The 144,179-nt window shown below is 37.8% G+C and overlaps 8 protein-coding genes and 1 pseudogene across 11 annotated transcripts; 4 read left to right on the top strand and 5 right to left on the bottom strand.

The window, feature by feature from the left end:
* Nucleotides 1-8,535: 8,535 nt before the first annotated feature.
* On the bottom strand, nt 8,536-9,486 carry OR10AL40 (olfactory receptor family 10 subfamily AL member 40). Its single transcript, NM_001390583.1, has one exon. It carries the CDS (start codon nt 9,484-9,486, stop codon nt 8,536-8,538), a length of 951 nt encoding a protein of 316 aa, NP_001377512.1.
* A 23,021-nt stretch (nt 9,487-32,507) lies between these two features.
* Nucleotides 32,508-113,158, bottom strand: OR10AL42 (olfactory receptor family 10 subfamily AL member 42). 4 transcript variants are annotated; one of them, XM_059880195.1, is made up of 2 exons: nt 112,079-113,158; nt 32,508-33,132 (listed from the first exon to the last, which is right to left on the bottom strand). In XM_059880195.1, exon 1 carries the CDS (start codon nt 113,059-113,061, stop codon nt 112,105-112,107), a length of 957 nt encoding a protein of 318 aa, XP_059736178.1. In that variant the 5' UTR covers nt 113,062-113,158; the 3' UTR covers nt 32,508-33,132; nt 112,079-112,104. The 4 variants fall into 4 exon arrangements, with proteins under 4 accessions (XP_059736178.1, XP_059736179.1, XP_059736180.1 ...); XM_059880196.1 differs by lacking the exon at nt 32,508-33,132 and adding an exon at nt 98,047-98,508; XM_059880197.1 differs by lacking the exon at nt 32,508-33,132 and adding an exon at nt 98,047-98,505.
* Nucleotides 37,372-38,298, top strand: OR2J3B (olfactory receptor family 2 subfamily J member 3B). The gene has a single exon (NM_001390621.1). It carries the CDS (start codon nt 37,372-37,374, stop codon nt 38,296-38,298), a length of 927 nt encoding a protein of 308 aa, NP_001377550.1.
* Nucleotides 49,187-50,164, bottom strand: OR10AL43 (olfactory receptor family 10 subfamily AL member 43). Its single transcript, NM_001390622.1, has one exon. The coding sequence runs from the start codon at nt 50,162-50,164 to the stop codon at nt 49,187-49,189; it is 978 nt and encodes a 325-aa protein (NP_001377551.1).
* OR2N1O (olfactory receptor family 2 subfamily N member 1O) lies at nt 58,524-59,462 on the bottom strand. The gene has a single exon (NM_001390223.1). It carries the CDS (start codon nt 59,460-59,462, stop codon nt 58,524-58,526), a length of 939 nt encoding a protein of 312 aa, NP_001377152.1.
* OR10AL41 (olfactory receptor family 10 subfamily AL member 41) lies at nt 77,729-78,691 on the bottom strand. Its single transcript, NM_001390805.1, has one exon. The coding sequence runs from the start codon at nt 78,689-78,691 to the stop codon at nt 77,729-77,731; it is 963 nt and encodes a 320-aa protein (NP_001377734.1).
* On the top strand, nt 89,971-90,897 carry OR2J3D (olfactory receptor family 2 subfamily J member 3D). The gene has a single exon (NM_001389874.1). The coding sequence runs from the start codon at nt 89,971-89,973 to the stop codon at nt 90,895-90,897; it is 927 nt and encodes a 308-aa protein (NP_001376803.1).
* Nucleotides 101,427-103,247, top strand: LOC785760 (non-POU domain-containing octamer-binding protein-like; annotated as a pseudogene).
* Nucleotides 113,159-127,127: 13,969 nt separating the features above from the next.
* OR2J3 (olfactory receptor family 2 subfamily J member 3) lies at nt 127,128-128,057 on the top strand. The gene has a single exon (NM_001390401.1). It carries the CDS (start codon nt 127,128-127,130, stop codon nt 128,055-128,057), a length of 930 nt encoding a protein of 309 aa, NP_001377330.1.
* Nucleotides 128,058-144,179: the final 16,122 nt, after the last annotated feature.

The following is a 144,179-nucleotide window of genomic DNA, read 5'->3' as shown; positions in this document are numbered from 1 at the left end:
TTTGTCTGGGCATGTAAATTTTCTTGCATAATTACTTCATTCAAACTGGGCATTTGACTTTTTATTTTCAATTTTAATTATCTGTCTTATAAGAATTTTTCTTTATCAAGTGAGCTTATCATGTTTTTATGAGACTTTGGACAGTTATCAGTGATTTACTTAATTGTATTTAGCTACAAATGCAACCTTTAGGTCCAGGAAACTGGATCAGGAGAAAATTCTCTATTATAATTTAGCATCAGAGACTTATTCATAACTATAAATTATTTTACATCCTGAGGCTACATTCTTTAAACTTTTTTTTTTAAGGTAAGAGGCATAGTGTAACAACAAAAATCAGCTAGCTGAGTAAAGCAATACTTTGAGAAAGTTAATAATGTAATGAGATTTTTAAATACTTTTCCTTTAGTTTCATGAAGTGTGTTTCATGAAGTCTGTAATCTGTCAAGTGAGAGATATTCAGATGGGAAGTTAGAGTCATGTATCCTGGTGACAAAATTCTGAGTTACCCTGACAGTTAATTATTGGTTTAGGGACAACAGACTACATTTATAGGGTTGCAAAGCAGTTTTCACATTCTCTATTTCATTAAATCCTCAAAGCCTTCCTGTGAGGTGTCACATGAAGCTACTCAGGGTTAAGATGTCATTATGACTCTTTTATTCCACACTATCCCTAGGTCAGATGTGTATAATACAAAAATAAAATAATAGTTTCAAGTAATACTTAATGAGCCCTGTGTGCCAGACTCTACAGGAAGCATTTTATACCTATTAAATCATCCAGTAACTATTCCCAAGTCCTCTGACAAAGGAAACTTTAGTACCCATATTTCAAGATATTATTAATCATTCATCACTAATGTCTACTAATGACTAGGGAGGTTCTAAAGATCAAAAAGTTGAGAATTCCTTCAATGAGGTAGACAGATTATAGACTATAGATTCAGGATTTCAAGTTTCCAAGATGTACAATTAAGCTCTGGGATTGTATCAGTTCAGTTCAGTTCAGTCACTCAGTCATGTCCTACTCTTTGTGACCCCATGAACTGCAGCACGCCAGGCCTCCCTGTCCATCATCAACTCCCGGAGTTCACTCAAACTCACGTCCACTGAGTCGGTGATGCCATCCAGCCATCTCATCCTCTGTCGTCCCCTTCTCCTCCTGCCCCCAATCCCTCCCAGCATCAGAGTCTTTTCCAATGCATCAACTCTTGGCATGAGGTGGCCAAAGTACTGGAGTTTCAGCTTCAGCATCATTCCTTCCAAAGAACACTCAGGACCGACCTCCTTTAGAATGGACTGGTTGAATCTCCTTGCAGTCCAAGGGACTCTCAAGAGTCTTCTCCAACACTACAGTTCAAAAGCATCAATTCTTCGGCACTCAGCTTTCTTCACAGTCCAACTCTCACATCCATACATGACCACGGGAAAAACCATAGCCTTGACTAGATGGACCTTTGTTGGCAAAGTCATGTCTCTGCTTTTGAATATGCTATCTAGGTTGTATACTAGATCTCTAATCTTTTCCATGCCATTCTCATATTTCATTACTGTTAACTCTTGGATTCCATGACTTTTTAATCCTACTTTTTGATCTACTTCCAGTGAATTTTCATCACTATTTAACTATATAGGGATCTATTTATCCATGAATGTTTAAAGTCACTTTAATAAAGCATCAGACTATTTCTTTTGATTTTTCCTTTGTATCTCCACTAACATTTTCATCCTAGTATGTCTTTTTGTACATAATTTTCACACAGAATATTTTATTATATTTACAGTGATTATTAAGTTATGTGTAGGAAAATACTAGAGAAGAAAGAAAAGTTCTTAATCTGACTTTAAAACATCTGGATGAAACTTGTGGACATTGAATTCATCAAATTTTGACTATGTATTAAAAATATTCACTTGCTTGAATAAAAACTTCACATTTCACTCAGGTATTTAGTATCTGTCAGCTATACAGATACTAAATGTTTAATGTTTATTAAAATTTACATGCATTTAAGTTTGGTTTTGGAGAAGGCAATGGCAACCCACTCCAGCACTCCTGCCTGGAAAATCCCATGGATGCAGGGGCCTGGTGGGCTGCAGTCCATGGGGTTGCTAGGAGTCGGACACGACTGAGCGACTTCACTTTATTTTTTCACTTTCATGCATTGGAGAAGGAAATGGCAAACCACTCCAGTGTTCTTGCCTGGAGAATCCCAGGGACAGGGGAGCCTGGTGGGCTGCCATCTATGGGGTCGCACAGAGTTGGACACGACTGAAGCGACTTAGCAGCAGCAGCAGCAGCAGCAGCAAGTTTGGTTTAAGTGAGAGAATGATAAAGACTGATTACTAAGAGAAATCTAGTTGTTCTCTATAGGCACCAAACTAGTTATTTGCAAAATTTAGAGACGTCTCCCAGAAATGAAATGCTGTTTTCCCTATATATGTTAGGTACTGTGATGTACACAGATTACAATGCTCCTTAAGAATGCATAGTTAAAAAAAAAAAATGTGTCTTTTTACTTACCTTATTTAGATAAGTATCACAATAAAAAAGGATTTAGGAAGGAACACACTTGAATTTTTCAAATTTTCAAAGAGAGAAAATATAGTATGCAGTTGGCTATTTAAGAATTAGCTTTAGAAGTCTGAGTTTACAATTTGATACAATGCTGCCAGAAAGAAAAAAGCCAAGATTAGGAAGACAATATGGATAATATCAAGAATGCTTTGTGAGTGTGTAATTTTATTATATTTCTAAGACTCTTGAGCATTGTTTTTAAACAGTCCATTTATGCTTATCCCAGATGAGTTAGCAGAGAAATTTCCTTGGGACGGGGTTCTCTATGGAAATGCTTATTGTGTATAATTAGTTACCTACTGAATTGAGGTTGGTAGCAAATCTCTTCTATTGTTAGGCTTGTTCTATTTTATTTTTTGTCATAGGTTTTATTTTTAAATGAATTTTAATTGGAGTATAGTTGATTTACAATGTTGTGTTAGTTTCTGCTGTACAGCAAGGTGAATCAGTTATAATATACATATATCTGTTCTTTTTTAGATTCTTTTCCAATATTGCAGAGCAGCATTCTGTATGTTATCCAGTAGGTCCTTCAGATCAGATCAGTCGCTCAGTCGTGTCCGACTCTTTGTGACCCCATGAATTGCAGCATGCCAGGCCTCCCTGTCCATCACCAACTCCCGGAGTTCACTCAGACTCACGTCCATCGAGTCAGTGATGCCATCCAGCCATCTCATCCTCTGTCGTCCCCTTCTCCTCTTGCCTCCAATCCCTCCCAGCATCAGAGTCTTTTCCAATGAGTCAACTCTTCGAATGAGGTGGCCAAAGTACTGGAGTTTCAGCTTTAGCATCATTCCTTCCAAAGAAATCCCAAGGCTGATCTCCTTTAGAATGGACTGGTTGGATCTCCTTGCAGTCCAAGGGAGTCTCAAGAGTCCAACACCACAGTTCAAAAGCATCAATTAGTTATCTATATAGTAGTGTGTGTGTGTTCATCCCAAGCTCTTAATTTATCCTTCCGTCCCTCCTCTCCCCTTTGGTAACCATAAGTTTGTTTTCTACATCTGTGAGTCTGTCTGTACTTTGTAAATAAGTTCATTTATATCTTTAAAAAAAAAAATTCCCCCATGTAAGTGGTATCATATAATACTTGTCTTTCTCTGTCTGAATTATGTCATTTTTTAATGAGCTATACACTTGCCTTTTTATTCTCCTGATTGTTCAGCAGGTAACTATTGACACAGACACATAGGAACAACTTTCTAAAGGGTACATTAATTTTCTAAGACAGTGCAACTTAAATTTATAAGAAGGATAAAACACTTTACTGACATCCTCTATAGTTTACAGAACTCTTCTTTCACAATGGAATTATTATTTCATATTTTAATGTGAAACATTTCATGTTACTTTCCTTAATCCTGACTTATGTCATTTAAGATGGTAATTTCCAGGTCCATCTATGTTACTGAAAATGACATTTCTTTCTTTTTAATGGCTGAGTAATATTCTACTGTATATATGTACCATATCTTCTTTAGCCATTTATGTGTCAATTGACATTTAGATTGCTTCCATGTCTTGGCTATTGTCAACAGCATTGCAATGAATATTGGAGTGCATGTGTCCCTTCAAACCATGGTTTTCTCTGGATACATGTCGAGTAGTGCAATTGCTGGATTTTTAGTTTTTTAAGGAATCTGCATTCTGTTCTTAGTGTCTGTACCAATTTACATTCCCAGCAACAGTGTAAGATAGTTTCCTTTTCTCCACACTCTCTCCAGCATTTAATGTGTATAGGCTTTTTGATGATAGCCATTCTGACTCATGTGAGGTAATAATAGCTCATTATAGTTTTGATTTGCATTCCTCTAAAACAGCGATGCTGAGCATCTGTTCTTGTGCCTTTTGGCCATTTGTATGTCTTCTTTGGAGAAATGTCTGTTTAGGCCTTCTGCCCAGTTTTTTGATTGGGTTGTTTGTTGTTTTGATATTGAGCCATATATATGAGCTGTTTGCAAATTTTGGAGATTAATCCCTTGTTGGTCACACGTTTCCATGTCATGATTTTTTAAAGTTGAAGCATGATAGACATACAACATTACATTATTTTCAGGTATACAACATAATGACTCGACCCCTGTATCAGGAAGAACAAAGGAGGAGGACATGGCAACCCACTCCAGTATTCTTGCCTGAAGAATCGCATGGAGAGAGAAGCCTGGTGGGCTACAGTTCATAGGGTTGCAAAGAGTCAGACATTACTGAAGTGACTTAACATGCATATAGTGGGAAAGGATCACAGTAAATTTGGTTACCATTGTTCATTATATACAGTCACAAATTTTTTTCTTCTGATGGAAGCTTTTTTTTTTTTTAAGATTTATTTATTTATTTATTTTATTTTCTGGTTGTGGTGGGTCTTTGTTGCTATGCATAGGCTTTCTCTAGTTACAGTGAGCAGGTGCTATTCTAGTTGTGATGTGCAGGCTTCTCATTGTGGTGGCTTCTTCTATATCAGAGCACAGGCTCTAGGTGCACTGGCTCAATAGTTGTGGTGCACAGGCTTAGTTGCTCCATGGCATGTGGACTCTTCCTAGACCAGGGATTGGAACTGTGTCCCTTGTATTGCAAGGTGGATTCTTAACCACTGGACCACCAGGGAAGCCCGGAAGCTTTTAGGTTTTATTCACTTAGCAACTTCCAGTTTCTCCATGCAATGTTATTGATTATAGTCCATATGCCACACATTTTATTCCTGTGGCATAATTTATTTTATATCTGGAAATTTGTTACTTCTTGATCTCCTTTATGCATTTTACCCACTGCTAATGCTCCTCCCCTCTGGCAATCACGAATATGTTCTCTGTATTTATGAGCTTTGCTTTGTTCATTTGTTTTATTTTGATTCCTCACATAAGTGAAATCATATGGTATTTGTCTTTCTCTGTGTGACTTATTTCCTTAGCATAATACTATCAAGGTCCATCCATTTGCTGCAAATGGCAAGATGTCATAATTCTTTTATGGCTGGGTAGAATTGCATTGTATATAAATACCATATCTTTATCTATTTATCTATCAAAGGACACAAGTTGTTTCTGTATCTTGGCTATTGTAAATAATGCTGCAATGAACATATGGGTGCATATATCTTTTTGAATTAGTGTTTTCATTTTCTCCAGATAAATACTAGTATTTTGAATTGCTGGATCATATGATAGTTCTGCTGTTAATTTTTTGAGATACTTCTATACAATTTTCTATAGTATCTGTATTGGTTTTCATTCCCATAGATAGTGTTTCCTTTACTCTACTTTCTTGCTAAAACTTGTTATTTCTTGTTCTTTTGAAAATAGCCTCTCTGACAGATGTGAAGTGATACTGTTGTTTTGATTTGCAGTTCTCTAATTATTAGTGGAGGGCTTCCCAGGTGGCTTAGTGGTAAGAAGTCCACCTACCAAGCAGGGGATGAGGGTTCGATCCCTGGGTCAGGAAGATTCCCCTGGGGAAGGACATGACAACCCCTCCAGTATTCTTGCTTGGGAAAGCCTATGGACAGGTGAGCCTGGCAGGCTACAGCCATGGGATCACAGAGTCGGACATGACCTAATGACCAAACAGCAGCAGCAGAAACAGTAATTAATGATTAAACCAATTGAATGTCTTCTCATGTGTCTGTTGGCCATTTGAATGTCTTCTTCAGAAGAATGTCTATTTAGAACTACCTATTTTTCAGTTGGATTGTTTGATTTTTTGTTATTGAGTTGCTTGTGTTCTTTGTATATTTTGGATATTATTTGGATAAACCTTTGGGTATATGATTTACAAATATCTTTTCCCATTCTGTAGTTGCCTTTTTATTTTGTTTGTGATTTCCTTCACTGTGCAGAAACTTTTAAATCTGATGTAATCTCATTGGTTTATTTTTGCTTTTGTTGCTATTGCCTTTGGAGTCGATCCAAAAATTATTGTCAAGAGTGATGTCAAAGACCTTACTGCCTGTGTTCTCTTCTAGGAGTTTTATGGTTTCTGGTCTTACATTTAGGACTTTAATCCACTATAAGTTTAATTCTGCATGTAGTGTGATTAGATGTTAATAGTCTGATTCTTTTACATTGTAAGTTGTCAAGTTTTTAATCTTTTCAAACTTATAAAACTTAACAAAATGTTAATGCCTTATAGATTCCTATTAACTTGATTTAATGCTTAATAACTCATTAATTTTTCTAGATTAATAAACATACTTTTAAATTTATACAGATTGCTATTAACTTGCTTTAATGCTTAATAACTCATTTTTTCTATATTAATAAGCACACTTTTAAGTAATAATCTCTAATGCCTACATATAATTCCTGACTATTTCTGTAGCACAATTGTTAAGTGGCTATTTTTGCATGTTCAGATTATTTCCATTCTTAATTACTGTACACACATGTAAATAATAACCACAAAGTATTATGTTTCGGTCAACAATGAATTGGATAGTTTTTGGTAAAATGCGTGTATCTGGTAAAACATATCTTTGTCATTAGTGAGCATCACTACTATACCCTGACTGTAGAATTTTCACAGTCTTTCTTCCCCTCAGCTTTTAACAGATAAAACTGACCAATAAAATTGTATATAAAGTATATAATATGATTTGATATATGTGTCCTTTGTGAAATGATTACTACAATCAAGTTAAGAAACATATTCCATCACCTCAAATAGTTATCATTTGTGTATGTGTATGGTAAGAATACTTAAGAACTACAGTACTCTCAGCAAATATCAAGTATACAATACAGTATTATTAACTATAGTCACCATACCATACATCAGTCCCCCAGAACCTATTCTTCTGATACTGTAAGTTAAGTCATAGTAGCAGCACAGTTCTCCACTTTTTGTCATATTATAGCTACTGTTTGAGTAGTTATTTATCATAGATAAATATTATAAATATTATATAATATATATATTATATAATATATATATATATTATATATATAAATATATTTATATATATAATATATATATATTTATATAATATATAAATATTATAGATCATAGCACCTCCCTGAGGACAAGATGTTCAAATCCAAGGAAACGCATCTAATACATGCCTTGAGCTACTAGATCGTGTCGTAATCATGTTCATTTCTCTTAAGAGCAAGTTTTTGGATGATTTCCAAGTATATTCAACTATGAATCATTTGTACATATGTAAATTTTATAAATTGAATAAAAATCTATAATTTTTATATTAAATATTGTATTAAATACAGTTATTTATATTAATTATTTTTAGTACACCTTTCATCTTCCATCCTTGGATTTAAATGTGATTTCTCTTTATTTCTAAAAACATTTTGACCATGAGGGCTCTCCATAAAAATTTCTCATATTTTTCTTTTAATGTTCTGCAACAAATACCTCTGACTTTAAGAGTTTACTTCTGATGTCTATATATTTTTATAGCACACACAACTCAAAAATTTAACTCTATAGAATGTACCAACAATTAAGGCAAAAGAATTATAAAACATTTTTATGGAAGTAAGTAATACATGTCACAGAGTTACTAGGGAATTCAGAGTTTTATGGGACAGACCCTAGTGACAAGAGCAGAAGTCAGATGGGCCCTCAGGGGCTATACAATGCCTAAGAGTATAGAGTGAGAATTTGCCAAGCTTCTGAGATATAATCTGGCAATCTATACTCTAAACCTATACTTTTAACCTGAAATATTTTGGAAAACCTGTGTAGTGTTGGACTCGCCTATTAAATTCTTTAATAGCCAACTTCTTTCCAGAATTTGGCAGTCAGAACTTTAGCTATGGGAAAAGAGCTGTCTCTGGAATTACAAGAATTGTTACAATCACTGTTATTAAAGAATGTTCTTACAAAATAGTTTGACAAGTACAAAATTTTTTCCTCCCTCCTTCTTTTCGTCTTTCCTCTTAGGTTGAGTATGCATCTTTTGCAAAGAGGAATTTGTATGTTCCTCTGCTATCTACCCAGGAATCAAAACTTTTTCTTGCCCAGAGTTCTCCGAAGAGCTGTCTTGACTTCCTTGTTCCGTAAGCTGTAGATGATAGGGTTGAGCATGGATGTCACCACAGTATAGAAGAGGGCCAGGAGTTTATCCACCCCTGGTGAATGGCTAGCCTTGGGCCTCAAGTAGGTGACAGATCCTGAGCCATAGAAGAGCGTTACTACCAGCAGGTGGGAAGAACAGGTGGAAAGAGCTTTTTGGCGGCCTTCAGGGGAGGGCATGATCAGCACGGCAGCTAGAATTCTGCCATAAGAAGCAATGATTAGTAAAAATGGGCTGGAAATGCAAAGAGTGGCCACAACAAAGACTGCAGCCTCATTATGGGATGTATCCCCACAGGCTAGTGCCAGAATAGGGGGGAGGTCACAGAAGGAGTGGTCTATTTCACAGGGGCCACAGAAGTCCAAAGAAAAAATATAGTTGGTTTGGCCCAAGCTTACTATGCAACCCACTCCCCAAGAAATCATTGCTAAATGGACGCACACTCCACGACTCATTCGTGTTGCATAGTGAAGTGGGGAGCATATGGCCGTATAGCGATCAAAAGCCATGGCTGCCAAAAGACAGCACTCACTTATAGCAAATAATGTAAAGAAAAACATCTGTGTAGCACAGCCCTCCCGAGAGATTCCTCGGGCCTCACTCACAAGGCTCTGCAGCATCTTGGGTATGACAGAGCAAGTGTATCCAATCTCCAAGAGAGACAAGTTGGCCAGGAAGAAGTACATGGGGGTATGGAGGGCTGGATTGGTCCAGATGGCAAGAGCTATGAGAACATTGCCTGTCAGTGATGCTAAGAACATAAGTAGGATGAGGGTAAATAAAAGGAAGCACTGTTCAGTGACCTCAGAGAATTTGGCAAATGCAAAGTGTTTCACAGACATGCTGTTGTCTTGCCACAAGGAACAATTGAGGTTCATGACCTGAAGAAAAGAAAAGCAAAGTCATCAGGAAGATTCTTTCAGATAGAAATATAAATCTTTATATTACTCTTAATAAGCTCCAGTGAGCCAAAGAGATAAATTTCTTACCTATAATTTAAAGTTTTAAAGTTTGGAAGTTATACTCATCCTGAAACCAGTACTATTCTATGTAACCATCCCAATTGATTTGTCCACAGTGTATCTAGTCAGCAGGCATAAAATGGGGAAAAAAAGTCAGCACAAATCTCTTTCATTCCTTCTTTTTATCAAATGAAGTTCCTCAAATAACTATTTCTTTCCTCTTCTTTGGCCACTGACTTACTTTCTTCACTCATTTACTCAACAAGTATTTATTGAGCAGAATACTTTCAAAGTATTTTGCAGTTACTGTAGGTCCTGGTTTAAAACAATGAAAAAATACCACTTCTTTCCAAAGGGAACTTATTTAGTTAAGGAAAGCAATAATTAAATGACTACTCAATAAATAATTGTTACAATGCATAGAATTAAAACACAGGTGAGTTCTGTTACTGATCAACTAAATTGGCTGTTCAAAAAGGGTTCTTGATGAAGAGAAGCCTAAGCTGAGATGTGAATGAAGAAGAGGCAACCATGTGAAGACTGTCACAGCCATTCGCATCATGTCTATATTGTACTGCTGAGATAATCCCATCATTGCAACAGTTAAAAAAAATATATCTCATCTGCCAAGCTTTCTCCATCAGATTGTTCTTTGCTAAATGAAAATTACCCTTGCTCCAAGTTAAAAATCAAATTTATTAATATAATTGATGAAAATCTATAGATCAAGGTACTGACTATTGATAGAGACTTCTGTCTCACCTTTTATCCAATGGACCGTGTGTTATAGTCACAGCAAACTACTTGCATCTTTTCGTATGTGCCTTGTATGCATGTATTTCCTTTCCTTTGTGTTTATTTTCCCCTGGTGGAAGGGGCTGGAAATTTTCCTCCCTATTTGTCCATCTAGCAAATAATCTATTATTGAGTTTCAGCATAGCTTCATCTCCTCTCTGGAACTTTCTTCCCCAACTCCCCCTCTCCCTTGCCCTTGTACTAGTAAGTTACATGGCCCTTCCACTCCATCTTCCCACCACTGTCTAATTGATATTTGAGCATTTCAGTTCAGTTCAGTCACTCAGTCCTGTCCGACTCTGTGACACCATGAATCACAGCATGCCAGGCCTCCCTGTCCATCACCAACTCCCAGAGTCCACTCAAACTCACATCCATCGAGTCGGTGATGCCATCCAGCCATCTCATCCTCTGTCGTCCCCTTTTCCTGCCCCCAATCCCTCCCAGCATCAGGGTCTTTTCCAATGAGTCAACTCTTTGCATGAGGTGGCCAAAGTATTGGAGTTTCAGCTTTAGCATCATTCCTTCCAAAGAACACCCAAGGCTGATTTCCTTTAGAATGGACTGGTTGGGTCTCCTTGCAGTCCAAGGGACTCTCAAGAGTCTTCTCCAACACCACAGTTCAAAAGCATCAATTCTTCAGCGCTCAGCTTTCTTCACAGTCCAACTCTCACATCCACGCATGACCACAGGAAAAACCATAGCCTTGACTAGATGGACCTTTGTTGGCAAAGTAATGTCTCAGCTTTTGAATATGCTATCTAGGTTGGTCATAACTTTTCTTCCAAGGAGTAAGCATCTTTTAATTTCATGGCTGCAGTCACCATCTGCAGTGATTTTGGAGCCCCCCAAAATAAAGTCTGACACTGTTTCCACTGTTTCCCATCGATTTCCCATGAAGTGATGGGACCAGATGCCATGATCTTCGTTTTCTGAATGTTGAGCTTTAAGCCAACTTTTTCACTCTCCTCTTTCACTTTCATCAAGAGGCTTTTTAGTTCCTCTTCACTTTCTGCCATAAGGGTGGTGTCATCTGCGTATCTGAGGTTATTGATATTTCTCCCAGCAATCTTGATTCCAGCTTGTGCCTCTTCCAGCCCAGCGTTTCTCTGCATATAAGCTAAATAAGCAGGGTGACAATATAAAGCCTTGACATACTCCTTTTCCTATTTGGAACCAGTCTGTTGTTCCACGTCCAGTTCTAATTATTGCTTCCTGACCTGCATATAGATTTCTCAAGAGGCAGTTGAGGTGGTCTGGTAGTCCCATCTCTTTCAGAATTTTCCAGTTTATTGTGATCCACACAGTCAAAGGCTTTGGCATAGTCAATAAAGCAGAAATAGATGTTTTTCTGGAACTCTCTTGCTTTTTCCATTATCTAGTGGATGTTGGCAATTTGAACTCTGGTTCCTCTGCCTTGTCTTTAAAACCAGCTTGAACATCTGAAAGTTCATGGTTCACGTATTGCTGAAGCCTGGCTTGGAGAATTTTGAGCATTACTTTACTAGCATGTGAGATGAGTGCAATTGTGCGGTAGTTTGAGCATTCTTTGGCATTGCCTTTCTTTGGGATTTGAATAAAAACTGACCTTTTCCAGTCCTGTGGCCACTGCTGAGTTTTCCAAATTTGCTGGCATATTGTGTGCAGCACTTTCACAGCATCATCTTTCAGGATTTGAAATAGCTCACCTGGAATTCCATCACTTCCACTAGCTTTGTTCGTAGTGATGCTTTCTAAGGCCCACCTGAGTTCACAGGATGTCTGGCTTTAGGTGAGTGATCACACCATCATGATTATATTGGTCATGAAGCTCTTGTTTGTACAGTTCTTCTGAGTATTCTTGCCACCTCTTCTTAATATCTTCTGCTTCTGTTAGGTCCATACCATTTCTGTCCTTTCTCGAGCCCATCTTTGCATGAAATGTTCCCTTGGTATCTCTAATTTTCTTGAAGAGATGTCTAGTCTTTCCCATTCTCTTGTTTCCGTCTATTTCTTTGCATTGATCGCTGAGGAAGGCTCTCTTATCTCTTCTTGCTATTCTTTGGAACTCTGCATTCAGATGTTTATATCTTTCATTTTCTCCTTTGCTTTTCACTTCTCTTCTTTTCACGGCTATTTGTAAGGCCTCCCCAGACAGTCATTTTGCTTTTTTGCATTTCTTTTCCATGGGGATGGTCTTGATCCCTGTCTCCTGTACAATGTCATGAACCTCATTCTATAGTTCATCAGGCACTGTATCTATCAGATCTAGTCCCTTAAATCTATTTCTCACTTCCACTAGCATTTAAATTTAGTGTAAATTTGAGCATTATGCTACTCCAAGGACGATTGATTGTTCATTTCTTCCTGAAAATAGCCTCAAGAAGTTTGGGAGTGAAGAACTTTATTTATACCATTATTTCCACCAACCATAACAGTGAATAAGTTCTCATGTAATTAAAAAATTAGAATATTAAGCTTTACTCTGGCTGCATATATATTCTGTCTAGTAGCACTTACTCTATTTTCTGAAGATAATTATGATAAATTTCATCTTCTTTAAGTATCTCAAATGTGACAGCTATTTGTCTCTCAATCCAGTAGTTACTACCAATTCTTGACAAAAACATTTCTTGTTCTAAATATGGATGTACTGCAGGTTAAATTTTTTTGGAAATGTCTTCAAGCAAAATCCTAAATAATGTTTGCTATGAAAGGACAAAAGAATGAGGAGGTTTTTTCCTATTCCTCTGAACTCTTATGTTTTCATTAGTATAAACTGAAATCTTGTTTATTCTACATTTGTTTAAAACACATCACTGTTTATTCCACATTAATGTTTGGTGCCAGTATATATAAAACAAAAGTATGCATTTTGAGGTTCCAAATTATTATGAGCAGACAAAATTTAATAAGTGTGTTCACAAAAGCATATGTACAAAGATGTACATTTTTACATATATACACATATCTTATACTGACAGAAACACACATTCAAATCCATGCTAAATAGCACAGTAATCAAGAGTGCTGACAGTCTATGTGGGTTAAATTCCTAGTGCAGCCATCTAACACTGTCATGGCTAACATTTCCTTAAATATCTGTTCCTCAATTTTCCCATTTTTAAAGGAAGTGATAGAAGTACCTCCCTAATGCAGTTGTTATAAGGATTAAGTGAGTTAATTCTCATAGAAGCATGTAGAAAATTGGTTACGTACTTAAATTTTAGTCATAACAGAGCCTGTATACTTGCATACTCTTACAATAAATTTACCTTCATATATACTCCTTTTGCTGAATTTTATGTCACAGTCCCTAGAGTCCCTAATCATTCCCCCTGTTCATTCTCTTCATTTCCATTTCATATTTTTCTAGTCACCTGCTGTGATAGAAAGAGAAAAAGTAAAAAATATATACACAAACAGATTCTATATATAATTACATAGATTCTATATATAATTATATCTATAATCTATACATATATAGATTCAAATATAAAAATGCCACATGGATGTTGTGTCCTGGGAAAAATAGTTGTATATTCTGAATCATTTTAATCTACTAATTTGTATATCCAGTGAGGTATGCAGCAGTTCCACAAAGTTAAGGACAGAACCAAGTGGACTGATTGAAAAATTCTGTTAAATGTGAAATAAAAACTCTGCACAATTCAGGGACCCTCAGTGTATATGACTGTTGAAAAATTTGCTTACACATTGTAGTCTATTACAATGCATTTACACTTATGTTAAAGCATTTGTAAACATTTACCTTGCATTGTGGGCTTCCCTGGTGGCTCAGATGGTAAAGAATCCGCTTGTAATGCAGGAGGCCTGGGTTCGATCCCTGGGTTGGGAAGATTCCCTGGAGAAGGGAACAGCCACCCACTCCAGTATTCTGGCCTGGAGAATTCCCTGGATGGAGGAGGCTGGCAGGCTAAAGTCCTTGGGGTCACAAAGAGTCCCAAAGACTTTCACATCACTCACCTTGGATTGTATCTAATTAAATTAACTAATATAATTTAATATCTATATTTCTCATGTAGCAACACAATTCAGTTCAGGTTGTGGCAAAGAAAACAAAGACAATAGTTGACTTTCATTTTTTTTAAGTGTAAAAAATTTCTGAAATATCCTAACTTCTCAATAATAGACTATGCAGTTATATAGAATATTGTGGATGTAGACAAGTTGTCATTCATTTTGTCAGTTAAATAGGCAAATATGTTTCTTACACATTCTACCTTCCTGTGTCTGGGAGAAACTGAAGTTTCCTCAGTGACACCAGTGGAGGAGCCAAGGAAGAAATCCCAACCAGAAAAGAAGAATGCCTCACTCTTTAAGTAGTGACATCATAAATATTTCATTTCATAAATATTATCATCCATTTAGACTGTAGACAGCAAATATAAATACTGGTATTGGGGATGAGAGTTGGGGGATGTGGGGAATGGGAGAAACCTACTGGTAGATGGCACACAGGAGGGCTGATTGCACAAAGGCTAATACATGCTGATAGTCGTTCAATATTCTTAGACCCACAGGATGAATAAAAAGTCATCCTGTGATAAGTACTTTTTAAAACCTCATAAAGTTCAGAGACAGCTGGAAAAAATTAAAATATCCAAGATCGTGAAGGTCTGTGAGTGCTTCTAAATATTTAAACTGATAAAGAATGGTAATGTGTCTAGAAATAAATATTAAATATATATAAATAAATGTATGAGTCCACTGGAGGTGAGAATATAAAGAAACATAGTCAAATTCCCTTCTCCCTCCCTGTCACTGAGACTAACATGACACCAAGTAAAATCTGATTTTTTTCATTACTCTTTCTATTGTTTTCAGAATTTACTCTCTGTTGATCTTTGTGCAGGGACCCTGAGATCCATGTAGTAGAAGTCAGCTTTATGCACACACCAAGAAAGTTTAATTTTAATCACTGCCTACAGAAAGAGAGTGAGATGCTCAAGGCAGGTGTTTGGAGTCTGCAGATAAGGAGCATCATAGGAAGTACAACAATTTGGCACATTCTTCTGTCTCTCACCTGACACATTTTCTTGATTTAGAGTTTCTGATCCATCATTTCTGTGTAAGGGAAGGATGATGAAGCCCTTCCCATCTTTTTTGCTGAGTTGTTTTGAGCTAAAATGGAAATATTATAGAGATAAACCATGAATGAAAAATAAGGAATTAAAATGCACTTTATCAGTGTCAAAACCTCTTGCCCTTTAAAAACCTCATGTTAAGAAACATAGGATGTTGCCTGTGATATTCCCTAGTATTACCAGACTATTAAAATAACCTATATTGAGAGTCAGTCATTAAGCAAATATGCATTGTGATATTAGTCTAAAAATATAGGAGTTTCAGGCTCAATGATAAATTGTATTTGTCTATTCCAACTCAGTATAATAAAAGATTAAGTGACCATTGAACATTGACAAGATTCTGAGTTTGAGTCCTGAGATGGAGTTTCAGTGATAGTTGGATACATGAAAGCATAGAGGAAGGAGACAAGTTAATTAAAAAAAATTAATTTATTTATTATAATTGGAGGCTAATTACTTTCCAATATTGTGGTGGTTTTTGCCGTACATTGACATGAATCAGCCATGGGTGTACATGTGTCCCCCCTGTCCTGAACTCCCCTCTCGCCACCCTCCCCATTCCATCCCTCTGGGTTGTCCCAGTGCATAGGGTTTGAGTGCCCTGTTTCATGTATCGAACTTGGGCTGTTCATCTGTTTCACATATGGCAATATACATGTTTCAATGCTATTCTCTCAAATCATCCAACCCTTGCCTTCTCCCACAGAGTTAAAAAGTCTGTTCTTTATATCTGTGTCTCTTGTGCTGTCTCTAATGTAGGGTCGTCATTACCATCTTCCTAAATTCCATATATACGTGTTAATATACTGTATTGGTGTTTTTGTTTCTAACTTACTTCACTCTATATAATAGGTGCCAGTTTCATCCACCTCATTAGAACTGACTCAATTGTGTTTTTTTTAATAGCAGTAATATTCCATTGTGTATATGCACCACAACTTTCTTATCTATTCATTTACCGGTGGACATCTAGGTTGCTTCTGTGTCCTAGCTATTGTAAACAGTGCTGTGATGAACATTGGGGTACATAGAGACAAGATAATTTTAATAGCTCAATGGCTTGGCTTCATGTGCCAACTCACCCAGTCCCAAGATCCAATGCAAGTACTTTCTATATGGTTCTACTTTGGAAATCATCCAGCATAACTAATTCAGTTTGGGTCAATGCCACATAAATGATCCTTAACTGACTCAGTCCCTTATTAACCTCTGTTCTCATAATGAAATGTTTCATTGTTTCCTCTCAGCCAAAGGAAAACATAAGAGACATTGTTAGATATTTTTACCTGAAATAGAACAGTGCCTCTCAAACAAGAAAAACTCAATAAATATTAACTTTCATTATTCTGAAGTCCTTTCTAAAATGCTTGGATAGTAGATACAATTTATGTAAATTATTTATTAAAGATTGTTGAAATAATTTCCTGTTGCTTTCTACAATTCACCTATAATCAATTCATTGAGGACTTAATATTTAGCTGGGTGATGCCTCAACATAACTCATCATGAACTACGTTATCCTTTGGTTGAAGTAACATGCACAGGATGATCTAGGCATCTCTATTACCAAACAATAAGAGATTTATCTATTTCCTGTGAAATGATTAGTTTAGAACATAATGGCAATTTTATGACAGAGATACTGGCAAACTGAGTAAATTTTATACTCTTCAGAGAAAGGGAAAATAACTGATTAAAATAATGTCTAGAATTGAATAATGCTTTGTGTGTTTTCTATCCATTTTCACATTTTAATTCACTGTCTTCCACAATCCTCTTTTAAAAATACATCTGTTATATCACGTACCTTTAATCCTAATATTTGAGGGACAAAAGTAAGTGGTTATCGATTCTGATGAGCCACTCCTTAATTTTTTCTGCACACTCTCCTTAAAACTTTCCCAAATTCAGAGAATGTAAATCTCCTCAATCCTCACTCCCAAGACCATGCACTGAGAAGCTTTTGTTGTAATTAAGGCCATGTCTGTTCCCAGAAAGACTGCGTGTCTCTTCAGAGAGCATTATGTCCCTCCTAGCAGTGTCCTCAACTGCGTGCATGCACGTGCGTGCGCACACACACACATACACACAGAAGAATGCAAAGCTGTGCTAGTTACATGATGATATATTTGAGCTTTCCTCTGTCCTGAAAAAAAGGAGTATGAATACATATGCTTCATTTCTTCTCCTGGTTCTGAATACTTATCCTGCCTCCCCGTTCCCAGGAGACATTTTCTTCTCATTAGAGTGTTAAAAAGTAGTTTGATTCTGTCTCTCAGGGATTGCCATGGACAAACCTCTCTGTATTTGTTGGTATAGTAAATGCCAATATTTAGGAAGAAGATAAGTAAGATGTAAAGTAGCCTGTAAAAACAAAAATAAATCAATGGTAAAATATAATGAATAATCTGTTTTATATGTAACTGCTATCATAGACTATGTACATAAAATGATATGAATTCAAGTGACATACTACTGGAACTAAATATTTGACCACTCTGAACTATTAATGTGAAATACTAAGACCTTAATTTTTTGTCTGAATTAAGATAGTCTTCAAAAATAATTATGAAAATGACATATGTAACTTTTTTAAAATTTCTTTTTTTTAATTTTTAAAATTTACAATATTGTATTGGTTTTTGCCAAATATCGAAATGAATCCGCCACAGGTATACACGTGTTCCCCATCCTGAACCCTCCTCCCTCCTCCCTCCCCATACCATTCCTCTGGGTCGTCCCAGTGCACCAGCCCCAAGCATCGAACCTGGATTGGTGACTCGTTTCATATATGATATTATACGTATTTCAATGCCATTCTCCCAAATCATCCCACCCTCTCCCTCTCCCACAGAGTCCAAAAGACTGTTCTATACACCAGTGTCTCTTTTGCTGTCTTGTATACAGGGTTATTGTTACCATATTTCTAAATTCATATATATGTGTTAGTATACTGTATTGGTGTTTTTCTTTCTGGCTTACTTCACTCTGTATAATAGACTCCAGTTTCATCCACCTCATTAGAACTGATTCAAATGTATTCTTTTTAATGGCTGAGTAATACTCCATTGTGTATATGTACCACTGCTTTCTTATCCATTCATCTGCTGATGGGCATCTAGGTTGCTTCCATGTCCTGGCTATTATAAACAGTGCTGCGATGAACATTGGAGTACACGTGCCTCTTTCCCTTCTGGTTTCCTCAGTGTGTATGCCCAGCAGTGGGATTGCTGGATCATAAGGCAGTTCTATTTCCATGTTTTAAGGAATCTCCACACCGTTCTCCACAGTGGCTGTACTAGTTTGCATTCCCACCAACAGTGTAAGAGGTTTCCCTTTTCTCCACACCCTCTCCAGCATTTACTGCTTGTAGACTTTTGGATCGCAGCCATTCTGACTGGCATGAAATGGTACCTCACTGTGGTTTTGATTTGCATTTCTCTGATAATGAGTGATGTTGAGCATCTTTTCATGTGTTTGTTAGCCATCTGTATGTCTTTTTTAGAGAAATGTCTGTTTAGTTCTCTGGCCCATTTTTTGATTGGGTCGTTTATTTTTCTGGAATTGAGCTGTAGGAGTTGCTTGTATATTTTTCAGATTAGTTGTTTGTCAGTTGCTTCATTTGCTATTATTTTCTCCCATTCTGAAGGCTGTCTTTTCACCTTGCTTAGAGTTTCCTTTGTTGTGCAGAAGCTTTTAAGTTTAATTAGGTCCCATTTGTTTATTTTTGCTTTTATTTCCAATATTCTGGGAGGTGGGTCATAGAGGATCCTGCTGTGATGTATGTCAGAGAGTGTTTTGCCTATGTTCTCGTCTAGGAGTTTTATAGTTTCTGGTCTTACGTTTAGATCTTTAATCCATTTTGAGTTTATTTTTGTGTATGGTGTTAGAAAGTGGTGTAGTTTCATTCTTTTACAAGTGGTTGACCAGATTTCCCAGCACCACTTGTTAAAGAGATTGTCTTTAATCCATTGTATATTCTTGCCTCCATTGTCAAAGATAAGGTGTCCATATGTGTGTGGATTTATCTCTGGGCTTTCTATTTTGTTCCATTGATCTATATTTCTGTCTTTGTGCCAGTACCATACTGTCTTGATGACTGTATCTTTGTAGTAGAGCCTGAAGTCAGGCAGGTTGATTCCTCCAGTTCCATCCTTCTTTCTCAAGATAGCTTTGGCTATTCGAGGTTTTTTGTATTTCCATACAAATTGTGAAATTATTTGTTCTAGCTCTGTGAAGAATACTGTTGGTAGCTTGATAGGGATTGCATTGAATCTATAAATTGCTTAGGGTAGTATACTCATTTTCACTATATTGATTCTTCCGATCCATGAACATGGTATATTTCTCCATCTATTAGTGTCTTCTTTGATTTCTTTCACCAGTGTTTTATAGTTTTCTATATATAGGTCTTTAGTTTCTTTAGGTAGATATATTCCTAAGTATTTTATTCTTTCCATTGCAATGGTGAATGGAATTGTTTCCTTAATTTCTCTTTCTGTTTTCTCATTATTAATGTATAGGACTGCAAGGGATTTCTGTGTGTTGATTTTATATCCTGCAACTTTACTATAATCCTTGATTAGTTCTAGTAATTTTCTGGTGGAGTCTTTAGGGTTTTCTATGTAGAGGATCATGTCATCTGCAAACAGTGAGAGTTTTACTTCTTCTTTTCCAATTTGGATTCCTTTTATTTCTTTTTCTGCTCTGATTGCTGTGGCCAGAACTTCCAAAACTATGTTGAATAGTAATGGTGAAAGTGGGCACCCTTGTCTTGTTCCTGACTTTAGAGGAAATGCTTTCAATTTTTCACCATTGAGGATAATGTTTGCTGTGGGTTTGTCATATATAGCTTTTATTATGTTGAGGTATGTTCCTTCTATTCCTGCTTTCTGGAGAGTTTTTAATCATAAATGAATGTTGAATTTTGTCAAAGGCTTTCTCTGCATCTGTTTAGATAATCATATGGTTTTTATTTTTCAATTTGTTAATGTGGTGTATAACATTGATTGATTTGTGGATATTGAAGAATGCTTGCATCCCTGGGATAAAGCCCACTTGGTCATGGTGTATGATCTTTTTAATGTGTTGTTGGATTCTGATTGCTAGAATTTTGTTAAGGATTTTTGCATCTGTGTTCATCAGTGATATTGGCCTGTAGTATTCTTTTTTTGTGGGATCTTTGTCAGGTTTTGGTATTAGGGTGATGGTGGCCTCATAGAATGAGTTTGGAAGTTTACCTTCCTCTGCAATTTTCTGGAAGAGGTTGAGTAGGATAGGTGTTGGCTCTTCTCTAAATTTTTGGTAGAATTCAGCTGTGAAGCTGTCTGGACCTGGGCTTTTGTTTGCTGGAAGATTTTTGATTACAGTTTCAATTTCCGTGCTTGTGATGGGTCTGTTAAGATTTTCTATTTCTTCCTGGTCCAGTTTTGGAAAGTTGTACTTTTCTAAGAATTTGTCCATTTCTTCCACGTTGTCCATTTTATTGCCATATAATTGCTGATAGTAGTCTCTTATGATCCTTTGTATTTCTGTGTTGTCTGTTGTGATCTCTCCATTTTCATTTCTAATTTTATTGATTTGATTTTTCTCCCTTTGTTTCTTGATGAGTCTGGCTAATGGTTTGTCAATGTTATTTATCCTTTCAAAGAACCAGCTTTTGGCTTTGTTGATTTTTGCTATGGTCTCTTTTGTTTCTTTTGCATTTATTTCTGCCCTAATTTTTAAGATTTCTTTTCTTCTACTAACCCTGGGGTTCTTTATTTCTTCCTTTTCTAGTTGCTTTAGGTGTAGACTTAGGTTATTTGACTTTTTTCTTGTTTCTTGAGGTATGCCTGTATTGCTATGAACTTTCCCCTGAGGACTGCTTTTACCGTGTCCCACAGGTTTTGGGTTGTTGTGTTTTCATTTTCATTCGTTTCTATGCCAATTTTGATATCTTTTTTGATTTCTTCTGTGACTTGTTGGTTATTCAGCAGCGTGATGTTCAGCCTCCATGTGTTGGAATGTTTAATAGTTTTTCTCCTGTAATTGAGATCTAATCTTACTGCATTGTCGTCAGAAAAGAGGCTTGGAATGATTTCTATTTTTTTGAATTTACCAAGGCTAGATTTATGGCCCAGGATGTGATCTATCCTGGAGAAGGTTCCGTGTGCGCTTCAGAAAAAGGTAAAATTCATTGTTTTGGGATGAAATGTCCTATAGATATCAATTAGGTCTAACTGGTCTATTGTATCGTTTAAAGTTTGTGTTTCCTTGTTAATTTTCTGTTTAGTTGATCTATCCATAGGTGTGAGTGGGGTATTAAAGTCTCCCACTATTATTGTGTTATTGTTAATTTCTCCTTTCATACTTGTTAGCATTTGCCTTACATATTGCGGTGCTCCTATGTTGGGTGCATATATATTTATAATTGTTATATCTTCTTCTTGGATTGATCCTTTGATCATTATGTAGTGACCGTCTTTGTCTCTTTTCACAGCCTTTGTTTTAAAGTCTATTTTATCTGATATGAGTATTGCTACTCCTGCTTTCTTTTGGTCCCTATTTGCATGGAAAATCTTTTTCCAGCCCTTCACTTTCAGTCCGTATGTGTCCCCTGTTTTGAGGTGGGTCTCTTGTAGACAGCATATGTAGGGGTGTTGTTTTTGTATCCATTCAGCCAGTCTTTGTCTTTTGGTTGGGGCATTCAACCCATTTATGTTTAAGGTAATTATTGATAAGTATGATCTGTTGCCATTTACTTTATTGTTTGGGGTTTGAACTTATACACCGTTTTTGTGTCTCCTGTCTAGAGAATATCCTTTAGCATTTGTTGGAGAGCTGGTTTGGTGGTGCTGAATTCTCTCAGCTTTTGCTTGTCTGAGAAGCTTTTGATTTCTCCTTCATATTTGAATGAGATCCTTGCTGGGTAGAATAATCTTGGCTGTAGGTTATTTTCTTTCATCACTTTAAGTATGTCTTGCCATTCCCTCCTGGCTTGAAGAGTTTCTATTGAAAGATCAGCTGTTATCCTTATGGGAATTCCCTTGTGTGTTATTTGTTGTTCTTCCCTTGCTGCTTTTAATATTTGTTCTTTGTGTTTGATCTTTGTTAATTTGATTAATATGTGTCTTGGGGTGTTTCGCCTTGGGTTTATCCTGTTTGGGACTCTCTGGGTTTCCTGAACTTGAGTGATTATGTCATTCCCCATTTTAGGGAAGTTTTCAACTATTATCTCCTCAAGTCTTTTCTCATGGTCTTTCTTTTTGCCTTCTTCTTCTGGGACCCCTATGATTCGAATGTTGTAGTGTTTAATATTGTCCTGGAGGTCTCTGAGATTGTCCTCATTTCTTTTAATTCGTTTTTCTTTTTTCCTCTCTGATTCATTTATTTCTACCATTCTATCTTCTAATTCACTAATCCTATCTTCTGCCTCTGTTATTCTACTATTTGTCGCCTCCAGAGTGTTTTTGATTTCATTTATTGCATTATTCATTATATATTGACTCTTTTTTATTTCTTCTAGGTCCTTGTTAAACCTTTCTTGCATCTTCTCAATCCTTGTCTCCAGGCTATTTATCTGTGATTCCAAGATTTTGGATCAATTTCACTATCATTATTTGGAATTCTTTATCAGGTAGATTCCCTATCTCTTCCTCTTTGGTTTGGTTTGGTGGGCATTTATTCCATTCCTTTATCTGCTGGGTATTCGTCTGTCTCTTCATCTTGTTTAAGTTGCTGAGTTTGGGGTGTCCTTTTTGTATTCTGGCAGTTTGTGGAGTTCTCTTTATTGTGGCGTTTCCTCGGTGTGTGTGGGTTTGTACAGGTGGCTTGTCAAGTTTTCTTGGTTAGGGAAGCTTGTGTCGGTGTTCTGGTGGGTGGAGCTGGATTTCTTCTCTCTGGAGTGCAATGAAGTGTCCAATAATGAGTTATGAGATGTCTATGGTTTTGGGGTGACTTTGGGCAGCCTGTATCTTGGCGCTCAGGGCTGTGTTCCTGTGTTGCTGGAGAATTTACTTGGTATGTCTTGCCCTGGAACTTGTTTGCTCTTGTGTGGTGCTTGGTTTCAGTGTATGTATGGAGGCGTTTGATGAACTTCTGTCGATTAATGATCCCTGGATTCAGGAGTTCCCTGGAGTTGGGTTTGGGCTTAAGCCTCCTGCTTCCAGTTATTGGTCTTATTTTTACAGTAGTGTCAAAACTTCTCCTTCTATACAGCACCATTGATAAAGCATCTACATTAAAGATGAAAAGTTTCTCCACCGTTAGTGTCACCCAGAGAGGTTCACAGCGCTACATGGAGAAGAGAAGAGGGAGGAGGGAGTTAGAGGTGACCCGAATGAGATGAGGTGGAATCAATAGAGGACAGAGTGGGCTAGCCAGTAATCACTTCCTTATGTGCACTCCACAACTGGACTGCTCAGAGATGTTCACGGAGTTATACAGAGAAGAGAAGAAGGAGGAAGGAGACAGAGGTGGCCAGGAGGATAAAAGGGGGAAATGAAAAGGAGGGAGACAGATCCAGCCAGTAATCAGTTCCCTAAGTGTTCTCCACCGTCTGGAACACACAGAAATTCACAGAGTTGGGTAGAGTAGAGAGGGGTTAGGGAGGAGACACAAGCGACCCGGTGGAGAAAAAGGAGAGTCCAAAGGGAGAGACAAGTAATCAAGCCAGTAATCTCGCTCCCTAGTGAAAAATGGGTACTGAAGATTGGGTTCTTAAAGGTACCAAATTAGTAACAAATACCTAAAAGCAAAAATTAAAAATCTAGAGTAGAGTTTGGAATTTCAAAAATACAATGTTAAAGAAAAGAAGAAGGAAAAGAAAGAGAGGGAAAAAAAAAGAAACAAAAACAAACAAAGTCGCAAAAATTATAAAGAAAATATAGGTACAAAATTCATAACAAATACCAAAAAGCATAAATTAAAAATCTAGAGTAGAGTTTGGAATTTCAGATATACAATGTTATATAAAAAGAAGAGAAAGAAAGAGAGAGAAAAAAAAAGTCACAAAAATTATAAAAAATATATATAGGTACAAAATTGATAACAAATACCAAAAAGCTAAAATTAAAAATCTGGAGTAGAGATTGGAATTTCGCAAATACAATGTTAAAGAAAAGAAGAAAAGAAAAAAAAAAAAAAAACCAAGGTCACGAAAATTATAAAAAATATATATATGAAGTTTGCTTTAAAAAATAGGGTCTTTTTTTTGTGCAAAGTAATAGTAGGTTATAAAAGTGAAAATTAAAGGAATAATAGAGGACTTAAAATTTTTTTAAAAATTAAAAAAAGAAAGAATGATTGTAAAAATAGTAAAAATATATCTAGGACTTTCTCTGGTTTTGTTGTGAGTATTGTGGGGTCAGTTCATTTTTGGCTAGTTCCTTGGTCCGACTTATATTTCTCAAGATCTATAGGCCCCTTCCTATGTAGTCGGTACTAACCACAGGGTTTAATCTATTGCCTGTAGCTTCCAAGGCGGTTCCCTCTCTTGTAGCTTCTTCTGTTTGCTGGTCTCTTCAGTGTCTGGTTTCCGCCCTGACACAAAGGGGATGGTGGTGGACACTTTTTTTTTTTTTTTTTAGGCTCACTTGTTCAGTCGGGCTGTGGGGAGGGAGGGACGCTCCTTTTGAAGACTTAGGTTGCTTTTCTGGGTGCCTGATGTCCTCTGCCGGCATACAGAAGTTGTTTTGTGGAATTTACTCGGCGTTTAAATGTTCTTTGATGAATTTGTGGGGGAGAAAGTGTTCTCCCCGTCCTACTCCTCTGCCATCTTAGCTCCTCCTCCCATAAGTAACTTTCATGTCATTATATTGATGAGTTTGTATTTTTTCTGATTGTTATAAGTAAATCATAAAATAATAATAAGTAAATCTTAAAAATCTCCTAGTTACACATGAATTTGGCCAGGTACCAACTGATTTCTCTCAAAAGTAATGAAGAAAATCAAGAGTCTAATCTGGCTGGTTCCTATAAAGGGAACAAGTTCTGTCAGGAACCAGATAAAGTGATGGAGGGCAGGAGAGTTAGGTGCTATTCTGAATATCATTTTCTGCTCCATTTACTTCCATCTTTTTTAACATTAGAATCCCTTTGTGCTTTTCAAAACAATATCATCATAATCACTATACTCTTAATACACATTGAAAGAGGCAAGAGCTACTACAAATTTAGTAATGTTTATGAACAAGTTTTTGCATCTCTTTTCCATGGGGATGGTCTTGATCCCTGTCTCCTGTACAATGTCACGAACCTCATTCCATAGTTCATCAGGCACTGTATCTATCAGATCTAGGCCCTTAAATCTATTTCTCACTTCCACTGTATAATCATAAGGGATTTGATTTAGGTCATACCTGAATGGTCTAGTGGTTTTCCCCACTTTCTTCAATTTAAGTCTGAATTTGGTAATCAGGAGTTCATGATCTGAGCCACAGTCAGCTCCTGGTCTTGTTTTTGTTGACTGTATAGAGCTTCTCCATCTTTGGCTGCAAAGAATATAATCAATCTGATTTCGATGTTGACCATCTGGTGATGTCCATGTGTAGAGTCTTCTCTTGTGTTGTTGGAAGAGGGTGTTTGCTATGACCAGTGCGTTTTCTTGGCAAAACTCTATTAGTCTTTGCCCTGCTTCATTCCATATTCCAAGGCCAAATTTGCCTGTTACTCCAGATGTTTCTTGACTTTCTACTTTTGCATTCCAGTCCCCTATAATGAAAAGGACATCTTTTTTTGGGTGTTAGTTCTAAAAGGTCTTGTAGGTCTTCATAGAACCATTCAACTTCAGCTTCTTCAGTGTTATTGGTTGGAGCATAGACTTGGATTACTGTGATATCATGGAAAAGAAATGCAAAAAAGCAAAATGACTGTCTGGGGAGGCCTTACAAATAGCTGTGAAAAGAAGAGAAGTGAAAAGCAAAGGAGAAAAGGAAAGATATAAGCATCTGAATGCAGAGTTCCAAAGAATAGCAAGAAGAGATAAGAAAGCCTTCCTCAGTGATCAATGCAAAGAAATAGAGGAAAACAACAGAATGGGAAAGACTAGAGATCTCTTCAAGAAAATTAGAGATACCAAGGGAACATTTCATGCAAAGATGGGCTCGAGAAAGGACAGAAATGGTATGGACCTAACAGAAGCAGAAGATATTAAGAAGAGGTGGCAAGAATACACAGAAAACTGTACAAAAAAGATCTTCACGACCCAGATAATCATGATGGTGTGATCACTGACCTAGAGCCAGACATCCTGGAATGTGAAGTCAAGTGGGCCTTAGAAAGCCTTACTGTGAACAAAGCTAGCGGAGGTGATGGAATTCCAGTTGAGCTATTTCAAATCCTGAAAGATGATGCTGTGGAAGTGCTGCACTCAATATGCCAGCAAATTTGGAAAACTCAGCAGTGGCCACAGGACTGGAAAAGGTCCGTTTTCATTCTAATCCCAAAGAAAGGCAATGCCAAAGAATGCTCAAGTTTAGTTCAGTTCAGTTGCTCAGTCGTGTCCAACTCTTTGCAACCCCATGAATCATAGCACGCCAGGCCTCCCTGTCCATCACCAACTCCCCGGAGTTCACTCAGACTCACGTCCATCGAGTCAATGATGCCATCCAGCCATCTAATCCTCTGTCGTCCCCTTCTCCTCCTGCCCACAATCCCTCTAAGCATCAGAGTCTTTTCCAATGAGTCAACTCTTTGCATGAGGTGGCCAAAGTACTGGAGTTTCAGCTTTAGACTACTGCACAATTGCACTCATCTCACATGCTAGTAAAGTAATGCTCTATATTCTCCAAGCCAGGCTTCAGCAATACGTGAACCGTGAACTTCCAGATGTTCAAGCTGGTTTTAGAAAAGGCAGAGGAACCAGAGATCAAATTGCCAACATCTGCTGGATCATCGAAAAAGCAAGAGAGTTCCAGAAAAACATCTATTTCTGCGTTATTGACTATGCCAAAGCCTTTGACTTTGTGGATCTCAATAAACTGTGGGAAATTCTGAAAGAGATGGGAATACCAGACCACCTGACTTGCCTCTGGAGAAACCTATATGCAGGTCAGGAAGCAACAGTTAGAACTGGACATGGAACAACAGACTGGTTCCAAATAGGAAAAGGAGTTCGTCAAGGCTGTATATTGTCACTCTGCTTATTTAACTTAAATGCAGAATACATTATGAGAAATGCTGGACTGGAAGAAACTCAAGCTGGAATCAAGATTGCTGGGAGAAATATCAATAACCGCAGATATGCAGATGACACCACTCTTATGGCAGAAAGTGAAGAGGAACTCAAAAGCCTCTTGATGAAAGTGAAAGAGGAGAGTGGAAAAGTTGGCTTAAAGCTCAACATTCAGAAAACGAAGATCATGGCATCCGGTCCCGTTACTTCATAGGAAATAGATGGGGAAACAGTGTCCGACTTTATTTTGGGGGGCTCCAAATTCACTCCAGATGGTGACTGCAGCCATGAAATTAAAAGACGCTTACTCCTTGGAAGGAAAGATATGACCAACCTAGATAGCATATTGAAAAGTAGAGACATTACTTTGCCAACAAAGGTCCGTCTAGTCAAGGCTATGGTTTTTCCCGTGGTCATGTATGGATGTGAGAGTTGGACTGTCAAGAAGGCTGAGCGCCGAAGAATTGATGCTTTTGAACTGCAGTGTTGGAGAAGACTCTTGAGAGTCCCTTGGACAGCAAGGAGATCCAACCAGTCCATTCTGAAGGAGATCAGCCCTGGGATTTCTTTGGAGGGAATTATGCTGAAGGTGAAACTCCAGTACTTTGGCCACCTCATGCAAAGAGTTGACTCATTGGAAAAGACTCTGATGCTGGGAGGGATTAGGGGCAGGAGAAGAAGGGGACGACAGAAGATGAGATGGCTGGATGGCATCATTGACTCGATGGACGTGAGTCTGAGTGAACTCCAGGATTTGGTGATGGACAGGGAGGCCTGGTGTGCTGTGATTCATGGGGTCGCCAAGAGTCGGACACGACTGAGCGATTGAACTGAACTGATAAACAAGTTTATATCTTATTCCTTACAATAACATCCATGAACATTAAAAAAAGAAAAAAATAAGAGTCAGAAGTACCTATTAAGATGATGAAAAAAACTATAAGGTACTGAATTATGTCAATGATATAAAATTATGTAAATGATATAAGAAGTGGGTAAGGTACTGAATATTCATAATTGACATGTTCTTTGGAGTGAATGATGCTGAAGCTGAAACTCCAGTACTTTGGCCACCTCATGTGAAGAGTTGACTCATTGGAAAAGACTCTGATGCTGGGAGGGATTGGGGGCAGGAGGAGAAGGGGACAACAGAGGATGAGATGCCTGGATGGCATCACTGACTCGATGGACGTGAGTCTGAGTGAACTCTGGAAGTTGGTGATGGACAGGGAGGCCTGGTGCGCTGTGATTCATGGGGTCGCGAAGAGTCGGACACGACTGAGTGACTGAACTGAACTGAACTGAATGGCAAAGGAGAAAGACTAGGGAAGGAAGTTGTCATTTGGATAGAAAATTTCCATTATCGTTTCCATGTTAAATAAATTATGCCCAGAAGGAGGTCAAGGTGGAGGAGTAGGAGGTCGAGGAACTCACTTCCCCCAGTGATCTCATCAGCAGTACATCTACAGTAAGTCCCTGACATTTGAAAGGATTTCCATTCTGAGAGTATGTTCATAAGTTCAATTTGTTCATAAGTCCAACTAAATTAGCCTAGATACCCAATTAACACAATCGGCTATATAGTACTGTACTGTAATATGTTTATAATACTTTTCACATAAATAATACATAAAAAACAAACAAAAAGTAAAGAAAACATTTTAAATCTTATAGCACAGTACCTTGAAAAGTACAATAGTACAGTACAACCGCTGGCATACAGAGGCTGGCATTGAGTGAAGAGGCAAGAAGGGCTACTGACTGGAGGAGGGAGAGAAGGTAGGAAATGGTAGAGCTGAAGGATCATCAGTGATAGGAGATGGAGGGCAAGCTTCAATTTCACTCACACTTGATGCTGATAGAATGCCCGTTCATGTCATTGAAAGTTCACAACTTGAAGTTTGTATGTAGAGCACTTGCTGTACATGTGCAACAGTTCTCACTGCAAACTAATTGGAGACTTGGAGAGAGACTCCCGCAACCAAGGCTGTAAGAAATATCCATATGGAATTGGGTCGGAAGAGAAGCCATCCTGTTGGGACCTGTGTTCTGGGTGGAGACTCAGAGGAAAAGAGAGATTACATGGGCAGAGATCCTCCCCAGAGGATGAGTGGTTCCAGACAGATGTTGGCTCCCTCCCACCCTGGGATCCTGCACAGGGAAGGTGAGCCTCCTTGACTGGTTGGAGAGCCAGTGGGACTAACAGAAAGGCTGTGGAAAGCTTGGACTCCACTCTTTAGGAACACATGCACACTTGCTCCTGAATCAGTGAGAAGAAGGAGGACTGAAAGCTGCATAAGTGGCTGGCCAGTTTCCCAAGACTGCCCCCCTCCCGCCCCAGGCTCATGCTCCAGCCTGAGCCTGGGGAACACTCCAGCTCTGCTTGCTTCAAAATGCAGCTGCACATTTACATTTTCCACACTTTTTTCTCTCGTTTTTCTCCTTTTGGGATCCCTATAATGTGAATGCTAGTACCTTGATATTGACCTACAGAGCCTTTAAATTGTTTTCAGTTTAAAAAATTTAGTTTTCTTTTTGCTATTCTCATTTAGTGATTTTCATTAATCTATCTTTTAGTTGATTTATACATTCTTCTGTGTTACTTAGTCTGGCTATTCTTTTCTTCTTGTGTTTTCATTTTAGTTATTGTATTCTTCAGTCGTGACTGATCTTTCTTATGATTTTAGATCCTTGTTAAAATTCTTACTGTGTTCAGCTATTCTTTTCCCCAAGTCAGTTACTATTATTATTACTAATGCTTTCAATTCTTTGTCTAGTAAATTTGATTTCCATCTCAGTAGCTGTTTCTTTTTCAGAAATTTTCTCTTGCCGTTTCAATTGAGACAAATTACTCTGTCTTCTTATTTTGCTTAACTTCCTTTGTCTCTATGAAATTAGATGGAAATGTTATCCATGGTGGCCTTGAAGAGGTGTTCTTATATGGGAGTGTCCCTGTACAATCTCCGTGGGACCAGTGGCTTTGATGGCAGAACTGGGTTTGACCTGAACACAAGTCATGTCTTTCCTCAGGGTGCACTGACAGCTATCACCTTGTTAGGGGATGGGGTCAGAACTGAAGGGGCTGGGGCCAGAGCCAGGTGTGAGCCAGTGCTTCTTTCTCTTTGCTCAGTGGCCATCACAGTCCTTTTGAGGGTATAGTGGGTCTCAAGTTCCTGAAGCCCCAGAGGAGAGCAGTGCTGGAGCAAGAGCATTGGTGTGTTTATTTGGCAAAAGTCAGTCTATTGTGTATGGTGGTCTGGCCACTCTCAGACATGTGGTCTCCTTGTAATACGCTGCCTGTGCAAATTCCAGTAATGGTTGCCCTCTTCCTGCTCATGCTTGGAGCTACCTTTAGCATCTCACAGCGAGCTTTCCCCTTTGTCATGGCAGCTGTTGCTCCAGAGTGGAGCTGCAACGAGAAACTCTAGCTGTGCTGGAGTGTTTACTCAGCTCAGGGTAGAACATCCACTGGGGCATTTGTGTGTGAAGCCTTTTGTTCTGCCCTTTCCACCCTGCTTTGGGAAGATAGAAGCATTTTTGCACTATTCCCAAACTGAGTTGAGGTTTCCCATAGCCCATTTCTTAGTCCCTCTGAGCCTCCCAACAGCCAAGGGAGCTCCTCTTCCCTTAGTCAGACCCCAGGACTGGGGTGTCCAAGATGTAACTTGAGCTGCTCACCCCTCATGGAGAGTCTTCTTTGTAATCTTCCTTTTCCTCTGAGTCCCCTCCTAGGGGCATAGGACCTGACCTAATTGCCTGTCTTTGTTTCTGACTTGATTCTGTCTTTACCTTTCTCATAGCCTTGCTTGTACAGGAGTCTCTCTGGTTGTCTCCAGTTAGTTTTCAGTGAAAATTTTTCCACATAAATATGTGAGGGGAGATGAGTTCCATATCCTTGTACTCTGCCATCTTGATTCGAATCCAGTCTATTTCTCAAAGTTGTTTATTTCCTCTTGATCTTACAATGCACTAGACTGGTTGTAGATAGCCTCTAAAAAATGATTGTAATAGATACAACAAAAGTAATAGTTGATGATTCTAGCTGTAGGAATGTAGGTGTTCTATTGTAATATTTTAAATATCTAAAATAAAGAATAACAAAGAAATAGAGGTGTTTGTTAAAATATCTATTCAAATATGTATTGAATAATTATGTACTAAGTGCTGGGGAAAACATTTATATATTTCTCTTATTAATTTTCACAACAATTAAGACCACTGAAACATAAAGTCTATTTTCTGATATTTCTGTTAAATAGAGAAACACCCAATTGCTCTCCTAAAGATTACAGTTTTTAAAATGTAATTTTATTACAATATATGATTTCTAAACCAAAATTTTCTTTCTACAGATGAACTATGTTAGCTAGAAACAATATAACAATTTAAAAATGTTCATTAATTTATAAACTCGTGGTGTACTTTAATACTAGCAAGTAAATTATTGGATGTAGATTAGTAATCTAAGGTAATTTCACTTGTTTATATATTATTGCAAAACTCTTGACAAGACATCAAGGAAAATTACTGAGAAAAAAGTTTGGAAATATTAAATAATTTTGTTATGTTTCTGAGTTTTGATAGTTACCGTCTTTGTTACGGTTTAAATGGTCTTCAAAGATTTCTGTCAATACTTTTGCAGTACTAAACTTGGCCTTGAAGCTTAAAAATGTTGGCAGGCAGAATTAAATTAATAAGGCAAAGTTTAGTCTTTACGTATTCCATTAAAAATAATTTTATTTATTTATTTTTTTAATTTAAATTTATTTATTTTAATTGGAGGCTAATTACTTTACAATATTGTATTGGTTTTGCCATACATCAACATGAATTCGCCACAGGTGTACCCGTGTTCCCCATCCTGAACCCCCCTCCCACCTCCCTCCCCGTACCCTCCCTCTGGGTCGTCCCAGTGCACCAGCCCCAAGCATCCTGTATCCTGCATCGAACCTGGACTGGCGATTAGTTTCTTATATGATATTATACGTGTTTCAAGGCCATTCTCTCAAATCATCCCACCCTCTCCCTCTCCCACAGAGTCCAAAAGACTGTTCTACACATCTGTGCCTCTTTTGCTGTCTCGCATACAGGGTTGTCGTTACCATCTTTCTAAATTCCATATATATATGTGTTAGTATACTGTATTGGTGTTTTTCTTTCTGGCTTACTTCACTCTGTTTAATAGGCTCCAATTTCATCCACCTCATTAGAACTGATTCAAATGTATTCTTTTTATTTATTTATTTTTGACTGTGCAGCGTCTTCATTGCTGCCTGGGCTTTTCTTTAGTTGCAGTGAGCTGGGGCTACTCTCCAGTTGCAGTGGGCAGTCTTGTCATTGCAGTGGCCTCTCTTGTGGTGGAGCACTGGCTCTAGGGTGCGCAGGCTTCAATAGCTACAGCACGTGAGCTCAGTAGTTGTGACTCCTGGGCTCTAGAGAACAGGCTCAACAGTTGTGACTCTCAGGCTTAGTTTCTTCGAGGTATGTGGGATCTTCTTGAATCAGGGATTGAACCAGCGTTTCCTGCAATGGCAGAAGGGTACTTTACCATTGAGCCACCAGGGAAGCCTATGGATTCTGTTTTTAGAAGTGTTTCATGCTTCCCTTTCCACCTCCCCATTAGACTACCTCTGACAAATATTCCTTTAAATTTGGCCCTTAGAATGATGAAGAAATCAGGAAGAAACTTCAGGACAACTCATCCCCTTCCCTATACAGCAGGCTTCAAACATGTTTATTAGTGATATTGTTATCTTAGTACAACTTTATGGTATCATGTTGAAGGTATTCCTTAGAAACTGTTCTAACTAGGACAACTCTTTGAAGGGCATTAATTGCTGCTTTGGGACTTACCCTCCCACTGAACCCAGTTAAGGAAAGCAAGTGTTTATTCTTTTGTTTCCATAAAGGCACCATTTGCTCTAGGAAAAGGGGAGGTCCATCCCCTGACACAGTGAATGCTCTAATGACTTCCTCTTTCCAGCTAAAACCAGATCTTTTTGGTAGACTCAGGACTCTGTCTTATGTAGCAATGATAATCACAGTAATTTTCAGACTCTGCTTTTCTATATTGATGTAGTAGATTAGAATATATGGTACACACAGCCATTTATGCTGGTGATTTCCAAGAGATGAAAACTAGAGATCAGATCAGTCCACACATAGGACTGATAGAGGGCATAGATTCTGTAGACAAATATAGGGAATGAGGACAGACACAGGAAGGACAGAAGTGGAAAGAACTGTTTGAGTTTTACTTAAGCACTAGGTGAGAGTATTAAAGGACTAATATAAGAAAAAACAACCTCGCCAAGGATATGGGAATGGGAAAAAGACACTTGTGTCCACCACTGTTTCTTCCATCTATCTTAGTTAAAAAAAAGAGAAGAGATATTTCATTTCACAACCCATGAAATCTACCTTTGATGAAGTCTTTATTTTTGTCTCCTCTGGTAAGAAGTAAAGTAAACCATAAAGTTCTTACATTTTCTCTACTTACATCTGTTTTTTTTTTTTTTGTCTCTTATCTCATATTCCTCTCTAACATTTATTAGTATGTTGAAGGATAGATCATACAACAGATTAAGATATGGCTGTAACTTTGTTTTAATCAATATACTAAGATTTTTAGGCAATTGAACAAGGAAGAAGAAAGTTATATCCACAATAGAAGAAGCAATGACTGAATTTGGGTTTATATTTCTCATGATGTACTATTTCCCTTCTAGGGCAATTGAAAAATAATTTCTAGATTTTTCTATCATCTCTCAAGAGGCAGTGATCTCTACGTGATGTAATCTTCGTAATTCACTATTTGACCATTGCCACTTTTTGATTCAGCCATGGTGAACTTCATCATCCAGTGGGCTCAACAACACCTTCTCTGGTGAGGTCTGACCTGTAGCCTTAAGCAGGAAGTGCCTCTTTCCAAACTTGTCCTTTCTTATATATTGTCTCTTGGTCCAAGATTCATTTAGAGTTCTAGTTGCATCTTTATAGTTATTCTCCTTCCATAACTTAAAGTTCTTTATGTTAATCTTCTGTTTAATTACAAAATTTTCTTTTTAAGTAATGTAATATCTGACTCTCCTGCATGGTTTCTGAGCTACAGAAAGTAGTCTAGTGTAACTAGTGAATGATTAAGAGTTTAAAGGCCTGAATCAGTCTTACTGTTGTGGGGTTAAACTATTTCTAACTTTCATGCTGAAACTCAACAAATTAGCTACTGCTCACAGCTTTTTGAGGAATTGCACTTATAAAACATGAGTAATTAAAAGACCCCAGTAGAGATAATTGGGGGATTCCCAAGTGGTGTGATAGTAAAGAATCTGCCTGCCAGTGCAGGAGGTGCAAGAGACGTGGGCTTGATCCCTGAGTTGGGAGGATCCCCTGGAGTAGGAAATGGCAACCCACTCCAGTATTCTTGCCTGGAGAATCCCATGAAAAGAGGAACATAGTGGAATATAGTCCATGGGGTCACAAAAAGTCAGATACGACTGAGCACACACACAGGCAATAGAGGCAACCATGGATGGCTCTGCTGTGAATTTTACTTATTTGGCCAATAGCTTATTAGAAAGTGGGAGAGAAAAAATTGGCTGTGGAAGAAGGGAAGCAGATATGATGTGTCAATGTCGAGTAAGGCAAAGCATTCACAGAGAGAAGGCGGGATATTTAAATAGTGGTTATTATGCCTTGTCATAGTAACTATATAACAAAAGACGGTATTTATCTTTCCTATGAAAGACTGAAAACCCACAAGAGAAAAAAAATCACTTAGGAGTCATAAATATTTATGAAATGCACTTTATTATTATTATTTTTAATAAAAAGAAACCTAAGGTTCTCTAGGTTCAATATATAAAATGACAGAGTCATTTAATGGTTTCAATAAACGTTCAGAATTCTTCTCTAAGTTGGAGAATAAAAATATATGTAGACATTATAAATTATGAGCAGAATTTGAATATGGTCTCAGTTACTGTCCTAGAGGAAAGAAACAATGTGAAAACGTCCTTGAGGCTCTGTGTTCAGGTGTCTCAACCCTGTGATACACAGGAGCAAACTTAACTTTCAGCACCAGTAGTTGGATTCCTCTCCATCTTCCCCCAACCTCACATTCTTCCTTGCTTCTTTGTTCTCTGGATGGCTTTTATCTTCCTTTTTCTAAAAATACCTCTTTTCAAATCAGTGATGTTTTATGTCCTTTAAAAGGCATTTTATTACTGTTTCCCCCATCTATTTCACAGACTAGTCATGTGAACTAAGATTTTCAGCTTTGTTTGTATCATGAGTAATCATAAGTTGATGTCCATATGTTTCTATTTAGCTTTCAGTTTAGAAATAAATTGTAAGTGCAAGTAAAAAATAGGGAGATAAAGTTAGTCTATAAAAATATTTACTTGAAGCTCAATATTTTCACCCTATATAAACATTTTGAAATCACAAATAAATTTGATGTTACTTGTATCTTTTCATCTATATGTAAGATTCATATTTAGCTTTCAGTTTAGAAATAAATTGTGAGTGCAAATAAAAAATAGGGAGATAAAGTTATTCTATAAAAATATTTACTTGAAGCTCAATATTTTCACTCTATATAAGCATTTTGGAATCACAAATAAATTTGATGTTACTCATATCTTTTCATCTATATGTAAGATTATTGGGATTGCAATTATTCTGTTTTCTATAATCACATAAATAGAAATTGCCTGAAAATGATGAAGAGAAAACTAAAGCTATTTGTTTTAAAAAAAAGATTGTTTTATGGAAATTTTCTTCTGTTGGTATATTAGGATTTTTTCAAGTTACTTTTAACATAGATGTCTTGCTTAGATGAGTAAGAATAACTCAACAGTTAAGAAGTTACTTTTCTATAACAACACAAATATCTGGATGAAACATGAAAGTTAAAAATACTTTGTAACTTTTTGTTACTTTTTATTTTAGATCGAATTTACAGAAAATGTGCTAAAGTGGTATAAAGAACTATTAACCTTTTAAGTAGATTCAGCAATAGTTTGCATTCTACCTGAAAGACTTATTCTATAATCTCTTTTTTTCTCTCTCATCTATCTATATCTATCTATCACATATGAATCTATGTATCTATCATCTATGTATATATCTATTATCTATGTATAAATATATTAATTTCTATCTATTTACCTATCACTATCTATTATCTATCTATGGTATCTTTTTTTCTGGACAATAATAGTCTAATTTGGAGATACCATGTTCTTTTCTGCTAAATTCTATTGTTTATTTCCTAAGAATAGGAATGCTATTTTACATAATCATTGTATAGTTAACAAAATAAGAAAATTGAACATAGATACTATATTATTATCTAACCTATAATATATAATTATATTATAGGTTAGATAATAGTGGGGTGCCATCGCCTTGGTATTCAATTCTTTGATCTGGCTTCTGTTTCTTTTCTAAGTGTTTCTATGGTTCTTGGAGAATTTCCACACTTTTTTTGAATCTGTGTAGTTCTTTCCTTGGACTTCCCAGGTGGTGCTAGAGGTAAAGAACACGTGACAACAGATGAAAGTGACACAGGTTTGATCCCTGAATTGGTAAGATCCCCTGGAGCAGGAAATGGCAACCCACTCCAGTATTCTTGTCTGGAGAATCCCATGGACAGAGGAGCCTGGTGGGCTTCTGTTCATAGGGTCACAAAGAGTCAGACACAGCTGAAGCGACTTAGCACAGCGCAACACAATTCTTTCCTTAGGTAACAAGCAAAGCATGATGATGGAAAGAATCAATGCAAGTTCTGAAGACAACTTTGTTCTACTGGGTTTTTCTAATTGGCCTCAGCTTGAGTTAGTTCTCTTTGTGGTTATCTTGATGTTCTACTTGATGACATTGATAGGCAACCTGTTCATCATTATCTTGTCACACCTGGACTCCCATCTCCACACTCCCATGTACTTCTTCCTCTCAAATCTCTCTTTTCTGGATCTCTGCTACACCACAAGCTCCATTCCTCAGTTGCTGATCAACCTCTGGGGCCCAGTAAAAACCATCTCTTACAATGGCTGTATGATTCAACTTTATTTTTTCCTTGCATTGGGATCCACAGAATGTGTGCTACTGATGGTGATGTCCTATGACCGTTATGCAGCTGTGTGTAGACCCTTGCATTATACTGTCCTCATGCACCCTCGTTTCTGTCAACTGTTGGCTGTGGCTTGTTGGGTAAGTGGCTTTTCCAACTCAGCACTTCACTTCTTGTTTGCCTTCTGGGTACCCCTGTGTGGACATCGCCAAGTGGACCATTTCTTCTGTGAAGTTCCAGCACTGCTTCGACTGTCATGTGTTGATACTCATGCTAATGAGCTGACCCTCATGGTCACGAGCTCCATTTTTGTTCTCATACCTCTCATCCTCATTCTCAGCTCCTATGGTGCCATTGCCTGGGCAGTGCTGAGGATGCAGTCAACAACTGGACTCCAGAAAGTCTTTGGGACGTGTGGAGCCCATCTTATGGTTGTATCCCTCTTTTTCATTCCAGTCATGTGTATATACCTCCAGCCACCATCAGGAAATTCTCAAGATCAAGGCAAGTTCATTGCCCTGTTTTATACTGTTGTCACACCTAGCCTCAACCCTCTAATCTACACCCTCAGAAACAAAGATGTAAGAGGGGCCGTAAAGAGACTAGTGGGGTGAGAATGGTCTACTATACTTGTGACAATAATGGTATAATGGAGCATCTGTTTCACCAATAGTTCATCTACCCATCCACACGCCAACCCTTCTTTCATTCACTCACTCTATTAGCACTTATTTTGTACTCTCACAAGGTCACAGAGTTCAGGTAGCAGATAGGAATTAAACACAGTCTGCCTAAATAGTAATCACTCTTCAGTGGATATAACAGCCATGTAAAACATGAATCAAGCATCAATATTAATTTTTTCAGTGCAGAAATCCAATAAAAATATCCTTCACTTAACTGAAGATGAAGCATAGAATTTGTTGTAAAAATTGATAAAATTCAGATGTAAAATTCCTATGGAGAGATGATATTCTTAATTTAAAATGACCTAGAATATGTCTTTCAGTTTCTCCCTTTATAGGCAAAATTTGTCATAAAATTTTTCTTCTGTCTTTGGTTTAATAATGAAAGATAAGTCTTTACTCCAACACTGTTATTCTCTTTTGAATACTAGTTAATATTGAAAAAAAATTTAGTGTATTCTTTGATATTCCATTATCATTAGTAAGAAAATAATTTTGATGAATTGTACCAAAAAGGGCTTTCAAATAATGCCCCTCATATTTTCCTTTTTTTTTTTTTCAAGTCAGTGAGACTTGTAAAGGAGGTGAAAATAAGTTGCAAAGCTGTGCTATATAGCACATAAAGTAGTGGTCATCCTAGGCTAGGTTTTGTTAGTGAAGTTAGAGCATGGTGCACCTGCTTAACTTAAGAAGTGATAAAGAATGTCTGAGTTGACTGAGTACTAGACTCTTGAAAAATGAGTTGATGAATCTGATGGGTATTTGAAAGAATTATGTGAAAATATATTAGAAAATATTTGTGATAAAAGCTGTATGAAAATGCTAGTTGTTTTTTCCTTTTCAAACTCAATCTGATTTGAATATTTGTGGTTAGAAAGTTCATTATAAAAATCAACTGACACATTTTCCAAACAAATGTATTTTTATCAAAGTATAATTTCATTACCTATGTTACTGCCACCATCTCCATCTGAAATGTATACTATGTATATAACACTTTAAACTGAACCCACATTGAGCTGAAGAATAATTAAATTTAAAGTAAAATCTTGGCAAAACCTGAATTTTGAATGGTAACTCAAATGTCAGTTGTAGTTTTTGAAGCCTTTAAAGTTTAGGTATGATTGGTTCAAACCCTATTTCCTAAAGTATTAAAATGAAAAACACATCCAAAATCTTCCCCTCAATTTTCTGTATGGCTTGCAGTTATATTGATTCTGATGTCTTTGTTTTTTCCTTTGTTTATCTGTGATTCAGTCTTTATCTCCAACTAGGTGTATATGGGGTATATTCAATTATGCTTAAGCTACTTTACAGAAAATTAAGAGCCAAGAATCATGTCTATAAAAGAACTTTTAGTAAATAATTGGGGCCACATAGAGTGAACCATCACAGAGGAAAACAAAAACTTTAAAAAACTTAAAAGACATAACTGAGTTCTTTGAACCATCTTGCATTTATGGAAATACCACTATTTGGGATACTGCATGCAGTACCCAGGTCTCTCACTGCCTAAATTTTCAGATACAAATCCACCATATTCCAATTACAATTCACAAACAAAATTACTCAAAAGAAAAATTTCATAGACTTATCAGATCTATCTTGCAAGAATATTCTATGTACACTTGAAGAGAATGTTTATCCTTGTGCTGATAGATGGGATATATATGAAAGTCTGTTAAGTCCAATTGGTATAAAGTATGGTTCAAGTCCAATTTTTAAAATAGATTTTCTTTCTGGGTAATGTACCCATTGCTGAAAATGAAGTCCCCTACTATTACTGTGTTGTAGTGTTGTCTGTTTCTCCCTTCAGACCTGTTAGTATTTGCTTAATTCATTTAGCTGCATCAGATCAGATCAGATCAACTGCTCAGTCGTGTCCAACTCTTTGTGACCCCATGAATCGCAGCACTCCAGGCCTCCCTGTCCATCACCAACTCCTGGAGTTCACTCAGACTCAATTGTGAGTTTTGAGGTGTCTGTGGGTTTGGTGTGACTTTGGGCAGCCTGTATTTTGATACTAAGGGCTATGTTCCTGCATTGCTAGAGAATTAGCGTGGTGTGTCTTGCTCTGGAACTTGTTGACTCTTGAGTGGAGCTTGGTTTCAGTGTAGGTATGGAGGCTTTTGGATGAGCTCTTGTTGATTACTATTCCCTGGAGTAAGGAGTTTTCTGATGTTCTCAAGTTTTGGATTTAAGTCTCCTGCCTGTGGCTTTCAATTTTATTCTTACAGTAGCCTCAAGACTTCTCCATCCATACTGCACAGATGATAAAACATCTAGGTTAGTGGTGAAAAGATTCTCCACAGCGAGGGACAACCTGAGAGGTTCACAGAGTTACATAAAAAAGAGAAGAGGGAGGTGGGAGTTAGAGGTGACCAGGAGGAGAAGATGGGGAGTCAAAAGGGGAGAGACCAATCTAGCCAGTAATAAGTTCCCTAAGTGTTCTCCGCAGCCTGGAACACCCAGAGAGATTCACAGAATTAAGTAGAGATGAGAAAGGGGAGGGAGGAGATAGAGGTGACCTGGGGAAGAAGAGGGAGAGTCAAAAGGGGACAGCAATCAAGCCAGTAATCACACCCCTAAGTAAAAATTGGTACTGAAGATTAGAGTCTTCGGTTCAGTTCAGTTCAGTCACTCAGTCATGTCCAACTCTTTGCGACCCCATGAATTGCAGCACACCAGGCCTCCCTGTCCATCACCAACTCCTGGACTTCACCCAAACACATGTCCGTCGAGTCGGTGATGCCATCCAGCCATCTCATCCTCTGTTGTCATCCCCTTCTCCTGCCCCTAATCCCTCCCAGCATCAGAGTCTTTTCCAATGAGTCAACTCTTCGCATGAGGTGGCCAAAGTACTGGAGATTCAGCTTTAGCATCATCAGTCCTTCCAATGAGCACCCAGGACTGATGTCCTTTAGAATGGACTGGTTGGATCTCCTTGCAGTCCAAGGGACCCTCAAGAGTCTTCTTCAACACCACAGTTCAAAAGCATCAATTCTTTGGAGCTCAGCTTTCTTCACAGTCCAACTTTCACATCCATACATGACCACGGGAAAAACCATAGCCTTGACTAGATGGACCTTTGTTGGCAAAGTAATGTCTCTGCTTTTCAATATGCTATCTAGGTTGGTCATATCTTTCCTTCCAAGGAGTAAGCGTCTTTTAATTTCATGGCTGCAGTCACCATCTGCAGTGATTTTGGAGCCCCCCAAAATAAAGTCGGACACTGTTTCCACTGTTTCCCCATCTATTTGCCATGAAGTGATGGGACCAGATGCCATGATCTTCGTTTTCTGAATGTTGATCTTTAAGCCAACTTTTTCACTCTCCACTTTCAGTTTCATCAAGAGGCTTTTGAGTTCCTCTTCACTTTCTGTCATATGGGTGCTGTCATCTGCATATCTGTGGTTATTGATATTTCTCCCGGCAATCTTGATTCCAGCTTGTGCTTCTTCCAGCCCAGTGTTTCTTATGATGTACTCTGCATATAAGTTAAATAAGCAGGATGATAATATACAGCCTTGACATACTCCTTTTCCTATTTGGAACCAGTCTGTTGTTCCATGTCCAGTTCTAACTGTTGCTTCCTGACCTGCATATAGGTTTCTCAAGAGGAAAGTCAGGTAGTCTGGTATTCCCATCTCTTTCAGAATTTCCCACAGTTTATTGTGATCCACACAGTCAAAGGCTTTGGCATAGTCAATAAAGCAGAAATAGATGTTTTTCTGGAACTCTCTTGCTTTTTCGATGATCCAGCAGATGTTGGCAATTTGATCTCTGGTTCCTCTGCCTTTTCTAAAACCAGCTTGAACATCTGGAAGTTCACGGTTCACGTATTGCTGAAGCCTGGCTTGGAGAAGTTTGAGCATTACTTGACTAGCATGTGAGATGTGTGCAGTTGTGCGGTAGTTTGAACATTCTTTGGCACTGCCTTTCTTTGGGATTTCCTGGGGCTTCCCTGGTGGCTCAGAGGGTACAGTGTCTGCCTGCAATGCAGGAGACCTGGGTTTGATCCTTGGGTCAGGAAGATCCCCTGTAGAAGGCGAATGGCTAACCCACTCCAGTACTCTTGCCTGGAAAATCCCATGGACAGAGAAGCCTGGTAGACTACAGTCCATGGGATCGCAAAGAGTCAGACATGACTGAACAACTTCACACTCACTTTCTTTGGGATTGGAATGAAAACTGACCTTTTCCAGTCCTGTGGCCACTGCTGAGTTTTCCAAATTTGCTGGCATATTGAGTGCAGCACTTTCACAGTATCATCTTTCAGGATTTGAAATAGCTCAACTGGAATTTTGTCACCTCCACTAGCTTTGTTCATAGTGATGCTTTCTAAGGCCCACTTGACTTCACATTCTAGGATGTCTGGCTTTAGGTGAGTGATCACACCAGCATGATTATCTGGGTCCTGAAGATCTCTTTTGTACAGTTCTTCTGTGTATTCTTGCCACCTCTTCTTAATATCTTCTGCTTCTGTTAGGTCCATATCATTTCTGTCCTTTCTCGAGCCCATCTTTGCATGAAATGTTCCCTTTGTATCTCTAATTTTTTTGAAGAGATCTCTAGTCTTTCCCATTCAAAAATACAATATTATAAATATTAAAAAATTCAATCACAAAAATTATAAAATATGTATATGAAATTTGCTTTAAAAATAGGGCCTTCTATATGTGAGACAGCAAAAGAGACACAGATGTAAAGAACAGACTTTTGAACTCTGTGGGGGAAGGCGAGAGTGGGATGATTTGAGAGAATAGCATTGAAACATGTATATTACCATATGTGAAATAGATAGCCAGTCCAGGTTTGATGCATGAGACAGGGTGCTCAGGGCCGGTGTACTGGGATGACCCAGAGGGATGGGATGGGGATGGAGGTTGGAGCAGGGTTCAGGATGGGGAACGCATGTACACCCATAGCTGATTTTTGTCAATGTATGGCAAAAACTACTACAATATGTAAAGTAATTAGCCTCCAATTAAAATAAATTATTTAATTAAAAAATAAAATAGGGTCTTTTTTTTTTTTCAAAGTAATAGTAGGTTATAAAAATGAGAATTATCTAGGAATTTCTCTGGAGCTATTGAGGGCAATGTAGGGTCAGTTCAGTTTCAGATAGTTCCTTGTTCTAGCTTATACTTCTTCTCAAGGTCTATAGGCACCTTCCAATGCTTAGTCAATGCTAACTACATGGTTTAAATCTGTTGCACCTATCACTTCCAGAGTTGTTCCCTCTTCTTTGTTTATTTTGGCTTCCTCTGTTTTCAAGTCTCTCCAGTGTCTAATTTCTGCCCTGACACAAGGGGGCAAAGGTGGTCACTTAGTTAGGCTCACTTGTTCAGTTGTGCTGTGGGGAGGACAGAACACTGCAAACAAATGTCACTGGCGTGTGTGGGGAGTGCTCCCAGTGTATAAACCACAATGGGTTTGCCCCAGCTCATGTTGTGTGTGCTTTTCTGGTCTACACTGCTCAGGCTCCAGGTTGCTCTGCAGGGGAATTGTCCAAAGCGGGCCCTGGGTTTCGTGCACTTCCTAGGTCTAAGACACTCAGATTCAGGTTCTCGGGTACTCCGCAAAGGCACAAATTTGGTTGGGCCTGCGTTTTGTGCCCTTCCCAGGTCCTAGCAGCTCAGGCGACCAGGTGCTTGGCAAGGACACTGTCCCAGGTGAATCGTGCATCTTAATCACCTCCTCAGTCCTGGCCACTTGGTTTCTTGGGTGCGCTGCAGGAGTGCCGTCTCAGGTGTGCCGTGTGTCTCCTTTGGGGAGCTGATCTCTGGCTGTGACCATCCTGGCAGATGTCAACTGTCTAGGATCTTAGGAACACTTGATTAGCAACTAGGAGCCTGCTCACAGTTTGGTGGGGGATGCCATCTCTGGGGCCGAGATTGCCCTTTGCCTTCCGGTTCTGGCTGTCGCCAGCCTTCCTCTCTGCCTCCCATGGGTGGATGGGCTGGTCTGCAGTTGGCTAGCTCTCCTCTGGTATTCGCTCAGTCCTTTGTTATGTGAGCAAGCCAGGCTGTGCCTTAGGTTAGAGCTTTTCGAGGGGAAAGTTCTCTTTCTCTATCTTTTTTTTTCCTCTTTCTGGCTATCCCACAGTTTGTGATGCTATCTCATGTTAGCTCCCTCAGATTGTCCTCAGCGCATTCAGACCTGGTCCTTACCCTAAGCCTGCAACCTGCGCCTCCCTGTTCAGCCCCCGCTCGCTGGTGGCAGATGCAAAGAGTGTCTGGGCTACTTCTCCACTGGGAGTTGTGGTTAGGCGCCTATTCTGTGGGTTTTTTTTTTTTTTTCCTCCCAATCATGTTGCACTCTGAGATTCCAAAACTCCCCACAGGCCCGCTGGTAAGAGGGTTTCCTGGTGTTTGGAAACTTTTCCTTCTTCACGACTCCCTCCCTGGTATGGGTCTCCATCCCTAACTCTTTTGTCTCTCTTTTTGTCTTTTGTATTTTGTCCTACCTGCTTTTAAAGAGAATGGGCTGCCTTTCTGGGTGCATGGTGTCTTCTGCCAGTGTTCGGAAGTTGTTTTGTGGAAGTTGCTCAACATTCAAATGATCTTTGGATGAATTTGTGGGGGAGAATGTGGTTTCCCCATCCTATTCCTTCACCATCTTCCCCATTTCCAATTGTTTACTTTTTCTAGATTCCATGTAGAAGTGATAACATGGAGTGTTTATATTGATATTTAATATATATATGTTATATATATATTATAATCTCCCCTTTATCTCCTTTATCCATTCAAATGTTGGTGAACACTAAGGTTGCTTCCATATCTTGGCTATTGTAAATAATGCTGCAATGAACGTTGGATTGTACATATCTGTTCAAATTAGTGTTTTTGTTTTCTTCAGATATATATACTCAGGAATGGAATTGCTGGATTGTAGAGTAGTTGTACTTTTAGTGTTTGAAAACCTCTAGTAAGTTTTCTGCAGTGGCTGTATCAGTTTACATTCCCATCAAGGGTCTAAAAGAGTTTCTTTTTTCCACATTCTTGCCAACATTTGTTGTTTGTAAAGTTTTGGATGATAACCATTCTGATAGGTATGAGGTAATGTCTCATTCTGGTTTTGATTTGCATTTCTCTAATAATTAATGATGTGGAACATCCTTTTTTTTGGGGGGGAAACTACAACTGGTAAATTTATTTCCTTTATTTTAGGTCAAATAATACTTAAACATTTAAGCTGTAATTTTAATGTTTTCATTTTATTTTTTTAATTTAAATTTATTTATTTTAATTGGATGCTAATTACTTTACAGTATTGTATTTGTTCTGCCACACATCAACATGAATGTGCCTGTTAGCCATCTATATGTCTTCTTTGGAAAAATGTCTATTCATGCTTTCTGCCTATTTTTTGATTGAGTTTTTTGGTCTTATTGATACTGAGTTATATGAGCTGTTTATATATTTTGGATATTAACCACTTACCAGTCATACCATTTACAAATATTTTCTCCCATTCAGTCGGTCATCTTTTTGTGGATTATCATTTTGTTTTATATATATATATATATATACACACACACATATATATATACATACACATGTATATATTTCCTGTGCAAAAGCTTTTTAACATTAAGTAGGTCTAGTTTGTTTTTGCTTTTGTTTCTTTTGCCTTAGCATACAGATTCAAAAAAATGTTGCTATGATTTATCTCAAAGAGTGTTCTGCCTATTTTCTCTCTTAGGAGTTTTATGGATTCTGGTCTTAAATTTAGGTCTTTAATCGATTTTGAGTTTATTTTTTTTATATGATGAGTGGAAATGTTGCAGACATTCTTTTACATATAAATGTTCAGTTTTTGATCATTTCAGACTTACAAAACTTTTCAAAACTAGTAAAGTAAACAGATATGATGATGCTATACAAATTGTTTTTAACTTTCCTTCCATGCCACGCTCAGTTGCTTCAATCATGTTCAACTCTGTGCGACCCAATGGACTGTAGCTTGCTAGGCTCCTCTGTCCATGGGATTCTCCAAGGCAAGAATACTGGAGTCAGTTTCCATTCCCTCCTCCAGGGGATCTTCCCAGCCCAGGGATGGAGCCTGTGGCAGGATGGAGTTCTTGCATCTTCTGCATTGCAGGCAGATTCTTGACCACTGAACTCCCAGAAAGCCTGTTACTTGCCTTAATTTTTAATAAATAATCATTTTTAAGATTAATAAGCACATGTAAAAGTAATAATCTTTAATGCCTACAGATAACTCCTGCCTACTTCTATAGTGTAATTGTCAAGTAGTTATTTTCACGTGTTCAGATTATTTCTATTCTTCATTAGGTGCACACAGATACAAATAAACACCACAGTGTATTATGTTTTGGTCTTTGGTGAACTAAATAGCTTTTGGTAAAATGAGCATATCTGGCAAAACACATCTTTGTCATTAGTGAACATCACTACCATTCTGTGATTGTAGCATCATCACATCTTTTTCTCAGCCTTATTGAGATAAAATAATAAAAATTGTCAAGAGTTAGACTTAAGGTGGGTAATGTGATGATTTTATATTGTCATTGTGAAATGATTACCACAATCAAGTTAAGTAACATATTCACTGTCTCACATAGCTATCCTTTGTGTATGTGGGTGATAGGAACAGTTAAGGTCTACTTTGTTAGCAAATTTCAAACACAGTACAGTATTATTAACTACAGTCAGCATGCTCTATGTTAGATTGCTAGAACTTATTCATTCTATCTGTAAATTGTCATGGCAGCAGTCAGAGGTCTTCTTTCCTTGTCACATTATCACTACTATGAGTAGTTATTAATCACTTATAGATCACAGCACCTCCCTGAGAACTTGATGTTCAAATTTAAGGTAATGCTTCTATAGATGACTAGAGGTACTTGATTATGTTGTAACTATGTTCATTTCTCTTAAGAGAAAGTTTTTGAATGAGTTCCAAATATATTCTTTCAGAATTCATCTGCACGTATGTACATTTGGTAAACTACATAAAAATTAAAATTGCTTTTATTAATTATGTTTAGTTCAGCTTTATTCTTCCTTTCTTGAATTTAAATCTGATTTCTCTTTCTTTTAAAAAATTTTTTTACTATGGAGACTCTCGGTAAAAATTTCTCATATTATTCTGCAACAAATTCCTCTGAATTTTATGACTTTTCTCTTTTGGATGGTTACCTATTTTCATAGTACCCACAACTCAAAAAAAAATTTATTTAACTCTATGCTGCTACTGCTGCTTCTAAGTCGCTCAGTCATGTCAGACTCTGTGCGACCCCATAGACGGCAGCCCACCAGGCTCCCCCATCCCTGGGATTCTCCAGGGAAGAACACTGGAATGGGTTGCCATTTCCTTCTCCAATGCATGAAAGTAAAAAGTGGAAGTGAAGTCGCTCAGTCATGTCCGACTCTTAGGGACCCCATGGACTGCAGCCTACAGGCTCCTCCATCCATGGATTTTCCAGGCAAGAGTATTGGAGTGGGGTGCCATTGCCTTCTCCGAATTAGTAAGGATAAAAAATTTTAAAATATTTTTATGGAAGGAAATATTTCACATCATAGAGTTGTTTGGGAACTAAGAGTCGCAAGAGACAGATATTTGTGGAAGCGCTACTCAGCGACCAGAATGTGAAAGTGAAAGTCGCTAAGTCCTGTCTGACTCTGCAACCCCATGGACTGACCATGGAATTTTCCAGGCTAGAATATTGGAGTGGGTAGCCTTTCCCTTCTCCAGGGGATCTTCCCCACCCAGGAAAGGAACCAGGGTCTTTTGCATTGCAGGCGGATTCTTTACCAACTGAGCTATGAGGGAAGCCCTCCCAGTGACCAGAGCAGAAGTCATATGAACCTCTCATGGACTGGTGGTGGTGGTGGCTTAGTAGCTAAGTCATGTCTGACTCTTGTGACCCCGTGGACTGTAGCCCACCAGGTTCCTCTGTCCATGGGATTCTCCAGGCAAGAATACTGGAGTGGGTTGCCATTTCCTTCTCCAGGGATCTTCCCTACCCAGGAATCGAACCCGAGTCTCCTGTGTTGCAGGCAGATTCTTTACCAACTGAGCTACAAGGGAAGCCCTTATAGTGCTTTATCCTCTCATGGACTAGAAAATGCCTAAAGGTATAGGTAAGAATGTCCTAGACTTCTGAGATATAAGCTGGTAATTTGTACTTTAAGCCTGTGCATGCACGTGGATTAAGTTGCTTTGTCGTGTCTGACTCTTTCCGACCCTATGGACCATAACCCACCAGGATCCTCTCTCCATGGGATTCTCCAGGCAAGAATACTGGAGTGAGTTACTGTGCTTCCTTCAGGGGATCTTCCCAGCCCAGGGATTGAACTCACATCTCTTACGTCTCCTACATTGGCAGATGGGTTCTTTGCCACTAGTGCCACCTGGGAAGCCCCATTTTAAGTCTGTACATTAACCTAAACTGAAATATTTTGGAAAACCTGTCTAGTACTGGACTTACGTATCAAAATTCTTTGGTAGCCAATTTCATTCCAGAACTTGACAATCAGAACTGTAGCAATAAGAAGACTGCTGTCTCCAAAATTACAATTGCTGTTATTAAAGAAGGTTATTACAAAACAGTTTGACAAGTGCATTTTTTCTCCCTTCCTTCCTTTTCTTTCTTTCCTTTTAGATTGAGTATGCATCTTTTTCAAAGAGAAATTTTTATGGTCCTCTAGTATGTTGTTGCTGTTTAGTCACAAGTTGTGTCCAGCTCTTCTGCAACACCATGGATTGTGCCCTGCAAGACTCTTCTGTCTGTGAGATATCCCAGGAAAGAATGTTTAAGTGGGTTGCTATTTGTACCCATGAGTCAAAGCTTTTTCTTGCCCAGAGTTCTCCAAAGAGCTGTCTTGACTTCCTTGTTCCGTAAACTGTAGATGATAGGGTTGAGCATGGATGTCACCACTGTGTAGAAGAGGGCCAGGAGTTTATCTACCCCAGGTGAATGGCTAGACTTGGGCCTCAAATAGCTGACAGATGCTGAGCCATAGAATAGCGTTACTACCAGTAGGTGGGAAGAACAGGTAGAAAGAGCTTTTCGGCGACCTTCAGGGGATGACATGATGAGCACGGCAGCTAAAATTCTGACATAAGAAGCAATGATTAATAAAAATGGGCTGGAAATGCAAAGAGTGGCCACAACAAAGACTGCAGCCTCATTATGGGATGTATCCCCACAGGCTAGTGCCAGAATAGGGGGGAGGTCACAGAAGAAGTGGTCTATTTCACAGGGGCCGCAGAAGTCCAAAGAAAAAATATAGTTGGTTTGGCCCAAGCTTACTATGCAACCCACACCCCAAGAAACCATTGCTAAATGGACGCACACTCCACGACTCATTCGTGTTGCATAGTGAAGTGGGGAGCATATGGCCGTATAGCGATCAAAAGCCATGGCTGCCAAAAGATAGCATTCACTGATCCCAAATAAGGCAAAGAAAAACATCTGTGTAGCACAGCCCTCCCGAGAGATTCCTCGGGCCTCACTCACAAGGCTCTGCAGCATCTTGGGTATGACAGAGCAAGTGTATCCAATCTCCAAGAGAGACAAGTTGGCCAGGAAGAAGTACATGGGGGTATGGAGGACTGAATTGGTCCAGATGGCAAGGGCTATGAGAGCATTGCCTGTCAGTGATGCTAAGAACATGAGTAAGATGAAGGAAAATAAAAGCCAACACTGTTCGGTTAACTCAGAGAATTTGGTAAATGCAAAGTGTTTCACAGACATGCTATTGTCTCTCCACAAGGAACAATTGATGCTCATGACCTGAAAAAAAGAAAGGCAGGTCATTAAAAGATTCTTTTAGCTGGAAATATAAATCTTTATATTGCTCTTAACAAGCTCAAGTCAGAGATAAATTTCTTACCTCTAGTTTTAAAAGTTTGGAAGTTACACTGATCCTGTTGCCAAATCTAGTCAGCAGACATAAAATGGAAAAAAATTTCCCTTTTATATCTAGTCAGCAGGCATAAAATGGAAAAAAAATTTCAGCACAATTAGCTTTTATCCCATTATTTTATCAAATAAAGTTATCATATCTAAATATTTATTTCCTATTGTCTTGCCACTGACTTGCTTTCTTCACTCATTCATTCTACAAGTATTTGTTGAATTCAGAGTATTTTCAGAGTATTTTTCAGTTACTGTTCATGGGTCCTGAGATTAAACAATGGACAAAAAAGGATGGAAACAAGTGGACTCATTCAAAATTCTGTTAAATATGAAATAACAACTCTGAATGATTACAAAACCCTTGGTGGATATGATTTTGAAAAATTTATTCACACATCAAGTATTCTATTATGATGCATTTACACTTAAAGCATTTATAAACATTTACTGTGTACTGTATCTAGTTAAATTAATTAATATAGTTTAATGTATATATTCCCCATGTAGCAACACAATTCAGTTAAGGTTGTAGTAAAGAAACAGAGCTAATAGTCTATTATCTTTTTTTTGAACCCAAAACATTTTCTTAAATATCTTCAGTTCTCAATAATAGCCTATGCAGTTGCATAAAAACTCTGATTGTGGAGAAGTTGTCATCTCTTTTATCAGTTAAATACACAAATATGTTATTAATATAATACTTACTAATTCTATCTTCCTGTACCTAGGAAGAACTGCTATTTCCTCAGTGACACTGATGGAGGAAACAAGGAAGAAATCCAAACCAGAAATGGAGAATGCCTCACTCTTTCTTAAGTAGGGACATCACAAAGATTTCATTTCATAAGTATACTGTCCCATTTAGACTGCAGACAGTAAATGCAAATGCTTGTGTTGGGAGTGAGAGTCAGGGTCGTGCGGCATGGGAGAAAGCAGCTGGTGGATGATACACTGGATGGCTGACTGTGCAAAGGCCAATGTATGCTGCCAGTCATTTGATAGTCTTAGCCCCACAGGATGAATAAAAAGTTATCCTGTGATAAGTACTTCCTACAGCTTCACAAAGTTCAGAGATAATTGAAAAAATAAGATGTCTAGAAAGGTCTGTGAGTGCCTCTAAATAATTAAACTTACAAAGAATTATATTCTGTCTATAAATAATTATTACATCATAGAGAGATAAATGTATGGGTCTGCTTGGGGTGAGAATACAAACAAATGTAGTCAAATTCCCTTCTCCCTCCCTGTCACTGGGAATAGTACTACACGAGGCAAAATCTGATTTTTTTCATGACATTTTCTGTTTTTTTCAGGGTTTACTCTCTGTTGACCTTTGTCCAGGGACCCTGAGATCCATGTAGTAGAGGTCAGTTTTATGTACATATCAAGAATATTTAACTTTAATCATTGTCTACTGAAAGAGAGGGAGGTCCTCAAGGGCAGCTGTCAGGGGTCTGTAGATAGGAGCGTCACGGCAGTACAACAGACGGCTTGGCACAGACATTCTTCAGGCTTTTACCTCATACATTTTCTGGACTTAAAGCTTCTAATTAATCATTTTTGTGAAGAAAAGGTGATGAAGCCCTTCCTGTCTTTCTTGCTGAGTTGTTTTGAGTTAAAATGCAAACATGACAGAGGCAAGCCATGAATGAAAAATAAGGAGTTAAAGTGCACTTCATCAGCATAAAAAACTCTTGCCTTTTACTAGTCTCATGTTAAGAAACTCAGAGGATGATGTGTGCCATACCCTCTATTATAACCAGTCTGTAAAAATAATCTATTTAATGTACATATGTGTAAAAATGAGTTTGCTGTACAGCAGAGATTGACACAGCATCTTAAATCAACTATACTTCAATAAAAAGCCTATGTTAAGATTTGGTTATCAAGAAAATATGCACTGATATTAATCTGAAGATATAGGAGTTTCATGCCCAATAATAAATTGTATTTGTCTATCTCTACTCAATGTAATAAGAGATTGAGTGATCAATGAACATCAACAAGATTCTGATGGTTTGAATTTTGGAATGGAGTTTCAGTGATAATTAGATGTATGAAGAGATAGAGGAAGGAGACAAGATAATTTTAATAGCTCAATGGGTTGGCTTCATGTGCCACCTTACTCAACCCCAAGATCCAAGACAAGTACATTCTGTATAGTTCTGCTTTGGAAATAATCTAGCACAAGTGATTCATTTTGGGTCCGTGCCACATAATCAGAAATGCTCCTTAACTAATTCAGTCCCTTATTAATCTCTGTTCTCTTAATGAAATGTTTCTTTGTTTCCCATCAGTCAAAGGAAAACATGAAACATTATTAGATATTTTACCTGAAACACTTAGTACAGTGCCTGGCATACAAGAAAAACTCAATAAATATTCAACTCTTTGCAACCCAATGGGCTGTACAGTCCATTGAATTCTCCAGGCTACAGTACTGGAGTGGGTACTATTTCCCTTCTTCAGGGGATCTTACCAACCCAGGGATCAAACCCAGGTTTCCCACATTGCAGGTGGGTTCTTAACCAACTGAGCTATCAGGGAAGCCCCAGTAAATATTAATCTTTGTTATGCTGAAATTGTCATTTCTAAATGATCAAGTAGTAGATACTGTTTATGTAAATTGGTCATTAGTTTGTAGAGAAGATTTCCCATTGCTTTCCACAATTCACCCATAGTCATTTCATTGAGGACTTAATATTTAGCTGGGTGATGCCTTAACATAACCCAGACGAACTATGTTATCGTTTCATTGGAATAACATGCACAAGATAATCTAGGCATTTATATTACCCAACAATAAGAGACATATCTATTTCCTGAGAAGTAATTATTTTGAAACAATTTGCAGCAATATTATGACAGAGCTACTGGCAAACTGAGTAGATATTTATACACTTCAGAGAAGAAGAAAAGACCTGATTAAAATAATCTCCAGAACTGAATAATGCTTTGGGTATTATCTATCCATTTTAGCATTTTAATAGACTGTCTTCCACAACCTTCTTTTTTCAAGACATCAGTTTTATCACATACCTTTAATTCTAAACTTTGAGTGAAAAAAATAAATGGTTTTTACTTCTGATGAGCCAGTAGCTAATTTTGTCTGCAGGCTCTCCATTTAACCTCCCAAAGTTCAGAGGATATAAATCTCCACATCCTCACTCCTAAGACCATGCACTGAGAAGATTTTGCTGTGGTCAGGACCATGTCTGATTTCATGAAGGCTGTGTGTCTCTTAACAGAGCATCATGTCCTTCCTAGCAATGCTCTCATGGCTAACACACAAAGACACACAGGCACACACACACACAAGCATGCAAGACTGTGCTGATTACATAATGATGATGTTTGGACTTTCCTCATCCTGAAACATTAAGAATTATGAATATTTATACTTCGTTTCTTCTTCTTGCTCTGAATCCATATCCTGCCTTCCTTTCTCAGGAGACATATTCTTCTCACTAGAGTATGTCAGGAAGCAGTTTGATTCTCTCAGGAATTGCCATGGACAGGTCTGTCTCTATCTGTTGGGGAGTATGAGTATTCAGAAAGCAAAATAAATAAATATAAAAGATAATGTAAAAAGAAAAGTAAAAGTAAATCAACAGCAATATATAATGAATAACCTATAGTATAGATAGCTGCTATCATAGACTGTGTACACAATGTGATATTAATTCAAGGGAAATCTACTACTGGAACCAAATATGTATGTGACCACTCTATACTATTAATATAGAATATTCACATTTAAATTTTTGTTTGAATTAAACTAAGTAGTTATCAAAAGTAATTATGAAAATGATGTAACTTTCATGTCATATTAATAGTATATTGATGCATTTAGTATTTATTTTGATTATTATAAAAAACTCAATAAATCATAATAATCTTCTAATCTTCTAGTAACATGAGTTTGACAAAGTACCTTTTTGTTTGTATCAAAAGTAAAAAAACCTGAGTCAAAGATATATATTATGATGATGAAAAAACTGTATGATACTTAATATTTTTTGTTTAAATGATATAAAAAAGTGGATAAGATAATAAATACCTATTATTGACATGATATGAAGGCAAAGGAAAAAGCCTACAGAAGAGTAAGTTGTCATTTGTTTTTTTAATTGGAGTAAATTTTTTTACAATGTTAGTTTCTGCTGTACAAGGACATGAATTACTTATGTGTATATACATATCCCTTCCATTGTGAATCTCCCTTCCATACCCACAATTCCACCCTTACCAGTCATTCACAGAACACCAAACAGAGCTTCCCACCAGCTAATTTTGCTACCTGATTCTAGAAAAAAAGTTTAAATTCTTCCTCTTTTGGGGGAATATAGCTTTATTCCTCTGCTCAGATTCATATTCCTTTATTTATTTATTTTACTTTATAATATTGTATTGATTTTGCCACACATTGACATGATCTGCCATGGGTGTACATGTGTTCCCCATCCTGAACCCCTCTCCCACCTCCCTCACCATCCCATCCCTCTGGGTCATCCCAGTGCACCAGCCCCGAGCACCCTATATCATCATATTCCTTTAAAAATTGTTGTGTGTCCTTTAAAAATTGTTGGGCTTCCCTGGTGGCTGAGTTGATAAAGAATCTGCCTGCAATATGGGAGACCTGAGTTCGATCTGGGTTGGGAAGATCCCCTGGAGAAGTGAATAGCTACCCACTTCAGTATTATGGCCTGGAGAATTGTATGGACTGTATAGTCCATGGTGTTGCAAAGAGTTGGACATTACTGAGCAACTTTCACACATGCATGCTTAATATACAAAAAGTTGAATATATTTAATGTATGCATTTTGATGAATTTGGAAATGGGCCTATACATATGATACTGCCATCAAAAACAATATAAACCATCACCTCCAAAGACTCCTTGTGCTCCACGCATTTTTTTGTTTGTTTGTTTGTTTGTGAGATGAGCACTGGTCATGAGTTTGTGCACTTTAAAACTTAAGAGGGCAGAAATCCATTCTTTGAAGATGTATTTTGTCACTATTGATTTCTGAGTGGAAGACAATTACAATTCTGAAATGAGTTGTCTTTACAGGTCTAAAAGATAAAGAAGTGATCTAAACAGCTCTAAACAGTCTCTATAGCTAAGTTTTCAACTTAAATCTTGAATTTTGTACTCTAAACAGAAGTTACCATTTTGTCTAAATAAGATTAAGTTAAACAAAGGTTATCTTAACTAATAAAAATGATCAGAGATATTATGTAACCTCACAGAATTTTTATTTTTCTTGCTTTGTGTGCATGTTTATGTCAAATTTAAAAACCTTTTATGGCACATCAGCTGCCTATCAGCCAACTTTTAAAGTTGTTTAGAATTATTTGTGAAGTAAATATACCAAAGTCCATTTGTCTCAAGAACTGGACCAAGCACCAAGACGGTCTGTTCTGTTTCAAAAAAATGAATCTGTATTGCAGTTAATTCTTGTTCAGGAAAACATATGATTTATCATCCAATAATTTGCTTAGACCTTGATTTGCTAGACCAGAAGACATGCCAGAAATATCTAAATCACTCTTGTTGTTCTTACCCATTAATTTTTCACTATACAGCATTATGCTGATTTCTGTATTGGCAGGCAGATTCTTTACCACTGCACCACCAGGGAAGCACTGTAATGTTGATTTCTAACCGTATTTTAAACACCAAATAAATGTAATATCCTTTAATTTGCTTTAAAAAATGTGATGTTTTATGACAGAGTTTGAAGTTCGATGTGAGTCCTAGAACTAATTTTGACACTTTCAACTTTTAACGATACAGATTCTAAACCTCAAAAATATGCTTACATTGTTGAAGTAATCAATTTTCTGTCTATTCTAGAAATACAAATATTTTCTTTTTCATCCTGATTCTTGCACAGTTTCAAAAAGCATTCCTGGCTGTCCCCACTATGCATGAAATGGTTCCATGTTGTGGTTTATTATTAACATCACTATCTTGTTCTCTCACTGATTCAGAAGGCTCATGCTTATGATATATACAAGGAACATTAAGAAATCCGTATGTTTTGTCCAGATATTTTATTCATTTTATATTTAATGATACATTCCTTAGTTAAAATTATAAAACATTGCACACTTGCTTGTTAGAGTAACAATGTGTTGTTAAAAGATTAGTAGCAATTAGATAAATTGAGGTGGATAAACTTTTGGCCATAGGAAACATCACTACAAACAAAGCTAGTGGAGGTAATGGATTTCCAGTTGAGCTATTTCAAATCCTAAAAGATGATGCTGTGAAAGTGCTACACTCAATATGCCAGCAAATTTGGAAATCTCAGCAGTGGCCACAAGACTGGAAAAGGTCAGTTTTCATTCCAATTGCAAAGAAAGGCAATGCCGAAGAATGCACAAACTACCACAAAATTGCACTCATCTCACACGCTAGTAAAGTAATACTCAAAATTCTCCAAGCCAAGCTTCCGCACTACGTGAACTATGAAATTCCAGATGTTCAAGCTGGTTTTAGAAAAGGCAGAGGAACCAGAGATCAAATTGCCAACATCTGCTGGATCATCAAAAAAGCAAAAGAGTTCCAGCAAAACATCTATTTCTGCTTTGCTGACTATGCCAAAGCCTTTGACTGTGTGGATCACAATAAACTGTGGAAAATCTGAAAGAGATGGGAATACCAGACCACCTGACCTGCCTCTTGAGAAACCTGTATGTAGGTCAGGAAGCAACAGTTAGAATTGGACATGGAACAACAGACTGGTTCCAATTTGGGAAAAAAGTACGTCAAAGATGTACTCTGTGGGAGAGGGAGAGGGTGGGAAGATTTGGGAGAATGGCAATGAAACATGTAAAATATCATGTAGGAAACGAGTTGCCAGTCCAGGTTTGATGCACGATGCTGGATGCTTGGGGCTGGTGCACTGGGAGGGCCCAGAGGGATGGTATGGGGAGGGAGGAGGGAGGAGGGCTCGGGATGGGGAACACATGTATACCTGTGGCGGATTCATTTTGATATTTGGCAAAACTAATACAATTATGTAAAGTTTAAAAATAAAATAAAATTAGAAAAAAAAAAGATGTATATTGTCACCCTGCTTATTTAACTTATATGCAGAGTACATCATGAGAAACTCTGGACTAGATGAAGCACATGTTGGAATCAGAATTGCTGGGAGAAATATCAATAACCTCAGAAATGCAGATGATGCCACCCTTATGGCAGAACGTGAAGAACTAAAGAGCCTCTTGATGAAAGTGAAGAAGGAGAGTGAAAAAGTTGGATTAAAGCTCAACATTCAGAAAACTAAGATCATGGCATCCGGTCCCATCACTTCATGGGAAATAGATGGGGAAACAGTGGAAACAGTGTCACTTTATTTTTTGGGACTCCAAAATCACTGCAGATGGTGATTGCAGCCATGAAATTTAAAGACTCTTACTCCTTGGAAGGAAAATTATGACCAACCTAGACAGCATATTCAAAAGCAGAGACATTACTTTGCCAACAAAGGTCCATCTAGTCAAGGCTATGGTTTTTCCAGTGGTCATGCATGGATGTGAGAGTTGGACTGTGAAGAAAGCTGAGCCCCAAAGAATTGATGCTTTTGAACTGTGGTGTTGGAGAAGACTCTTGAGAGTCCCTTGGACTGCAAGGAGATCCAACCAGTCCATTCTAAAGGAGGGATCAGTCCTGGGTGTTCATTGGGAGGAATGATGCTAAAGCTGAAACTCCAGTACTTTGGGCACCTCATGCAAAGAGTTGACTCACTGGAAAAGACTCTGATGCTGGGAGGGATTGGGGGCAGGAGGAGAAGGGGACGATAGAGGATGAGATGGCTGGATGGCATCAGTGACTCGATGGACATGAGTTTGAGTGAACTCCGGGATTTAGTGATGGACAGGGAGGCCTGCTGTGCTGCAATTCATGGGTCACAAAGAGTTGGACACGACTGAGGGACTGAACTGAACTGATTAGTTTATATTATAGTTTACAGTACTTCAAAAAAAATTGTTTAACAGCCATTATTTCAGTATATATCAAACAGAATAATTTTTTAAATATATTTCCACGGAATGCCCTTACTGGTGTGTATTAGCCAAGTATCACCCTTGCCTAAGAATATGAGAAACATGGCATGTTTTGCAAGAAGAACATCTATTAATAACATGATATGGGAAAGTATGAGAAAGGATTGAGTTATTAAAGAAACCTCTATATACTTACTAAATTGGTAAATACTTTCATCTAATGTCTACCAACTATCACTTGGAAGTGAAAATGCTCCTCATCAGATTGCCCAGTGCCCCCTTTACATCTTTATTCCTCAGAGTGTAGATGAAAGGGTTGAGTGCAGGAGTCACCACTCCATAGAAGAGAGCCATGAACTTGGGCTGGTCTCTTGAGATGGAGGAGGGGGGCTGAAGGTACATGCTGATACCTGGGCCATAAAATAAGAAAACTACAATGAGATGGGAAGAACATGTCCCAAAGGCTTTTTTCCTTCCCTCTGAAGATTTAATCTTAAATACAGCATGTCCAATATAAGCATAGGATATTAGAATTAAGCATAGTGGCACAGCTAAGAAAAAAATGCATACCACTGAGAGTGTGAGCTCATTAGCACCCTTTTCACCACAGGCAGTCTTTATCAGAACAGGAATCTCACACAGCAAGTGATCCAGGGTATTGCGACCACACAGTGGTAACTGTAAGGTGACAGTGGCCTCTGAGACAGCATAGGTCATTCCACTCAGCCACACGGTGGCCACTAATAAGATACAGACGCGCTGATTCATGATGAGGGTGTAGTGTAGAGGCTTGCAGATGGCCACGTAGCGATCAAAGGACATAACAGCCAAAAGCAGACATTCTGTGCCCCCCATTATGTGGAAGAAATAAAGCTGAAATGCACACCTCATATAGCTGATTGTCTTCTTAGACGTTCCCAGGTTAAAGAGCATCTGAGGGACAATGCTTGTGGTGTAGCACATGTCCAAAAAGGAGAGGTTGGTGAGGAAGAAATACATGGGACTGTGCAGACGGGGGTCTAACTTGGACACCAGAATGATGGCTATGTTTCCCATCATGGCCATGGGGTATGTTATAAGCAGAATAATGAATAGAGGAAGCTCTAGCCAAGGACGGTCAGTAAAGCCTAGTAGAATAAACTCTTCAGGATGGCTTTTGTTATTTGGTTCCATTATCTTCAATTTGTTTCACCTATAGCAGGGAGGTAGCAAGAAAGGTAGAAAAAATTTGAGAAATGATAAAACAGAATTATGTAGCTCGCACCATTAAGCATCCAGTCATAGGAGGTTGAGTATAGTAACTAACTGGAAAAAAGTCAAAGTGAAGTCGCTTAGTCGTGTCCAACTCTTTGCAACCCCATGAACGGTAGCCTACCAGGATCCTCTGTCCATGGGATTTTCCAGGCAAGAGTACTGGAGTGGGGTGCCATTTCCTTCTCCAGGGGATCTTCCTGACCCAGGGATCAAACCTGGGTCTCCCACATTGTAGGCAGATGCTTTACCATCTGAACTGGAGGAGAGGACTAATGAAACAAATGTGACACTAGGTGACTTAATTTCTTTTCAAGAGTCTACAGAATAAAGGTAACTAGCTTAAGTAACCTAACCTTTTTGAAATTGAATTTTCTTTTGTGTATAGTAAAGATGCTGTGCCTATGTCCTTGTGCTATGGTGAGGATTAAATGTCAAGTAGAAATGACTGTGTTTTATATTCTCCAAAGGAATGCTTTCAAACTATGTTTGCATACTTATCAGCTGAAGATGCAGCTAAAATGAAGTTTATTGGTTCCTATATTCACATGTCTAGTAGAGTAGATGTGGCATGGGACCTAGGAATCAGGTAGTTTCTTTTCAGAATCACTGCTGCAAGGTATTACTGAAATATTTAGACTAAAATCGTTAGCTATAGCTACAGCTGTAGCACAAGAAGAAGGTGGGGAAAACCCTGCACTTAAGCATCATCAAGGTAGCCTTGTTCAGATACAAGTATATTATTATAGTTGAAGAGTTACATCATCCGCATAGGAACTGACAAGGCAGGTTTTATTCAAATCCATCTTAGTAATTTATAATTGAAAAAGAAATTTAAACATTTTTGTGCCAGTGTCCTGAAATATAAATGGAGAGGATTTAGCTATGACATGTTTTCCTATACTCAGAATTTTGTTTTGGAATGTAAATTTTCTTGCCCAACTACATCATTTAAACTGGGCAATTGGTTTTTCATGTTAAATTTTAATCATCTATCTTGCAGGAATTTTTCTTTATTGAGTGGGCTTATCCTGTTTGTACATAAGAATTTGGATAGTTATCAATGACTTAGTTAATTGTCAGTTCAGTTGCTCAGTTGTGTCTGACTATTTGTGACCCTGTGGACTGCAGCATGCCAGGCTTCCCTGTCCATCACCAACTCCCGGAGTTTACTCGAACTCATGTCCATTGAGTCAGTGATGCCATCCAACCATCTCATCCTCTGTTGTCCCCTTTTTCTCCCGCCTTCAATCTTTCCTGGCATCAGGTCTTTTCAAATTCAAATGAGTCAGTTCTTCGCATCAGATGGCCAAAGTATTGGAGTTTCAGCCTCAGCATCAGTCCTTCCAATGACTATTCAGGACTGATTTCCTTTAGAATTGACCAGTTGGATTTCCTTGCATTCCAAGAACTCCAAGAGTCTTCTCCAGCACCACAGTTCAAAAGCATCAATTCTTCAGTGCTCAGCTTTTTTAAATAGTCCAACTCTCACATCCATACATGACTACTGGAAAAACCATAGCTTTGACTAGACAGACCTTTGTTGGCAAAGTAGCTACAAATCTAATCTTTATGTCTAGGGAACTGGATCAGGAGGCAAATCTTTATTCCTGTTCAGGATAGGAGACTTATCAGTTTAGGGGCAACAGATTACATTTGTAGGGTTGCAGAGCAAAGTTCTCACATTCACTAGTTCATCACATCCTCAAAGCCATCCTGGGAAGTGTCACATAAGATTACTCAGGGCCAAGATGTCACCATGGCTCTTTGATTTCACACTACCCCAGGTCAGGTGTGTGAAATACAATAATAAAATAATAATTCCAAGTAATCCTTGATGAGTGCTGTGTGTCAGACACTATAGGAAGCATTTTACATCCATTGACTCATTTAGTATCTATCCCTAAACCTCATGACAAAGGAAATATTAGTATCCATATTTTAAGATATAATTAATCATTTATCCCTATTAATAGCCTAACAACTATGAATGTTCTAAAGATCAAAAAGCAATCAATTTCTTCAACCAGGTAGGAGATAATGAGAGTAAAAATTCAAATTTAAAGATTCCAAAACTGTATATTTAATCTATAATCCTATCCTAGATCTCTTTCTAGTCTTTTCCATGTGATTCTCATGATATTTCTTTACTTTTAAATCTCAAATATCATGACATTTTAATCCAACTTTTGAAGTACTTCCAGTGATTTTTCCATCACTGTTTAACCACATAGGGATCTCTTTATCTGTGAAGGTTTAATGTCCACTACATTTTATTGTAGTATATCTTTTACTATATAATTTTCATTACACAGTATTTTATTTATATTTACAGTGACTTTAAAGTTATATGTGGAAAAAGATTATTGAAGAAAGAAAATATTTTATCTGATTTCACAACATCTGGATCAATCATGTAGACAAGTTGATCCACCAGATTTTTACTACATATTAAAAATGTTCACATAGTTGACTACAAGCTGCACATTTAATTCAGGTATTTAATATTTGTCAGATTTAGTGTTTATTGGGCTTCCCTGGTGGCTCAGATGGTAAAGAGTCTGCTTGTAGTGCAGGAGACCCAGGATTCATCCCTGGATCAGGAAGATCCCCTGGAGAAGGAAGCAGCAACCCACTCCAGTATTCTTGCCTGGAAAATCCCAGGGATGGAGGAGCCTGGAAGGCTACAGTCTATATGGTTGCAAAGAGTCAGACACGACTGTGCGACTTCACTTTCACACTTTTATAGTGTTTATTAAAATGTACATGCTTTTAATGTAGGTTCAAATGAGAGAATGAGTTTGATTACAGAGAAAAATCTAGTTTCTTTCTACAACACCACACTAGTTATTTCCAACGTTTAAAGAAGGCTCTCAGAATTGAAATGCTTTCTGATTTTCCTTCAAATATTTGGCACTATGATGTACACACATTCCAACCTTTCCTAAGAATAGATAGATTTTAAAAGAAGAGTCTTTTTGCTTACCCTTATTTTGATAAATATCATTTAAGAAAAAGAAGTGTGAGACATCAAGGAATGCACTTGATTTTTCAAATTTTCAGAGAAGGATTAGAAACTGGAGTGTGCAGATGAGTACTTAAGAAATAGCTTCAGAAGTGTGAGTTTTCCATTTGATAAAATGCTGCCACAAAGGAAAAAGCCCAGCTTAGGAAGACCTTAGTAGATAATGTCAAGAGTGTCCTTTGGGTGTGCAATTTTATTATATTCCTGAGACCCTTGGGCATTATTTTCAAACAGCGTATTTATCGTTATCTCAGATGAGTTAGCAGACAAGGTTCCTTGGGACAGAGTTCTCCATGGGAATGCTCCTTATGTACGTTTGTTTACCTTCTGAATTGAGGTTTGTATTAAACCTCCTCTATTGCTAGATTTGTTTTATTTTTATTTTTTTTTAAATTCCAAGAGTTTATTTTATTTTATTTTATTTTTAAACTTTACAATATTGTATTAGTTTTGCCAAATATTGAAATGAATCCGCCACAGGTATACATGTAAATAGACTCATTTGATTTCCCAACACACTGGAAACTAATTTTATTTTATTCACTTATTTTCCTTTTAACTGTATGTTTTATTTTCATGATTTTTAAAATTGAAGTATAAATGACATATATTACATTATTTTCAGGTGTACAATATGATGATTTGACATTTATATACATTTCGATCACAGTAAGTCTAATTACCATTGATCATTATACAAAGTTACAATTTTTTCTTTGTGATGAGATCTTTTAAGATTTATTTTCTTAGTAATTGTCAAATTTGCAATGTAATGATATTGACCATATTCACAACGTTGTACATTACATCCCCATGACTAATTTATTTTATAGCTGGAAATTAACCTGTTGATTCCCTTCACCCTCTTTTCCACCTTTCAACCCTCATCCTCTCTGGCAAACACCAGTCTTTTTTCTATAAGACCCGTTTTGTTTGCTCATTTGCTTTTTAAAAAATATCCCACATACAGTATGTGTCTTTGTTTGTGTGACTTATTTTCTTAGCATAACTTCCTTAAGGTCCATCTGTGTTATTACAAATGGCAAGATTTCATTCTTTGCTTATGGCTAGGTAGAATTGCGTTGTGTATGTGATACTACATCTTCTTTATCCATTTTTCCATTGATGGACACTTAAGCTGTTTCCATATCTTAGTCATTGTAAATAAGGCTGCAATGAACATATAGGTGCATATATCTTTTTGAGTTAGTGTTTTTGTCATCTCCAGATACACACCAAGAATTGGAATTGCTGGATTATATAATAATTCTATTTTCAATTTTTGAAGGAATGTCCATATGATTTTCATAGTGTCTCCACAAATTTTCTTTCCCATGAGTTGTGCATATGTTCCTCTTTCTCTACATTCTTCCCAGCACTTATTATTTCTTGTTCTTTTGATAAAAGCCATGTGAGAAATGTGAGGTCATACTTTTGGTTTTGATTAGCATTTCTCTAATAATTAGTCATGTTGAACATCTTTTCATGTGTTTGTTGGCCATCTGTATGTCTTCTTCAAAAAACTGTCTATTTGGAACTTTTACTTGTTTTCAGTTAGATTGTTTGTTGTTTTGTTATTAAGTTATATGGGTTCTTTATTTTGGATATTGTTTTCATAAATTTTTCTGTATAATGATTTGTAAATATCTTTTCCCATTCTCTAGGTTGCATTTTTTATTCTGTTCATGGTTTCCTTCATTGTGAAGAAGCTTTTATGTTTGATGCAGACTCATTGGATTATTTTTGCTTTTCTTGCCATTGCTTTTGGGGTTAGATCCAAAAAAACTACTGCCTTGAGTGATGTCAAGGAGCTTACTGTCTACACTGTCTTCTGGGAATTTTATATGTTTTCATCTCATATTGGAGTCTTTAATCCATTTTGAGTTAATTTTGTGTATAGTGTCAGGTAGCAGCCCAGTTTCATACAAAAAAGATCTTAATGACCCTTGTAACCACAATGGTGTGATCACTCACTTAGAGCCAGATATCCTGGAGTATGAAGTCAAGTGGGCCTTAGGAAGCATCACTATGAACAAAGCTAGTGGAGGGGATGGAATTCCAGGTGAGCTATTTCAAATCCTAAAAGACGATGCTGTTAAAAAACGCTGCACTCAATATACCAGCAAATTTGGAAAACTTATCAGTGGCCACAAGACTGGCAAAGGTCAGTTTTTACTCCAGTCCCAAAGAAAGACAAGGCCAAAGAATGCTCAAACTACTGCACAATTGTACTCACCTCACATGCAGGCAAAGTAATGCTCAAAATTCTCCAAGCTAGACTTCAACAGTACATGAACTGAGAACTTTCAGATGTTCAAGCTGGATTTAAAAGAGGCAGAGGAACCAGAGATCAAATTCCAACATTTGTTGGATCATCAAAAAAGCAAGAGAATTCCAGAAAAACATTTACTTCTGCTTCATTGACTATGCTAAAACCTTTGACGGTGTGGATCACAACAAACTGGGAAATTCTTCAAGAGATGAGAATACCAGACCACTTTACCTGCCTCCTGAGAAACCTATATGCAGGTCAAGAAGCAACAGTTAAACCGGCCATGGAATAATGGACTGGTTCCAAATTGGGAAAGGAGTATGTCAAGGTGGTATATTGTCACCCTGCTTATTTAACTTATATGTAGAGTATATCATGCAAAATGCTGAGCTGGGTGGAGCACAAGTTGGAATCAAGATTGCTGGGAGAAATATACATAACCTCAGATATGCAGATGACACCATCCTTATGACAGAAAGTGCAGAGGAACTAAAGAGCCTCTGATGAAAGTGAAAGAGGAGAGTGAAAAGCTGGCCTAAAACTCTACATTCAAAAAACGAAGATCATGGCATCTGGTCCCATCACTTCATGGCAAGTAGATGGGGAAACAATGGAAACAGTGACAAGTTTTATTCTCTTGGGCTCCAAAATCACTGTAGATGGTGATTGGAGGCATGAAATTAAAAGACACTTGCTCCTTGGAAGAAAAGCTATGACAAACCTAGACAGCATATTAAAAAGCAGAGATGTTACTGCTGACAAAGGTCTGTCTAGTCAAAGCTATGGTTTTTCCAGTCATCATGTATGGAGGTGAGAGTTGGGACTCTAAAGAAAGCTGAGCGCCAAAGAATTGATGCTTTTTAACTGTGGTGTTGGAGAAGACTCTTGAGAGGCCCTTGGACTGCAAGGAGATCCAACCAGTCAATCCTAAAGGAAATCTGTCCTGAAGATTCCTTGGAAGAACTGATGCTGAAGCTGAAGCTGCAATACTTTGGCTACCTGATGTGAAGAAATGACTCATTTGAAAAGACCCTGATGCTGAAAAAGTTTGAAGGCAGTAGGAGAAGGGGATGACAGAGGATGAGATGGTTGGATGGCATCACCGACTCGATGGACATGAGTTTGAAGAAGCTCTGGGAATGATTGACAGGGAAGCCTGGCATGCTGCAGTCCATGGGGTACTGAAGAGTCAGACGTGAATGAGTGACTGAACTGAACTTCCAATTTTTACAACACCATTTGTTGAAGAGACTGTCCTTTACCACATCATTATTGCTTTTTTTTTTTTTTGCCATAAATTAATCAACCATATGTGGGTGGGTTTGTTTATGGGCTCTCTATTTTGTTACATTGATTACTATGTCTTTTTTGATGCCAGTACCATACTGTTTTGTTTTTTGTTGATTCTTAATATAGTTTGAGATCAGGAAGATAGATGCCTCTGGATTTAGTCTTCTTTCTTAAGATTTCTTTGACTATTCAGGAACTTTTATAGTTCCATAGAAAAATTTACAATTGTATGTTCTAATGCTGTGTAAAATGCCATTTGAATTTGATAGGGAATTCATTGAATCTGTATATTGTTCTGGGTAGTATGGATATTTAAATTAATTCCATCAATCTGTGGAATATATTGCCATTTATCTGTATGTCCTTCAGTTCCTTTTTCAGTGTCTTGTAGTTTTCAGTGTACTGATCTTTCACTTCTTTGGTTAAATTCATTTTTAGGTATTTTATTATTTTTAATGCAATTGTATATGGGATTGCTTTCTTAATTTTTCTTTCAAATAGTTGTTAAACAACAATTTAATATATCATCAGAGTAAAGCTATTTTGAGTAAATGATTCTGGAGGATTTAAATGTGAGTTCCTTCAATACCTTATTTTGTTTATTTGTAGAATATCTCACATAAGGCTTAATATTTCTGACCATACAATGAAGGGGCATAAAAATGAGCTGGCAAGAAAAGAAAAAAAACCCCATAATTGGTCTTTCCAGTGAGGAAGAATAAAGTGACATTAAAAAATTCTTCAGAACATTTAAAAACTTTTCTAATATAAGGACTTAAGACAGTCTCTCTTTCAACCCTTCACTCTCTTTCTCTTAATCTCTCACTTACACATAATAGTAGTCAGATTTGTATATATGCCTTAAGATTACAAAGTTACACTCATAGATTCCTTGGAAAACCAGGAATAAAACCACCATATAACCCAGCAATCCAACTCCTAGGCATATACCCTGAGGAAACCAAGATTGAAAAAGACACATGTACCCCAGTGTTCACTACAGCACTCTTTACAATAGCTAGAACATGGAAGCAACTTACACGGCCATCGACAGATGAATGGATAAAGAAGTTGTGGTACTTTTACACAATAGAATATTACTCAGCCATAAAAGGAATGTATTTGAGTCAGTTCTAGTGAGGTGAATGAATCTAGAACCTATTATACAGAGTGAAGTAATTCAGAAAGAGAAAGATAAATATTGTATACTAACACATATATATGGAATCTAGAAAGATGGTACCAAAGAATTTATTTGAAGGGCAGAGATGGAGAAACAGACACAGAAAACAGACTTTTGGACATGAGCAGAGGAGAAGAGAGGGTGAGAAGTATGGAGAGAATAATATGGAAACTTATATTACCATATGTAAAATAGATAGCCCATGGGAATTTGCTTTATGTCTCAAGAACTCAAACAGTGGCTCTGTATCAGCCTAGAGGGATGGGCTAGGGAGGGAGATCTGAGGGAGGTTCAAGAGGGAGGAGACATATGTATACCTATGGCTGATTCATGTAGAGGTTTGTTAGAAAACAATGAAATTATGTAAAGCAATTATCTTTCAATTAAAAATAAATTAATTAAAAACTTAAATTCTTACGTACAAAAAAATTTCACTCATATCCATGAGTATATTATATATTTTGAAAAAAGCAAATTTAGATGTACTGAATAACAGTTATAAACAGATATCTCTCCTTGAACATTCTCTTTCATGGCTTATAATCCCACTATCCTTTCCCTAAATGTAGCCACTAGTATAAAGTGAATCATATGTTTGTTCTACTTTACAAGTGTGATGGGTGGATATATTTCATTCCTCTTCTGTCCAGATCCCCTCTTTATTGCATTAGGTATGTAGAAGGACGGGCACTCATCTTCTCTTGTGAGAACTCCAAAATTACAACTTGTTGCTGAACAACCGTCGACAGGAGAATGTTGGATCCCACCAAAAAAAAAAAAATAGCCCACATCCAGGGGCAAAGAAGAAGCCCCAACATGATAGTAGGAGGGGCAAAATTGTGTTTAGAATCAAACCCCATACCTGCCAGAGATGCTCAGAGGGCTCAAACACAATCTTGTGCACACCAGAAGAACTCACAGAGAATGAGCCAGACCTGCCTGTGAGTGTTTGAGTGTCTTCTGTGGAGGTACGAGTGAGCAGTGGCCTGCTGCAGGGGCAGGGGTTCTGGGTGCAGCAGACCTGGGTATGGCATAAGCCCTCTTGGAGGAGGTCACCATTAACCCCACAATAGAGCCCCCAGAACTTACACAGGACTGGGGAAACAGACTCTTGGAGGACACAAACAAAACTTGTGTGCATCAGGACCCAAGAGAACGGAGCCGTGACCCCAGAAGAGGACTGACCCAGACTTTCCATGAATGTCCAGGTGTCTCCAGATAAAGTGTTGGTTGGCAGTGGCTTGCTGCAGGGTTGGGGGCACTGAGTGAGGCAGGAAGTGGCAAGCCACTTCAGTATTCTTGCCTTGAGACCCCATGAAGAGTATGAAAAGGCAAAAAGATAGGATACTGAAAGATGAACTCCCCAGGTCAGTAGGTGCCAATATGCTACTGGAGAACAGTGGAGAAGTAACTCCAGAAAGAATGAAGAGATGGAGCCAAAGCAAAAACAACACCCAGTTGTGGATGTGACTGGTGACTGAAGTAAAGTCCGATGTTGTAAAGAACAATATTGCATAGGAACCTGGAATGTTAGGTCCATGAATCAAGGTAAATTGGAAGTGGTCAAACAGGAGATGGCAAGAAGGAACATCAATGTTTTAGGAATCAGTGAACTAAAATGGACTGGAATGGGTGAATTTACCTCAGATGACCATTATATCTACTACTGTGGGCAAGAATACCTTAGAAGAAATGGAGTAGCCCTCATAGTCCACAAAAAAGTCTGAATGTACTTGGATGCAATCTCAAAAATGACAGAATGATCTCTGTTTATTTCCAAGGCAAACCATTCACTATTACAGTAATCCAAGTCTATGTCCTAATCAGTAATGCTGAAGAAGCTGAACTTGAATCGTTCTATGAAGACCTATAAGACCTTATAGCACTAACATCCAAAAAAGATGTCCTTTTCATTATAGGGGACTGGAATGCAAAAGTAGGAAGTCAAGAGCTACCTGGAGTAACAAGCAAATTTGACCTTGGAGTACAGAATGAAGCAGGGCAAAGGCTAATAGAATTTTGCCAAGAGAACGCACTGGTCCATAGCAAACACCCTCTTCCAACAACACAAGACAAGACTCAACACATGGACATCACCAGATGGTCAATACCAAAATAAGACTGATTTTATTCTTTACAGTCAAAGATGGAGAAGCTTTATATAGTCAGCAAAAACAAGACCAGGAGCTGAGATCATGAGACCAAGGCTCGGAGATCATGAACTGCTTATTGCCAAATTCAGACTTAAATTGAAGAAAGTAGGGAAAACCACTAGACCATTCAGGCATGCCCTAAAACAAATCCCTTATGATTATTCTTTGGAAGTGACAAACAGATTCAAGGGATTAGATCTGATGGAAAAGAGTGTCTGAAGAAATACAGATGAAGGTTCATAACATTGTACAGGAGGCTGTGATCAAGACCATCTCCAAGAAAAAGAAATGAAAACCAGCAAAATGGTTGTCTGAGGAGGCCTTACAAATAGCTGAGAAAAGAAGAGAAGGAAAAAGCAAACGTGAAAAGGAAAGATATACCCATCTGAATGAGAGGTCCAAAGAATAGCAAGGAGAGAAAAGAAAGCCTTCCTCAGTGATCAATGTAAAGAAATAGGGGAAAACAATAGAATGGGAAAGACTAGAGATTTCTTCAAGAAAATTAGAGATACCAAAGGAACATTTCATGCAAAGATGGGCACAATAAAGGACAGAAATGGTGTGGGCCTAACAGAAGCAGAAGATATTAAAAGGAGGTGGCAAGAATACACATAAGAACTATACAAAAAAGATCTTCAAGACCCAGATAACCATAATGGTGTGATCACTCACCCAGAGCCAGAAATCCTGGAATGCAAAGTCAAGTGGGCCTTAGGAAGCATCACTATTAACAAAGCTAGAGGAGGTGATGGAATTGCAGTTGAGTTATTTCAAATCTAAAAGATGATGCTGTGAAAGTGCTACACTCAATATGCCAGCAAATTTGGAAAACTCAACAGTCTCCACAGGACTGGAAAAGGTCAGTTTTCATTCCAATCCCAAAGAAAGGTAATGTCAAAGAAATCTCAAACTACCACACAATTGCACTCATCTCACATGCTAGTAAAGTAATGCTCTATATTCTCCAAGTGAACCGTGAACTTCCAGATGTTCAAGCTGGTTTTAGAAAAGGTAGAGGAACCAGAGATCAAATTGCCAACATCTGCTGGATCATCAAAAAAGCAAGAGAGTTCCACAAAAACACCTATTTCTGCTTTATTGACTATGCCAAAGCCTTTGACTTTGTGGATCACAATAAACTGTGGAAAATTCTGAAAGAGATGGGAATACCAGACCACCTGACTTGCCTCTGGAGAAACCTATATGCAGGTCAGGAAGCAACAGTTAGAACTGGACATGGAACAACAGACTGGTTCCAAATAGGAAAAGGAGTACGTCAAGACTGTATATTGTTACCCTGCCTATTTAACTTCTATGCAGAGTACATCATGAGAAACACTGGGCTGAAAGAAGCACAAGCTGGAATCAAAATTGCCGGGAGAAATATCAATAACCTCAGACATGCAGATGACACCACCCTTATGGCAGAAAAAAAGCCTCTTGATGAAAGTGAAAGAGGAGAGTGAAAAAGTTGGCTTAAAGCTCAACATTCAGAAAACAAAGATCATGGCATCTGGTCCCATCACTTCATGGCAAATAGATGGGGAAACAGTGGAAATAGTGTCAGACTTTATTTTTCTGGGCCCCAAATCACTGCAGATGGTGATTGCAGCCATGAAATTAAAAGATGCTTACTCCTTGGTAGGAAAATTATGACCAACCTAGATAGCATATTGAAAAGCAGAGGCATTACTTTGCCAACAGTGGTCCATCTAGTCAAGGCTATGGTTTTCCCAGTGGTCATGTATGGATGTGAGAGTTGGACTGTGAAGAAGGCTGAGCGCCGAAGAATTGATGCTTTTGAACTGTGGTGTTGGAGAAGACTCTTGAGAATCCCTTGGACTGCCAGGAGATCCAACCAGTTCATCTTAAAGGAAATCTGTCTGAATATTCATCGGTAAAACTGATGCTGAAGCTGAAACTCCAATGGCCACCTGATGAGAAGAACTGACTCGTTGGAAAAGACCTTGATTCTGGGAAAGATTGAAGCTGGGAGGAGAAGGGGATGACAGAGTTTGAAATGGTTGGATGGCATCACTGACTCGATGAACATGAGTTTGATAAGCTTCAGGGGTTGGTGATGGACAGGGAGACCTGGCGTGCTGCACTCTATGCAGTCATGAAGAGTTGGACATGACTAAGTGATTGAACTGAACTGATGTCTTATTCTGTGCTGTACCTCAAGTGAAATTAGAAAAAGAGACTCTGTAATACATAGGAGCTATGACTCCTGTGTGATACCTCCAGGAGCTATGACTTTTGGTTGAGCAACACAGGCAACCTCATGTTTCCCAGCTGCTGCTGCTGCTGCTAAGTTACTTCAGTCGTGTCCGACTCTGTGTGACCCCATAGACAGCAGCCCACCAGGCTCTCCCGTCCCTGGGATTCTCCAGGCAAAAACACTGGAGTGGATTGCCATTTCCTTCTCCAATGCACGAAAGTGAAAAGTGAAAGTGAAGTCGCTCAGTCTGACTCTCACCGACCCCATGGATTCCAGCCCACCAGGCTCCTCTGTCCATGGGATTTTCCAGGCAAGAGTACTGGAGTGGGGTGGCATTGCCTTCTCCGGTTTCCCAGCTAAGAGGGAGCAAATGGAAAATAACACAAATTTGTTTTTCTCTCATTCTCTAATCGTCAACTGTCTGCTCTCATTGGCTGAACCCAACCAGAAGCCATAAATTAAGGAATTCTTTAATTCTTTTGTTTTGAATACTTGAAGTATACGTGAGGTATCCGAATCAAAAGAACTTAAGAATTCTTTGATACCTCAAGCCTTAGGTTTGAGAGAGACTCCTAAATGTGACAAGTTCCAGGGTAGTGCATGTGTAGTACACATATAGAAATCTTTTGTTGATGTTTAAATTCTTCTCACACCTTTGTCAGTTCTTCCTTTGTTCAACTTTTCTCATTTTCCCAGTTGGAATGTGCATCTATTTTATGCTGGGATCATAGCTGATATAACTCTCCATTTAAAAACAGGCCAAGATAATTTCTGGCTTCCATACTGTTTGTTTTTGTTTTGTTTTTTTCCCCCAAACTTTGAACTTTTTATTTTTTATTGGGGTATAGCCAATTTTCAGTGTTGTGGTTGTTTCAGGTGAACAGTGAAGGGACTCAGCCATACATATACATGTATCCATTCTCCCCCAGACCTCTCTTATTCAGGCTGGCACATAACATTGAGCAGAATTCCCTGTGCTATACAATAGGTCCTTATTGGCTATCCAATTTGAATATGGCAGTGTGTACATGACCTTTCCAAACTCCCAACTGTCCTGTCCCCCTGGCAACCATAAGTTTGTCTTCTAAGTCTTTGAGTCTCCGTTCTGTAAGTTCATTTGTATCATTTCTTTTTAGTTTCCACATTTAAGGGATGTCATACTATATTTCTCCTTCTCTGTTGGCTTCCAGAACTTTCGAATTACCTTTTCTCCCACTTAAAATGCTGTTTCCCTGATTTCATCATGGCTGGCTTCTTCCTGTCTTTCAGTTTGAGTTTAAAGATCACCTTCTAGGAAGGAATACCCAATATGAATTTACTACCCAGTATCTCAATATCATATTCTTCTAAAATTTCAATCAAAAGACAATGTATTTTCTAAATTATTTTGCTTTCCAAGTATATCTAAAATTATTTTGCTCTGAAAGATGTAAATTTCATGACACTAGTAACTCAAAACATAGAGTCATCTTCTACATATTATGTCAGTTGATTTTTATACACACATAGAAACCTTTTCATGGCAGATAAATTGATAAATCAACAATTAAAATATATTTATTTTTTATACAAAACATATCTGAAATACTTCTGCTACATTCCATATATTTTGGTATGCTGTGTTTTCATTCTTCTCAAATTCTTTGCTAAGACATTTATTTCTTCTGAGATATTTATTATTTATGAGTGCATTATCTAATTTCTATATACTTGTATATTTCATAATATTTTAAAAATTTATACTAATATCATTTCATTGTGCATAGAGAACATACTTTCAGTCACTTAAAATTTATTGTGATTTTTTCATGGCCTAACAAATGATCTACTCTGTAGAATGTTCCATATGCAATGAGAAACATATGTATTCTGTTTTTGTTGTGTGAAGTGTTATGTAGATCTATTAGTTTTAGTTTGCTTATATTTTTCAAATCTTCTCTTTCTTTGCTGATTTTATGTCTAATTGTTCTTTCCATTATTTTAAGTGGGGTATTGAAGTTCAACTATTATTGTGGAATTAACTATTTCTTCAATCAGTTCTGTTAGTTTTTACTTTACATATTTTGCAATCTGTTACTAGATACATATGTGTTTGTAACCATTATATCTTCTTGATGAATAGCATAAATTTATCACTATGAAAAGGTTTTTTTACTGTGGTAACAATTCTTTTCTTTATGTCTTTATTCTGTTATTAGTATAACTAAATAGTGCTATCTTTTCCCTTTATCTTATTAGCATTTTATTGAAGTATAGCTATTTTAGAATATTATAGAAGTTTGAAGTATATAATATAGTGACTCAGTATTTTTATAGATTATCAGTTCAGTTCAGTCTCTCAGTCGTGTCCGACTCTTTGTGACCCCATGGACTGCAGTACTCCATGTCTCCCTGTCCATCACCAACTCTCAGAGTTTACGCTTACTCATGTCCATTGAGTCAGTGATGCCATCCAACCATCTCATCCTCTGTCATCCCCTTCTCCTCCCACCCTCAATCTTTCCCAGCATCAGGGTCTTTTTCAATGAGTCATTTTTTTGCATCAGGTGGCCAAAGTATTGGAGTTTCAGCTTCAGCATCTGTCTTTCCAATGATTATAGTCTATTAAAAATTATTACAAGAAAATGGCTATAGATGACTGTGTTATACAATATATTCTTGTTGCTTGTCTATTTTATACATAGTTTGTATCTACTACTGCTAAGTCAGTTCAGTCGTGTCCGACTCTGTGCGACCCCATAGACGGCAGCCCGCCAGGCTCCCCCGTCCCTGGGATTCTCCAGGCAATAACACTAGAGTGGGTTGCCATTTCCTTCTCCAATGCATGAAAGTGAGAAGTGAAAGGGAAGTTGCTCAGTCGTGTCTGACTCTTAGCGACCCCATGGACTGCAGCCTACCAGGCTCCTCCATCCATGGGATTTTCCAGGCAAGAGTACCGGAGTGGGGTGCCATTGCCTTCTCCATAGTTTGTATCTATTAATCCCATACTAATCCCATACTTACTCCTATCTTGCCCCTCCTTTCCCTCTTTCCTTTGGGAATCTCTAGTTTGTTCTCTGTATTTGTGAGTTTGTTGTTACATACATTTGTTTTATTTTTTAGATTCCAATAGAAGTGATGATATGGACCATTTGTATCAATATTTCAATATTTATGTTATATATATATATCCTTTATCTCCTTTATGCATTCAAGTGTTGATGAACAATAAGGTTGCTCTCATATCTTGGAAAGAAGATGCTGCTATGAACATTGGACTGCATGTATCTTTTCAAATTAGTGTTTTTTTTTTTTCTTCAGATGTATCCCCAGGAATGGAAATCCTGGATTGTAGTATATGTTGTATTTTAGTTTTTTGAGAAACTTCCATAATGTTTTTCATAGTGACTGCACCAATTTATATTCCCATGATGAGGAGTTTTCTTTTCTCCACATCCTTGCCAACGTTTGTTGTGCATACATTTTTTTTTTCTAATTTTATTTTATTTTTAAACTTTACATAATTGTATTAGTTTTGCCAAACATCAAAATGAATCCGCCACAGGTATACATGTGTTCCCCATCCTGAACCCTCCTCCCTCCTCCCTCCCCATACCATCCCTCTGGGTCGTCCCAGTGCTCTAGCCCTAAGCATCCAGCATCGTGCATCGAACCTGTACTGGCAACTCATTTTTTTGATGATAGCCATTCTGATGGGTGTGATGTAACATCTCATTCTGGTTTTGATTTACATTTCACTAATAATTTGTAATGTTGATCTTTTAATGTGCTTGTTAGCCATCTATACGTCTTCTTTGGAAAAATGTCTATTCATGTCTTCTGCCCATTTTTTTGATTGCATTATTTGGTTTTTTTGATACTGAGTTGTATGAGCTATTTATATATTTTGGATATTAATCCCATACCAGTCATATCATTTGCAAATATTTTCTCCCACTTAGTAGGTTGTCTTTTGGTTATGAATAGATTGTTTTCTTTGCTGTGAAAAAGCTTTTAACATTAATTAGGTCCAGTTTGTTTGTTTGCTTTTTTTCCTTTTGCCTTTAGCATACAGTTTTAAAAAATATGGCTGTGATTTTACTGAAAGAGTGTTCTGCCTATGTTCTCTTCTAGAAGTTTTATGTTTTCTGGTTTTACATTTAGGTCTTTAATTCATTTTGAGTATACTTTTGTATACTCAAAAAATATACTTATTTTGAGTATACATTTGCATTTTGTATATGATGAGAAGAAATGTTCTAATCTTATGCTTTTACATGTAACTGCCCAGTTTTGATATTTTTGAACTTATAAGCCTTTAGAAAATTAGTAAACCAAGTAAAAATGATCATGCTGTACAAATTGTTTTTACTTGCTTTAATTTTTAATAATCATTTTTCTAGATTAATAAACACTTTGAATAATAATCCCTAATGCCTGCATATAATTCCTGCCTATTTCTATAGCATAATTGTTAAATAGTTATTTTTTCATGTTCATATTCTTTCCATTTTTTGTTAATTTTACACAGATATAAATAAAAACTGCAATATATTATGTTTTGGTCTTCAATGAATTATATAGCTTTTGGTAAAATGTGTCCAGTAAAACAAATCTTGGTCATTAGTGAACATCACTACCATCCCCTAATCGTAACATTATCACATCTTCTTTTTCTTTTTCAGCTTTATTGAGATAAAATGGAAAAAATTGTCGAGTTAAAACGTAAGGTGGATAATGTGATGATTTTATATATGTGTTCATCGTCAAATGATTGTCAAAATCAAGTTAAAAAACATCACCTCACGTAGATATCTTTTGCGTATGTGTGTGGTAGGAACACTTAGGTCTATTCTCTTAGCAAAGTTCAAGTATACAATTCAGTATTATTAACTACAGTCAGCATGCTATATGTTAGATCACTAAAATTTATTCATCCTATTTGTAAGTTGTCATAGCAGCAGAGTTCTCCATTCCTGTCATGTTATCACTACTGTATGGGTAGTTGCTAAATCCTCATAGACCACAGCTCTTCCCCAAGCTCTAGAGTTCAAATCCAAGATAATTTCTTCTATAGATGCCTCGAGATACTAGATTTTGTTGTAACTATGTTCATTTCTCTTAAGAGCAAGTTTTGGATAATTTCCAAATATATCCTGCCAGAATTCATCTGCACATTTGTACATGTTGTAAATTACATAAAATCATTAAAATTATTTATATTAATTATTTTAAGCTCAATTTTCTTCTTCCATCCTTGAATTTAAATATGATTTCTCTTTCTTTTCAAAACATTTTTTCTATGGGGACTCTTGGTAAAAATTTCTCATGCTTTTCTTTTAATATTCTGCCACAATTACCTCTGAATTTTAAGAATTGCTTTTTTGAGTTTTATCCACAACTCAAAAAAGAATTATTTGACTACTTCATATACCAACAGTTAAGGATGAAGAGTTTAAAACATTTTTATGGAAGAAAGTCATGAACATCATAGAGTTATTAAGGAAATAAGAGCCATATGGGACTGGCATATGTGGAAGCACTGCCTCAGTGACCATGGCAGAAGTCATATTGACCTCTCAGAGGAGAGAAAATGCCTAAGAGTATGAGTGAGAATTTCCTAGGCTTCTGAGATAGATTCTGGTAATTTATACTCTAAGCCTGTACTTTAGCCTAGACTGAAATGTTTTAGAAAGCCAGTCTAGTATTAGATTCACTTATTAAAATTCATTGGTAGCCAATTTCCTTTCAGAATTTGGCAATCAGAACTTTTGCTATAAGAAGAGAACTATCTCCAAAATTAAAATCACTGTTACGAAAGACGTTTCTTACAAAACACCTTGACAAGTACAGTTTCCTTCCTTCCTTTCTGTCTTCCTTCCTTCTTTCCCCCCAACCTCCTACACTCCCTCCCTCATTCTCTCCCTCTTTCTTTCTTTCTCTCCTTCCCCCTTCCTTCCTCCATCCATACTCCCTCTCTTTATCCATATCTTTCTTAATTTTCTTCCTTCCTCTGAGGTTGAGTGTGCATCTTTTTCAAAGAAATTTGTGTGGTCCTTTGGTATCTACCCGTGAGTCAAAACATTTTTCTTGCCCAGAGTTCTCCGAAGAGCTGTCTTGACTTCCTTATTCCGTAAGCTGTAGATGATAGGGTTGAGCATGGATGTCACCACAGTATAGAAGAGGGCCAGGAGTTTATCTACCCCAGGTGAATGGCTAGCCTTGGGCCTCAAGTAGGTGACAGATGCTGAGCCATAGAATAGTGTTACTACCAGTAGGTGGGAAGAACAGGTGGAAAGAGCTTTTTGACGGCCTTCAGGGGAGGGCATGACCAACACAGCAGCTAGAATTCTGCCATAAGAAGCAATGATTAATAAAAATGGACTGGAAATGCAAAGAATGGCTGCAACAAAGACTGCAGCCTCATTATGGGATGTATTCCCACAGGCTAGTGCCAGAATAGGGGGGAGGTCACAGAAGAAGTGATCTATTTCACAGGGGCCACAGAAGTCCAAAGAAAAAATATAGTTGGTTTGGCCCAAGCCTACTATGCAACCCATTCCCCAAGAAATCATTGCTAAATGGACACACACTCCATGACTCATTCGTGTTGCATAGTGAAGTGGGGAGCATATGGCCGTATAGCGATCAAAAGCCATGGCTGCCAAAAGACAGCACTCACTGATACCAAATAATGTAAAGAAAAACATCTGTGTAGCACAGTCCTCCCGAGAGATTCCTCGGGCCTCACTCACAAGGTTCTGCAGCATCTTGGGTATAGTAGAGCAAGTGTATCCAATCTCCAAGAGAGACAAGTTGGCCAGGAAGAAGTACATGGGGGTATGGAGGGCTGGATTGGTCCAGATGGCAAGGGCTATGAGAGCATTGCCTGTCAGTGATGCTAAAAACATGAATAGAATGAAGGAAAATAAAAGGAAACACTGTTCAGTGACCTCAGAGAATTTGACAAATGCAAAGTGTTTCACAGACATGCTGTTGTCTTGCCACAAAGAACAATTGAAACTCATGATCTGAATAAAAGAAAGGCAAAGTCATCAGAAAGATAGTTTCAGATAGAAGTATACATCTTTATATTACTCTTAACAAGCTCTAGTGAGTCAAAGAGATAAATTTCTTACCTATAATTTAAATTTAAAGTTTGGGAGTTACACTCATCCTGAAACCAAATCCTATCCTATGTTCACTGTACCAGTTGATTTGTCCAATATATGTCTAGTCAGCAAGCATAAATTGGAAAAAAAAATTCAGTACAATTTTCTTCACCCCTTCATTTTCTCAAATAAAGGTCTTATGATTTCTATTTCTTTCCTCTTCTTTGGTTGCTTAGTTGCTTTCTTCAGTTGTTCACTCAACAAACATTTATTGAACATTGAGTATTTTCAGATTATTTTGCATTTACTGCTGTCATGGGATTAAAAGGTAGGAAAAAAGGGTCAGAAATAAGTGGACTGATTCAAAATTCTGTTAAATATGGAGTAACAAACCTGCATGATGACAAGAACCCTTGATGGGTATGATTGTTGAAAAATTTGCTCATACATAAAATATTATAATGCATTTATGTTATTTAAAATAATTTATATATATTTACCTTGCATTGTATCTAATTAAATTAACTAATACAATTTAATATCTATATTCGACATGTAGCAAAGATATTCAGTTAAGGCTGTGGCAAGAAAAAAAGACAATTGTTTACTTATCTTTTTTTAAAACCCCAAACATTTTCTTATGTATCTTTACTTCTAAATAATAGCCTATGTTGTTGCATAAAAGCTCTGGATGTGGAGAAGTTATCATCTGTTTTGTCAGTTAAACACACAATTTTTTTTTTAACTAATTCTATCCTCCTGTATTTGGGAAGAACTGCAGCTTTCTCAGTGAGACTGATGGAAGAACCAAGGGGGAAATTCTGACCAAAAAAGGAGAATACCTGACTCTTTCCTAGGTAGTGATATCGCAAAGATTTCATTTCATAAGTATCCTTGCCCATTTAGGCTGTAGACATAAATGCAAAAGCCTGTGTTGGGGGTGAAAGTCGGGGGATGTGGGGAATGGGAGAAACCTAGTTGTGAAAGGCACACAGGGAGGGTTGACTGCACAAAGGCTAATGCATGCTGTTAGTCATTCTATATTCTCAGATGCACAGGATGAATAAACAGTCATCCTGTGTTAAGTGCTTTTTAAAACCTCATGAAATTCATAGATATTTGAAAAAATAAGTTGTCCAAAATAGTGAAGTGAGTGCTTTGAAATATTTAAACGGACTTAAGAATATTAATAAAACTATACCAGGTAAAATCTGATTTCTTCATTGCACTTTCTATTGTTTTCAGGATTTGCTCTGTTGACCTTTGTGCAGGGACCTTGAGACACATGTAGTAGAGGTCAGCTTTATGTTCATAGCAAGAATGTTTCATTTTAATCATTGTTACAGAAAAAGAGCAAGATGCTCAAGGACAGGTGTCAGGAGTCTGCAGAAAGGACCATCACAGGCAGTATAACAGGTTGGCATAGACATTTTTCTGTCTCTCACCTGATACATTTTCTTGACCTAAAGCCTCTGATTAATCATTTCTGTATGAAGTAAGGATGATGAAGCCTTTCCAGTCTTGCTTGCTGAGTTGTTTTGAGTTAAAATGGAAACATTATAGAGGGAAACCATGAATGACAAATGAGGAATTAAAATTCACTTTTATCATCATCTAAATTCAACTCATATGGCCTGCAGTATTCCCTATTATCACCAGATTATTAAATAACTATATTCAGTCACTCATCAAGCAAATATGCACTGTGATATTAATATAAAGACATAAGAGCTTCATGCCCTATTTTAAATTGTATTTGCCTATTCCTACTAAATGTGATAAAAGATTTTGTGGACATTGGACATTGACATATGTGTGAAGGTTTGAATCTTGACATGGAGTTTCAGTGACAGAGGAAGAAGACAAGATAATTTTAATAACTCAATGGCTTGGGATCATGTACCACCTTACCCAGCCTCAAGATCCAAGACAAGCACATTCTATATAGTTCTGCTTTGGAAATAATCCAGCAGAAGTGATTCATTTTGGGTCAGTACCACATAGTTAGAAATGCTCCTTAACTGACTCAATCCCTGATTAATCTCAGTTTTCAAAATGAAATGTTTGGTTCCTATTAGTCAAAGGAAAACGTCTGAGACATTATCAGATATTTTACCTGAAACAATACAGTGCCTGGCATACAAAAAAACCTCAATGAATATTAACCTTTGTTATTCTGAAATCATCATTTCAAAATTCTTGAATAGTAGATACAATTTATATAAACTGGTCATTTTTTTGTAGAGATTTCCCATTGCTTTCCACAATTCACCCATAGCCTTTTCATCAAGCACCTAATATTTAGCTGGGTGATGCCTTAACATAGCTCAGCAGAAACTATGTTATCATTTGTTTGGAGTAAAATTTACAGGATAATCTAGGCATTTGCATTACCCAACAATAAGAGACATGCCTATTTCCTGAGAAATAATTATTTTAGAACAACTTATAACAATTTTATAACTGCAAACTGAGTAAATCCTTATAGTCTTCAGATAGGGAGAAAAGAACTGATTAAAATAATCTCCAGAACTGAATAATGCTTTTGGTATTGTCTATCCATGTGCACATTTTAATCCACTGTTTTCTACAACCCTCTTTTCTTTTAAGGCATCAGTTATATCACATACCTTTAATCCTAATATTTGAAGAAAAAAGTAGATAGTATTTGCTTTTGATGAGCCACTCCCAATTTTTGCCTAAACACTCTCTGTATAACCTCCCAAAATTCAGAGGATGTATATCTCCCTAATCCTCTTTTCTAAGAGGAAGATTTTGTTGTAATCAGGGCCACGTCTGATCCCAGGATGATTGTCTTCTCAGAGAGCACTCTGTCCCTCCTAGCCATGCTCTCAACTACACACACACACACACACACACACACACACACACACACAACACATGCATGTGTGGGTGCGTGAGGGCTGTGCTAATTACATGATGATATATTTGAACTTTTCTCGCCATGAAAAAAAAGGGTATATGAATATGTTACACTTAATTTCTTCTCCCTGTTCTGAATCCTTATCCTGTCTCTCTTGCCCAGGAGACATATTCTCAGAAGTATGTCAGGAAGTAGTTTGATCCATCTCTCAGGGATTGCCATGGACACATCTGTCTCCATTTGTTGGTGAATATGAACATTTAGGAAGCAAAATAAATAAATATAAGAGGTAATGTAGGGGCTTTCATCGTGGTACAGTGTTTAAGATTCTGCACTTCCAGTGTAAGGGGTATGGGTTCAATCCCTGGTCGGTAAACTAAGATCCCACATGCCTCAGAGTATGGCAAAAAAAAAAAAAAAGTAAAACAATAGTAAAAGTACATCAACAGTAAAATATAATGAATAACCTATATTATATGTAACTGCTATCATAGAGTGCATACACAATGTGATATTAATTCTGTGGAAATGTACTACTGAAATCAAATATTTATGTGACCACTCTATGCTATTAATATTACTATGAAATTCTCAGATTTAAAATTTTTGTTTGAATTAAACCAAGTAGTCATCCAAAATAATTATGAAAACAACAAATAACTTTCATATCATATTATATCAATGCAGTTAGTATTTATTTTGATTATTATAAAACATTTTAGTAAATCTTAATAATCTTCCAGATACACAAGAGTTCACAAAAGTATCTATTTGTTTCTGTCAAAAGTAATTAAAAAAAACCTCAATAGTCAAAGGTATATATTAAGATGATGAAAAAAAGTAGATGATACTTAATACTAATTGTGTAAATGATTTAAAAAGTGGGTAAGGTACTGAATACCTATCAGTGACATGATCTAAAGGGAAGTGAGAAAGACTAGGAGCAGGAAGTTGGCATTTGGATATAAATTCTGCTTCTTGCAGCCCCATTAGATGAATTATTCATAGGAAGAGAACAGATGGTGGAATAGGAGGATGGGGAAACTCTCTCCCCTAATGAATGCACAAAAATTATATCTACATGTGGAACAATTCTTACTGGAAACTAACTGGAGACTGGGAGAAAGACTCCTGTACAACCAAGGCTATAAGAAATATCCACATGGAAGCCAGTTAGGAAGAGAAGCAGTAGGTCAGGACCCGTACCCTTGGGATGGGACTCAGAAGAAAAGAGAGATTACATGGGCAGAGATCCTCCCCAGGGAGTGAGTGGTTCCAGCCAGATACTGGGCACCCCAGTTCTGTGTTCCTTGACAGAGAAGATGAGCCCCTTTGACTGATTGGAGGACTTGTGAGATTAAGAGAAGGGCTGTGGGAAGCTTGGACTCCACTCCTTAGGAGCCGTGCACACTTGCTTGCTCCTAAAGCAGTGAGGAGAGAGAGGATTGAAAACGGCATGAGTGACTGAGCAGTTTCCCAAGACTGCCCCCCAGGCTCATGTCCCAGCCTGAGCCTAGGGAACCCTCCAACTCTGCTTGCTTCAAGATCCAGCTCCACATTTCCATATTCCATACTCTCCTCTCTCTCTCCTCTTTCTGGGATCCCTATAAGGTGAATGTTGGTACCCTTGATGTTGTCCTAGAGATTCCTTAAATTGTTTTCATTTTTAAAGAGAAAGGCGTTTCACTATTTATTTAACATTTAAGTCCTTACACTATTTTTACAAGCTGGTGAATATTGACAAATTATTTCTCTCACAGAACTATAACCACATGTTCCCAGACAGTATAAATATATGGTTTTAATCAATTACATAATAAAACAAATTGTCAAGTATCAAATATTAAGTTACCCAGCTCCAAAGGCATATAAAATATTAAATGTCTGCTCAATTCATTAGCAGAAACCACTTTTTTTGTGTGTGTGTGTGAAAGAGGTTGGGAATCACACTTCAAACAAAAATAAGTTGGTAAACAACTTCGGACAAGTATGGGAAAATTACAAGAATTTCAGAAATTTTATGATTAAGAATTGTTTTAGCCAGAAGTATTTTTTAATGAATAAAATTCCTTTTAATTTCACATAAATTACACCCACCTTGAAAGTGAAAGTCGTGCTCAACTCTTTGTAATCCCATGGACTGCAGTCCACTAGGCTCCTCTGTCCATGAGATTTTCCAGGCAAAGATACTGGAGTGGTTTGCCCTTTCCTTTTCCAAGGGATCTTCCTGCCCCAGGGATGGATCCTGAGTCTCCTGCACTGCAGGCAGATTCTTTACCAACTAAGCTACCAGGGAACACCCACCTTATTTCTCTCTATATGGTTCTGATTCAAAGTTAGAGTTATTATAGATATTTCCTTTCTAAAAGGTTATTCCTTGTATTTTCTAAGGAATTTATTCAACTAATATTTATTTAAAAAGTAACACTAATCATTGGTTTTTCAGGGATTCATACGCACACACTAAAGACATAATGGTAGACTTGACACAAAATAGATAGGGAATTCATTAAATACAGGGGAAGAGTAGTGTCTGTTGAAGATGGTTAGCAAAAATAGCTACCTTTTTCTCTCTCCACACCCTCTGCAATGTGTATGATTAAGTGCACATGCATAAGTGATATGTTAGTGTTTCTCAAGTGTTTCCTCCCTTGAATTTTTGCTGGTCCTGTGACTTGCTTGGCTAATAGAACGTGTGTGGTAGAAGGGATATTGTGCTGGACTTCAGAAGTGTTGCATGCTTCCACTCTCTCCCTTGGATCCCCATGATCTTACCATGTGAACAAGTGTTAGCTAAAAGATAAAGCACTATCTGAAAGGGGGTTCATTTACCTTAGTAAGGAGTCATTCAACTTCTGAATTTATGAACGAGTCCTTACTATTCAGCACCACCGTCAAAAGGCCAGCTGAGATCACAGATGCCTTCTTTCTCAAGAATAGTGTTGTAAGTTTCTTCACACACTCTTATTATTGTGGTAACTTCACATACTCTTATAATTGTAGTAACACTTTGCTGACAATGGTCTGTATAGTCAAAGCTGTGGTTTTTTCAGTAGTCATGTATTGATGTTAGAGTTAGACCATAAAAAAAGAATGAGTGCAGAAGAATTAATGCTTTTGAATTGAGGTACTGGAGAAGACTCTTAAAGTCCCTTGGACAGCAAGGAGATCGAGCCAGTCAATCCTAAAGGAAATCATCCCTGACTATTCACTGAAAGGACTGATACTGAGGCTCCAATATTTTGGCCACCCAATGCGAAGAGCTGACTCATTGGAAAAGACCCTCATGCTGGGAAAGACTGAGGGCAGGATGAGAAAGGAGCCACAGAGGATGAGATGGCTGGATGGCATCATTGACTCAGTGGAAATGAGTTTGAGAAACCTCCATGAGATAGTGAAGGACTCTGATGCTGGAAAGGTTGAAGGCGGGAGGAGAAGGGGATGACAGAGGATGAGATGGTTGGATGGCATCACCAACTCAATGGACTTGAGTTTGAGTAAACTCTGGGAGTTGGTGATGGCCAGGGAAGCCTGGCATGCTGCAGTCCACGGCGTTGCAAAGAGTCGGACAGGACTGAGCGAATGAACAACACATACTCTTATTATTGTGGTACTTCTTAAGTTCCTCTATACAGTTGTTTAAGTTTGCATTAATTTGATTGTGTGTAATAAGAAATCTCATGTTCTTGTATATGAGTTCCATAGGATCTTGGTGGTTCATTTGAAGAATGTCAATTTAGTTAAAAAATGCTCGATTATGAAAAAATTTAAAAATTGAATAACAGAAATGATGGAAAGAAACTGAATCTACTTCAATATACTCCACTTGAAATACTCAGTGCTTTAGAGTATGAAGTTGAGAGGAATGGGAAATGAAATGACCCTCCTAACAAGAAGCAACAATTCTTTGGTCCAGTAATACTAAGGTGATAGAAATGAAGTGTGCTGAGGTTTACTCCATCCAGGTCAGAAGTCTTGTAAAAAATGCTCTGTGAATTTCAGTTCAGTTCTTCTGTGTCCAGGTTACTCACTGGGAGCTTCTTATTGGAGTGGTAGTGGATTTCTACAAATCACTTTTCTGCATAGAGGTCGTGCTGTGCCTCGCAATAGTCTCCACTGCCCTTCAGAAACTTCATAAATGTGTGATGAAGAACACCACAGAACTGAGGAATATGTCTCCTCACTGAAGGCTGTGGCCTAACTATACATCCTGTCCCCAGGTGGTGGTGACACAGGTGGTGGCGGTGGCAGGTCAGGGAGGAGGTTGTTGTCACAGGGTGGTGGTGGAGTTTTTGGCTTTGACAGGGGTGTTGGACTCCATCCTGCAGTGAGCAGCAGCGAGAAGTTCATTTTTTGAAATTCTGTTTTCTTTTTGCTAGTCTCATTTGGTGATTTTAAAGTAATCTTTCAAATCCCTTATGTATTTTTCTTTATCACCTAGTCTGCTGTTTGTTTCTTCTGCTGCTGCTGCTAAGTCACTTCAGTCATGTCCGACTCTGTGCGACCCCATAGACAGCAGCCCACCAGGCTCCCCTGTCCCTGGGATTCTCCAGGCAAGAACACTGGAGTGGCTTGCCATTTCCTCCTCCAATGCATGAAAGTGAAAAGTGAAAAGTGAAAGTGAAGTCGCTCAGGTTGTCTACTTGAAAGTTGTACAGTCGTGTCCAACTCCTAGCGACCCCATGGACTGCAGTCTACCAGGCTCCTCCATCCATGGGATTTTCCAGGCAAGAGTACTGGAGTGGGGTGCCATTGCCTTCTCTGGTTTGTTCCTCCTAGTGTGTTTTAAATTTTAGTTATTGTATGCTACAGTTCAGACTTGTTCTTTTAAATTTTTCTATTTTCTTGGTAAAATTCTTACAGTTTTCATCTATTCTTTTCATCCATTTTTCATCTCATGCTTTCCATTTATTCAGTTAGCATTTTTATCACTAATGCTTCCAACGTTTTTGTTGTTGTTCAGTTGCTCAGTCATGTCTGACTCTTTGCAACCCCATGGACGACAGCAAGGCATTGTCCTGTCCTTCACCGTATCCCGGAGCTTGCTCAAACTCATGTCCATTGAGTTGGTGATGCCATACAACCATCTCATCCTCTGTCATCCCCTTTTCCTTCTGCCTTCAATCGTTCCCAGCATCAGGGTCTTTTCTAATGAGTCGGCTCTTCGCATCAGGTGGCCAAAGTATTGGAGCTTCAGCTTCAGCCTCAGTCCTTCCAATGAGTATTCAGTATTCAGGGTTGATTTCCTTTAGGTTTGACTGGTTTGATCTCCTTGCAGTCCAAGGAACTCTCAAGAGTCTTCTCCAAAACCACAGTTCAGAAGCATCAGTTCTTCAGTGCTCAGCCTTCTTTATGGTTCAACTCTCACATCCATACATGACTACCAGAAAAACCTTAGCTTTGACTAGATGGACCTTTGTTGGCAGTAACATCTCGGCTTTTTAATATGCTGTCTAGGTTGGCCATAGCTTTTCTTCCAAGAAGCAAGCATCTTTAATTTCATGGCTGCAGTCACCATCTGCAGTGATTTAGGAGCCCAAGAAAATAAAGCTTGTCACTGTTTCCATTGTTTCCGCATCTATTTGCCATGAAGTGATGGGACTGGATGCCATGATCTTAGTTTTTTGAACGTTAAGTTTTAAGCCAACTTTTTCACTGTCTTCTTTCACTTTCATCAAGAGGCTCTTTAGTTCCTTTTGACTTTCTACCACAAGGGTGATGTCATCTGCATAACTGAGGTTATTCAATTCTTTAGTAAATTGTTTATTTCATCTCATTAGTCCACCCCCCCCCCCAGGAGTGTTCTCTTGCTTTTTCAACTGAGAAAAATTACTCTGTCTTCTCATTTTGCTTAACTTCCTCTGTTTTTATGAAATTAGGTGAAACAGTTATCACTGGCAATCTTGAAATAGTGTACAGATTTGGCAGTGTCCCTGTACAATTCGTGTGGTGCAGTGGCTTTGGGGGAAAAGCTGAGTTTGATTTGAATACAAGACAGATATTTCTTCAGAGTGTGCTGGCAGGTACCACCTGGTTAGGAGGTGGGGTTAGAGATGAAGGGGCTAGGGCCAGAGCCAGGTGTGAGCCAAGACATCCTCTCTGCTCAATTGCTATCACCACCCTATTTAAGGCAAGGGTGGGTCCCACGTTGCTGGAACAGAAGCCCTGAGGGTTGAGTCAGTTGGCTCCCTTCCCTTATAGTGTGTGTTCTTCTCCCTTCCAGCACTGGCCCCCTCAGCCCCAGAGGGGAGCAGTGCTGGAGTAAGAGAGGCTGGGGATGTTTATTTGGCGATAGTCAGTGTATTGGGTGTGGTGGTCTGGCTGCCATCAGAGATCTGTTCTGTTCATGATGTGCTGCCTGTGTAAGTGCCCATAATGGCTGCCCCCTCCCTGCTCAGAGGCCATTTGGTTTTTCAGCTGCCGCAGCATTCCACACTCAACTTTTCCCTCTGTCATGGCAGCCCTCCCTCCAGTTTGCAGCTGTGAGTGTTTGCTCAGCTCAGAGTGGGGCTTGCAGAAGGGCATTCTAGGGAAACCAGTCAGCTAACTGGTGGTTTCAATTGGTCCTTTCCACCCTGCTTTGGGAGAAAGCAGGAAACTGTTCTAACCTAGGACAACTCCTTGAAGGGCATTAATTGCTACTTTGGGATTTATACTCCCAGTGGCCTCAGTCAGGGAAAACAAAACACAGTATTCTTTTGTTTCCATAAGGGCTCTGGTTGCTCTAGGAAAAGGGGTCCATTCCCTGACACAGTATATGCTCCAACTAGTTCCTCCTTCCAGATAAAATGAGATCTTTTTGGTAGACTCAGGATCCTTTCTTGTGTTGTAATGGTAATCATAGTTATTTTCAGTCTCTGCTTTCCTGTACTGATGTAGTAGATTAGAATATATGGTGTAGGCAGACATTTATATTGGTGATTTCAAAGAGATCATTGGCCCACAGATAAAGAGGCATGGATTGGGCAGACAAATACAGGGAATCCTCCATAATGTTGTATTTCAAAAATAGAGAAGAGATATTTCATTCTACAGCCTATGAAAGCAACCTTTGATGAGGTCTTTATTTTCCTTTCTTACTGTAAGTAGAAATTTAATCCTAAATTTCCTACCAGTTTTCTACTTACATCAATTTTTAAATTTTTTAAAAAAAATTTTGGTCTCATATCTTATTTTTAACTTCTATAAGAATACTGAACGATGGGTCATGCAACAGATAAATTTTTCTCAGAGCTGCTACTCTTTAAAATTAATGTATTATGTTATTCATGCAACTGTGTAAGGAAGAAGAAAATTATATCTGCATCAGAAGAAGCAACAAAAGCATCTGGGTTTATATTTCTCATGATATACTGTCTCATTCTAAAGAAATATTTAAAAATCTGAAATTTTCCTGCTGCTGCTGCTGTTGCTAAGTCGCTTCAGTTGTGTCCGACTCTGTGCAACCCCATAGATGGCAGCCCACGAGGCTCCCCCGTCCCTGGGATTCTCCAGGCAAGAACACGAGTGGCTTGCCATTTCCTTCTCCAATGCATGAAAGTGAAAAGTGAAGTCGCTCAGTCGTGTCCGACTCTTAGCGACCCCATGGACTGCAGCCTACCAGGCTCCTCCATCCATGGGATTTTCCAGGCAAGAGTACTGGAGTGGGGTGCCATTGCCTTCCTATTACCCCTCAAATGGCAGTGATCTCTAAGTGATGTATCTTTGTAATTCACTCTTGGACCATTGCTATATTTTGATTCAGCCACAGTTAAGTTCATCATCCAGGGGACGCAACCACACCCTCTTTGAGGAGGTCTGAACTGCAGCCTTGAGCAGGAAGTGCCTCTTTCCAAGCTTGTCCTTTCTTGGATACTGTCCTTTGGGCCAAGACATTATTTAGAGTTCTAACAACATTTAAAAAAAATAGTTCCTCTCCTTTTATAGCTTAATAATTCTTTATTATAAATCTTATGTTTAATTACAAAAAGTTTCTTTTAGGCAATGTGCTATCTGATTATCATCCATGGTTTCTGAGCTGTAGACAGTAGTCTAGCGTAACAGTTAGTTAAAGACTAAGAGTTTTAAAGCCTAAATCAGACTTACAAGTGTGAGGCTGACTGTTTTTAATGTGCCTGTTGAAATTCAAGTATTTGTCTACTGCTAACATCTTTTTCAGGAGTTGTACTTATAAAATACAAGCAATTAAAAGACCCCAAAAGAGGTAACTACAGGTGGCTCCAATGTGCTTTTTTTTTTTTTTTTTGCTTTTGCAGTATTTCTTTAAATTTCTAGGGTATATATGATACTTGCCTCAGATAACAAGTAATGAATGACCACGAGAAAAATGAATGCAACCTCTGAAGCCTACTTTGTTCTACTGGGGTTTTCTAATTGGCCTCATCTGGAAGTAGTTCTCTTTGTGGTTGTCTTGGTGTTCTACTTGATGACATTGACAGGCAACCTGTTCATCATTATCTTGTCATACTTGGATTCCCATCTCCACACTCCTATGTATTTTTTCCTCTCAAATCTCTCTTTTCTGGATCTCTGCTATACCACCAGCTTCATCCCTCAGTTGCTGGTCAACCTCTGGGGTCCAGGAAAAACCATCTCTTACACTGGTTGCATGATTCAGCTTTATTTTGTCCTCGCACTGGGATGCACAGAATGTGTGCTTCTGATGGTGATGTCCTATGACCGTTATGCAGCTGTGTGTAGACCCCTGCACTACTCTATCCTCATGCACCCTCGTTTCTGCCATCTGTTGGCTGTGGCTTCTTGGGTAAGTGGCTTTACCAACTCAGCACTTCATTCTTTCTTTACATTTTGGGTACCCCTGTGTGGACATCGCCAAGTGGACCATTTCTTCTGTGAAGTTCCAGCACTACTTCGACTGTCATGCATTGATACCCGTGCTAATGAGCTAACTCTCATGGTCACAAGCTCCATTTTTGTTCTCATACCTCTCATCCTCATTCTCAGCTCCTATGGTGCCATTGCCCGGGCAGTGCTGAGGATGCAGTCGACAACTGGACTCCAGAAAGTCTTTGGGACGTGTGGAGCCCATCTTATGGTCGTATCCCTCTTTTTCATTCCAGTCATGTGCATATACCTCCAGCCACCATCAGGAAATTCTCAAGATCAGGGCAAGTTCATTGCCCTCTTTTATACTGTTGTCACACCTAGCCTCAACCCTCTAATCTACACCCTCAGAAACAAAGATGTAAGAGGGGCCGTAAAGAGTCTAGTGGGGTGAGGATGGTCTGTTTATACTGGTGACATGAATGGTAAAATGGAATATCTCTTCACCAATGGTTTTTCCAGTCATCCACTCATCAATCTTTCATTCACTCAATTAGCACTTAATGAATGTGTACACTCACAAGGTCACAAAGTTCGTGGTAATAGATATGAATTAGACACAGTCTGTCTTAATACTAATCATTCTTTAGTGATGATGACAGCCATGTAAAAATGGATCAAACATGAATATTCAGGTTTTAGTGCACAAACATAATAAAAGTATAATTTTCTTAATTGAAAATGAAGTATAGAATTTATTATAAAAATTGACAAAATTCAGGTATAATTCCTTAAAAAAAACCTAGAATATATTGTTTAATTTCTTGCTTTGTAGGCAGAATTTGTTATTCAATTTGTCTTCCATCTTTGGTCTAACGAAAGACATTTTGAAAAACTTTACATGTTTTCTCCAACATTGTTATTCTTTTTTTGGATGCTAGTTAATATTGAGAGGAATTTTGGTCTGTATTCTATAATATCCCATTATCATTAGTAACAAAGTGACTTGCATGAGTCGTAACAAGAAGTGCTCTCAGTAATGCAGTGGAAGTAAGCGTCTCATATTTCTCTTTTTTTCAAGTTAGTGAGAAGTGTAAAGGAAGGGAAAATAAGTTTAAAGCTGTGCTATATAGCTCATAAAGTAATGGTCATCGTAGGTTAGGTATTGTTAAGTGAAATAAGTGCTTGTAGCACCTGCGTAACCCAAGAAGCAGTAAACAGTATCTAAAGCGACCAAGTGCTAGGCTCTGAAAAGTGTATTGATGAATCCAATGGGTATTCGAAGGAATTACTTGAAAATATATTGGAAAAATTTTATGATAAAAGCTATATGAAAATGGTAGTTTTTTCTTTTCTAAGCTCGATCTGATTTGAATATTTGTGGTTAGAAAGTTCTTATGAAAATTAGCATGTATTTTTCAAATAAATAAATGCACTCTTAATTAAAGTAATAGTGTTGTTTCCTATATTATTAATACCATCTCCATCTGAAGTAAATGTACTATGTATATAACATTTTAAACTGCACCATATTGAGATTATTGAGATAAAAAATGGAATAAGGAATAAAGTAAAATCTTGGCAACACCTGAGTTTTGTATGGTTCTTAAATGTCTGTTTTAGTTTTGGGGGCCTCTAAATTTTAGATATGATTGATTCAAGCCCTTTTCCCTAAATTATTAAAAAGAAAAATGTCCCACATCTTTGTCTCAACTTCTCGTGTGGCTCTCATGTACGTTGATTCTGATGTCTGTGTCTTTGCCTTTGTATGTCTGTGAGTTGTTTACTCTAACTAGCAATAAACAATAATATGGGGTATATACATTTGTCCTTAAGCTACTTTCCAAGAAATGAAGAATCAAGAATCATGTCTATAAAAGAACTTTTAGTAAATAATTGGGGCCACACAAAAGAACAGTCACAGAGCAAAAATCTTTTAAGAACTTACAAGATATAGTTTAGTTCTTTGAACCACCTTGTACTTATGGAATTCTTATTGTTTGCTATACCTCATACAGTACCAGAGTATCTCACTATCTAACTTGAAAAAGCTTTGAAATTTCCCATTTCTTCTTTTCCTTTTATGCTTGAAAAACACAGAAATATCTTTTTGTATGTGTAGACTATTTTTCTTGAAATGTATAAATTTAGTGTTTATGGTTTTGAATCCTAGCCATGTTACTGTAATATTTATTTGTAATCTAAAATAAAGATTACTTTCAAAAAATTCTCCCAAAGATCACCACAGATACTATTGTTTATATTGCTTGTATTTTCATACTTCTTACATGAAACTTTTTTTATCACAGGCAGGATATAAGTATGTTTTTTTCTCACCTTCTAGATGAGAAAACTGAAGAGAAGAAGATATGAGACTTACCTAAGCTTAAGTAACTTGTATATGACAAATCAGGTAACGACAATAGATTTTTACCTGAGTTCCCTTGTTATGGTCAACAACAACTAGATCTAAGACTCTATCATTGCCAACCTTAAACCTCCAACCAATATTTGGTAAATTGACATTTAAACAGCACACATGAATTTGGGTCACAGGCAACTTTACTGAAGAACTGATGATGAAAGCATTTTCTCAGCTAAGAATGGAAGCTAAATGCACTGAAGGATCATCTTCTTTTATCTTAGTAAAATTTTCCTCCTCTTCAGGACGATATCTCCCAATCTTTGCCCACTTCTCATACTGATTCCTGTGCAGCATATTCCCTAAACACATGCTCAATTGTTTGTTCTTAGTATATCTCAGCAGTGCAGGATTATTGGCACAAATATGCCATCAGATAGTTACAGAAACTAGCTCTGGCTTCCAGTTCAGATTCACTCATTCTCTACTATTTTATTAGCCTCATTGCCATACATTGTATTCTTTTTACAAATATGAAGCTGAAAGGTCACTGGTTATCATATGCTATGACAGCATCAAGTGATTTCAAGCATAATAATTTCAAATACAAATACACCATATTCAAATTACAATTCAACAACAGTAAAACTTCCAGAAAAGAAAATAGTGCAGATTTAGACCTCCACCAGATTTCATAGTGTTAATGTTTCACCACGGGTGCTTTGCCATTCTGTCTATAATTATATAATATTAATATGAATTTAAATATTTTTCTGAAATAGTATATATGCTGACCCATCCCTAACTGTTCCTGAGAGTATTTCCTAAAGTGAAGAGCTAATTCAGGATAACAAATTAGATTTAGGTGTTATGTCTCTTAGTGTCCTTTAATCTAAAACCATTTTTCAGTTTTTCTTTGCTTTTAATAGCTAAATATTTCTGAAGAGTATAGGCCATTTATTTTATACAATGTTTTTCAATTTATAGTTGCCTAGTGTTTATGCAGAATTAGAATTTTCCTTTTTGACAATAAGACTCCACAAAACTGATATTGTGTCACCTGAGCTGCATCTTATTAGAAGGAACCTGGTATTTACTTATTCTATTACTGATGATATGAGCTGTGAACACTTGGATAACATGGTGTCTTTTAGGCTTCTCTACTATAAAGTTACTATGTTTATTTGGTAGTTCACAAGAACCTGGTGGGGAGAAGGTCGAAAATTAGGTGGAATTCCAATTTCCTTTAATTTTCATCCATAATTTTTATGTATTTATATTTTTATTTTTCCTCCAGCTTTATTGAGGCATCATTGACATACAATATGTTCAAGTTCAAGGTGTACATTGTGATGATTTATACATGTACATATTGCAGATATTTACCAAAAAATAGTTAACCCATCTGTTCTCCCATTTATTATACATTTTTTTTTTGTAGTGAGAATATTTAAGATCTACTCTTTTAGTAAATTTGAAGTATATAATACAGTAGGTTGCACTAGTGGTAAAGAACCTGCCTGGCAATGCAGGAGACTTAAGAGACTAGTGTTTGATTACTGGATGGAGAAGATCCCCTGGAGGAGGGCATGGTTGCCCACTCCAGTTTTCTTGCCTGGAGAATTCCACAGACAGAGGAGCATGGTGGGCTACAGTCCCTGGACTTGCAAAGACTGAAGCGACTTAACACGCACATATTGTTATAGTCACCAGTGTAAATTAAATCTCCAGAAAGTATTTTAGTGCTGAGAATTTGTACTCTATAACCAACATTTTCTGTTCTCCCAAGCAGCCCCTAGTAACCATTCTTTTACTAGCTATTTTTTTGTTTGCCTTTTATTTATTTTTAAATTTCACATAAAAGTGAGAACGTACTTGTTTTTGTCTTTCTAATTTATTTTACTTAGCATAACACCCTCAAGTTTCATCTATATTTTTGCACAAGGCAAGATTTTCTTCTTTCTCAAGGTTGAAGGATATTTCACTGTATGTAAGCTATTCTTTATCCATTCATCTTTTGATAGATTCTTAACTATTGTGAATAAAGCTGCTCTCTCTGTTTTTCTGTGCTAATCTTGCTAAAGGTTTGTCAGGTTCATCTTTCAAATAAACCAACTCTTAGTTTTGTTGGTCTTTTCTGTTGTTTTTCTTGTATCTCTATCATTTATTTCTGCTCTTTGTTATTTTCTTTCTTGTTTCTAACTTTGGGCTTTGTTTCTTTTTCTAGTTACTTGAGATAAAGATAGATTGCTTTTTGTAATTTTTTCTTTTTATCTTTATAAACTTGCCTATTAGAATTGCTTTTGCTGCATCTTGCAAGTTTTGGTATTTTGTATTTCCATCTTCATTTGTCTTAAGATATTTTTGGTCCCCCCCCCCCCATTTTTTTGACCAATGGTTGTTCAGGAGTATGTTGTTTAGTTTCCATTAGTTTGTAATTTTCCAATTGTCATCCTGTAATTGACATCTAATTTCTTATGTTTCTGGTAAGAAAAGATACTTGATATGAATTCAGTCTTCTTACATTAGCTAAGGCTTGTTTTGCAACTTAACATACGTTCTATGCTGAAGAATAATCTGTGTCCACTTGAAAAGAATGTGTGCACTGCTGCTGTTGGATGAAAATTTAATCTACCAACTGTCTAACAAAGAATTCAAATAATCCTTTAAAAAATTCAGTGAAGTACAAGAAAACAGAAGTATACAACTAAATAAAATTAGGAAAATATTATATGAACAAAATAAAGTTCAACAAAAAATGGTATGGAATTGGATATTAATAATAGGATGAGAATTTAGAAGTTGGCATTTCTTTACAGTATGTATTGTGTTTGGTGGTATCATACCTTCTTGATTACTCATGATGTTTGTGGTCTTGCCTTGGTATCTGTGCATCTGAGGATGTAGGTTCCTGTACTAGTCTTTATAAATCTGCTTTGGCAGGCAAAGGCCTCTACCAGTCAGTTTGTCTAGGGAGTCTATGTGTGCATTCTGGTGGCATCCATGGTCAACTGCTGCTGGAGTATTTTGGTGACCTGGTGCTGGGGTGCATCAAAAGCCTGAAATAGGAGTCAACCTGGTACTGGGGCCCTACAATATCATGAGTTAACAAGTGCTCTCTAGACCCTGGTTTGTGGTCACTGATTGGAAGCCTAAGACCAGAGGAGATATCCTGGACTGTGGGAGTTGGCCAGGGCAGAAATATGCCAGAAGCCTGGGTGTGCTGGCCTGCTGGGAGCCTGTTACTTAGGAGATGCCCATGGTCGTGGGAGCTGGTCAGAAACTTGATGCCATGGGTGTTGGTTGGTGTCCTGCTTGATTGGGAGCCTGGGTTCACAGGATCTCTTTATTTATTTATTTTTTTATCAATAAAAGGTTTATTTTCTTCTAATCTTATAAATATTAGGCTCTTCTTTACAACAGATTTCATAATAGGCAGCACCCAGAAGACAATGTTGGTATAAGTTGTTTTGGAACATCAACTTATATGCCATTCTTTCAATGCTGGAACAGCCACTGTTTCTTTTATGTTACCTTAGAAGTTTATTATCTAACCCCCTGCTGCTGCTAAGTCGCTTTAGTCATGTCCGACTCTGCGCAACCCCATAGACAGCAGCCCACCAGGCCCCGCCGTCCCTGGGATTCTCCAGGCAAGAACACTGGAGTGGGTTGCCATTTCTTCCTCCAATGCATGAAAGTGAAAAGTGAAAGTGAAGTCACTCAGTCGCGTCCGACTCTTATCGACCCCATAGACTACAGCCCACCAGGCTCCTCTCTCCATGGGATTTTCCAGGCAAGAGTACTTGAGTGGGGTGCCATTGCCTTCTCCCACACAGGATCTCTTTAGAATCTTGGAGCAAATGAAGCTTCCTCTAGCCAAGGGAAACTTCTGGGGCCACCGAGTTACTTGTGACTACTGGAAGTGACTAGCACTCAGGTGGTCAGGAAGCTTAGGTTTGCAGGGCCCTCTGAGAGCCTGAAGCCATCACCCACTGGTCTTATTATCAAGCACCCTTTATTAATTCTTCCAAGAAACAGTGATTGTTATTTTGCACAAAATGGTGATTTTTAGAGTTCATTTATTCTTGTGCAGAAAAGGGAACATTTGTGTACTGTTGCAGAGATTGTAAATTGATGCAGTCACTATGGAAAACAGAATGTGGAGGTTCCTCACAAAATGAAAAATAGAAGTACCATCAGTTCAGTTCAGTCCAGTCCCTCAGTCCTGTCTGACTCTTTGCAACCCCATGGATTGCAGCACAACAGGCATCCTTGTCCATCATCAACCCCCGGAGCTTGCTCAAACTCATGTCCATCGAGTCGATGATGCCATCCAACCATCTCATCCTCTGTCATCGCCTTCTCCTCCTGCCTTCAATCTTTCCCAGCATCAAGGTCTTTCCCAATGAGTCAGTTCTTCGAATCAGGTGGCCAAAGTATTGGAGCTTCAGCTTCAGCCTCAGTCCCTCCAATGAATATTCAGTATTCAGGGTTGATTTCCTTTAGGTTTGACTGGTTTGATCTCCTCGCAGTCCAAGGGACTCTCAAGAGTCTTCTCCAACACCACAGTTCAGAAGCATCAGTTCTTCAGTGCTCAGCCTTCTTTATGGTCCAACTCTCACATCCATACATGACTAATGGAAAAACCATAACCTTTGACTAGACGGACCTTTGCTGGCAAAGAACTACCATATGATCCAGCAATTTCTCTTTTGGGTATTTACCAGAAGAAGACAAAACCACTAATTTGAAAGAATATAAGCACACCAAAGTTCATTGTGGCATTACTAATAGCCAAGATATGGAATCAATCTAAGTGTTCATCAATAGAGGAATAAAGAAGACATATATATACATTGGGCTTCCCAGGTGGCTCCGTGGTAAAGAACCCACCTGTCAATGCAAGAGATGGAAGAGATGTGAGTTTGATCCCTGGATCGGGAAGATCCCCTGGAGTAGGACATGGCAACCCACTCCGATATTTCTTGCCTGGAAAATTACATAGACAGAGGAACCTGGGGGACTACAGTCCATGGGATCACAAAGAGTCAGAAAAGACTGAGTGACTGAGCATGCATGCATGCTCAGTAATGGAATATTACTCAGCCATAAAGAGGTATGAAATCTGCCATTTACTTCAACATGAATAGATCTATAAGATATTATGCTAAGTGAAATAATAAAGAGAAAGACAAATATCATATAATCTCACTTATGTATAGAATATAAAAAATAAAGCAAGCAAGCAAATAAAACAAAACAAACACTCATAGATACAGAGAACAAGTAGATGGTTTCCAGAGGGGGTATAAAATATGAAATGGGATTAATACATACAAACTTTTTTTTTGGTTTTATTTATTTATTATTATTATTATTATTTTTACTTTATAATATTGTATTGGTTTTGCTATACAAACTTTCATTTAGAAAATAAGTAAGTCTTAGGAATGTAGTATACAACATAAGGAATATTGTCAGTTCCCCATTATACTGCATGGGGACAGATGGTTACTAGACTTATTGTGGTGATCATTTCATGGTGCCTGCAAATGCCAAATCACTACATAGTACACCCGAAATGAACATAATTGTTCAGTTGCTCAGTTGTGTCCAACTGTTTGCGATCCCATGGACTGCAGCATGCCAGGCTTCCCAGTTCCCACCGTTCCCCTGAGTTGCTCAAACTCATGTCCATATCTGCTATATTTCAATAAAAAAGAAAAAGTTACATTATTTCTTGTACATTTATTACTTAATTTGGTATGTAAATAATGCCTTGTTGTTCTTTTTTCTCAAATTGTTCACATCCCAATCCCTGGAACCCGTGATTATACATTGTCTTTCACAGTATAAGAATTTTTACAGATAAAAATAAATCAAGGAAATTGAGATGGGGAGATTAACCTGAATTACCCAAGTGGTCCCATATAATTACAAAGCTTCTTATAAGAGGAGGCAGGAGTTAGGGAGGAGACAGGATATTATGCTTCTGACTTTAAAGATGGAGAAAAGGATTATCGGTGGCCTCTAGAAGTTGGAAAAGACCAGTAAATAGATTCTCTCCTAATGTCTGCAGAAGGACACAACCCTGTTGACCTATTTTAGCCTCCTCATCTCCAGAACTCTAAGGTACTAAATGTTTGTGTTATTTTAAGCCATTAAGTATATGGCAATATGTCATAGCAATGATGGGAAACTAGCACAGTTGTCATTCTACTGGAAGGAAAAGTTTTTTTTACCATATATGTTTATATATACTGTATCATATATCATTTTTAATAAGATGATCTTGACTAGTCTCAGATTTTCCTTTGGGATAGAAAGACTAATTTACCTGTTTTGGTCATATGACCACTCCTGTTACCACAGAGGTGAAGTTTCCTAATGAGCAGTTCACGGGAAATGCATGGAGTGGACCAAATCAAGAGTAAAGAGTGTCTTGATGAAGGTGAAAGAGGAGAGTGAAAAAGCTGGCTTAAAACTCAACATTCAGAAAACAAAGATCATGACATCTGGTCCCATCAGTTCATGGCAAATAGATGAGGAAACAAAGGAAACAGTGAGAGACTTAATTTTCTTGGGCTCCAAAATCACTGCAGATGGTGACTGCAACCATGAAATTAAAAGACGCTTGCTCCTTGGAAGAAAAGCTATGACAAACCAAGACAACATATGAAAAAGCAGAGACATTACTTTGCCAACAAAGGTCCATTAGTCAAAGCTATGGTTTTTCCAGTAGTCGTGTAAGGATGTGATATTTGGACCATAAAGAAGGCTGAACTTGTAAGACTTGGTGCTTTTGAACTGTGGTGTTGGAGAAGACTCTTGAGAGTCCCTTGGACTGCAAGGAGATCAAACTAGTCAAACCTAAAGTAAATCAACCCTGAATACTCAATGGAAGGACTGATGCTGAAGTTGAAGCTCCAATACTTTGGCCACCTGATGTGAAGAACCAACTCATTGGAAAAGACCCTGATGCTAGGAAAGATTGAAGGCAGGAGGAGAAGGGTACAACAGAGGACAAGATGGTTGTATGGTATCAATGACTCACTGGACATGAGTTTGTATAAGCTCCAGGAGATGGTGATAGACAGGGAAGCCTGGTGTGCTGCAGTCCTTGGGGTTGTAAAGAGTCAGACACGACTGAACGACTGAACAACAACAAAGATCAAATCAAGACATGGCACTACTGTTGACAACATTTATTAGTTATTCTTTTCTTTCTTCTGAGAAATAGAATTTTTCTATTGTGTTTGAGAATGAGGCAACACTGGTATGGGTTTGGAGAGTCATTTATGGCAGGACTGTAAATCCTTGAAATTGAAGACTTTCCAGGTTAACTTGATTCTTTAAGACTTCTTAAATTTGAAGTTCAGGCTGATAAGTTAACAACAATTTGAATTCAACTCTGCATGACTACACTTGTGATCTAACCAAAAATGAAACAGGGGGAACATGTGTACACCTGTGGCGGATTCATGTTGATATATGGCAAAACCAATACAATATTGTAAAGTAATTAGCCTCCAGTTAAAATAAATGAATTTAAATTAAAAAAAATGAAACAGGGATTGGTTATTGAAGGCGAGAAAATGATCTTTTAAAAATATTAGGCCCTGTGCTCCCAGAAAGATAAGCTTAGTTTAAGAGAACATTGACTATTAATGTGGACATGTAAATTTGTAATCTCCAAGCTTCTGAAACAGTGATCCTTGTACTATACATGTGTGAAAAGGCCTTTATCCTCTCAGACTTTGCAGTTACTAATTAGGGCCTGGGAAGGACAGAGTCACTGTAGTCAGTGTCTTCTTAGACTTGTACATTTCCACCTTATGTTGGCATTGGTGGAAACCAATAAAATGAAGACATTTGGTAATGTTTGTTAATTCTCCCCCACTGCTACCCCACTGATGGTTTCTCCTGGTTTTTAGGTGCTGATTTATCTTCCAAGCAGGACCTTCTTGATGTTCTTTGCAATTTGTTGTATAATAGAAAAGTCCTGGAAGCTTGAGGCAGATCTGTTGCTGTGGTAAACATGCTTAGTGCTACAGATTTCTACTTATGCAAGTCCTGGAGAAGCTGAGGCCCGCCATGTCAGTGTTGCTAGAAGCCAGGACACTCACACAGGATCAGAAGGCTTCACCTAGAGTTGGTGTTAAGCCTAGGTTTATTTGGGCTTCCCAGGTGGTGCTAGTGGTAAAAACTTGCCTGCCAATGCAAGATATGTAAGATGTGGGTTCAGTCCCTGGATTGGGAAGATCCCCTGCAGGAGGGCCTGGCAACCCAGGAGGGCACGGTAACCCACTCCAATGTTCTTACCTGTTGAATCCCATGGACAGAGGAGCGAGGAGCCTGGTGGGCTACCATCCGTAGGGTTGCAAAAACTCAGAAATGACTGAAGTGACTTAGCAGGCACACACTAGCTTTATTTATCTATGTATTTTTATTAAAAGTTCACTCTATGCAAATAAGAAAAAAAAGTTTATCATAAGATTTTCTTCTCCCGTGAAAGCAAATATAAGGTTCCTGATAAATTAGTCTGATTAAAAAAATAATATAAAGGCCTAACTTAATGGAATCTATTCTTGAGAAAAAGGCATCAAGTGCTCTAAGTCTAAAGGAACTTTGAGGAGCAGAAAACAGTCGGTGGAGGGGTACAAAGATGCAGAGCAATAAAACTTTTAACTTGGAGAAACAAAACCACACTCCAAGGAAGCATCATCAACATCAGCAGCACCACCAGCAGCAACAGCAGCAGCTACCACCTCCACCAATGCCTGCAAATGGGCAGCAAGTCAGCAGCCAGAATGAAGGCTTGACTATTGACCTGAAGAATTTTAGGAAGCCAGGAGAGAAGACCTTCACCCAGCGTAGCCGGCTCTTTGTGGGCAATCTTCCTCCTGACATCACTGAGGAGGAAATGAGGAAACTGAGAAATATGGGAAGGCAGGCGAAGTCTTCATTCATGAGGACAAGGACTTTGGCTTTATCCGCTTGGAAACACGAACCCTAGTGGAGATTGCCAAAGTAGAACTGGACAACATGCCACTCCATGGAAAGCAGCTGCGTGTGCGCTTTGCCTGCCATAGTGCATCCCTTACAGTCCGAAACCTTCCTCAGTATGTGTCCAATGAACTGCTGGAGGAGGCCTTTTCTGTGTTCAGCCAGGTGGAGAGGGCTGTAGTCATTGTGGATGATCCAGGCAGGCCCTCAGGAAAAGGCATTGTTGAATTCTCAGGGAAGCCAGCTGCTCGGAAAGCTCTGGACAGATGCAGTGAAGGCTCCTTCCTGCTAACCACATTTCCTCGACCTGTGACTGTGGAGCCCATGGACCAGTTAGATGATGAGGAGGGACTCCCAGAGAAGCTGGTTATAAAGAATCAGCAATTTCACAAAGAGCGAGAGCAGCCACCCAGATTTGCACAGCCTGGCTCCTTTGAGTATGAGTATGCCATGCGCTGGAAGGCACTTATTGAGATGGAAAAGCAGCAGCAGGACCAAGTGGACCGAAACATCAAGGCAGCTCGTGAGAAGCTGGAGATGGAGATGGAGGCTGCTCGCCATGAGCACCAGGTCATGCTAATGAGGCAGGATTTGATGAGGCGTCAAGAAGAACTTCGGAGGATGGAAGAGCTGCACAATCAAGAAGTGCAAAAATGAAAGCAGCTGGAGCTCAGGCAGGAGGAGGAGCACAGGTGCCGTGAGGAAGAGATGCGGCGGCAACAAGAAGAAATGATGTGACGACAGCAGGAAGGATTCAAGGGAACCTTCCCTGATGCGAGAGAGCAAGAGATACGGATGGGTCAGATGGCTATGGGAGGTGCTATGGGCATAAACAACAGAGGTGCCATGCCCCCTGCTCCTGTGCCAGCTGGTACCCCAGCTCCTCCAGGACCAGCCACTATGATGCCAGATGGAACCTTGGGATTGACCCCACCAACAACTGAACGCTTTGGCCAAGCTGCTACAATGGAAGGAATTGGGGCAATTGGTGGAACCCCTCCTGCATTCAACCGTGCAGATCCTGGAGCTGAATTTGCTCCAAACAAACGTCACCGATACTAATAAAATTGCAGTGTCTAGTTTCCTAAAACCCTTAAAAGAAGGACCCTTTTTGGACTTAGCTGAATTCTACTCTGGAAAAGTGTTAGGGATTCCTCCCAATAGTTTAGGTCTTCCCTGCCTGTAGTACTCTAGGGAGTATGTTGGAGGCAGAGGGTAAGGGAGGGGTGATATTTAACAAATCAGTTCTATGTGGTATATCCTTTCACTAATCAATTCTGTGTGGTGCATTCCTAAAATCTCATGTGATTGTTGAGAGCCTGTGAGGGCCAGGGAGCCATGGCAAAATGGATCCAGTTAGAGCCCCCATTAATCTTAATCATTCCACTCTTTGTCCACCCTGTTCTATTTGCTTTCTTGTTCTTACACCACCACCCCGCCCCCCCCGCCCCCGCCACCCCAGTCGGTAAAGAATCTGCCTGCAGATCCTCTATGACCCACCTCCCAGAATATTGGAAATAAAAGCAAAAATAAACAAATGGGACCTAATTAACCTTAAAAGCTTCTGCACATCAAAGGAAACTATTAGCAAGGTGAAAAGACAGCCTTCAGAATGGGAGAAAATAATTGCAAATGAAGCAACTGACAAACAACTAATCTCAAAAATATAAAAGCAACTCCTACAGCTCAACTCCAGAAAAATAAATGACCCAATCAAAAAATGGGCCAAAGAACTAAATAGACATTTCTCCAAAGAAGACATACAGATGGCTAACAAACACATGAAAAGATGCTCAACATCACTCATTATCAGAGAAATGCAAATCAAAACCACTATGAGGTACCATTTCACACCAGTCAGAATGGCTGCGATCCAAAAGTCTACAAATAATAAATGCTGGAGAGGGTGTGGAGAAAAGGGAACCCTCTTACACTGTTGGTGGGAATGCAAACTAGTACAGCCACTATGGACAACAGTGTGGAGATTCCTTAAAAAACTGGAAATAGAACTGCCTTATGATCCAGCAATCCCACTGCTGGGCATACACACTGAGGAAACCAGAAGGGAAAGAGACACGTGTACCCCAATGTTCATCGCAGCACTGTTTATAATAGCCAGGACATGGAAGCAACCTAGATGTCCATCAGCAGATGAATGGATAAGAAAGCAGTGGTACATATACACAATGGAGTATTACTCAGCCATTAAAAAGAATACATTTGAATCAGTTCTAATGAGGTGGATGAAACTGGAGCCTATTATACAGAGTGAAGTAAGCCAGAAGGAAAAACATAAATACAGTATACTAACGCATATATATGGAATTTAGAAAGATGGTAACAATAACCTGGTGTACGAGATAGCAAAAGAGACACTGATGTATAGAACAGTCTTATGGACTCTGTGGGAGAGGGAGAGGGTGGGAAGATTTGGGAGAGTGACATTGAAACATGTAGAATATCATGTAAGAAACGAGTTGCCAGTCCAGGTTCGATGCGCGATACTGGATGCTTGGGGCTGGTGCACTGGGACGACCCAGAGGGATGGTGTGGGGAGGGAGGAGGGAGGAGGGTTCAGGATGGGGAACACATGTATACCTGTGGCGGATTCATTTTGATATTTGGAAAAACTAATACAATTATGTAAAGTTTAAAAATAAAATAAAATTTAAAAGAAAAAAAAAAAGAATCTGCCTGCAGTGCTGGAGACCTGGGTTCGATTCCTGGGTTGGGAAGATCCCCTGGAGAAGGAAATGGCAACCCACTCCAGTATTCTTGCCTGGAGAATCCCATAGACAGAGGAGCCTGGCAGGCTACAGTCCATGGGGTCGCAAGAGTTGGACACGACTTAGTGCACTGTCTCACCCCAGAGATCCTGCCACAAATACCACAAAAACCAAACATCCCCCAATGACCTTGGCCCCACTGTTCCAATCACTCCCAGGTGGGAATTCAGGCACATGTCCACAGAGGTCACAGACAACATACATACGGTTCTGTTATGTCCCATATATTACCCTTTCATGTCCCAAGGAAGACATTTTCTCTTAGAGATTTTCATTTAGTGTATCTTTAAAAAATCTCGTGTTAAACTTGCCTCCACCTTTTTCTTGGGTAAGGACAACCCAGAAATGGCCCTTTTGTGTCTGTGATGTTGCCATTCACAGCTTTCTTGATAGGCCTAGTACAATCTTGAGAACAGGGTTGCTGTATGCTGAGTGTCAGACGGTAGCTCTTAGCTTTGCCTATCTTAGGTAGTTATGCTGTGCATTTTTTATTGGTGTACCATGTTTGATTTGTCCCTAATACCTTTGAAGTTTTTCTGAGAAATGAATAATGCAACATGAACTTATTAAAATACATTTTAAGCCTTTAAAAAAAATAAAGGAACTTTGAGTTTAAAATATAAACTTAAAAAGAGTGGAGAGGAAGGACTTTTTTTTTTTCATGTATCTATTCTTTTTCAAATTCTCTTCCCATTTAGGTTATTACAGAGTATCGAACACAGTTCCTTATGCTATACAGTAGGTCCTCATTGGTTATATATTTTAAATATAGCAGTGTGTACATGTCAATCCCAAACTCTATCCCTTCCCCCCAGCCTTCTCCCTTAGTAACTGCAAGTTTATTCTCTAAGTCTGTGGGTCTTTCTGTTTTGTAAATAGGTTAGTTTGTATCATGCTTTTAGATTCCACATATAAGTGATATCATATATTAGTCTTGTCTGTCTGACTTACTTCACTTAGTATGATAATCTCCACATCCATCCATGTCACTGCAAATGTCATTATTTCATTCTTTTTGATGACTGAGTAATGTTCCACTCTCTCTCTCTATATATATATATATATTCCATTGTATATATGTATGTATATGTATATGTATATATACTTCAGTTCAGTTCAGTCGCTTAGTTGTGTCCGACTCTTTGCGACCCCATGAATCACAGCACGCCAGGCCTCCCTGTCCATTACCAACTCCCGGAGTTCACTCAGACTCACGTCCATCGAATCAGTGATGCCATCCAACCATCTCATCCTCTGTCGTCCCCTTCTCCTCCTGCCCCCAATCCCTCCCAGCATCAGAGTCTTTTCCAATGAGTCAATTCTTTGCATGAGGTGGCCAAAGTACTGGAGTTTCAGCTTTAGCATCATTCCTTCCAAAGAAATCCCAGGGCTGATCTCCTTCATTATGGACTGGTTGGATCTCCTTGCAGTGAATGTATATATACAATGGAATATTGTCGTATATGTATACATATGTATACTACATCTTGTTTATCCTTTCATCTGTCAATGGATATTTCTGTTGGTTCAATATTTTGGTTGCTTCCATATCCTGGTTATTGTAAAGAGAGTTTCAATGAACATTGAGGTGCATGTATATTTTCAAACCAAGTTTGTCTCTGGATATATGTCCTGGAATGGCATTGCTGCTGCTGCTGCTGCTAAGTGTCTTCAGTTGTGTCTGACTCCATGCAACCCCACAGAGCCTGTGCTGCTGCCCAGCAGGCTCTTCCATCCCTGGGATTCTCCAGGCAAGAATACTGGAATGGGTTACCATTCCCTTCTCCAGGGGAATGAGTACCAATAATTGTTCTTGTGCATATGGAATGTATTAGACAGAAAATAATCAGAATTAAGATATTCATTAATTTGTAAATAAACAACACAAGAAGGCTATACTAAGAGGTACATTGATGTACCTTGCCAGCAATCAGAATCAGTTAATAGCCCTAGTAATGTTACCTTTCTGGTGTGCCTTTTCTGTTTAGACTCATTTAGTAAACTTGGATTCAGCAGTAGTTTGTACCATCTCTTTTTGCGCTGTAAATTGTCTTGCATAACTACTTCATTTAAACTGGGCAATTGATTTTTCTTGTTAAAATTTAATTATCTATGTTGTAGGAATTTTTCTTTATTGAGTGGGATTATCTTATTTTTGTGTAAGAGTTTGGACAGTTATCAGTGATTTACTTAATTTTATGTAGCTACGAAGACAGACTTTGGGTCCAGGAGAAAAATCTTTTTCCAATTTAGGATCAGAGACATTGGTTTAGGGGCAACAGACTATATTTGTAGGGTTGCAAAGCACAGTTTTCTTTTTTTTTTCCCCACAGTTTTCATATTCTCTGTTTAATTAAATCCTCAAAGCTATCCTGGGAAATGTCACACAAAATTTCTCAGGGATAAGATGTCACTATGGCCCTTTGATTCCACACTACACCTAAGTCAGATGAGTGTAATACAAAAATAAAACAATAATTCCAACTAATTCTGAATGAGCCTGGTGTGCCAAACACTACAGGAAGCATTTTACACCCATTAAATAATTTAATTAATTAATGATTAAATCGTTAAATCACTGATCCCCAAATGCTTTGACAAAGGAAACTTTAGTATTCCCATCTTAAGATATTGTTAATAATTCATCCCAATTGTATGCTAATAACTAGGAAATTTTTTAAGGATCAAAAATCAATACATTTTTTCAATGAAGTAGAGAGATAATGAGAGTATAAATTCAGATTTCTACATTCCAAAAATGTATATTCAAGTGCTATAATTCTACCCTAGATCTCTAATTTTTCCCATATCAATCTCATGATATTTCATTACTTCTAACTCTTGCATACCATGGCATTTTAATCCAATTTTTGATCTACTTTCAGTGATTTTCTGTCACTGTTTAACCATAGTAATTTAGTCGTTAAGTCATGTCTGACTCTTTCGACCCCATGGACTGTATCTGCCAGGCTCCTCTGTCCATGGGATTCTCCAGACAGAGTACTGGAGTGGGTTGCCATTTCCTTCTCCAGGGGATCTTCCTGACCCAGGGATTGAAGCCAGGTCTCCTGCATTGTAGGCAGATTTTTTTACCAACTGAGCTACAAAGAAAGCCCATAGGCTTATGGTTTAACCATATAGGGATCTATTGATCTGTGAAGGTTTAAAGTTCTTTGTCTCTCCACTAAATTATCATTCTAGTGTATCTTTTTATATATAATTTTCTTTATACAGTATTTTCTTTATATTTAAAGTGGTTTTAAAGTTATGTGAGGGAAAATATTTTTTATTTTAAAATATTTATACATTGAAATGGTCACAGTAAATCTAATTACCATTGGTTATTATACAAAGTTACAATTTTTCTTTGTGATGAGATCTTTTAAGATTTATTTTCTAAGCAATTAAGAAATTGCTAAGAAAGAAAATATTTTTATCTGACTTCAAAACATCTGGATGAAATATGTGGACAAGTTGTCTATCAGATTTTTATTATGCTACACGTTAAAAATGTTCATATGATTGTATGAAGGTTACACACTTCATTCAGGTATTTAATATCTGTCAGATATAGTGTTTACTAAAATTTACATGTTTTTAAGGTCGGTTCAACTGAGAAACTGAGTTGATTACAATGAAAAATCTCATTTCTTTCTATAGGTACCACACTAGTTATTTCCAATGTTTAGAGAAGGCTCCCAGGAATGAAATACTTTCCAATTTCCTTATGAATATTTGTCACTATGATGTACACACATTCCAACCTTCTCTAAGAATGGATAGCTTTTAAAGCAAAAGTCTTACTTATTTTAGATAAACATCACTTAAGAAAAAGGAAGTGTGACAGAACATACTTGAATTTTTCAAATTTTCAGAAAAGGACAAAGAAACTGTAGTTTGCAGATGAGTACTTAAGAAATATCTTCAGAAATATGAGTTTTCTATTTGATAAAATGCTGTCAGAAAGAAAAAAAGCCCATATTCAAAAGACCTTAGTAGATATTAATAATATCAAGAGTGCTTTGTGGTGTGCTATTTTTTTTTTAATATTCCTGAGCCCCTTGAACATTATTTTCAGCAGCCCATTTATGGTTATCCCAGATGAGCTAGCAGAAAAAGTTCCATGGGGCAGAGTTCTCCGTGGAAATGTTCCTTATGTATAATTAGTTACCTACTGAATTGAGGTTGGTATCATCTCCTCTATTGCTAGATTTGTCTTAAAATAGACTCATTTGGTTTTCAACATACTGGAAACTAATTTTGTTTTATTCATTTATTTTCCTTTTTAGTGTGTCTTTTAAAAAATTTATTTATTTATTTATTTTACTTTACAATATTGTATTGGTTTTGCCATTCATTGACTTGCTTTTGCATTATATGACGTAATGATTTGATACTTGTATACATTTTGAAATGATCACAGTACATCTAATTACCATTGGTTATTATGCAAAGTTACAGTTTTTCTTTGTGATGAGATCTTTTAAGATTTATTTTCTTAGCAGTTTTTAAGTTTTCAATGTAATATTATTGACTATATTCATCATGCTGTAGATTACACCCCCATGACCAATTTATTTTTATCTGGATATTATACTGCTTGATTCCCGTTACCCCCTCTCCCTTGCCTCAACCCTCCTCCCCTCTGACAAACACCAGTCTTTTCTCTATAAATCTTGTTTGGTTTGTTCATTTGCTTTATTAAAAAAGTATCCCTCATATAGTTGAAATCATATGGTATGTATCTTTGTGTGACTTATTTCCTTAGCGTAATACCCTCAAGGTCCATCCGTGTTGTTGCAAATGACAAAATTTCATTCTTTTCTTATAGCTGAGTAGGACTGCATTGTTTTATAACACACCTTCTTTATCCATTCATCCATCCATGGACACCTGGTCTGTTTCCATATCTTGGCTCTTGTAAATAATATTGCAAATGAGCATATATGTGCACATATCATTTTGAATGACTGTTTTTGGTGTCTCCAGATAAATAACAAGAATATGAATTGCTGCATCACATGATAGTTCTATTTTTAAGTTTTTTGAGGAACCTCCATATTATTTTCCATAATGTCTGCACCAGTTTTCAGTTCCATGAATCAAGCATATGTTCCCTTTCTCCATATTTTTTGCCAACACATTATTTCTTGTCCTTTTGATAAAAGCCACTGTGACAAGTGTGAGGTGATTTTTTTTTGGTTTTAATTTGCATTTCTCTAATAATCATGTTGACAACTTTTCATGTGTGAAGTGGTGACATGGACTATTTGTATTTCAGTACATATGTGACATGTATATTGTAACATCTCCTTTATCTCCTTTATCCATTAAGATTGCTCCCATATGTTGGCTATTATAAATAATGCTGCTATGAACATTGGATTCTATGTATCTTTTCAAATTAGTGTTTTTTTTTTTTTCTTCAGATCTATATCCAGGATTGGTAGTTGTATTTTTTTTTTTTTTGGAGAAACCTCCATAATGTTTTCCATTAGTGGCTGCACCAGTTTACATTCCTATCAAGAAGAATTTCCTTTCCTTTTCTCCACATACTTGCCAAAATTTATTGCTCAAAGATTTCTTTTTTTTGATAGCCATTCTGATAGCTGTGAGGGTGATATCTCTTTCTGTTTTTTTTTTTTTTTTTGCAGTTCTCTAATAATTAGTGATGTTGATCATTTTTTAATGTGCCTGTTGGTCATCTATATGTCTTCTTTGGAAAAATGTCTATTCATGCCTTCTGCCCATTTTTTGACTGAGTCGTTTGGTTTTCTGAATACTGAGTTGAGTGAGCTATTTATATATTTTGAGTAGTAACCCCTTATCAAGCATATCATTTGCAAATATTTTCTCACATTCAGTAGGTTGACCTTTGGTTATTTATAGATTGTTTTCTTTGCCGTCAAAGGCCTTTAACCTTAATTAAGTCCAATTTGTTTGGTTTTGCTTTTATATCTTTTGCATTAGCATACAGATCCAAAAAGATTGCTGTGATTTATCTCAAAAAGTGTTCTATGTTCACTCCTAGGAGTTTTATGGTTTCTAGTCTTGCTATTACTTTTAGGTCTTTAATCTATTTCTTGAGTCTATTTCTTGAGTTTATGGTTAGAAGAAATGTAGTTTTATTTTTTACATGTAACTGACCAGCTTTTGATCATTTCAAACGTGTAAAACTTTTCAAAATTAGTAAATGAAACAAAAATGATTATGCTACCTAAATTGTTCCTAACTTGCTTTAATTTTTAATATCATTTATTTTTTAGATTAATAAACACTTATAAATAATAATATCTAATGCCTACAGATAATTCCTGCCCATTTTTATAGGATAATTTTTAAATAGTTATTTTTGCATGCTTAGTTTATTTCCATTCTTCATTGACTACATACAAATAAAAATACCAATAGAAACCATAATATGCTGTTCTGGTCCTAAATGAATTTATTAGGTTTTGGGAAAAACAGCATATGTGGCAAAATACATCTTGGTCATTAGTGAGCATCACTACCATCCCCTGATTGTAACATTATTATAACATTTTTTTCTTCTTCATCTTTATCAAGACAAAACTGACAAAATTGTCAAGAGTTACGACTTAAGGTATATAAGGTGATGACTTTATGTATGTGCACATTGTGAAATGATTGCCACAATCAAGTACATACTGATAACATATATTAGTATAACATATTAATTATTTTCAACTCAACTTTCTTCTTCTATCCTTAAATTTAAGTATTATTATTTTTAAAATTTTTACTATGAGGACTCTTGGCAAAAATTTCTCATATTATTCTGCAACAAACACCTCTGAATTTTAAGAGTTTGCTTTTTTATGTTTATACATTTTTATATACTCACAACTCAAAAGAGAATCATTCAGTTCTATATTATGTACCAGTAACTGAGAATGAAGAATTTTAAAACATTTTTATGGAAGGAAATAATTCACATCATAGTTATTGCGGAACTGAGAGTCATATGAGACAAACATATGTGGGGGAACTACCCCAGTGACCAGTGCAGATGTCATAGAGACCTCTCAGGGGATAGAAAATGCATAAGAGGATAGAGTGAGAATTTCTGAGGCTTCCGAGGATAAATCTGGTAATTTATACTCCAAGCCTGTACTTTAGCCTAAAATGAAATATTCTGGAAAACCAGTCTAGTGTTGACTTCACCTTTAAAATTCTTTGCTAGCCAACTTCCTTCCAAACTTGGCAGTCAGAACTTTAGCTATAAGAAGAGAGCTGTCTTCAAAATTACAATCACTGTTACAGTCACTGTTATAAAAGAAGCTTCTTATAAAACACACTGACAAGTACAGTGTTTTCTTCCTTCCTTTCTTCCTTCTTTCCTCCCTCCTTTTCTCCTTCCTCCCTCTCTCCCTGCTTTCTTCCTCCCTTTCCTTCTTTCCTCTTAGGTTGAGTGTGCATCTTTTTCAAAGAGGAATTTAGTTGTTCCCCTAGTATCTTACCCATGAAATCTGTAGAATAGACTCCTCTAAATGAAGTTGCTTTTCTTGCCCAGAGTTCTCCGAAGAGCTGTCTTGACTTCCTTGTTCCGTAAGCTGTAGATGATAGGGTTGAGCATGGATGTCACCACAGTATAGAAGAGGGCCAGGAGTTTATCCACCCCAGGTGAATGACTAGCCTTGGGTCTCAAGTAGGTGACAGATCCTGAGCCATAGAAGAGTGTTACTACCAGTAGGTGGGAAGAACAGGTGGAAAGAGCTTTTTGACGGCCTTCAGGGGAGGGCATGACCAATACAGCAGCTAGAATTCTGCCATAAGAAGCAATGATTAATAAAAATGGACTGGAAATGCAAAGAATGGCTGCAACAAAGACTGCAGCCTCATTATGGGATGTATCCCCACAGGCTAGTGCCAGGATAGGCAAGAGGTCACAGAAGAAGTGGTCTATTTCACAGGGGCCACAGAAGTCTAAAGAGAAAATATAGTTGGTTTGGCCCAAGCTTACTATGCAACCTACTCCCCAAGAAACCATTGCTAAATGGACACACACTCCACGACTCATTCGTGTTGCATAGTGAAGTGGGGAGCATATGGCCATATAGCGATCAAAAGCCATGGCTGCCAAAAGACAGCACTCACTGATACCAAATAATGTAAAGAAAAACATCTGTGTAGCACAGCCCTCCCGAGAGATTCCTCGGGCCTCACTCACAAGGTTCTGCAGCATCTTGGGTATAGTAGAGCAAGTGTATCCAATCTCCAAGAGAGACAAGTTGGCCAGGAAGAAGTACATGGGGGTATGGAGGGCTGGATTGGTCCAGATGGCAAGAGCTATGAGAACATTGCCTGTCAGTGATACTAAGAACATGAATAGGATGAGGGTAAATAAAAGGAAGCACTGTTCGGTGGCCTCAGAGAATTTGACAAATGCAAAGTGTTTCACAGACATGCTGTTGTCCTGCCACAAAGAACAATTGATGCTCATGACCTGAATAAAAGAAAGGTGAAGTCATCAGAAAGATTCTTTCAGATAGAAATATAAATCCTTATTATATTACTCTTAACAAGCTCTTAAAAGATGCTTAAAATAAAAAGACGCTTACTCCTTGGAAGAAAAGTTATGACCAACCTAGACAGCATATTTTTGGACTCTGTGGGAGACGGAGATGGTGGGATGATTTGGGAGAATGGCACTGAAACATGTATAATATCATATATGAAACGAGTCTCCAGTCCAGGTTCGATGCACGATACTGGATGCTTGGGGCTGGTGCACTGGGATGACCCAGAGGGATGGTATGGGAAGGAAAGAGGGAGGAGGGTTCAGGGAACATGTGTATACCTGTGGTGGATTCATGTTGATATATGGCAAAACCAATACAATATTGTAAAGTTAAAAAATAATAAAATTTTAAAAAAGATAAATAAAAAATAAAAAGCAGATACATTGTCAACAAAGGTCTGTCTAATCAAGGCTATGGTTTTTCCAGTAGTCATGTATGAAAGTGAAAGCTGGACTATAAAGAAAGCCGAGCACCAAAGAATTGATGCTTTTGAACCATGGTGTTGGAGAAGAGTCTTGAGAGTCTGTTGGACTGCAAGGAGATCCAACCAGTCCATCCTAAAGGAAATCAGTCCTGAATGTTCATTGGAAGGACTGATGTTGAAGCTGAAACTCCAATACTTTGGCCACTTGATGCAAAGAGCTGACTCATTTGAAAAGACCCTGATGCTGGGAAAGATTGAAGGTGAGAGGAGAACAGGACGACAGAGGATGAGATGGTTGGATGGCATCCCTGACTCAACGGACATGAGTTTGAGTAAACTCCATGAGTTGGTGATGGACAGGGAGGCCTGGCGTGCTGCGGTCCATGGGGTCGCAAAGAGTCAGACATGACTGAGCGACTGAACTGAACTGAACTGAACTGAGCAAGCTCTAGTGAGTCAAAGACATAAATTTCTTACCTATAATTTAAAATATATGAAGTTTGGAAGTTAGAAGTTAGACTCATCCTGAAACTGAATCCTACTTTATGTTCACTATCTCAGTTGATTTGTCAAAGATATATCTACTCAGCAGGCATAAAATGGAAAAGAAATTTCTGCACAATTCTGTTTCATTCCTTCATTTTATCAAATAAAGTTCTTCTCATACCTATTTATTTCCTAATCTTTTGCCACTGACTTGCTTTCTTCACTCATTCAGTCAACAAGTATTTATTGAACACAGAGTATTTTCAAGTATTTTTCAGTTACTGTTGTAGGTCCTAGGATTAAACAATGTAAAATAAGATAGAAACAAGTGGACTCTTTCAAAATTCTGTTAAATATGGACTAACAAGTCAGCACGATTATAGGAACCCTTTATAGATATAATTGTTGAAAATTTTTCACACATCAAATATTCTATTATAATGCATTTACCCTTGGACTGCAAGGAAATCCAACCAGTCTATTCTAAAGGAGATCAGTCCTGGGTGTTCTTTGAAAGGAATGATGCTAAAGCTGAAACTCCAGCACTTTGGCCACCTCATGAAAAGAGTTGACTCATTGGAAAAGTCTCTGATGCTAGGAGGGATTGGGGGCAGGAGGAGAAGGGGATGACAGAGGATGAGATGGCTGGATGGCATCACTGACTCGATGGACGTGAGTCTGAGTGTACTCCGGGAGCTGGTGATGGACAGGGGGCCTGGCGTGCTGCAGTTCATGGGGTCGCAGAGTTGGACATGACTGAGCGACTGAACTGAACTGAACTGAACTGAATGCATTTACACTTGTAGCATTTATAAACATTTACCTTGCATTCTGTCAAATTAAATTAATTAATATAATTTAGTATCTGTATTCCTCATGTAGGAACACATTTCAGTGAACATTTTGGCAAAGAAAACAGACAATAGTTTACTTATCTTTTTTAAAAACCCAAAATATTTTCTTAAATATCATCAGTTCACAATAATAACCTATGCAGTTACTTAAAAATTCTGGATGTGGAGATGTTTTCATTCTTCTTGTCATTTAAATACTCAAATATTTTTCAAACTAATTTTATCTTCCTGCATCTGAAAGGAACTGCAATTTCCTCAGTGACAATGATGGAGGAACCAAGGTGGAAATCCCAACCAGAAAAGGAGAATGCCTGACTCTTAAGTCGTGACATTGTAAGGATTTTATTTCATAAATATCCTTGTCCCATTTGGACTGTAGACTGTAAATGCAAATGCCTGTGTTGGGGGTGAGAGTCAGGGGATGTGAGGAATGGGAGAAACCTACTGGTAGATGGCACATGGTGAGGGCTGAGTGCACAGAGGCTAATGCATGCTGTTAGTCATTTAATATTCTTAGACCCACAAGATGAATTAAAGAATCATCCTGTGGTAAATACTTTTTAAAACCTTACAAAGTTCAAAGATGAAAAAAATTACCTGTCCAAGAGAGTGAAGATCTGTGAGTGCTTCTAAGTATTTAAACTGACAAAGAATTATACTTTGTCTAGAAATAAAAATTAAATCATATAGAAATAAATGCATATACCCACTTGGAAGTGAGAATACAGACAAACAGTCAAAATCTCTTCTCCATTCCTGTCACCAGGAATAATTCTACATCATGTAAAATCTGATTTTTTCATTATCCTTTCTATTGTTTTCAGGATTTAATCTATTGACCTTTGTCCAGGGACCCTGAGTTCCATGTAGTAGAGGTCAGTCTTATGTACATACCAAGAAAGTTTAATTTTAATCATTGTCTATAGAAAGAGAGTGAGTTGCTCAACAGCAGGATGTCAGGAGTCTGCAGAAAGAGCATCACGGGCAGTACAAAAATTTGGGACATTCTTCTGTCTCTCACCTGATATATTTTCTTCACAAAGTTTCTGATCCATTATTTCTGTGTAAAGGAAGGATGATGAAGCCCTTCCTATCTTTACTGAGGAGTTGTTTTGAGGTAAAATGGAAACACAGAAGCAAACCACAACTGAAAAATCAAGAACTAAACTACTTTATCAGTCTCAAAACCTACTTTTTAAAAGCCTCATGTTAATGATCTCATAGAATGTTGCCTACAATATTCCCTATTATTACCAAGCTATCAAAATCACCTATATTCAGTGCCAATCATCAAGCAAATGTGCACTGTGATATTAATCTAAAGATACAGAAGTTTAATGCTCAATGGCAAATTGAATTTTTCTATTCCTACTCAATATAATAAAAGATTAAGTGACCATTGGACATTGACAAGGTTCTAACAGTTTGAATCTTGAGATGGAGTTTCAGTGACAGTTGGGTATATGAAATAAACAGAGGAAGGACACAAGACAATTTTAATACCTCAGTGGCTTGACTTCATGTGCCACCTTACCCAGCCTCAAGATCCAAGACAGGTGCATTCTATATAGTTCTGCATTGGAAATAATCCAGCATAAGTGTTTAATTTTGGGTCAGTGCCACATAATTAGAAGTTATCTTTCACTGATTCAGTTCCTTATTAATCTCTGTTCTCATAATGAAATATTTCTTTGTTTCCTAACAGCTAAAGGGAAACATCTGAGACATTATTAAAATTTCACCTTAAACAGTACAGTGCCTAGCATACAAGGGAAACTCAATAAATATTAATGTGTTATTCTGAAATTGTCACCTCTAAAATGCTTGAATAGTAGATACAATTTATGTAAATCGATCATTAAATTTTGTAGAGATGATTCACCCATAACCATTTTATCGAGCACCTAATATTTAGCTGGGTGATGCTTCAACATAACCCAGCAGAAACTATCATTTGATTGGAGTAACATGTACAGGATAATCTAGGCATTTCTATTACCCCCAAATAAGAGATATATCTATTTCCTGAGAAGTAATTATTTTGGAACACCTTATAGCAGTTTTAAGACAGGGATCCTGGCAAAATGAGTAAATTATTATACTACTCAGAGAAGGAAAAAGAACTGATTAAAATAATGTTCAGAACTGAATAATGATTTTGGTGTTGTCTATCCATTTTCACATTTTAATCTACCATTTAATGTAGGCTTCTTTTTTAAGGCATCAGTTATACCACATACCTTTGATCCTAATATTTGAGGAAAAAAGTAGATGGAATTTTCTTCTGATGAGCCACTGCCGAATTTTGTCAGAACATTCTCGATATAACCTCCCCAAATTTAGAGAATGTAAATCGCCCCAATCTTCTAAGACCATGCACTGAGAAGTTTTGTTGTAGTTAGGACCATGTCTGAACCCAGACAAGATTGTGTGTCTTCTCTGATAGCATTATATTCTTCCTAGCAATGCCATCAGCTAAACATACACACACACACACACACACACACACACAGCATGCTTGGCTGTGCTGTTTACATGATGATGTATTTGAACCGTTCTTGCCTTGAAAAAAAATGGTATATGAATAGTTGTACTTCATTTCTTCTCCTTGTTCTGAATCCTTATCCTGCCTCCCTTCCCCAGGAGACATATTCTTCTCACTAGAGTATGTCAGGAAGCAGTTTGATTTTATCTCTCAGGAATTCTCTCTCTCAAGTCAGTCTGTATTTATGGTAAACATGAATATATAGAAAGCAAAATGATAAATATAGAAGGTAATATAGGGACTTCCATGGCAGTGCAGTGGTTAAGACTTGCATTCCAGTGCTTGAGGCACTGGTTCCTTCCCTGGTCAGACAACTTAAGTTCCCGCATGCTGCAATGTGGGCAAAAAAAAAAAAAATTACTGTAGAACAAAATAGAGTGAATCAACAGTAAAATATAACAACCTATCATTACCAGTAAAATAATATAATCTATCATTTAGGTAACTGCTATCATAGACTCGGTACACAATGAGATTAACTCAAGAGAAATGTACTACTGGAATCAAATATTTATGTGACCACTCTATATTATTAAGATGAAATACTCAAAAAATATTTATAATTTTTGTTTGAATTAAACCAAGTAGTCATCAAAATATTATGAAAATGGCATAAATAACTTTCATATCATCTTATATTGAAGCAATTATTATTTATTCTGATTACCATAAGATACTCTAATAAATAATAATAATCTTCTAATTACAACTGAGTTTGACAAAGTACCTATTTGTGTCTATCAAAAGTAATAAAAAAGAACCGAGAATCAGAGAGATATATATAGGGTGATGAACAAAACTGTATGACACAATATTTATTGTTTCGTGATATTAAAAAGTAAATAAGGTACAAGGTACTGATTACCTAATATTGAATATATCGTTGACATGATGTAAAGGCAAAGGAGAAAGACTAGGGAAGAGAAAGTTGTTTAAATAGAAAACGCCCCTCACCAAAGCCCCATTAGATGCAATATGCACTAGAAGAGAACAGATGGTGGAGTAGCAGGATGGGGAACTCCCTTCGCTAATGAACACAGCAAAAATACATCTACATGTGGAACAGTTCTTACTGGAAATGACCTGGAGACTGGGAGAAAGACTCCTGTACAACCAAGGCTGTAAGAAATATCCACATGAAATCCAGTAGGAAGAAAAGTGTCAGGTCAGGACCTGTGCCCTGGTAGGGGACTCAGAGGAAAAGAGAGATTACATGGGCAGAGATCCTCCCCAGGGAGTGAGTGGTTCCAGCCAGATACTGGGCACACCAGCCCTGGGGTCCTGCACAGGGAAGATGAACCCCATAGGCTGGTTGGACAGCTAGTCGGACTAACAGAAGGGCTGTGGGAAGCTTGGACTCCACTCTTTAGGAACACATGCACACTTGCTTGCTCCTGAAACAGTGAGGAGAGGGAGAACTGAAAACTGCACAAGGGGCTGGCCAGTTTCCCAAGACTGCCCTAGGCCCATGTTCCAGCCTGAGCCTCGGGATTGCGCCAGCCCTACGTGGTTCAAGATGCAGCTCCACGTTTACATTTTCCACACTCTTCTCTCTCTTTTCTCTTTCTGGGAGCCCTATAAGGTGAGTGTTGGTACCCTTGATGTTGTCCCAGAAATTCCTTAAATTGTTTTCATTTTTTTAAAAAAATGTGCTTCATTATTTATTTCATGTTTAAGCTTCCCTGGTGGTTCAATGATGAAGAACTTGCCTGTCAATGCAGGAGATGTGGGCTCAATCCCTGGGTCAGGATGGTTCCCTGGAAAAGGGAATGGCAACCCACTCCAGGATTCTTGCCTGGAGAATCCCATGGACAGAAGGAGCCTGGTGGGCTGTAGTCCATGGGATTGTAAAAGAGTCGGACATGACTTAGCGATTAAACAGCAGCAACTATAAGCTCTCCTACCGGATTTTAAAAAGATGATGAACACTGACAAATTATTTACCCCACAGAACTATAATCACATGTTCTCAGGTCGTGTAAATATATGGTTAAGCTAACATTAATATATTTCACTATTTTATCAATCACGTAATAGAACAACTTGTTAAGTATCAAAATACTAGGTCACACAGCTCAAAATGCATATAAAACATTAATTGTCTGCTCAATTCATTAGCAGAAACCCACTTCTTTATTTTATTTTTTTGCAAGAGAGGTTGGGAATCACACTTCAAACAAAAATAATAAGTTGGTAAACAACTTCAATTAAGTGTGAAGAAATTGCAAGAATTTCAGAAATTTTATGATTAAGAATTGTTTTAGCTACAATAACAAAGTATTTCTACCTTTAAAAACATTTACTCAATTAAAGTGTATAGTCTACATGTTCTACAAGAGACAGAGGCAATATTTTACTAAAAATACTTAATAACCCTTCCCATTCTTTTTCATGCCCTCCTTGAAAGTTGCATCTAGAAGTGCAAACATTAAAATGAACTGTAAGGCTTTTTTTGTTTGGAAACATTAAAGACAAGATTCTGTACAATGTAGATTTTCAGAATGGAGGTTTCTATAATAGAAAAAATGAGTTTTATATGGATGAAACTGGAGCCTATTATACAGAGTGAAGTAAGCCAGAAAGAAAAACACCAATACAGTATACTAACGTATATATATGGAATTTAGAAAGATGGTAACAATAACCCTGTATACGAGACAGCAAAAGAGACACTGATGTATAGAACAGCCTTTTGGACTCTGTGGGAGAGGGAGAGGGTGGGATGATTTGGGAGAATGGCATTAAGATATGTTTAATATCATATATGGAATGAGTCGCCAGTCCAGGTTCGATGCACGATACTGGATGCTTGGGGTTAGTGCACTGGGACGACCCAGAGGGATGGTATGGGGAAAGAGGAGGGAGGAGGGTTCAGGATGGGGAACACATGTATACCTGTGGCAGATTCATTTTGATATTTGGCAAAACCAATACAATATTGTAAAGTTTAAAAATAAAATAAAATTAAAAAAATAAATAAAAATAAAAGTGCAAACATTAAAATGAGCTGTAAGGCTTTTTCTGTTTGGAAACATTAAAGACAAGCTTCTGTACAATGTAGATTTTCAGAATGGAGGTTTTCTATAATAGTAAAAAATGAGTTTTATATAAAGACTTTAAATAATCACTGTAAAAGAAAAAGGAGCAAATCTGATATATAATGGTGTGAATGTGGGAGATGTAAATATACTGTTTGTAAATATCCTTACAGGCCCTACTTTCCATGTTTAAAATGGTGGAAGGAATAAACCTCATATAGTCCAGAGTGTTCATAGTTTCTGAGATTTTAGTTCTATATGATACTAAAAATACTAATATGCAAGTATTGTGCTGAGTTATCTTGGCCCCGAGTCTTTCTAAATTTTTTATAAGAAACATTGATAAGAGTCTGGCATGGAAACAAATTTAAAGACGTAACTCAATACTGCATGATTCACAAAAGGTCAATTTGTACAAACAATAAGCACATTTGGAAAGCTGAACAGTAAGAATCCTTTGCTAAGTGTCTGCATAGGTTGATTACAACCCCAACATAGAGGCTGCAGTTCTGCCAGGCTTGTGGCTTGGTAAAATGGCTTTTCAATACACTTATGGAAACTTCATCAGATTTATCCACCAAGCCAATGTATTGGCTACTATATATGACAAATTTGGTTCCATCTCAGCTTCTACCTCCCAAGCAATGGCACCAGGCAACCCAGTTTTATTGAACGCAACAGTTGTTTCAATGACCATTGGAGTGTTTGAGGTGCAGCTGCATGTTAGGATGTTGTTGCTGTTGTTTAGTTGCTAAGTCATATCTGACTCTTTATGACCACGTGAACTGCAGCATGCCAGGCTCCCTTGTTCTTCACCAACGTCCTGGAGTTTGCTCAAACTCATTTCCATTGAGTTGGTGATGTCATCCAACCATCTCATCCTCTGTCATCCCCTTCTTCTCCTGCCCTCAATCATTCCTAGCATCAGGGTCTTTTCCAATGAGTTGACTGTTTGCATCAGGTGAAAAAAGTATTGAAGCTTTAGCTTCATAATCAGTCCTTAAATGAATGATACAGGTTGTGGATTCAGGGCAGGGCAGCAGTAGTCCTCATAGGAGGTGGCAGCTTCATGGGCTGCGGCAGAGGCACAGACTCAGTTGTGCAGCAAGCAACTCTGGGAAGCTCATTTTTAAAAATTCCTTGTATGGAAAAAGTAACATGGAAACTTACATTACCATATGTAAAATAGATAGCCAATAAGAATTTGCTGTATGGCTCAGGAAACTCAAACAGGGGCTCTGTATCAACCTAGAGGGGTGGGATGTGGAGAGAGATGGGAGGGAGTTAAAGAAGGGAGGGGAGATATATGTATACCTATGGCTGATTCATGTTGAGGTTTGACAGAAAACAGCAAAATTCTGTAAAGCAATTATCCTTCAATAAAAAATAAATTGATTAAAAATTTTGTTTTTTCTTTATGTTAGTCTCACTCGGTGATTTCCATTAATCTGTCTTTCAGATAATTTATGCATTCTTCTTTATCACCTGGTCTGCTGTTCATTCCTTCTATTGTGTTTTTCATTTTTGTTATTGTATGCTACAGTTCTGACTGGTTCTTTCTTATAATTTCTAGTTCCTTGTTAAGATCTCACTGTGTGCATCTATTCTTTTCCCTAATTCAGTTATTATTCACACTACTAATGCTTATAATTTTTTGTCTAGTAAATTGTTTATTTTTGTCTCATTAGTTGCTTTTTCAGAAATTTTCTCTTGCCATTTCAGTTGGGACAAGTTACTCTGTCTTTTCATTTTACTGAACTTTGTGTGTCTCTATGAAACTCAATGGAAAAGTTACCTATGGTGGGCTTGAGGAGGTATCTTTATATGGGAGCATCCTTATACCATCTGCATGGGGCCAGTGACTTTGATAGCAGAGCTGGATTTGACTTGAACACAAGTCATGTCTTTCCTCAGGGTGTGCTGTCAGCTATCATCTTGTTAGGAGGTGGGGTTAGAGATGAGGGGCCAGAGCCAGGTGTGAGCCAGGGCTTCCCCTCTGCTCAGTGACCATCACGGTCCTTTTAGGGCATGGGTGAGTCCCAAGTTGCTGGAGCAGAAGCCCTGAGAGTTGGGTCAAGTTGGCTCCATTCCCTTATAGTATGTGTTCTTCTCTCTCCCAGCACTGGCCCCTTCAGCCCCAGAGGGGAGCAGTGCTGGAGCAAGGAGCCAAGGTGTTTATTTGGCAATAGTCAGTGTAATGGGTGTGGTGGTCAGGCTGCCCTCAGAGACCTGGTCTGCTTGTGATGTGCTGCCTGTGTAAGTGGCAGTAATGGCTGCCCTCTCCCTGCAGCCATGAAATTAAAAGACACTTTCTCCTTGGAAGAAAAGTATGACAAACGTAGACAGCATATTAAAAGCAGAGACATCACTTTTTTGACAAAGGTCCATATGGTCAAAGCTATGGTCTTTCCAGTAGTCATGTACGGATATTAGAGTTGGACCATAAAAAAGGCTGAGCACTGAAGAATTGATGCTTTTGAACTACAGTGCTAGAGAAAACTCTTGAGAATCCCTTGGACAGCAATGGGATTGAACCATCCAATCCTGAAGGAAATCAATCCTCAATATTCATTGAAAGGACTGATACAGAAACTAAAGCTCCAATACTTTGGCCACCTGATGTGAAGAGTGGATTCATTGGAAAAGACCCTGAGGCTGGGAATGATTGAGGGCAGGAGGAAATGGGGACAACAGAGGATGAGATGGTTGGGCGGCATCATGGACTCAATGGATTTGAGTTTAAGCAAGCTCTGAGAGATGGTGAAGGACAGGGAAGCCTGGCATGCTGCTTTCCATGGGATCACAAAGAGTCGGACATGACTGAGTGACTGAACAACAACTCCCTGCTCAGAGTTGGCGCTGCCTTAACATCTCACAGTGAGATTTTTTCATGGTCTGCACTGCTCTCCCTCCAGTGTAGAACTGTGAGCGTTTGCTCAGCTCAGAGTGGGGAAGCACCAGGACAGTATCGTGAAACCAGTTAGCTAGCTGCACAGTTTCATTTGGCCCTTTCCACCCTGCTTTGAGAGAAAGAAACTGTTCTAACTACGACAACTCCTTGAAGGGCATTAATTGCCACATTGGGATTTACTCTCCCAGTGGCCTCATTCAAGGAAAACATAGCACAGTATTCTTTTGTTTCCATAAAGGCACTACTTGCTCTAGGAAAAGAGGTCTATCCCTGGACACACTACGTGCTCTAATGAGTTCCTCCTTCCAGTTAAAGCTGGATCTTTTTGGTAGACTCAGGAGTCTACCAAATTGTGTAGCAAGGACAATCATAGTAATTTTCAGACTCTGCTTTCCTATACTGATGTAGTAGATTAGAATATATGGTGTAGGTAGCCATTTATGTTGGTGATTTCAAAGAGGTGAAAACCAGAGATCAGATTGGTCCACACATAAAGAGGCGTAGATTGAGCAGACATATACAAAGCACTTGGACAGACACAGAAGGGATAGACATGAAAGGAGTTATGTGAATACTACTTAAGCACTAGATAAGAGTATTAAGGATTAAAGCTGACCAGTGATATAGTGATGGAGAAGAGAAGCTCATGTCCACCAGTATTTCCTCCATAATGTCTTATTTTGAAAATAGAGAAGAGATAATTCATTCAACAGTCCATGAAAGCAACCTTTGTTAAGGCCTTTATTTACTTCTCTGGTAAGAAGAAATTTAACCCTAAAGTCTACCTTTTTTCTACTTCTATCTTTTTTTTGGGGGGTCTCTTATATCTCTTTATAATGTGTATAAGAAGGCTTAAAGATGTGTCATGCAAAAGATAAATATATCTCAGAGCTGCTGCTTTGTTGTAATTAATGTATCAATATGAAGTTACTCATGCAACTGTATAAGGAGGAAGAAAATTATATCTGCTTCAGAAGAAGCAACGAGAGCATTTGGGTTTATACATCTCATGATGTACTATCTCCTATTCTAGGAAAATGCTTAAAAATCTTGAAATTTTCCTATTATCCTAAAAATGGCAGTGACCTCTAAATGAAATCATCTTCATAATGTACTATTCAACCATTGCTATTATTTGATTCAGCCATGGTGAACTTCTTTACCATCCAGTGGGCTCAACCACACCTTCTCTGGTGAGGTCTGAGCTGTAGCCTTGAGCAAGTCTTTCCAAGCTTGTCCTCTCTTGGATACTCTGTCTTGGTCCAAGTTATCATTTAGAGTTCTAGTTACATCTTTATAGTTACTTTCCTTCTATAGTTTAATAATACTTTAATCTTCTATTTAATTACAAAAAATTTCTTTTAAGCAATGTACTGGCTTATAATCCTGCATGGTTTCTGAGCTATAGAAAGTAGTCTAGTTAATGATTCATCATTAGCAATTAGTTAAAGATAAGAGTTTTAAGGCCTGAATTAGTCTTAAAAATATGAGGCTACATTCTCTCTAATATTCCTGCTGAAATTCCACCATTTATCTACTGCTAGTATCTTTTCGAGAGTTGTACTAATAAAAATGTGAGCAATTAAAAGACCTCAAAAGAGGTAACCACAGGTGGCTCTTCTGTGATTTCTTTCTTTTTTTTCTTTTTGCCATAGCTTATTAGGAAGCATGAGAAAACAAATTGTGGAAAGAGGAAGCAGAAGTGATATGGCAATGGAATGAGGATGAGGCAAAGCAATTACAGAGAGGAGAGGCATATTTAAATGTTGGTTATTATGCCTTATCAGGGTTAACTGTATAAAAAAAGGTGGTATTAATCTTTCATATGAAGGACTGAAACCCATAAGAGAAAAAGAATCACTTAAGATTTATAGCTATTTGTGAAATGTACTTCATTTTTTTAACCAAAAAGAAATACAGGATTCTCTAGGCACAATATCTTAAATGATAAAGTCATTTAATGGTTTCAGTAAATAGAATTCTTCACTAAGTTGGAGAATAAAAATATATGTAGACATTAAAATTTATGAATAGAAAAAAATTATGATTAGAATTTAAATATGGTCTCAGTTATTGTCCTAATGAAAAAGAAATACTTTAGAAACCACCTCAGGCCCTGTGTTCGTGTTTCTCAGCTCTGTGGTACACATCTGTACATTTTCAACTTGAAGCACTGTAATCTGGTTCCTCTCCATCATCCTCCATTTTCACACCCTTCCTTACTTCTTTGTTCTTTCAATGACTTTATATCTTCCTTTTCCTAAAAATTTCTCTTTTCAAATCAGTTATATTCATATGTTCTTTGGGAGGCTTTTTATCACTGTTCTCCCCATCTATTTCAGAGTCAAATCATAAGGACTGTGATTGTAAGTTTTGTTTGTAAGCTGATATGCATGTGTTTCATGTCTCTTTTTTTGGTATCTCTATTTGGGTTTCAGTTTAGAAATAAGCTGTGAGTGCAAGTAAACAAATAAGAAGGAAAAGTTTTTCTATAAGAATATATAATTGAAACAATATTTTTCACACTATGTAAACATCTTGAAATCATAAATAAATTTGATATCATTCATCATATCTCTTATTCTATATGTAAGATTATTGAGCTTGCAATTATTCTGTTTTCTATAATCACATAAATGGAAATTGTCTGAAAATGCTGAGAAGAAAATTAAAACTGTTTAAAGAAAAGATTATTTGTTTCATGGAGATTTTCTTCTTTCATTATGTTAGAAATTTTCAAGTTGCTATTTACCCTGATGTCATCCTTGGATGAGTGAGAAAAACTTAATAGTTAAGTTATTTTTCTATAATAGGACAAATATTTGGATGAAATATAAAAGTAAAGAAAAGCATTTAATTTACTTTCTGGAGTTTTTTATTCTGGTAAAATATAAAATTTGTAGAAAAGTTGTAAAACGGTACAGAAAACTGCTATTAACCTTTTAACCAGATTCAACAATAGTCTACACTCTGCCTGAAAAGATTTATTTTATCACCTATCCTCTCTCTCATCTGTTTCTATGTCTGTCATATATGTATCTATGTATTTATCCTCTATCTTCATTTCAAACTCTTTCTTGAATTTGGTGTTTTTAAAGAGTGCAGGTCAGCTATTTTACCCATCTTGTCTCCATGTGAGTATATTTCATGCCTTTTCATTATTAGCCTCAAGCTATGCATGTTTTGGCTTGAACAAGACTGAAGTGACACTATGCCCTGGTTCAGAGCATTGTATCGGTGGTCACATGATCTTGGTTTGTAACAACATTAATGATGTTAACACTGATTATGTTGTTATGGTGCTCTACTAGGTTTTTCTGTTGTAAAGTCTACTATATATTTTATAATTAACAAGTAACTTGTGGGGAGATATTTTAGACTATGTCCATGGCTCAACATTTCTTCATTCACTCATTTTTAGCATATATTTAAGTTTTTCTAACTCCACCATTCCTTCTATATTTACTATTTAGTATCCAGCCAACAGGAACAGCCTTCTGTTCGCCACTATAAATTTACTCTTTTTTAAGTTTATCAGTATTAGCTTGTGGGTTCTTATTTCTTTCAATTCGTTGGTACCACAGTTTCTCTTAATGCCCAAATTGTCCTACAATTGAGCAGTGGTATGCCCTTGAAACTGGTTTTTTAAATTTCCTGTGTCTCTTTGATTCTCGGAGTCATTCCCTACATTTTTAGGATGTATGTAATTCTTTCCTCAGGTAACAAGATATGAATGATGATGGAAAAAAGAATGCAACCTCTGAAGCCCAGTTTGTTCTATTGGGTTTTTCTGATTGGCCTCAGCTTGAGTTAGTTCTCTTTGTGGTTATCTTGATGTTCTACCTGATGACATTGATAGGCAACCTGTTCATCATTATCTTGTCATACCTGGACTCCCATCTCCACACTCCCATGTACTTCTTCCTCTCAAATCTCTCTTTCCTGGATCTCTGCTACACCACCAGTTCTATCCCTCAACTGCTGGTCAACCTCTGGGGCCCAGAAAAAACCATCTCTTACAATGGTTGTATGATTCAACTTTATTTTGTCCTCGCACTGGGATCTACAGAATGTGTGCTACTGATGGTGATGTCCTATGACCGTTATGCAGCTGTGTGTAGACCCCTGCATTACACTGTCCTCATGCATCCTAGTTTCTGCCAACTGTTGGCTGTGGCTTCTTGGGTAAGTGGCTTTACCAACTCAGCACTTCATTCCTTCTTTACATTTTGGGTACCCCTGTGTGGACATCGCCAAGTGGACCATTTCTTCTGTGAAGTTCCAGCACTGCTTCGACTGTCATGCATTGATACCCATGCCAATGAGCTAACCCTCATGATCACGAGCTCCATTTTTGTTCTCATACCTCTCATCCTCATTCTCAGCTCCTATGGTGCCATTGCCCGGGCAGTGCTGAGGATGCAGTCGACAACTGGACTCCAGAAAGTCTTTGGGACGTGTGGAGCCCATCTTATGGTCGTATCCCTTTTTTTCATCCCAGCCATGTGCATATACCTCCAGCCACCATCAGGAAATTCTCAAGATCAGGGCAAGTTCATTGCCCTCTTCTATACTGTTGTCACACCTAGCCTCAACCCTCTAATCTACACCCTCAGAAACAGAGATGTAAGAGGTGCTGTAAAGAGACTAGTGGGGTGAGTATGATCTGGTATACTTGTGACATTAATGATGAAATGGAGCATCTCTTCACCAATGGTTCTTTAACCTATCCACTCATTACTCTTTCATTCACTCACTCTATTAGCACTTTTTGAATGTGTACTCTCACAAGGACAGAGTTCATGGTTGCAGATATGATTAAACACAGTTTGCCTAAATAGTAATCACTCCTCAGTGGCAGTAACAGCCATGTAAAATATGGATCAAACATCAATATTAATTTTTTTAGTGCACAAATCTAATAAAATAAAGTATCATTTTCTCAATTAAAAATGAAGCATAGAATTTGTTGTAAAAATTAATAAAATTCAGATATAATTCTATGGAGAGATGCTATTCTTAATTTAAAAAGCCTAGAATATGTCATTTAATTTCTTGCTTTTTAGGCAGAATTTGTCATAAACTTTGTCTTCTATCTTTGGTCTAATGAAAGCTATATATGACAAACCCACAGCAAACATTATCCTCAATGGTGAAAAATTGAAAGCATTTCCTCTAAAGTCAGGAACAAGACAAGGGTGTCCACTTTCACCATTACTATTCAACATAGTTTTGGAAGTTTTGGCCACAGCAATCAGAGCAGAAAAAGAAATAAAAGGAATCCAAATTGGAAAAGAAGAAGTAAAACTCTCACTATTTGCAGATGACATGATCCTCTACATAGAAAACCCTAAAGATTCCACCAGAAAATTACTAGAAATAATCAATGACTATAATAAAGTTGCAGGATATAAAATCAACACAGAGAAATCCCTTGCATTCCTATACACTAATAATGAGAAAACTGAAAGAGAAATTAAAGAAACAATTCCATTCACCATTGCAACGGAAAGAATAAAATACTTAGGAATATATCTATCTAAAGAAACTAAAGACCTATATATAGAAAACTATAAAACACTGGTGAAAGAAATCAAAGAAGACACTAATAGATGGAGAAATATACCATGTTCATGGATTGGAAGAATCAATATAGTGAAAATGAGTATACTACCCAAAGCAATTTATAGATTCAACGCAATCCCTATCAAGCTACCAACAGTATTCTTCACAGAGCTAGAACAAATAATTTCACAATTTGTATGGAAATACAAAAAACCTCGAATAGCCAAAGCGATCTTGAGAAAGAAGAATGGAACTGGAGGAATCAACCTACCTGACTTCAAGCTCTACTACAAAGCCACAGTTATCAAGACAGTATGGTACTGGCACAAAGACAGAAATACTGATCAATGGAATAAAATAGAAAGCCCAGAGATAAATCCACGCACATATGGACACCTTATCTTTGACAAAGGAGGCAAGAATATACAATGGATTAAAGACAATCTCTTTAACAAGTGGTGCTGGGAAATCTGGTCAACCACTTGTAAAAGAATGAAACTAGACCACTTTCTAACACCATACACAAAAATAAACTCAAAATGGATTAAAGATCTAAACGTAAGACCAGAAACTATAAAACTCCTAGAGAAGAACATAGGCAAAACACTCTCCGACATACATCACAGCGGGATCCTCTATGACCCACCTCCCAGAATATTGGAAATAAAAGCAAAAATAAACAAATGGGACCTAATTAACCTTAAAAGCTTCTGCACATCAAAGGAAACTATTAGCAAGGTGAAAAGACAGCCTTCAGAATGGGAGAAAATAATAGCAAATGAAGCAGCTGACAAACAACTAATCTCAAAAATATACAAGCAACTCCTACAGCTCAACTCCAGAAAAATAAACGACCCAATCAAAAAATGGGCCAAAGAACTAAATAGACGTTTCTCCAAAGAAGACATACAGATGGCTAACAAACACATGAAAAGATGCTCAACATCACTCATTATCAGAGAAATGCAAATCAAGACCACTATGAGGTACCATTTCACACCAGTCAGAATGGCTGTGATCCAAAAGTCTACAAATAATAAATGCTGGAGAGGAGAAAAGGGAACCCTCTTACACTGTTGGTGGGAATGCAAACTAGTACAGCCACTATGGACAACAGTGTGGAGATTCCTTAAAAAACTGGAAATAGAACTGCCTTATGATCCAGCAATCCCACTGCTGGGCATACACACTGAGGAAACCAGAAGGGAAAGAGACACGTGTACCCCAATGTTCATCACAGCACTGTTTATAATAGCCAGGACATGGAAGCAACCTAGATGTCCATCAGCAGATGAATGGATAAGAAAGCAGTGGTACATATACACAATGGAGTATTACTCAGCCATTAAAAAGAATACATTTGAATCAGTTCTAATGAGGTGGATGAAACTGGAGCCTATTATACAGAGTGAAGTAAGCCAGAAGGAAAAACATAAATACAGTATACTAACGCATATATATGGAATTTAGGAAGATGGTAACAATAACCTGGTGTATGAGACAGCAAAAGAGACACTGATGTATAGAACAGTCTTATGGACTCTGTGGGAGAGGGAGAGGGTGGGAAGATTTGGGAGAGTGACATTGAAACATGTAGAATATCATGTAAGAAACGAGATGCCAGTCCAGGTTCGATGTGCGATACTGGATGCTTGGGGCTGGTGCACTGGGACGACCCAGAGGGATGGTGTGGGGAGGGAGGAGGGAGGAGGGTTCAGGATGGGGAACACATGTATACCTGTGGCGGATTCATTTTGATATTTGGCAAAACTAATACAATTATGTAAAGTTTAAAAATAAAATAAAATTAGAAAAAAAAGAAAGTAAATAAATAAATAAAATTAGATAATATATATAAAAAAATGAAAGACATTTTGAAACACTTTAAATATTTTTTCCAACGTTGTTATCCTTTTTGAATGCTAGTTAATATTGAGAGAAATTTTAGCCCGTAGTCTTTAATATAACATTATCATTGGTCAGAAAAAACCTTTTTTGAGTCATGGGAAGAAGTGCTCTCAGTAATGCAGCAGAAGTAAGCATCTCATATTTCCCTTTTTCTTCAAGTCAGTGGGAAGTGTAAAGGAAGTAGAAATAAGTTGTAAAGCTGTGCTATATAACTATAAAGTCATGGTCGTCACAGGCTAGGTATTGTTAGGTAAAGTAAGAGCATAGCACTCCTGCAAAACCTAAGAAGAAATAAAGAATACCTGAGGTGACCAAATACTAGGCTCTGAAAAATGTGTTGATGAATCTGATGGATATTTGAAAGAATTACTTGAAATGTGTTTGAAAATATTATGATAAAAGTTGTATGATATATTAATTTTTTACTTTTAAGCTTGATGTGATTTGAATATTTGTGGTTTAAAAGTTCACTATGAAAATCAACATATATTTTTTAAATAAAGAGATGAATTTTTATTTAAGTAATAGTTTTGTTCTCTATATTATTGATACCACCTCCATATAAAGTAGGTGTCCTAGGGATATAACACTTTTTTTTTTTTTTTGGTATATAACACTTTAAACTGCACCCATATTGAGCCAAAATGGAGTAAGGAATAAAGTAAAATCTTGGCAACACCTGACTTTTGTATGGTAGCTTAACTGTCAGTTTTACTTTAACACAGATTCAATCCCTGAGTTGAGAAGATCCCTTGGAGAAGAAATGGCAACCCACACCAGTATTCTTGCTTGAAAAATCCCACAGTCAGAGGAGCCTAGTGGGCTACAGTACAAATGATTGCAGAGTCAGACATGACTGAGCGACTAAGCAAAAGCTAAAGCACAAGCACAAAGTTTAGGTATGATATTCAAATGCTGATTCCTAAATTATTAAAATGAAAAACACATCTGAAACCTTCTCCTCAATTTCCTGTGTGGCTTGCAGCTGCATTGATTCTGATGTCTTTGTCTTCCCCTTTGTGTGTCTGTGATTCATTATTTCCAACAAGGCATAAACAATAATATGGGGTATATGCATTTGTCCTTAAGCTCCATTCCAAGAAATGAAGAACAAGTAATCATGTCTATAAAAGAAGTTTTAGTAAATAATTGGGGCCACACAGAGTGAATCATTACAGAGCAAAAAATCTTTAAAACACTTGAAAGACATAGCTTAGTTCTTTGAATCATTTTGTGGAAATCTTACTGTTTGGGATACCTCATGTAATTCCCAAGTCTCTGACTATGTAACTTAAAAAATTTTGAAATTTCCAATTTCTTCTTTTCCTTTTCTGTGTGAAAAGCATACATTCATCCTTTTGTACATGTAGAATATTTTTCTGGGAATACATAATTTTAGCATTTATGCTTTTTGAATCCTAGCCACACTACTATAATATTTTTTTAATTTGTAATCTAAAACAAAGATTAGTTGCAAAAAATTCTCCCAAAGATGACCACAGATACTATTGATTTTATTGCTTTGTAATTTTCAAACTACTTACATGAACCTCATGCAATTTTATAGCAGGCAGGATATAGGAATGTATTTTCTCACTTTGTAGATGAGAAAATAGAAGGGAAGAAGATATGTGACTTACTGAAGCTTAAACAACTTTATGTGACAAATAAAGTAATGAAAATAGATTTTTACTTGAGTTCCCTTGTTATGGTCAAGAACAACTAGAATGTCTGAGACCCTGCCACTGTTAACCCCAACCATTTACACAGCACACATGAATTTGTGTCACAGGCAATTTTGTTGAAAAACTACCAGTGAAATCAGCCTTTTCTCAGCTAAGAATGGAAGTGAAATGCACTGAAGGACCAACTTCTTCTTTATCTCAGTAAATTTTTCCTCCCCATTGGGACCATATCTCCCAATCTTTGTCCAATTCATCTCATACTTGTTCCTGTGCAGCATATTCCCCAGACGCATGCTCAGGGATTTCTCTTAATATATCTCAGCAGTGTGGGATTATTGGCACAAATATGCCATCAGATAGCTACAGAAACTAGCTCTGGCTTCCAGTCCAGATTCTCTCATTCTCTACACTTTCTTTGGCATCAGTGTCACATACTATATCTCTTTTTACGAAAGTGATGCTGAAAGGTCACTGGTTATCATATGCTATGACAATATCAAGTGATTTCAAGCATAATAAAGTTTCAAATACAAATTCACCATATTCCAATTATAATTCAGCAACAATAAAACTTTATGATCAAACTCTCACATCCGTAAAGAAGGCTGAATGCCGAAGAATTGATGTTTTCGAATTGTGGTACTGCAGAAGACTCGGGAGTCCCTTGGACAGCAAGGAGGTCAAACTATCCAATCTTAAAGGAAATCAATTCTAAATATTCATAGGAAGGAGTGATGCTGAAGCTGAAGCTCCAATACATCAGCCACCTGATGTGAAGAGTCATCTCATTGGAAAGGACCTTGGTGCTGGGAAAGATTGAGGGCAGGAGGAGAAGGGTGTTACAGAGGATGAGGTGGTTGGATGGCATCATTGTCTCAATGGACATGAGTTTGAGCAAATTCTGCGAGATGGTGAAGGACAGGGAAGCCTGGCTTGCTGCAGTCCATGGGGTCACAAAGAGTTGAACACAACTGAGTGACTGAACAAGACAATATAACTTAGAAAAGAAAAATAATATGAATTTGCAATAAGCCTTCACTAGATTTCACAATATTATTTCACAAAGCCATTGGTGCTTTGTTGTTCTGTCAATAATAATATATTAATATGCAGTTAAATAATTTTCTGAAATATTATAGAGTATAATGCATGCCCATCTCTAACTGTTCCTGAGAGTATTTCCTAAAGATATAATCCAGTATAACAAATTAGATTTCTGTGTTATGTCCTTAGTATCCCTTAATCCAAAACTATTTTTCAGTTTTTCTTTGCCTTTAATTAACTAAATATTTCTAAAGAGTATAGATCATTTATTCCCAATCAAAAAATGGGCCAAAAAACTAAACAGACATTTCTCCAAAGAAGATATACAGATGGCTAACAAACACATGAAAAGATGTTCAACATCACTCATTATCAGAGAAATGCAAATCAAAACCACAGTGAGGTACCATCTCATGCCAGTCAGAATGGCTGCTATCAAAAAGTCTGCTGCTGCTGCTGCTGCTGCTAAGTCGCTTCAGTCATGTCTGACTCTGTGCGACCCCATAGACGGCAGCCCACCAGGCTCCCCGTCCCTGGGATTCTCCAGGCAAGAACACTGGAGTGGGTTGCCATTTCCTTCTCCAATGCATGAAAGTGAAAAGTGAAAGTGAAGTCGCTCAGTCTTATCTGACTCTTCACGACCCCATGGACTGCAGCTTACCAGGCTCCTCTGTCCATGGGATTTTCCAGGCAAGAGTAGTGGAGTGGGGTGCCATTGCCTTCTCCAATCAAAAAGTCTACAGACAACAAATGCTGGAGAGGATGTGGAGAAAAGGGAACTCTCTTACAGTCTTGGTGGGAATGCAAACTAGTATGGCCACTGTGGAGAACAGTGTGGGATTCCTTAAAAAACTGAAAATAGAACTGCTGTATGACCCAGCAATCCCACTGCTGGGCATACACACTGAGGAAACCAGAAGTGAAAGAGACACATGTACCCCAATGTTCATCGCAGCACTGTTTACAATAGCCAGGACATGGAAGCAACCTAGATGTCCATCTGCAGATGAATGGATAAGAAAGCCATGGTACATATACACAATGGAATATTACTCAGCTATTAAAAAGAATGCATGTGAATCAGTTCTAATGAGGTGGATGAAACTGGAGCCTATTATACAGAGTGAAGTAAGTCAGAAAGAAAAACACCAATACAGTATACTAATGCATATATATCGAATTTAGAAAGATGGAAATGATGACCTTACATGTGAGACAGCAAAAGAGACACAGATGTATAGAACAGTCTTTTGGTCTCTGTGGAGGAAGGAGAGGGTGGGATGATTTGAGAAAATAGCATTGAAACATGTATATTATCATATGTGAAACAGATCTCCAGTCCAGGTTCGATGCATGAGACAGGGTGCTCAGGGCTGGTGCACTGGGATGACCCTGAGGGATGAGATGGGGAGGGAGGTGGCAGGGGTGTTCAGGATGGGGAACACACATACACCCATGGCTGATTCATGTCAATGTATGGCAAAAACCACTATAATAAAACTATAATTTTATTTAGTTGTGTCCCTCTGTTTTCTTGTACCTTGCCAAATTTTTTAAATAAATTTATTTTTTATTGAAGAATAAGTACTTTACAGAATTTTGCTGTTTTCTGTCAAATCTCAACATGAATCAGCCATCAGATCAGATCAGATCAGTCACTCAGTCGTGTCCGACTCTTTGCGACCCCATGAATTGCAGCACGCCAGGCCTCCCTGTCCATCACCAACTCCCGGAGTTCACTCAGACTCACGTCCATCGAGTCAGTGATGCCATCCAGCCATCTCATCCTCTGTCGTCCCCTTCTCCTCCTGCCCCCAATCCCTCCCAGCATCAGAGTCTTTTCCAATGAGTCAACTCTTCACATGAGGTGGCCAAAGTACTGGAGTTTCAGCTTTAGCATCATTCTTTCCAAAGAAATCCCAGGGCTGATCTCCTTCAGAATGGACTGGTTGGATCTCCTTGCAGTCCAAGGGACTCTCAAGAGTCTTCTCCAACACCACAGTTCAAAAGCATCAATTCTTTGGCGCTCAGCCTTCTTCACAGTCCAACTCTCACATCCATACATGACCACAGGAAAAACCATAGTCTTGACTAGACGAACCTTTGTTGGCAAAGTAATGTCTCTGCTTTTGAATATGCTATCTAGGTTGGTCATAACTTTCCTTCCAAGGTGTAAGCGTCTTTTAATTTCATGGCTGCAGTCACCATCTGTAGTGATTTTGGAGCCTGAATCAGCCATAGGTATACATATATCCCCTCCCTTTTGAAACTCCCTCTCATCTCCCTCCCCATCCCACCACTCTAGGTTGATATACAGCCCCTGTTTGAGTTTCCTGAACCATGCTCTTTTAAAAGGGATTATTTGAATTCTTTGCTAGACAGTTCATAGATCTGTAAATTAAGCATTGGATTTTATTACTACCCTTTTGTGGTTTCATGCTTCCTTGATTAGTCATGATATTTGTGGTCTTGCCTTGGTATCTGTGCATTTAAGAATGTAGGTACCTTTTCTAGTCCTTATAGACTGCCTTTGCCAGGCAAAGCCCTTCACTAGTCTACTTGTGCAGAGAATCTATATGGGCATTCTTGTGGCATCCATGATAAACTGCTATTGGAGTATTTTGGTGACTTGGTGTTGAAGTGAAGTGAAGTCACTCAGTCATATCTGACTCTTTGCGACCCCATGGACTGTAGTCTACCAGGCTCCTCAATCCATGGGCTTTTCCAAGCAAGAGTCCTGGAGTGGGTTGCCATTTCCTTCTCCAGGGGATCTTCCCGACCCAGGGATTGAACCCGGGTCTCCCGCATTGTAGGCAGATGCTTTACCATCTGAGCTACCAGGGAAGACTTGGTGTTGGGGTACATCAAAAGCCTGGAATAGCAGTCAACCTGGCACTGGGGCCCTCCAGCATCAGGAGTTAACAGGTGCCCTCTAGACACTGGTTTGTGGTCATTGATTGGATGTCTAAGACCAATTAAGATATCCTGGACTGTGGGAGTTGGCCAGTGCAGGAATATGACAGAAGTATGGGTTGTCCTGGCCCATTGGGAGCCTGGTACTTGGGAGTTGCCATGGCCATGGGAGCTGGTCAGGAACTTGATGCCATGGGTGTTGGTTGGTGCTCTGTTTGGCTGGGAGCCTGGGTTCACAGGAGCCATTTAGGATCTTGAAGCCAATGAGCTTCCTCCAGTCAAGGGAGGTTTCTGGGACCACTGAGCTACTTGTGACTACTTGAGGTGGCTGGCACTCAGGTGGGTGGGAAACCTAGATTTACAGTGCCCTCTGAGAGCCTGCAGCCATCACCCACCAGCCTCATTATCAAGCATCCTTTATTAATTCTTCCAAGGAACAGTGATTGCTATTTTGCTTCACGGAATGGTTGTTTTTAAAGTTCCATTATTCTTGTGCAGAAAAGGGAAGATTTGCCTACTGTTGGAGGGACTGTAAATTGGTACAGCCACTATGGAAAACAGGATGTGTAGGTTCCTCAAAAAATGAAAAACAGAAATGTCACATGATTCAGTAATTTCTCTCCTGGATATTTACCTAAGGAGAACAAAAACACTAATTTGAAAAGATATATGCACACCAACGTTCATTGTGGCATTACTAATAGCCAAGATATGGAAGCAATATAAGTGTCTATCAACAGAGGAATAAAGAAGATGTGCCACATATATACAATGGAATATTACTCAGCAATAAAAAGAAATGAAATGTTGTCATTTACTTCAACATGAAGAGGTCTAGAGCATATTATGTTATGTGAAATGAATTAGAAAGTGAAAGACAAATACCATATGATCTCACTTACATGTGGAATATAAAAAACTTTAATTCTTCCTCTTATTTGGGAATTTAATTAGTTTTCTCCCTCTATTCAGATTCATATTCCTTTAAAAATATGAATTACAAAAAGTTGAATAAATTGATGTATGCATTTTGATGAATTTGAACATATGGCTATGTATATGATACTGTCATCACAAACAACATAATCTGTCACCTCCAAAAGACTTCCTGTGCTTCTTGCTCTTTTTGTTTGTTTGATTTTTGAGAAAAGCACTGGTCATGAGTTTGTGCACTTTAGAATTTAAGAGGGCAGAAGCCCATTCTTGAGGGTGTATTTTGTCACTATTGCTTTCTGTGTGGAAGATACAATTCTGAAATAAATTGTCTTTAGAGGCCTGAAAGATAAAGAAGTAATCTGAACAGTTCTAAACAGTCTCTTTAGCTAAGCTTTTGACAAATCTTGTTGGGTTTTTCCCTCCAAACTAAGGTTGTCTTAACTAATAAAAATGATCAGAGATATTATGTAACATCACAGAAGTTTTATTTTCCTTGCGTTGCGTGTGTATATCTGTGTGTGTGTCAAATTTAAAAATATTTTATCGTAAATCATCCCCCAATCAAATTTTCAAGTTGTTCTAGAAATTTTTCCAAATATACCAAATTTTTCTAAATATACCAAAGTCAATTTGTCTCAAGAACTGGATGAAGCACGAAGATGGTCATTTCTATTTCAAAAAATGGATCTGGGTTGCAGTTGATTCAGTTCAGTTCAGTTGCTCAGTCATGTCTGACTCTTTTTGACCCCATGGACTACAGCACGCCAGGCTTTCCTGTCCATCACCAACTTCCAAGCTTGCTCAAACTCATGTCCATTGAGTTGGTGATGCCATCCAACCATCTCATCCTCTGTCGTCCCCTTCTCCTCCTGCCTTCAATCTTTCCCAGCATCAGTGTCTTTTCCAAGGAGTCAGTTCTTCGTGTCACATGACAAAAGTATTGGAGCTTCAGCTTCAACATCAGTCCTTGCAATGAATACTCAGGACTGATTTCCTTTAGAATTGACTGGTTTGATCTTGCAGTTCAAGGTACTCTCAAGAGTCTTCTCCAACACCATAGTAAAAAAGCATCAGTTCTTTGGTGCTCAGCCTTCTTCATGGTCCAACTCTCACATCTATACATGACTACTGGAAAAACCATAGCTTTGACTAGACAGACCTTTTTTAATATGCTCTGCTTTTAATATGCTCTTAATATTCTCTGTCTCTGCTTTTTAATATGCTGTCTAGATTTGTCATAGCTTTTCTTCCAAGGAGCAAGCTTCTTTTAATTTCATGGCTGCAGTCACCATCTGCAGTGATTTTGGAGCCCCCCAAAATAGTCTCTCACTGTTTCCATTGTTTCCCCATCTATTTTCCATGAAGTGGTGGGACTGGATGCCATGATTTTACTTTTTTGAATGTTGAAATGTTGAGTTCTAAGCCAGGTTTTTCACTCTCCTCTTTCACTTTCATCAAAAATCTCCTTAATTTCTCTTCATTTTCTGCCATAAAGCTGTTGTCATCTGTATATCTGAGGTTATTGATATTTCTCCTGGCAATCTTGATTCCAGTTTGTGCTTCATCCAGCCTGGCATTTCTCATGATGTATTCTGCATATAAGTTAAATAAACAGGGTGACAATATACAGCCTTGATGTACTCCTTTCCCTATTTGGAACCAGTCTATTGTTCCGTGTCTGGTTCTAACTTGCTTCTTGATCTGCATACAGATTTCTCAGGAGGCAGGTAAGGTGGTCTGGTATTCCCATCTCTTTCAGAATTTTCCACAGTTTGTTGTGATCCACACAGTGAAAGGCTTTGGTGGAGTCAATAAAGCAGAAGTAGATGTTTTTCTGGAACTCTCTTGGTTTTTCTATGAACCAATGAATGTTGGCAATTTAATCTCTGGTTCCTCTGTCTTTTCTAAATCTATCTTGAATATCTGGAAGTTTTTGGTTCACATACTGTTGAAGCCTGGCTTGGAGAATTTTGAGCATTACTTTGCTAACATATGAGATGAGTGCAATTGTGCAGTAGCTTGAACATTTTTTGACACTGTCTTTCTTTGGGATTGGAATGAAAACTGACCTTTTCCAGTCCTGTGGCCACTGCTGAGTTTTCCAAATTTGCTGGCATGTTGAGTGCAGCACTTTCACAGCATCATCTTTTATGATTTGAAATCACTCAGCTGGAATTCCATCACCTCCACTAGCTTTGTTCATAGTGATGCTTTCTAAGGCCCACTTGACTTTGCATTCCAGGATGTCTGGCTCTAGGTCAGTGATCACACCATTGTGGTTATCTGGGTCATAAAGATCTTTTTTGTATAGTTCTTCTGTGTATTCTTGCTACCTCATCTTAATATCTTCTGCTTCTATTAAGTCCATACTGTTTCTGTCCTTTATTGTGCCCAGCTTTGCATGAAATGTTCCCTTGGTATCTCATATTTTCTTGAAGGAATTGCTAGTCTTTCCCATTCTGTTGTTTTCCTCTATTTCTTTGCACTGATCACAGAGGAAGGCTTTCTTATCTCTCCTTGCTCCTCTTTGAAACTCTGCATTCAGATTGATATATCTTTCATTTTCTCCTTTTTCTTCAATTTCTCTTCATTTCTCAGCTGTTTTTAAGGCCTCCTCAGATAATCATTTTGCCTTTTTGCATTTCTCTTTCTTGGGGATGATTTTGATCACTCCTCCTGTACAATGTCACAAATCTCCATCCATAGTTCTTCAGGCACTCTGTCTATCAGATCTAATTCCTTGAATCTATTTGTTCCTTTTACTGCATTATTGTAATGGATTTAATTTAGGTCATACCTGAATGGTCTAGTGGTTTTCTCTACTTTCTTCAATTTAAGTCTGAATTTTGCAATAAAGTGTTCACTATCTGAGCCACAGTTAGTTCCTGGTCTTGTTTTTCTGACTGTATAGAACTTCTCCGTCTTTGGCTGCAAAGAATATAATCAATCTGACTTCAGTATTGACCATCTGGTGATGTCCATGTATAGAGTAGTCTCTTGTGTTGTTGGAAGAGGGTGTTTGCTATGACCAGTGCATTCTCTTGGCAAAACTCTCTTAGCCTTTGTCCTGCTTCATTTTATACTACAAGGCCACACTTGCCTGTTACTCTGGGTATCTCTTGACTTCCTATTTTTGCATTCTAGTCCCCTATGATGAAAAGTACTTTTTTTTTTTTTTTTGGTGTTAGTTCTAGAAGGTCTTATAGATCTTCATAGATCTGTTCAATGTCAGCTTCTTTAGATTAGTGGTTGGGCATTGATTTGGATTACTGTGACACTGAATAGTTTGCCTTGGAAATGAACAGAGAGTATTCTGTCGTTTTTGAGATTTCACCCAAGTACTGAGCTCTTGACTCTTCTGTGGTCTGTGATGGCCACTTCATTTCTTCTAAGGGATTCTTGCACACAGTAGTAGATATAATGGTCATCTGGATTAAATTCACCCATTCTGGTTCATTTTAGTTCACTGATTCCTAAAATGTCAGTGTTCACTCTTGCCTTCTCCTGTTGACCACTTTTAATTTACCTTGATTCATGGACCTAACATTCCAGGCTCCTATGCAATATTATTCATTACAGCATCAGACTTTACTTCCATCACTCGTCACATTCACAACTGGGCTTTTTTTTTCTCTTTGCTTTGCCTCTGTCTCTTCATTCTTTCTGGAGCTGTTTCTCCACTCTTCTCCAGTAGCATATTGGGCACCTACTGACCTGGGGAGTTTCTTTCAGTATCATATCTTTTTGCCTTTCATACTGTTCATGGGGTTCTCAAGGCAAGAATACTGAGTTACTGAGATGGTAGAGTAGAAGTGGCCATCTTTTGCAAGAATTCCAAAATTGTAACTCATTGCTGAACAGTCATTGACAGAAGAATGTTGGATCCCACCAAAAAAAGATACCCCATCTCCAGGGGCAAAGGAGAAGAAGCCCCAAGACTATGGTAGGAGGGGCGAAATTGTGTTTAGAATCAAAACCCCATTCCTGCAAGAGATACTTGGAGGGCTCAAGTAAAACCTTGTTCAAGAAAGCATATACTTTATCATCCAATACTTTGCTTAAATCTTGATTTGCTAGACCAAAAGACATGCCAGAAAAGTCCAGTTCACTCTTGTTATTCTTACCTGTTAATTTTTCACTATACAACATTATGTTGATTTCTCACCATATTAGTTAAACACCAAATATATGTAAAATCCTTTAAGTTGCTTTAAAAAATGTGAGATTTTTCACAGAACTAGAACAAATAATTTCACAGTTTGTATGGAAATACAAAAACCTTGAATAGCCAAAGCAATCTTGAGAAAGAAGAATGGAACTGGGGGAATCAACCTGTCTGAATTCAGGCTCTACTACAAAGCGACAGTCATCAAGACAATGTGGTACTGACACAAAGACAGAAATATAGATCAATAGAATAAAATAGAAAGCCCAGAGATAAATGCACGCACATATGGACACCTTATCTATGACAAAGGAGGCAAGAATGTACAATGGATTAAAGACAACCTCTTTAACAAGGGGTGCTGGGAAAACTGGTCAACCACTTGTAAAAGAATGAAACTAGACCACTTTCTAATGCCATACACAAAAATAAACTCAAAATGGATTAAAGATCTAAATGTAAGGCCAGAAACTATAAAACTCTTAGAGGAAAACATAGGCAAAACACTCTCCAACATACATCACAGCAAGATCCTCTATGACCCACCTCCCAGAATATTGGAAATAAAAGCAAAAATAAACAAATGGGACCTAATTAAACTTAAAAGCTTCTGCACAACAAGGAAAACTATTAGCAAGGTGAAAAGACAGCCCTCAGAATGGGAGAAAATAATAACAAATGAAGCAACTGACAAAGAATTAATCTCAAAAATACACAAGTAACCCCTGAAGCTCAATTCCAGAAAAATAAATGACCCTATCAAAAAATGGGCCAAAGAACTAAATAGACAGTTCTCCAAAGAAGACATACAGATGGCTAACAAACACATGAAAAGATGCTCAACATCACTCATTATCAGAGAAATGCAAATCAAAACCACTATGAGGTACCATTTCATGCCAGTCAGAATGGCTGCTATCCAAAAGTCTACAAGCAATAAATGCTGGAGAGGGTGTGGAGAAAAGGGAACCCTCTTACACTGTTGGTGGGAATGCAAACTAGTACAGCCACTATGAAGAACAGTGTGGAGATTCCTTAAAAAACTGGAAATAGAACTGCCATATGACCCAGCAATCCCACTGTTGGGCATACACACCGAGGAAAGCAGAAGTGAAACAGACACGTGTACCCCAATGTTCATCGCAACACTGTTTACATTAGCCAGGACATGGAAGCAACCTAGATGTCCATGTGCAGACAAATGGATAAGAAAGCCATGGTAGTTTTTCTTCTGTAATTGAGATCTAATCTTACTGCATTGTGGTCAGAGAAGATGCCTGGAATGATTTCTATTTTTTTGAGTTTACCAAGGCTAGATTTATGGCCCAGGTCCAACATATGGAGGCTGAACAACACACTGCTGAATAACCAACAAATCACAGAAGAAATCAAAAAAAGAAATCAAAATTTGCATATAAACAAATGAAAATGAAAACACAACAACCCAAAACCTGTGGGACACTGTAAAAGCAGTCCTAAGGGGAAAGTTCATAGCAATACAGGCACACCTCAAGAAACAAGAAAAAAGTCAAATAAATAACCTAACTCTGCATCTAAAGCAACTAGAAAAGGAAGAAATGAAGAATCCCAGGGTTAGTAGAAGGAAAGAAATCTTAAAAATTAGGGCAGAAATAAATGCAAAAGAAACAAAAGAGACCATAGCAAAAATCAACAAAGCCAAAAGCTGGTTCTTTGAAAGGATAAATAACATTGACAAACCATTAGCCAGACTCATCAAGAAACAAAGGGAGAAAAATCATATCAATAAAATTAGAAATGAAAATGGAGAGATCACAACAGACAACACAGAAATTCAATGGATCATAAGAGACTACTATCAACAATTATATGCCAATAAAATGGACAACGTGGAAGAAATGGACAAATTCTTAGAAAAGTACAACTTTCCAAAACTGGACCAGGAAGAAATAGAAAATCTTAACAGACCCATCACAAGCACGGAAATTGAAACTGTAATCAAAAATCTTCCAGCAAACGAAATCCCAGGTCCAGAAGGCTTTACAGCTGAATTCTACCAAAAATTTAGAGAAGAGCTAACACCTATGCTACTCAAACTCTTCCAGAAAATTGCAGAGGAAGGTAAACTTCTAAACTTATTCTATGAGGCCAACATCACCCTAATACCAAAACCTGACAAAGATCCCACAAAAAAAGAAAACTACAGGCCAATATCACTGATGAACACAGATGCAAAAATCCTTAACAAAATTCTAGCAATCAGAATCCAACAACACATTAAAAAGATCATACACCATGACCAAGTGGGCTTTATCCCAGGGATGTGAGGATTCTTCAATATCCGCAAATCAATCAATGTAATACACCACATTAACAAATTGAAAAACAAAAACCATATGATTATCTCAATAGATGCAGAGAAAGCCTTTGATAAAATTCAACATCCACTTATGATAAAAACTCTCCAGAAAGCAGGAATAGAAGGAACATACCTCAACATAATAAAAGCTATATATGACAAACCCACAGCAAACATTATCCTCAATAGTGAAAAATTGAAAGCATTTCCTCTAAAGTCAGGAATAA

This window comes from Bos taurus, chromosome 23, assembly GCF_002263795.3.
Source record: "Bos taurus isolate L1 Dominette 01449 registration number 42190680 breed Hereford chromosome 23, ARS-UCD2.0, whole genome shotgun sequence".
NCBI lineage: Eukaryota > Metazoa > Chordata > Mammalia > Artiodactyla > Bovidae > Bos > Bos taurus.
This window is presented reverse-complemented; position numbering and strand designations above follow the sequence as displayed.

Excerpts from the sequence above, each read along its gene's own strand:
- OR2J3 (NM_001390401.1), top strand. The coding sequence starts at position 127,128 with ATGAATGATGATGGAAAAAAGAATGCAACCTCTGAAGCCCAGTTTGTT.
- OR10AL41 (NM_001390805.1), bottom strand. The coding sequence starts at position 78,691 with ATGAGTTTCAATTGTTCTTTGTGGCAAGACAACAGCATGTCTGTGAAA.
- OR2N1O (NM_001390223.1), bottom strand. The coding sequence starts at position 59,462 with ATGGAACCAAATAACAAAAGCCATCCTGAAGAGTTTATTCTACTAGGC.
- OR10AL42 (XM_059880195.1), bottom strand. The coding sequence starts at position 113,061 with ATGAGCATCAATTGTTCTTTGTGGCAGGACAACAGCATGTCTGTGAAA.
- OR2J3B (NM_001390621.1), top strand. The coding sequence starts at position 37,372 with ATGATGATGGAAAGAATCAATGCAAGTTCTGAAGACAACTTTGTTCTA.
- OR2J3D (NM_001389874.1), top strand. The coding sequence starts at position 89,971 with ATGACCACGAGAAAAATGAATGCAACCTCTGAAGCCTACTTTGTTCTA.
- OR10AL40 (NM_001390583.1), bottom strand. The coding sequence starts at position 9,486 with ATGAACCTCAATTGTTCCTTGTGGCAAGACAACAGCATGTCTGTGAAA.
- OR10AL43 (NM_001390622.1), bottom strand. The coding sequence starts at position 50,164 with ATGACCTGCCTTTCTTTTTTTCAGGTCATGAGCATCAATTGTTCCTTG.